The sequence below is a fragment of the Thunnus maccoyii genome, chromosome 1, assembly GCF_910596095.1.
Source record: "Thunnus maccoyii chromosome 1, fThuMac1.1, whole genome shotgun sequence".
Classification (NCBI taxonomy): domain Eukaryota; kingdom Metazoa; phylum Chordata; class Actinopteri; order Scombriformes; family Scombridae; genus Thunnus; species Thunnus maccoyii.
The window spans coordinates 8704824-8848619 of record NC_056533.1 but is presented as its reverse complement, the minus strand read 5'-3'; the positions used below and the strand labels follow the sequence as shown (position 1 = coordinate 8848619).

General features: G+C 39.3%; 9 protein-coding genes and 1 long non-coding RNA gene across 14 annotated transcripts in view; 7 read left to right on the top strand and 3 right to left on the bottom strand.

Moving 5' to 3' along the window:
- The window catches only part of tdp1 (tyrosyl-DNA phosphodiesterase 1), a 7927-nt gene extending 5520 nt beyond the window's left edge, over positions 1–2407 (bottom strand). Inside the window, exons 1-4 of the mRNA XM_042409381.1 lie at positions 2250–2407; positions 976–1593; positions 596–639; positions 209–264 (exon numbers count right to left, since the gene is read on the bottom strand). Coding sequence (XP_042265315.1) covers positions 209–264; positions 596–639; positions 976–1591 — 716 coding nt within the window. The 5' untranslated portion in view covers positions 1592–1593; positions 2250–2407. The remainder of the gene's footprint in view (positions 1–208; positions 265–595; positions 640–975; positions 1594–2249) is intronic.
- Positions 2408–7657: 5250 nt separating this feature from the next.
- LOC121890922 (glutamic acid-rich protein-like) lies at positions 7658–11648 on the top strand. The gene is made up of 3 exons (XM_042403602.1): positions 7658–7857; positions 8048–8593; positions 8789–11648. The coding sequence occupies exons 1-3, from the start codon at positions 7710–7712 to the stop codon at positions 9010–9012; spliced, it is 918 nt and encodes a 305-aa protein (XP_042259536.1). The 5' UTR covers positions 7658–7709; the 3' UTR covers positions 9013–11648.
- An 89-nt stretch (positions 11649–11737) lies between these two features.
- Positions 11738–35950, top strand: eprs1 (glutamyl-prolyl-tRNA synthetase 1). Of its 2 annotated transcripts, XM_042403414.1 has the most exons (35): positions 11738–12867; positions 14827–14911; positions 15089–15188; positions 15298–15454; positions 16718–16854; positions 17285–17385; positions 17596–17722; positions 17998–18190; positions 18278–18449; positions 18607–18840; positions 18950–19034; positions 19359–19418; positions 23295–23405; positions 23983–24119; positions 24213–24420; positions 24519–24631; positions 25360–25477; positions 26746–26937; positions 27034–27201; positions 27476–27748; positions 28961–29185; positions 29312–29542; positions 29634–29893; positions 31477–31528; positions 31709–31918; positions 32083–32155; positions 32341–32420; positions 32575–32676; positions 32860–33015; positions 33250–33447; positions 33680–33853; positions 34003–34163; positions 34320–34398; positions 34491–34555; positions 34875–35950. In XM_042403414.1, the coding sequence occupies exons 1-35, from the start codon at positions 12825–12827 to the stop codon at positions 35023–35025; spliced, it is 5031 nt and encodes a 1676-aa protein (XP_042259348.1). In that variant the 5' UTR covers positions 11738–12824; the 3' UTR covers positions 35026–35950. The 2 variants fall into 2 exon arrangements, with proteins under 2 accessions (XP_042259348.1, XP_042259422.1); XM_042403488.1 differs by lacking the exon at positions 27476–27748 and having other exon boundaries at positions 12513–12867.
- A 1008-nt stretch (positions 35951–36958) lies between these two features.
- On the top strand, positions 36959–46309 carry LOC121898509 (lactoylglutathione lyase-like). The gene is made up of 6 exons (XM_042414059.1): positions 36959–37123; positions 40000–40082; positions 40319–40459; positions 40590–40657; positions 41130–41219; positions 42692–46309. The coding sequence occupies exons 1-6, from the start codon at positions 37055–37057 to the stop codon at positions 42781–42783; spliced, it is 543 nt and encodes a 180-aa protein (XP_042269993.1). The 5' UTR covers positions 36959–37054; the 3' UTR covers positions 42784–46309.
- A 416-nt stretch (positions 46310–46725) lies between these two features.
- Positions 46726–50478, top strand: LOC121896405 (secretory phospholipase A2 receptor-like). The gene is made up of 3 exons (XM_042410281.1): positions 46726–47035; positions 48215–48465; positions 49376–50478. Exons 1-3 carry the CDS (start codon positions 46726–46728, stop codon positions 49574–49576), a joined length of 762 nt encoding a protein of 253 aa, XP_042266215.1. The 3' UTR covers positions 49577–50478.
- Positions 50479–61999: 11521 nt separating this feature from the next.
- LOC121899491 (gonadotropin-releasing hormone II receptor-like) lies at positions 62000–67169 on the top strand. 2 transcript variants are annotated; one of them, XM_042415357.1, is made up of 4 exons: positions 62000–62250; positions 62992–63588; positions 65576–65729; positions 65877–67169. In XM_042415357.1, exons 2-4 carry the CDS (start codon positions 63040–63042, stop codon positions 66422–66424), a joined length of 1251 nt encoding a protein of 416 aa, XP_042271291.1. In that variant the 5' UTR covers positions 62000–62250; positions 62992–63039; the 3' UTR covers positions 66425–67169. The 2 variants fall into 2 exon arrangements, with proteins under 2 accessions (XP_042271291.1, XP_042271281.1); XM_042415347.1 differs by having other exon boundaries at positions 65525–65729.
- Positions 66069–77242, bottom strand: LOC121899502. Of its 2 annotated transcripts, XR_006096734.1 has the most exons (5): positions 75955–77242; positions 70450–72005; positions 69773–70347; positions 66246–66329; positions 66069–66156 (listed from the first exon to the last, which is right to left on the bottom strand). It is a non-coding gene; the product is annotated as an uncharacterized LOC121899502 (long non-coding RNA). The 2 variants fall into 2 exon arrangements; XR_006096731.1 differs by having other exon boundaries at positions 69773–72005.
- Positions 77243–81171: 3929 nt separating this feature from the next.
- LOC121897728 (high choriolytic enzyme 1-like) lies at positions 81172–82410 on the bottom strand. Its single transcript, XM_042412431.1, has one exon. The coding sequence runs from the start codon at positions 82057–82059 to the stop codon at positions 81274–81276; it is 786 nt and encodes a 261-aa protein (XP_042268365.1). The 5' UTR covers positions 82060–82410; the 3' UTR covers positions 81172–81273.
- A 4716-nt stretch (positions 82411–87126) lies between these two features.
- On the top strand, positions 87127–117302 carry LOC121902742 (solute carrier organic anion transporter family member 3A1-like). Its single transcript, XM_042420001.1, has 10 exons — positions 87127–87927; positions 91030–91489; positions 105792–105890; positions 106177–106446; positions 106606–106770; positions 108281–108479; positions 109131–109266; positions 109903–110075; positions 111337–111401; positions 111716–117302. The coding sequence occupies exons 1-10, from the start codon at positions 87769–87771 to the stop codon at positions 112090–112092; spliced, it is 2103 nt and encodes a 700-aa protein (XP_042275935.1). The 5' UTR covers positions 87127–87768; the 3' UTR covers positions 112093–117302.
- A 12327-nt stretch (positions 117303–129629) lies between these two features.
- On the top strand, positions 129630–136741 carry LOC121894016 (COUP transcription factor 2-like). 2 transcript variants are annotated; one of them, XM_042406426.1, is made up of 3 exons: positions 129630–130710; positions 131929–132453; positions 134796–136741. In XM_042406426.1, the coding sequence occupies exons 1-3, from the start codon at positions 130200–130202 to the stop codon at positions 135068–135070; spliced, it is 1311 nt and encodes a 436-aa protein (XP_042262360.1). In that variant the 5' UTR covers positions 129630–130199; the 3' UTR covers positions 135071–136741. The 2 variants fall into 2 exon arrangements, with proteins under 2 accessions (XP_042262360.1, XP_042262277.1); XM_042406343.1 differs by having other exon boundaries at positions 129630–130743.
- The last annotated feature ends 7055 nt before the right edge of the window (positions 136742–143796 follow it).

Here is a 143796-nt window from a genome sequence, read left to right as displayed (position 1 = left end):
CAAGAGAGCTTGTCAAAGATGTTTCTCCATTTTTAGTACATTTGTGGTACGCATGAAATAATACACTAGAGGGCGCTGTTTACTTAAATTACATAAAATTTCAAATTGCCTTTTGTGGAATTATGGATATCAGCAGCATCCTGGAAATCAGCATAATGAAGGTATGTTTGTGATAATGTGATGGTAGCAATGACGAGGCGAGCCTTACCTAAACTCTGATGGGTACTGCTGAACCATCCAGGCAATATCAAAGCAGTAGTTAAACTATAAAGGAATAGAGCATATTAATGGCAGACCAGAGTACACTGACAAAATATATGTAAAAAAAAAAAAAAAAAAAAGGACATAAAATTGTTTCTACAGCTTTTTATAGCACAGGTGCACTGCCTTTCCTGAAACAAACACAATCTCTGCTAACATCATGAAAAACTAATATGAAACATGAACCTTCAAGTAAAAAGAGCAGAAGCTATATTTAGGCTGTGTTCAACCAACTACGTTGCTTAGAAGACAGGATGCATCAGGATCTGGGTGTCTTGCCACCTCAGCTAAACAGTTTCCTGGGAGAAACCCTGCAGTTTGCGTGATTGCTCACCTGAACGGATTCTTTCAAGGTCCCAAATAATGGGGACAGGATATCTAGATGAAAAAAAAACAAATAAAATATTATTGGATAGAACTGTGTAAACGACTGGTGACAAGAGAGGATTCATCTTTTTGGCAGTGGTGGTAGACCAATCAGCAGGCAGGGTCAGAAACAAAGGAGCTGTGGTCACTGGGGGATTAAAACTAGGAGCTTCATTTTACTGGAGGGTCTCTAATGAAATCACTCTGATGCCCTTTGATAAAAATGAACTAAAAGCAACCAAAGTATTAATAGAAGGCAGAAATCTTTGCCAGTGCATTGTCTTTTTGTTCCTCAAATGTCAAACCAAACTTTCTGCACTTTTTGTAATTAAACTGAACTCATCTCACCTCTGATGTGCAGAGCTCCATTGTTGTACTTCCTGTCCAGGCCGGTGACCTTGTTGAGGTAAAACCTGTACGTGTCATTCAGACAAGGAACACTGGATTCAAAGAAGTCCTCTGGCTCGTCGATATAGTAGAGCCGGCCATGGGGGCTGGGAGGGCGCTCATTCTCCACCTTCGGTTTCTTAGTTTTGGGGGCCGGAGGCTGCCTCTTTGGTAAGTTACTGACACTCTTCCCCTTTGCTGCACCATCATCATCATCATCACTATCTGAGAGGGCCCAGCCTGATCCGTCTGACACCTCTTTCTTCCGCTTTCCAGCCAATGAAGGACTGGACTCATACTTTACTGGATTTAACTGGTTTATTGCAGCCAACTGTCTGGCCTCAGAGCCAATGAGAAGCGAGGATACAGGAGTTTTAGCTGGTTCCGGTTTCACCTCCACAGTGGCTGTTGCTGGTTCCAGTTTGGAGGCAGGGGGAGAATGAGACTGGTGGGAGCTGTGATTGGATTCAGCCAGTCGGTGAGACTTTGATGCTGTAGTCCCAGAGGGAGGAAGAACGTCATCATCGTCATCACTGCTGGAGATGGTCCACTTGCCGTGGTGACTGCCCTGAGACATGCCTGACCAGAGAAACAGGAGGATGGCAACCAGTCACACAAGATACCAGCCTGAAGTGACAGACATGTAAAAGGCCAAGCACACACTGATAGGACTGATTCTACCTGCTTCAGTATGTCAAACATACTGTACACATTTATATCTTTGAACTTACAAGACAAATAAGCTTTGAGCCAGTTTATTCAGCCAATCTGATGGTGATCTGTGATTGTTTACATCTATGGATCTAAATCAGATTTAATTCTGGGTGCTAGAGATGTTTGTGGCTGGAGAACTCAAACTGAAGAGAGAGATATTCTGTATTTAGGCATGTCTGACTAAAATGCACGAATCAAAATAACATCGGAGAGGATGCATCAAGTTTGTTTGTTTTTAATTGGGAGTGTTAAACAGCCCAGTGCAAATGTCGAAATATGAAACGTGTGAAAATCCATAAACAAAGCCTACATGCAGATGTGCAAAAATAGCAGGAAACCATGCTTAGTAGAAAAACATTGATTTAAAAATGGTCAAAATTAGAAACTATGTAGCAGCAAATGCACATTTTGGATGGAAAAGATATAAGTTCTGCAATGAGTAAATGACAAATGATTGAATTTGAAACTGATTTAATTTAAAGCCAAAATGATCCGGAGGTCGAGCCTGATATTTGCTTTACCAAGTCAGAGAGGAGAGCAGCAGCAGAGTGGTGTTGTGAACGTAGAGGCTTTGATCTATTGTTGTTGATCCGACGCTGAGCAAACTTTATACAACACTCGCACGAAACCATGGATGAAACCAACCAAAATGCAGGACGTGCTCATGGTTTATACGTCCGGGTCGAAACTCCCTGTTTACTTGTAGTTCCATCGCGTTGGCGCCACATCAGGCGCTGCTCGTATCGGTGATAGATGTATGAAGAGAGTAAAATACATCCTAAAAATATGATTTGCAGACAAGTATATTGTGGGAAGAAGTCTTACAGCTATCATCACTCGCTGAATCAGTTTACCAGCAGTGTGGGTTTACAAAATGTCTCACATGAATGTGTAATACAGCATACTTTATTAGAAAATAGGTTATTTTCATACCAAAATACTTAAAGATCCCCTCCTGGAATGTTTTAATATTGACTGTATATTACATAATCGACTGTGATATCATAAATCATAAATAGTGTCTAATACATTTTTCCACAAAAAGTTTGTCTTGTTAAAATTCTTGAAATTACATCTACTCCTTCCCCCTCATTAAAAATCCATAATCTACGAATATGTAATATTCATACATATGTATGTATGTTTATTTCAACTGCTGGACAAAAGATGTCTTCTACTTCACTGTTTAGTCCATTCTCAGTGTACACACGGCCGAAAATATTGGTACCCTTGCGCCTTTTTTTTTTTTTTTTTTTTTTTAAAAAACCTAAATTTTCTCTGTTTTCTGTGTTGAAACCGACAGACGTTTATGGCATCCATCATTCTTTATTTCACATTGAATATAACTGAAACTCTGCTTTCGATTTACAACATATTATTTAATACAACAATACAATGGCATGGCCAAAAATATTGGTACCCTTAATATTTTGTAGCACAGCCTTTGATGGCAATAACTGCAGTCAGTCATTTTCTGTAACTCTGAATAAGGTTTCCTCACTTCTCCACTGGTAGTTCGGCCCACTCTTCTTGAGTAAACTGCTCCAGTTCTCTCAGGTTTGATGGCTGCCGTCTGCCAACTCCAAGTTTCAGCTCTTTCCACAGATGTTCAATGGGATTCAGATCAGGACTCATAACAGACCACTTCAAAACGGTCCGATGTTTTCTTCTCATCCACTCTTGGGTGCTTTTTGATGTATGTATGGAGTCATAAACCTGCTGGAAGACCCATGACCTGCGACTAAGATACAGCTCTCTGACACTGGGTTGTACCTTTTGCTCCAAAATGTCTTGATAGACTTCTGATTTCATTTTGCCCTGCACAGATTCAAGGCACCCAGTACCTGAGGCAGAAAAGCAACCCCAAAACATTTCTGAGCCTCCTCCATGTTTCACAGTAGGCATGTTGTTCTTTTCTTTGAAGGCTTCATTTTTTCTTCTGTAAACATCTGGATTGGTGTGATTTACCAAAAAGCTCTAATTTTGTTTCATCTGTCCAAAGCACATTCTCCCAGAGGAACTGTGGCTTGTCCACATGCATCTTGACAAAGTCCAGTCTGGCTTTTATGTGTCTCCCTCTTAGAAGTGGGGTCTTCCTTGGTCTTCTACCATGGAGCCCATTTTCATTCAGACAGTGACAGATGGTGCGACTTGAAACTATTGTACCTTGAACTTGAAGATCAGCTTGGATCTGTATTGAAGTTTTCCTTGGTTCTTTCTCAACCAATCAAGTAATCCTTCTGTTCAAATCTCAAGCCAATTTTCCTCTTGTGACCACATCCAGAGATGTTGGCTACAGTTCTATGGGCCTTAAACTTCTTAATAATATTGGCAACAGTGGTCAAAGGAACATCAAGCTCGTTGGAAATGGTCTTGTAACCTTTATGTTGACAATGCTTGGCTATTACCTTTAATCTAATGTCTTCAGACCACTCTCTAGCTTTCCTTCTGTTTTCCATGTTCAATGTGATGCACAAAGTGGCAAAAAACAGCAGAATGGGTAATTTTCTCCTTTTAAACTGGCTGCATGAGTGATTATAAGATTGAAAACACTTGTGATACTAATTAAAACACAATAGTCTGCTTACAGTATCACTTCAAATCAATTATTTCTTACAACTTCTAAAGGGTACCACTAATTTTGTCCAGGCTATTTTAGACTGTCTTTGTAGAATAAGCATGAATAGACATGCGTTGATAATAAAATATCTTCTAATTTCGGCAGTGTTCAGGGAGAATGGTGCATTATTTTAATGAAATGCAAGGGTACCAATAATTTTGGCCACATCTGTATGTGCACTGGAGGCTTCAAGTTTGTGTTAGTTGCATATTGGACCGTGGCTGGCTCCAAACTAGTTGTGATGTCATAAATCATGTTCATAGGCCCGCTCCTTAAATTTAGATTTTCTGCGGGCAAAAAGAAACTTTTTCCTCCTTCAGCCATGGATGTATAAAGAGAACTCTCTCTCTACATCCATGCCTTCAGCAGATTAAAGTGAAAACATCCTTCTAGTGTTAAACTCTTCACAGTGAAGCACAAACATCCAAGTGAATAAACAAGAAGAAAAACACATTTTTAAGTATGATGTGAAGTAACAGCAGGCTGATATTACTACAACACTCAAGTTGAGCATTCCTTTTCTAATTATTCATTTTTAATTATTTTTGTAAGTATTCCTTAAAAGTTTATTGTGCTGTCATATTCTACTATAATGATTTTTTAATGGAGAAAATAGACTCAATAAGTTTTTTTTTATATTGTATATTTGATAAGCTTCACAATCCTATTCTTATGATATTAATATCTTCACATAGTATTTACATCATTTCTTTATAGATGTAACTTACTGGTAATTATTTCTGCTGAAATAATAATTTACAGTTAAGTAAAACGAAACCAAAAGCACTGGGAAAATGAATATTAATACACACACACACACACACACACACACACACACACACACACACACACACACACACACACACACACTCCCACACACACATTGTCTCATTTACATGTTTTGTTTAGCAACCAGCAGATCCTCTCAAAACGCAATTTTCTTTAACTTAAATATCACTACATACAAAACACATGACATATCTCCGGTTATAACTCGAGAGAAAAAATAGTAATGAAATGAAATGAAAAGAAATATACTAAAACATTATGTGCATAGCAACCAGAGGCTCCTCCTCCATGATTCCAGAACGGTGACATCATCAGCAGTACAGTATATAAGTACAGCCCGCGTTAACTGTCACTTGCAACGAGACGTCGGGAACGTCAGGTCATATTGTTACAACCCATAGGTAAGCAAGCTAAGGTAAGCTAAGCTAAGCTAAGCTAGGCTAATTAGCACTAGCATTACTTATTAGCTAACTATGCTGATTAGCCTAGCATTAGCGTCTTTGCTAAATACTTTTGTTGGGAAAATATATTGTGTAGAGGAAAGAAGAAACGCATTTTACTGTGTTATTCTGTAAAAAAAAAAATTAATTGCTGGTATTTAGTAGTAAGGCATTAATGTTATTGAGTAACATGTTATAGTATCACAAATGACTTATTTCTTCAGTAACGAGTAATGTAACTAATTACAATTTGAAATTCTTTCAGTATTTAACCTACAATAACGCCTGCTCCTACCAGGAGTAATTGTGAATGTTGATTTTAATGTTTTCCTTGTGTTCAGTGGAGGGCTAGCTAACGTTAGCTGCTGTTAGCTTGGCGCAGGTGCTCCAGTTGAAATTCAGTTAGATGTTTAGCGTCCAGCAAACAAGGAGGAATACCTCTTCCTATACTATTCAATTGTTTTATTTGCGATTTCTGTTTTCGTATCTGGCCCGTGAAGCTTATAAAGTATTTATTCAGGGGTCACCTGGGTTTTTTCCGGAGGTGGAAGGGTGTGAACCATGGTGTGAATCCCGCGGCTTCACTGTGAGGATGCTGCTGCGTGCAGTCCTCTTGACTAAAGCTAACGTTAGCTGGTGATGGTAAGTAAATAACTACAAACCTCAGACTGGCTGTAGTTCAACAAAATCTCATTTTTTAATTTAATTTCTACACGTTTTAAATACAGAAAATGCTACTTGTCGGTGTGGCGGGAGGCTTTGGAGTTGTTAGATATTTTTGACAGAGCTGCAATGAATAAATAACAATAATGAGTGGATTTATGTAATTACTTTGTCAATAAGTGATAAGTTATGGATACTTTTCTGAGTAATATGCCAAAAATGTGCATCTTTTGTTGTACATAGGGAATGCAAGTTCACTTTGTCGAGTATTACGTGTAAAATAGACTGCGCATCTAGATCTTCCTTTGTGATGAGTAAACTCCTCACACTTATCACTTTCTTTGCATAGTTGTGATGTGAATAAAAGAGCAACTATATCCAAAAACTTTCTTTTTAATGCTCAACTTCTATTCATTGCTGAACAGTTGAACTCATATGTGTTGGTGTTACCATAATAGATGTGGCTCACTGTTTGACCCAGTGTAAGACGGGCAGCAGGAGTTAGTTTTAATACACAGATATTGAGCAGGACTGTCACTATATACTCACTCTTTGTTTGCATGTTTAAATATGCTGAAAAGCAGCGTCCTGGCAGGAATTGAGGGTTAAATGATGATGATAGGCCAGCTGTTACGTGTAAGGTGGTAGGTGTTGTGTGTGAGGGGTCAGAGCCCCACAGCTGGCCAATCTGTTGGTACACATCTTTAAGGAGTCTCTGAATGAAAGTGATCACAAAATAAAAACTGTACATGGTAGGAATATCAAAACGTGACATTTAGTTTAAAATTCATATTGCAATTACATTAAAACATTTTATTATTTCTTTATCTTTCAGAATACTACAGAGAGTGGTGGAGCAAGAAGAACTCAAGTGGACGGACAGAGGAAGAGAGAAGGAGATGAGACAAAGGCTGAGGAAGGTTGAAAAAGGATAACTGCAAAGGATGGCGGGAGAGAGATACGAGCAGGAGAAGAAAGAAAGACAAGAGAGGATGGAGAAGAGGAGGAAGAAGGCAAAGGCAGAGAGAGAAGAAAGAGAGAGACAAGCAAGGAAGGAAACAGAAGGACAGGAGAAGATGGGCAGAGACAGACCAGAACTTGAACAGCAGGACAGGATTGAAAGGAGGAAAAGGAGGAAGGAGGAAAGAGAAAGACGGGAGAGAGAGGAGAGAGAAAGACAGGAGCAAGAAGAGGGAGAGAGACAGGAGAAGGAGGAAACTGAAAGACAGGAGTGGACTGAAAGTAGGAAAAGAAGGAAGGAGGCGAGAGAAAAACAGGAGAGAGAAAGACAGGAGCAGGAAGAGAGAGAGAGACAAGAGAGGGAGGAAACCGAAAGACAGAGGATGGAGAAGAGAAGAAGGATGGAGGAGGACAGAGAAATACAGGCACGAGAGGAGGAGAGAGAAAGTGAGAAAAGGGAGAGGGAGAAGAAGGAAAGACAGGAGAGGGAGGAGAAAGAGAAGCGGAAGATGGAAGAGAAGGCAGAAAGCAAAGACTCAGCTCCAAAAAAGGACCTCCTGGCAAAGCTGAAAATGTGGTTCCTCCAACACCAGAAGGAGCAAGTCAGCAAAGCCATCAGCAGGACCTACAAGAAGGAGGCTGCTGCTGATGTTGGAGGTAAGAAACTTTCATACTTTAACAAAACATTTCATACATGTTGTGTAGTTACATGCTTATTGTAATGTTTTTATTAAGTTGTCAGAGATGTTTCTTTATTATTATTCTGTGTTCTGTAACAACCTGTTCAAAGAGTTCAAGATTCACATGTTTTACTCAAAGATCAACTCTGATATTTTCTGTCTTTCAGGTGACAATCCTGAAATGGAGATGAGACAATGGAGGCAACAAGCTAAGAGGAGGAAGCTGCTGCAGAAAGAACAAAAGATTGATGAGAGAATCAGAAAGAAGATGGAGAAGGAGGAGAGAGAAAGACAGAGGAGGCAGAAGGAGAAACGGGGTCAGGAGTGTGATGCAGAGGAGCAGAACAGAGAGAGTGAGGAACATAAAGGAGAGGAGGTGGTGGAGGTCAGAGGAAGTGAAGAAAGTGATGAAGAGGAGGTGGTAGAGTACAGAGACAGTGAGGAAAGCGATGAGGAAGTGGTGGAGTACAGAGGAAGTGAGGAAAGTGATGAGGAGGAGGTGGAGGAAAGAGACAGTGAGGAAAGTGATGAAGAGGAGGAGGTGGACAACAAAGACGATGAAGGAGAGGAGGAGGGGGCAGAAAGCAAAGACTCAGTTCCAAAGAAGGGCGTCCTGGCAAAGCTGAAAATGTGGTTCCTCCAACACCAGAAGGAGCAAGTCAGCAAAGCCATCAGCAGGACCTACAAGAAGGAGGCGGCTGCTGATGTTGGAGGTAAGAAAGTCAACTTTCATACTTTAACAAAACATTTCATACATGTTGTGTAGTTACATGCTTATTGTAATGTTTTTATTAAGATGTCAGAGATGTTTCTTTGTTATTATTCTGTGTTCTGTAACAACCTGTTCAAAGAGTTCAAGATTCACATGTTTTACTCAAAGATCAACTCTGATATTTTCTGTCTTTCAGGTGACAATCCTGAAATGGAGATGAGACAATGGAGGCAACAAGCTAAGAGGAGGAAGCTGCTGCAGAAAGAACAAAAGATTGATGAGAGAATCAGAAAGAAGATGGAGAAGAAGAGAAAAAAGAAAAATGAAGAGGAAGGAGACAAAAGGGAACCTGGTCTGTTTTTCAAAGCTGTTACTGCGTTCGCTAGCGGGTATGGTGACTTGAACATGGTTGTTCTGTAAAGCCCAAATTATACTTGCAGTTTACATCTCTATGTGGTTTGTATAGAGATGTAAATGCAAGTATAATTTGTGCTTTCATGTAAAATTAAAAAAAATAAAAAAAGAGGAGAAAAGTAGAATAAGTAGTAATACTTCAAATGGTTACTGTAATACAAAATTAAGTAATTTGTCCTCCAATGAGAGGGGTGGACGAGAGTTTAAATTTAAAAAGAGAAATGACAAGCATGTAAAATAACTAGGTAAAACACACTTAAACTAACAACCTTGAATTTAATAAATGATTTAGAAAATAAATAGTTTAAAATTCAGATTAGAGTAGAAAGAGGAGAGTTAGAGGAGAAAAGTAGAATATTTCAAATGATCATTGTAATAGAGGATAAGTCCCTTGAAATGCACCATCTCGTTTTCAAGGGGGTCTTCAAAATTAATTAACATAATTACATCTAATATATATTATAGTATAGAAAATAATATAATATAAACTGATATAATCTAATCTTATAACATCAAATAAATTATTTAGAAAATAATTATAAATAATTTCAACATCAGATTTGAGTGGTTAGAGGTTCAAATTATCATTGTTATACAGAATCAAGTAATTTGTCCTCCAATGAGGGGGGTGGAGGTGGGTTAAATTTGAATAAAGAGAGAAATGACAAGCATGTAAAATAACTAGTTAAAAAACACTTAAACTAAAAAAAACCAAAAAAAACCCCTGTAAATCTGATAAATGATTTAGAAAATAAAATAATTTCACATTCAGACAAGAGAAGTTAGAGGAGAAAAGTAGTAATACTTCAAATAATACAGAATAAAGTCATTTGTCCTCCGATGAGGGGGGTGGAGGTGGGTTTAAATTTATTAATATAATTCAATCTAATTAAGTAATGTTACACGAGAGGGTGTGCTTTACCGTCATTGTTGGCACGACAGTGATGCGGTCAGGAACGAGGCACTTCCGTAAGCATCACTGAAGCACCACCTAACTTTTCTCCTCTCTTTGGATGAAGGTAAAAAGCTTTAGCCTCTTTAGGAATTTTAGATAAGTTCTTTTCAAATGATGAAACTGGACAAAGTTCATTTCCCGGGTCTTCAAACAGCCCCTCTTCTGCTTTGGCGATCCCTTTCATGATGGTTTTTGTGTTTTTTTTGTTTCCTCGTTGAAGGTCAGTGTCACATATTTGGTACCTTAAGGTAGAAATACAGAATCATTAGGCAAGTTTGACCATGTTTCTGCAGAACATCTATTATTATTATTTTATTATTATGCTATTATGCAAGACTTTACAAGTCTTTCAGCCTCTTTGATGTTGCGCTTTGATTAACTCACCTGTTGAATCTCGTTTTATTATGATAGATTGTGGTACAAGTTTCCTCAGACCCTCCTTTCCTCTCCTCCCAAAATGTAGCTGGATGTCGAACCACACTTTATTCACCAGGCCCCGTGGTGTGTTTGGGTTCATTGTCTCTGAGTTCCTCAGTATTGTCAGGACCTTTTCAGAGATTGCTGGATGATGTTCAGTTTTGTCCTGGCTTGCTCTCCTGAGAAACTTTATGAGTCCACTAAAGACATTATTTGACGTAGTGAACTTATTGTCTTGCATGATACACTGTGCCCGACTAAGAGGAGGGTTGTTCATAAAGCAATTAATGCCAGCTCTCAACCCGACGTAGCTACTGATGGAGTAGTACTGACCCTGGTTATTTCTAATTGAACCATAAAATTTGTGGAGAATCCTGTTGAGATCTTCTTTTGTAATAGATGCAAAATCCACAGCTTGCTTAGTGTTTTCCAGATAGTCCAGGAAACATTTGACAGCCCAAGAAGTTGACCGGGACGTACTGGCTTCATTCCTCGACTTCTCCAATTGACTGAGGTCTTCATTTGACAATACCACATATCTCTCCTTTTTTCATTTTGTTTTCTTCTCATCCTCTTCCAGCCATTCTTCAAAATTAACCACAAAACGATCCATGTTGTATCAATGTTGGAAGCACCTGTTTTTTTAGCTCCAGCTTTGGCAGTTACAATTTTACAGCAGTTACAATGTTACCAGGATGCGTCACAGTGTGGTGTGGCATCAAAAAAAGAGAGAGAAATGACAAGCATGTAAAATAACTAGTTAAAACACATGTAAACTAAAAAAATAAAAATAAATCTAATAAATGATTTAGAAAATAAATGATTTCACGTTCAGATTCGAGTAGTTAGAGGAGAAAAGTAGAATATGATAAAAAATAATTCAAAGTAAAGTAATTTGTCCTCCCATGAGGGGGTGATGATGAGTAAAATATTATTTTTAAAGGAATCAAAAGAATAGTGTGTGTTTTCCAACACAATCAAATCAAATGTACCACAACGATTCAAATCTTATTTAAGCTGATTTGATTTATTCCAAAATATTCTAATAGTCTTATTTCACACTCATGTTTTACACAGATATAAAAGATGTACGTAACACTTTCTTTGTGCTGTGAACTGGACAATTCAATTTATAAAGTTGAACTAAGATTTTAAAAAATTGCTAAAAATGAACAAATGTCATTGTTTGTTTTGACTTGTGTACTTGTTTGGCTCACTGAGACTCTCCAATGGAACAAAGTGTTTTTCTTGTTATAAAATATCAGCTGGGTCTGTCGTCTATGTGCTGTTTTTAACAGGATCTTTGAATACAAAGTCACATCATACAGTTACACAGCATCATTTAAAGCAGCACAAGTTTTACCAGAGTTAAGATGATCCATGATCCAAAGCTCTGAAATTGGGAACATGTTTGTTGTTCTAGATGATTAATATGACATTTTCTGTTTTCATTCTGTTGTTAGTAAACAAAAACATGTTCAGGACAATAAATTGGTTTGCTAAAGCAACTAAAAATTAAACAATAAAAACAAGCAAATTATGTCCAAAATGTTTTGAGTCGCTGGTGAAGAGCATGAAGGAGAAACATCAACACTTGTGAACCATATTCTAGTCACTTGTAGCTACATTACAGACACTAATCTGGATGTGTTTCAGTGTGGAATATGTCGATGTAAATAACTTTCCTCATGGTTGACCTGCTGTAGACGGCCGTCATCATTCACTATACTTACATTCTTACATTCAAACTAAACATGGCAGCCGACTCCCAGCTGCTTCACTACAAAGCTTACAAAGAACTCTGATGCATGTTGAGCTTTTATATCTTCCACTAACTTTTAGGGATTCTGGTGTTAAACTCCTGTTTATTTTCAACATAAAGAAAACACACTGATATATTTTAGATTGATTATTGATTATTCTGTTTCCAAGGAAATCGTGGCCCAATATTCAACTTCTAAATGTGTGATGTGGAAACTTGAAGCCTTCAGTGCACAAACACTGAGAATGAACTTTACATCAAAGTAGGAGACCTGCAGTGACCAGCAGTTAAACTTCTGGAATGAAATATATTTGCATATTCATAGGTCCTGGAAATTTTAACGAGGGAGAAGGAGTAGATGTAATTTTAACGATTAACGAGACACAATTATTACTCAAAGTAGAGTATTTTATATACATCTTAAAGTATGTCTGGAGGGGATTTGTTGACGTCCTCCTCTGTCAGTTCATCCTCCCGTACAGCTGGCGGCAGTAGAGCAGCAGCAGGAAGTTGTTTTTAAGTCATTGAAGCAGAAGAAGTGTTTTCTTTTCTGCACCGTGCCGCTGGTGTGTCTGCAGGTCTGCCGGAGTGTGGACAGAAGTGTCGGCTGCTGCAGGCTTCTAGCAGGGTCTCTGAAACAGTGACAAAGCTTCACCTCCTGTGTTGGAAGAAGGATTTCACAGCATGACGTTAAACCTCACCATCAACACAAGCAATCCGCCTCTAGGTGAGTTTCAGCCTGCGATACCTGAAAGAAAAAACACTGCACTGTTATTTATATGTCATCCTAACAAATGAGGCAAACTCAAACTATGTCCATTTAATGTTGTGTATAATAAAATAAAGATAGCCGTATTTTTGAACCAGTCACTGGGGATTTCCTGGTTACTGCGGCAGACACTGAGGCGACTGTAAAATTATAAAAACAATAATTAAAGCTGGATTTTTTTAGGCAGTTTTGTAATATGTAAACCAGCCGAATTGAATAGTGGGTGCTTGCAACTCTAAACATGACAATATCTAGAAAGTAGCTATGTTGTTTCATTTACAAATGAGCAGTATCTGTACCTAGACCTATATATACATGGACATCGGTCTGACTGCATGTCCATATACGTTGAAACCAGGCTCTTTACTGTGAGCTAACTGACAGCTGTAGCTAGCTAACGTTAGCTGGCTTGTCGTCGTGGCACTCAAACCCACAACATGTGGACAGCTTGTTAAAATGTCCTTTTAATTACAGCAGCTACCTTATACTTAAGGCGTTTCATCTGTCACTGTGGGTTCCCTGTAAGCATTTCTCCTTTAGCTATATGCAAAAAGCCTTTGTGAACTTGGAAATGACACATTATGGATGAGTTGACACGCTGACATGAGCTAGCTAACCCGGGTTAGCGGTGTGTGTGTGGATAGACATATGCAACGTTACATGTTGTAAGTAATATATCTGTAACCCGACTTGTTTAGGACATGTGTGTGACAGGGTTATGTGTCGTGCTCACTGGAGTCTTGTAAAGGATTTTAAAGGGTTAGTGTGGCAATGCTTTGTAGCAAGTTAAGCTAACCTAATGACTGTGCTCTAACAGAGGATAAACAGCGCCGTCGTGAGTTTGCAGTGGAAACAACCGGCTGATGCAAGCCTACTGACACTGAAACGTGGATAGCTGGATGAGGAGTGCACATATTTTTTTGCACACTGATTTCTGTTTCATTTCGCACGGCACAAACATCTTACTCGAATGTAAACAACAACCAGAAACTGACATACTAGACGAACCGGTCGGAGGTTGTAAGGATGAGGTCCTCTGTACTGTGATCAACCTGCCAAATGGGGCAAACTGCCAAAAGTCAAAGCATCTCTGCAGTTTTACATCAGACCCATACGGTTGATTGGTTAGATGTAAGTCATACATGTGTGAGACGAAGGGCACGTCAGATATGCTGAGAGTATAAGGAAAACACTTTAAACGAATTTGGGCTTGTTAAGCCTAGGATCTTCGGGTATTGCTTCACTCCACTATTGATTTCAAGTGCATTATCAGAGTATTTATACCAACATTATAGATTAATCTGCAGATTGTTTTCTCGATTTATTGATTCATTGTTTTATAAAATGTCAGAAAATGGTGAAAAATGTCTGCTATAATTTCTCCAAGGTGACATCTTGTTGTCTTGTTTTGTCTGATCAGCAAAAAATCAGTTTATTACCATGTATGACAAAGAAAAGCTTCAAATTGTCACATTTGAGAAGCTGAAACCAGCAATTTTTGGCATTTTCTTCAAAAAATTATTCCGATTATTGATTAGATTATCAAAATAGTTGCTGATTGATTTCCTGATGATGGACTAATTGATTAATCGACTAATTTTTGCCGCTCTAGATTGAACGCACAGCTGTTGAAGCAGGCTGAGATAATAACGATCGCATGTTGAGAATAATATGTACTGCAATGCACTTGTTCTGCACTGCGAGACAAGTTCAACGGGTTCTCAAACGAAAATGCCTGAAGTCAAGGTTGTTCTTAACTGAAGCACACTTTTGAATCAAAGATGAAACATCTGCAAGAATAAAGAAGAAGAAATGATGAAACTTCTAGATTCTAGATTTAGACTGCTCAGCCATGTTTTACAGTTTCACAACAACAATAACAACAATCACTGAATTAATCTCTCCTCTGTTGTGCAGGGGCGCTCCTGGCAGCAGAGCACGTGAAAGGGAGCGTGCAGCTGTCAGTGGAGGAAGGCAAAGACACCCGGCTCCATGTGTCAGAGTCAGTAACACAGCCAACATTTTTACCTTCATCAGAATCCAGCCAGTTAAATGAGCATAAATAGTATAATGTTTTTAATGCATGATGCAAAGTTACAAGGTGTGCAGTTCAGTTGTTGTTATGTTTTTTTAATATTCATCATTTATCTTAACTCTGTGTTCTCTGTCCTCCCCTCAGTTCAGTCCAGTTCAGTGATGCCAACTCTATCAGTCGCTACCTGGCCCGGGTGGCTCCCGCCCTCGGCCTCTATGGAGCCAACATGATGGAGCAGACTGAGGTGTGTGTGTGTGTGTGTGTGTGTGTGTGTGTGTGTGTGTGTGTAAGAGATTTTGTGGAACAGTTTGGGGTCTTTGGTCCTCATTCAGGATGCTGTCTGGTATCTGTAGGTCGACCACTGGTTGGAGTTCAGTGCGCGGCGTCTGTGTGGTCAGCCTGGTTTGGCTGTGGCACTGGGTGAACTGGATAAGGCCCTTTCCCTGCGGACCTTCCTGGTTGGACATGCCCTCACCCTGGCTGACCTGTCTGTCTGGGCCGCCCTCAAAGGTCAGTACCATCCAGGGCTTCTTTAAGATGCCCCCAGCTAATGGTTGATTGATTTTAAAATTCAACACAAAACTCACATGAGATCATTCTGGCCATTCTGAAAAACTGATGAAATGTATGTAAACAGTAAAAGTAAAAAACTTTGATAGGGATGCTTGCAGATGGCTCGAGAATTACTTGTGTGACAGACGTCACTGTATGAGGATGATGGGAGCCCAGTCTGGATTCTTGCCTGTTACTAAGGGCGTGCTGCAGGGATCCATTCTGGGCCCTGTCCTGTTCACTTCTTTATATTAATGAAATTGCGTCTTTCCTACATGTCTGCCAAACCCATCTGTATGCAGATGATACGATTTTATACTGTATCACTTATTCTGTTCAATTAGCCATCGAGACACTGCAACATTCCTTCATTAATCTCAGACTGATACTTAATGCAAATAAAACAAAATTTTTTTTTTTTTCAAGATCCAAAAACTCAGACTACAGCAATCTGCATATCTCTACTATCAATGGTGCATCAAAAGGGTTACAGAATACAAATACTTTGGCATCTGACTCGACCACAAATTCACATTCAGTCACCATATCGAGAACCTCGTTGACAAATTAAAACAAAAAAATAGCTTTTTATCCAGGAATAAATCCAACTTGCCCGGAATCTGTAGGAAGAGGATTGTTGAGTCAACTATTTTATCACTCTTAGATTATGGGGATGTAATGTACAGAAATGCTGCTGCCTCCACACGTAGGCCTTTAGAGTCAGTTTACCACTCATCCCTGAGATTTATAACTGGTGATGGCTACAGTACTCACTGGACCCACTGTATCCTCTACGATAAGATCGGTTGGCCTTCTCTGACTGAGAAACGCAATAATCACTGGTATCTGTAGATCTATAAAGCCCTGACTGGAAAATAACTTGGAAAGACTGCTTTTAGTGTTAGTACAGCAGACTCATGGAACCTCTTGCAATGTGACCTAAAACTGAAAACGCGTATACCTCTTGGACACTTCATGAATATAATTAATAACCGTTCAATGCCTGTCTATAACTGTTTGTTTGTTTTGTTTTTCCATGTGTAATCTTGGCATCATTTTAAATGAGGGAACGTCCTCAATGGTTTTCCGAGAATCTTAAATAAAGTGCGAAATGAAAAAATGAAAAACTGACACTTTGCACCATTTTTCTCCCATTTACTGTTTTGATGTGGAATATGTGTCATTAAACAAGTGAAATGCATTGTGTTTTTTTCTCTGCAGGTCATGGGGAATGGCCCAGCCAGGGCAAGTCCTTCTCCCACGTCAATCGCTGGTTCTCTTTCTTGAGCTCACAGGTTCCCTTCACTGCTGTGGGCAGCAAGTATGCCGTCAAGAAAATTCCAATAAAAAAAACCAGTGTAAGTGTAACATTAACCACTAGCAATTGGATTTAATAAATAATTTAACATTTTTTGTATTTGTTTTGTGCTGTCCTAGTAAAATAATTCAATCCTGCAACAGCAAATTAATGTCCAAATGTGTTTGATCATTGTCCTAACTTAAATGCTACAAGGCTGAAGAAAAACAATGTTACTGGAAAATCAGTCAATATGGTATTTTAAATTGTATGAATGTGAAACCAACAAACAATCAACCACAAGCCCTGTATAGAAACTAAACTGATCACCATCCTGATTGAACCACAGATTCATCAGTTGCTTTTTATGTTTGAGATCAGTGTAATGAATCTAATTCTGCTGTTGACTTAAGATGAGAAAGGAGAAATAACTAAGAAAACGACACAGCTCCTCTGTCTTATTTCTGACTGTTTGTGTCTCTTATCGGCAGTCTGAGGAGGAGAAGAAGAAGCAGGATGTTGGCAAGTTCGTGGATTTGCCAGGAGCTGAGATGGGCAAGGTGGTGGTTCGATTCCCTCCCGAGGCCAGCGGGTAAGGCTTGCTCTGGAGTTCAGGAGAAGCTCACACTGTCTGAAATTTACAGACGCCGGAAACAAACTGTAGATTCTGTGGATTGTAGCTATCTGAGATTCTGACAGTAGAGAGATGACAGGAAATGGACTTAGCAGTTCATGGTCCCGTTGGCCACATTGGTGCCTGATGGTGGTAATCAGGGATCTTTTTCTGTCTCTCTGTGGCCAGATACCTGCATATCGGCCATGCCAAGGCTGCTCTGCTCAACCAGCACTACCAGGTCACATTTAAAGGCAAGCTCATCATGCGCTTTGATGACACCAACCCTGAGAAGGAAAAGGAGGACTTTGAGAAGGTGAGACATCCAAAGTCTTAGAGCTCCTGGAACAACAGAATTGTTAAATTTATGAATTAGTCATATTTTTTCCGAAACACCTGGAAAAAAACGCCTAAAATGAGTGTTTGAAGTGAAAAGTACTGAGATAGAATCAGTGCTGTTTTTTGATCATTTAGAAGAAGTACTTATTTAAATGTGCCACAGGCTAGATAAAGAGTAAATTGTCCGTCTAGTAAAGGTGCAAAAAAAGGAGTTTTGTGTTTTTATGTCTTTATGCCTCTGCTTCTTCTCAGGTGATCCTGGAAGACGTTGCCATGCTCCAGATCCATCCAGACCAGTTCACCTACACCAGCGACCATTTCCCCATCATAATGAAATTTGCAGAGCAGCTTCTCTCCGAGGGCAAGGCCTACATCGATGACACACCTCCTGAGCAGATGAAGCAGGAGAGGGAGCAGCGCACTGAGTCCAAATGCAGAAACAACAGTACGCCCAGGAACACAAGCCACGTCTGCCAGTAGCATTGCATTATTGTTGAAGTTACAATATTACATCTTCTTTTTTCCTCTGCAGCCGTGGAACAGAACATGAAGATGTGGGCGGAGATGAAAGCTGGTACAGCTTTAGGGCAGACCTGCTGCATGAGGGCCAAGATTGATATGAACTCCAACAACGGCTGCATGAGAGACCCCACCCTCTACCGCTGCAAGGACACTCCCCACCCTCGCACAGGAAGCACATACAAGTACTTGAATTTAATAAGTTTAGGGAGGGACAAACTACATAATCTTAATTATTGCAGAAAAGAACAGTTTGTACTTGAACATCTGGAGTATTTCCATCCAATATGGGACATATTCAAATTTTCAAGGAATACTAATTGTCCCCCTCTTCTGTTTCAGAGTCTACCCAACATATGACTTTGCCTGTCCCATTGTGGACAGTTTGGAGAGTGTGACACACGCTCTGAGGACCACAGAGTACCACGATCGTGACGAGCAGTTCTACTGGATAATCGACGCCCTGCGCCTCAGGAAGCCCTACATCTGGGAGTACGCCCGACTCAACCTCAACAACACAGTGCTGTCCAAGAGGAAGCTCACTTGGTTTGTCGACCAAGGATACGTCGAAGGATGGTAGGTTTAGATCAGGCATATATAAGGAGTTTATCTGCCCCCACCCTTTTATTTATCCACTTCCTCTCTCTCGTGTTCTCCTTTGACTGTTTCTCACCTCGTCCTCCAGGGATGACCCTCGCTTCCCCACTGTCAGAGGAGTCCTGAGGAGAGGAATGACTGTGGAGGGTCTGAAACAGTTCATAGCTGCTCAGGTGTGTTTGTCCGCCACTCACAGTCAGAGAGGAAGAGATCATATGTTCACCTTAGTGCCACACCGTATTTCTTAAGTTTTGTTAAAGTTCTTTAGTTTATCACATTAAAATCAAGAGTTTTGTGTGTTTGTTTTCATTTTCAAATTAGCTTAAATTGACGCAATTAAACCAAAACTTGCAAATTAAGAAATTGTAGCCTTTACATACAGTATATGAAATATGAGGGATGTTAAAAAATATCGTAAGTATTGACCATGTGTGTTGTGTTGCTGCTATTTAAGTGCAGTCCACTTACCATTTTTCCATTTATTCTGCACCTTCCAGGGTGGATCAAGGTCAGTGGTTAACATGGAGTGGGACAAGATCTGGGCCTTCAACAAGAAGGTACGCTTTTCTCCTTTGTTATCGCACATCTCTAGGCCTGATTGTCTGAACCAACACTCACCTATACTCATGTATGATTTCAAAAAATTATTCTGACACTAAATTTTGCTCTGTTTTCACTGAAAACTGGTGAAATGTATCTTTTAGGACTGCAGCTCAATGTTAATTATCTACTGAGCTAGTTTTTGCAGGATAAGAACCATCTGTAAAACCTAGTTTGTACTTTAGAGGGACAGTTCATTGATAAGAGTCCTTTTCTTTATCAGGTTCACTTTTAGCAGCACAAACCCTACATGCATCAGAATAAATGTAATGAATGAATATGCTAATAGGCTCACACGCCTGTTATTGACAGAGGTTCAGAGAATTGTCCGTGGGTTCACTGCTCGCATGGCTTCTATCTGCGCTGCTGTTGTCTTTAAAAAAAAAAATTATACGCTTTCATTTTGTTTCCCTGCCTCATTACTCTACCTTCTTTCCAACCCCCAATAACCCTGTAAGCCTTAAAACCCAAACCAGCTGCTTCATTTCATGTCCCACATTTTTATTTTTTCCCATTTTCATCTGTCTGGACATCAGTGTTGCTTCATCTGTGTTGTTTTCCTTGCTGGCTGCTTCATCCTCAAGTCAGGTAGAAGGTGTGAGGCGATAAATGTACATCAACTGACAGGGGAAATGATGGTTAAACCCAGCACACATTATCTAATTTTGGGCAAAGAACTAAGCCAGACCTCAGTTTGAATTTAAAGGACATTTTTTATACTAGTGACAGGCTGGAGTTGCATGACATCTGAAGGTGTCAGGAAGACCTTAATAAGTCAACAGATACCAGAAGAAGTGATGACAGTTGACATCAAGTTGACATTTAGGATCATACAGCTGCTTCTGTTTTTTGCAAAGGCCTTCATATGCATGTTCAACTAACCCACTCCTCCCTGTCCTCTTCAGACAGTTTCATGCCCCCAGTTTACCTTCACATCAACTTAATAGGATTGAAAGTGTTGCCATAACAGTAAATTGGGAGAAGTTAATGTGGTACATTTAAGTAAAAATATTTAAGTCCAATGAACACAGACCTGGTGTACCTATGTCATTAAATCACAGTCATAGTGCAGAATAATACAGCAATAACAATAACACACTGTGTGTATCAATCAGTGGTTGCCTTATCCTGTGTCATCTGCAGTTTCCTGCACAGGCTGGACATTATTTGTAGTTTTAGTACATGTACACAAGTACATGCCTAACTCTAAAACACTACTCTATGTATAACGGGAAAATGTTACATAGTTCATGCAAAATGGAGCAGCCTTGTACTTTTGAATTTACCAAACAACCTCTGTTTATGAAGAGTCCTCAACTTTGTTTGATTTACCTGTCTGGCTTTTAAAGGACAGTTTGTTTAGTAGTGCTAGTAACAATATATAATATAATATATAATATATTAAATACAGGTATTAGCAGACAATTGTGGCTGAAATGCAAATGAAAACATTTTAATTTCATTGACTTTAATTAGAATTTTCAGTTAAAACAAGCAAACTGAGTGTAATTCATCATATTTTAGCTGTTGCCACTGTTTTTCTCAGAGTCTATGATTCTGATGTTTCTTCTGGTGTCTGTGCAGGCGGTGTTACATGCATTGATTCCTTGTAATGTTAAGCTATTGTTAATACAAATTCAAGACTTCAGAAGTCTTCCGTTTCCAATGATAGTACTAGTCCCACTCAGTTTTGTTGGGCAACAGAAAAAACAGAGTAAAGAATTAGTTTTTGTATTTTATATATTCTACTGAGATTTAATCATTTTTTGTAGTGAGAATCAGGAACCTTAGCCTGTTGGATTATGTTGCTGCTGCTCTCTAAGAGTAAAATGCTGGGACTTGGCCTGAGGTTGAATATGGGAGACAAACAAAAAACCAGGAAGGTTGCTGAGTTCTGTGGAAGATACAGCAGTGAGGGGAAACTCTGTAAACAGTCCATTCTGTGTAAATGTCTCTCTACCTCTTTCCTCTCTCTCTCTCTCTCTCTCTCTACCTCCCTCCCTTGTATCTGACATTAAACAGCATCTCACTCTTCTGTTTCCAAGCTGCCAATTAGCTGTCTGAAGGTACTCCTCTCCTCCACCTCCTCCTCATTCTCACTCCCCACTCCCTCCTTGCTTTCATCATGGGCTGTTTTTATATGAAAATCCACCAACAGCCTTTTCACTATTTTACCAGCCAAACAGGTGATGTGAAAAGAGTAGGACTTCCACGTTATGTTTGGAGCAAAATGGCAGTAAAAGGCGAGTGGCAGCAGAGTGGTGTAGTGGTCAGGGTGACGTACAGTAGCACCTTCTGAAGTGTCCTTGAGCAAGACACTGTCAATAACTACCAGCTGACCTCTGATGATATTCTTTCCCCTGCTGATTATTTTTGTTTTGTTTTGTTTTGAGTTCTTTTTTTTTTAAGCTGTGCACTGCTTTCATCACTCATCATTCTCCTCCTGACTTGTGCTCAAACATGATTAAGACTCACTGTGAAGGATATTGAGGAAAACTCAGTTGTCTTTCAGGCTGTTTGGATTTTGAGGACTTTGAGCACCCAAAAATCATAGATATCAGTAACCTAATTGTAACTGTTGGGGGAGGCATTGAGTACAGGAAGTGAAGAGGTCCAGACAGTATTTGGAGGTCCAGTTTTTTGTCTCGTCTACATGCTGCTGCATAGTTGTTACTAAAATATTTTCAATCAGAATAGCCTTCATAATCTTAATCACACAGGAAACATAACAAGATGTCATATTTGAACCAAGTCAGGTCTGATGTAGCGATCTCTGTCTTCTACATGAGCGTTCAGAAACAGAGAAGGCAGATTTCATTTTATTCTGTAGTTTGGTCTTTAACGTCCAACCAGCCTGTTCCCATAACCAGAACAAGGACTAGTGGGTAAAACAACAAACACATAGTTCAGCCAAAGAAGTCAGTAGAAAAGTTATCAAGTCAAAGCTCTTGGAATTCATGTTTTGCAGGACATTAAAGCTCAGTGTTACTTCCTCCTCCCTCTTGTCTTCTTCTTCACCTGTCCCCCTCCTCTTCATCATTCAGTCCATCGCAGCTTTTGTAGCAGGCTGTTGAGAAATGTTCGTTTCATATACTCAGTATTTTCATCTAAATTTAACATGGGCGTCATTTATGTGAGATGTCAAATATAAAACTAGATTATTTTCAAACATTTTTCTGTCAGTAAAGGCACCTACGAGATAGATCTGGTATTAACCAGAGAAATGCTGGATTATTAAGCTGTAGTATTAATCTCACTGTGGCTGCATACATGAAAACATGAGGGTTGTGTAAAAGTAACTCTTCTAATGTGAAGATCAACCTTGCTTAGATAACGTGCATCATGAAACACTTGGTTAATCTATCTTGCTAATAGCTGATCATCTTTTGGATCTTAAAGCATCAGGCTGGCTGGTTGAATAGTGAGTTGATGGTGGACTGAATAAGCAACTGGATAAGAGCTGGTTTCCCTGACCTGCACACAACCATGATTCACTCATGAAATCTGTTTTGCTTTCCTTCCTCCTCACCCGTCTTTCTTTGTGTGTTGTCACTTCCTAAGTCGGTATTTTACTTTAGTTTTTTTCATTTCTCTTGTTTCGAAGAAAACCATTTTTAATAAGGTTGCATCATTTTCTGCCTTGTCCTTTTCATTATTCTGCATTTTGTATGTTGATGTTAGTGTAAATCATTGGTTTGCTGTTTTTCACTGACCTGTAATTATTTTCTGTGTGTACGTTTTTGTCTGTGTGTGTGTGTGTGTGTGTGTGTGTGTGTGTGTGTGTGTGTGTGTGTGTGTGTGTGTGTGTGTGTGTGTGTGTGTGTGTGTGTTAGGTTATTGACCCCGTCGCTCCCAGATACACAGCTCTGTCCAGCTCCTATGTGGTTCCTGTTTCCGTCCCAGAGGCTACAGAGGAGATGAAGGAAGTGGTCAAACACCCTAAGGTTAGTGCTGTTTCTCTCTCTCTCTTATACTGTACACACATATTGTATTCCTTGTTTGTTGAGATCGATTGAGGGAAGAGATGCAGGAGGATGGAGGTCACATGCATCATGGTTTTATTGATCAGGTTGATCAAATTTGTGAAGTTTTGGTTTTTGGTATTTGTAATAGCTTACATTTATACTTAGCCTTTGATAAAACTTACTTAGAAGAATACAAAGTCTTCCTCATGGATCTGTGTGTAACACTTAATTTATGTGTATGTAACAGTGCTTAAGGGAAATAAGATTGTAAGAGCCTTGTATGAGGGTCTTGTACACCAGACAGAACGGTAGAAGTCACTAATCTGAAAAAATATATAAAAACTAACTGAAGGCTGAAGAAGCTCAGTGAGCAGTAGTGTCTTTGTCAATATGTGGTTTGAACAGGGATTCAGTTCACTGATTGTTAGTTGTAAAACAACAACGTGCTGAATAAATGGAGTTATTAAAAGTCAGGATGATGTCATTCAGTTGTCTCTTAGTACACGTAGCAGCTGCTGCCATACAAGCGCTGAAGCTATTCTCTGTGTCCATCCAGAACACTGATGTGGGCATGAAGGAGGTTTGGTATGGACCTCGGGTTCTGGTCGAGGGAGCGGATGCTGAGACGTTCTCAGAGGGAGAGGTGGTCACCTTCATCAACTGGGGCAACCTCATCATCACCAAGATAAACAAGTACGTTTTGATCATTGCTCAGATAATCCATAAGGTGGTTCAGAGCCACTTGATGTGATATTAAAATAATGATGTTTTTTCCTCACTGCTCAGAGGTGCTGGTGGTAAGGTTCTGTCCATGGATGCTCGTCTGAACCTGGACAACAAGGACTACAAGAAGACCACAAAGATCACTTGGTTGGCCGACACAAACACAGCACCCCTGCTGCCCACCATCTGCATCAACTACCAGCCCCTCATCTCTAAAGCCGTCATCACCAAAGACGACGACTTCAAAGACTACATTAATAAAAACAGCAAGGTCTGTTCTTTGCTCTGTGTGTGTTGGGATGTGCATCTGGTGATTTTTGCTGCGGTCATCTTTTAAAACATCTTCTGTTGATGGTCTCATTCTCTCAGTTGGAGGAGAAGATGCTGGGAGATCCCTGTCTGAAGACCCTGAAGAAAGGTGACATCATTCAGCTCCAGAGGCGGGGCTTCTATATCTGTGACCAGCCCTATGAGCCAGTCAGGTGAGGGAAAACACCTGTTTGTTTACTTTATCTAGGAAAAAAAAACATGTCTCTTCTCCAGTACACCATGCTTTAGTCACCAAACGCTTTCGGCTCTCTTCCCTTCATCAGGGTGGTGTTAAAACCTGCTTCCATTTCACATTTCAGTGATTCATCATGTGACTAATAAATCACTATAAATACCATATATATAAAACATCATAATCCATCACTTCTTCAAAATGATCATATACAAAATTGTCAATAATTCCAAGAGAAATGTCGATGACCAATTAACCAGAACATCTAATCTTTTCACAATGTCATCCAGAAAATGTACCTTTTCATCTCTAAGCCATCAATCCGTAAAAAGAAATTGATTCATCTTCCCATTCAGACAGTCAAATGCTGTATTCACACTACAATGTTGAGGCATTTACATCATTTCCATGAAATGTAAAGACATTTATGAATAATGCCAACCAATTACAAAATTCATCTGTACATTGAAGTCAATTTATCCATCTACAAGCAAAATTTCCAGTTGTCTCCAAAAAACATTTTTTCATTTGAAAACAAATATGACCTAGTAGACTACAAATCTAATTACTCATTTAACCCTCTCAGCCTAGAAATCCACAATGCCTTCCTTTTTAAGGAGCTATTTCTCCAAACGCCAGAACTGGTACTTTTATGTTCTGCGATTCTTCTTTCTGTTTGAGTCTCTTGATGTTTTCCTACATCTGCAGCCCCAACAGCTGTAAGGAGAGTCCCTGTGTCCTGATCTACATTCCTGACGGTCACACTAAGGAGATGCCAACTGCCGGATCCAAGGACAAGAGCAAGAGCCAGGCCCCTAGCAACACAGTGAGCGCTTTAAAAGAAAACCTCCTATCCTAGTGTTTTTAGATATATATCAGTGGCTTTTATCTCGACTGTGATCTCTAAATCAGAGCTGTTATTTTGTGCGGAGGCCGTCTCTTAAAAGACTCGACTGCAGCACTTGAGCTATAGTGTGCTCAAGTTGAAACTTGTCCAACTGTAAGCCAAAAGCTCTACTCTTCACCTCACGGCGACTCATTAATTATTTAGACACTAGTGCACTCTGATCTGTTTCTTGGTATTTACTAGTTATGGATGTGAAATTAATAATGTAGACTCAAACTGAGGAGAATTTCAGAAATGTAATAGATACAAGGTGTTACCCTCTACCATAGAGCTGCTGCAGTTACCACATTACTGCAGTAACGCAGTCGCGTCACACCCACCGCAGAGTCAAGCTGCTCACTGCTGAGTGAGCGGCTCAAATGATGGACATGAGTGATTCTGTCAGGCTTGATATAAAGAATGACGCCCTGCCGAATGCTGACCAACATTCCTGCTGTAAAGTCGGCCTTTTAATGACAACACTGGAATAAAGATAGACATTTAAACTAAAGAGACTATAAAGAATAGACTCCTACAGGAATAAATGCATTTGAAAGGTTTACTCAATTGGTCCGAATATAATACAGGTTTTTTTCCTGGAAACACATCAAAAAAATGGGGTCGTCTGATATTCTGGATCTAGACAATTACGTGTTCAAAACACTAGATCTTCTTTTTGAATGGATAAAGTAGCGGTGTAAAACCGACTCCTACACGGAGTGTTGCATTCTGAGTTGATTGTAGCATTAATGTTGCTAAGCTAGCAAGTGTCTTAAAGCCTGTTACCACGACAGATTGAATAGCTTTGCTAATTTGTGCGGTAAGGAAAAAATCAATACGGTGGCAGCTCTATTATACCAGGATGTTCATGTTTGAGGTGAGTACAGAAACAAAATGCACAGCACAACACAGTAGGGGGAATTAGCCAAAAAGTCTGTTTTGGCACACCAACAGCAATAGCAGGAACAGGAGATGGTGATCACCAAGCAGTTATGCAAATGTTGGCCAGCTGATAGAGAATAAATGTGCGTGGTGCCAGAGATTTAAAGACAGCAGAAGTGCTTGAGTCTTTGATCACGACAGGAAAGCTATTACACAGAAAGGCTAAGAGGAACCTGCAGTTATCTCTTTGATGTCTGGGATAAATGGGTACTTGTCTGTTTCTTGCTCTTCTTCTGTCTCTAAATCTGCCTTACCTCTCGTTTTAGTCTGCCCCTGCAACCAAGGCTGCCCCTGCAACCAAGGCTGCCCCAACCTCCGCCCCAGTGCCTGCCTCAACCTCAGCCGGTGATGTGTTCTCAAGCATTGTAGCTCAGGGTGAAGCTGTCCGCCAGCTGAAGGCTGCCAAAGCTCCAAAAGACGAAGTTGACAAGGCAGTTCAGCAGCTGCTTTCTCTAAAGGTATGTCAGCTGTAACTAGAGGCAGTTAAACAGTAAATAAAGAGTTAGTTAATTATTCAAATGATTACAATATCGTTGTTTTTTTCGTCTCTGCAGGCTCAGTTTAAGCAGCAGACAGGTATGGACTACAAGCCAGGTATGGCTCCTCCCACCTCCGCCCCAGCTGCACCTGCCTCATCAACAGACTCCGCCCCCTGCCCATACACCCGTGTAGCCCAGCAGGGCGAGCTGGTCAGGAAGCTGAAGACAGAGAAGGCACCTAAGGTACCTGGACATTTGTCTAATCATTAATCATGTCGATATCTGTTGATGTCCACGTCACCGCTCACCTCTCAAGTCTTTCGTCTGTTCGTAAAGTCATTTTGTTCCGTCTCGTGTCCTAATGCGTTTGAATTCTCACATCCAAAGTCACATGTCTTGTTGCACGCCGCTCGTGTCCCAAATCATTTGTCCGGTCATTGCTCGTGTCCCCTCGTCATTTGCATGCCAGTCAAGTTTAACTTCCTGCAACTATAAGCTGATTTGTTGATGATACCAGGACCAGATTGACGCAGCAGTGAAGCAGCTTCTCGCTCTCAAGGCGGAGTTTAAAAAGCTGACTGGTCAGGATTACAAACCAGGGATGGCCCCGACCGCTCCCGCCTCCCCTGCTCCTTCTCCTGCGAAATCCTCCTCCTCCTCCTCCTCCTCCTCCTCCTCCTCTTCCTCCTCTTCCTCCTCATCCTCCTCCCGCTCTTCTTCAGGCCTGTATGAGCGTGTTGCACAACAGGGAGAGGTTGTGAGGAAACTGAAGTCTGAAAAAGCCCCCAAGGTATTCAAATGCAACATCGCGAACAGTAGAAACTAGTGTCCCTTAAAGCCCAGAGCATATTTGTGAATATCAATGTGATTCTGCGAATGACTTATCAATCATCATCACTGATGGGTAATAGCTCATTAACCACACAGAGACCATTTTTAAAAAATGACATCACTGACCACCAAACTACAGAGAAATACTGTTAAATTTCAACAAGATAGAGCTGAGACAATTATTTGATTGATCAGTCAATCAACATAAAATTACTCTGCAACTATTTTGATAACTGATCAATCCTTTGAGTCAGTTTTCGAGCAAAAATGGCAAACGTTCTTGGTTACAGCTTCTTTGATGTCAGGATTTGCTTCTTTTTATATGTTTTTATTCAATAACACTGGGTTTTGGACTTTTGGTCAGACAAATCAAGACATTTTGAAAATGTCATTTTGGGCTGTGGGAATTTTTATAGTCCAAATAATGTGGTGGTGAGTTCTGGTCTACTCTACCTACCACTGTGACAGGCAACCGGCACGACTACTCTGTATTAAAACCAAACATTCTCCCTGGTGCTAAACTCAAAATAACTTAATTATTACTGAATTTAGGATTAACAAAAACAAAAAAATCAGTTTCACTTTCAGTGTTTTATGTAGGATAGTCTTTATCACTTGTAACACTCCAAGCTGCCTTGAAGCAACATGGAGAGACGTGTGCAGCTGGGAGTGTTTCTGGTCTTGTCTTAATGTGCTCAATTTAATTATTGTAACCTAGGAATATATAAAAAAAACAAACAAACAAAGTCTTAGTAGAAGGTAGGAGACTGGATAGCCCTGCTGCAAGGATGTTAGTTGTTGGAACAGGTGTCTAGAATAACATTATTGTGTATTAAAGTATATATTATACATTAAAGTACACATTGTAAATGCCAGGACCTTTGGCTGAAACAAAATCTAGTGGGAGCATCAACAATAGTGGGAAGAAACTAATAGCTACTCAAACATTCCTCTAAAAAGAGTCCAACTCAACACCAGCAGTGATGAAAAGAAAGCTGTCGTGAAAATAGAAAGACTGTGAGCTTAGATCAAATGGCACCAGTGCAGATACAAAACAATATTATATGCTGAAACCAAGCTTCTTTTTAATTAAAAAATAGTTACATAACATTTGGGATATCAGTATTTTCATCCCTGGTGAGTGACAGTATCCTTGTTCTTGTCTCTCCAGGACCAAGTTGACGCTGCAGTGAAACAGCTGCTCGCCCTGAAGGCAGAGTACAAACAAGCCACCGGCCAGGAGTACAAACCTGGAGCAGCACCAGTTCAGAAAAGCCCCCCTCAAACTCCAGCCCAGAGTAGCCCCAGCTCTGCCCCCGCTGCCACCGGCCTCTATGACAAGGTTGCTGAGCAGGGAGAAGTGGTCAGGAAGCTGAAGGCTGAAAAGGCTCCTAAGGTGAGATTGATAATAGTTCCACTGCTAATACTTCACCTACTTTTCAACTCTTACAGCGTCGAATAGTCCTTCACCTGTTAGTGATCCTATGACTGAATGGTTCTCTTCTTACTGGCTGCTTATCAGGATCAGGTAGATGCAGCAGTGAAGCAGTTGTTGGCTTTAAAGGCAGAGTACAAACAGCAGACCGGAAAGGATTACAAACCAGGTTTACAAACACCAGCTAGCCCTGCACAGACCCAGTCCAGCCCCGCCTCGACCCAGTCTAGCTCTTCCCCACAAGCCCAGCAAATGTTCTCCCAGGTTGCCCAACAGGGAGAGCTGGTGAGAAAGTTAAAGTCTGAGAAGGCCCCCAAGGTAAGGAGTCAATCAAAGAGTGGAATAAAATACAGTTTGTACTGGAGAGGAAAAAACCTACATCTGAACAACAACTGTCCCTTTATTTCAGGACCAGGTGGATGAAGCCGTGAAGACTCTACTGGAACTGAAGAACAAGTACAAGACGCTCACCGGGCAGGACTACAAACCAGTGGCTGCTACCGGAACCATTGGAGGGGAGGACAAAAACCGCAAGGAGAGGGAGAACAAGTCTGAGAAACAGGGAGGAGGAGGGAAGAAGGGCAAAGGAGAGAAAGGCGGCCAGGGCAAGGAGTCCTCCGGAGGATCAGGAGGCTCAGGAGAGGGTCAAGGACCCAAGAAACAGACACGGTGAGAGACTGGGAACAAGTGAGAGGAGAGAGGTGAAGGAGTAGGTCCAGATCATGAAAATGTTGCTTATTGAAACTTTTTTTCGTACTGGCAAGTTTTCTTTGGAGCCAAACTTGAAGATTTGGGGTAAAATAAATATCCTTATCACAATAATTACTGTGATCATCATAATAAGGATACAGAGGAACAAAGTGTTATTTCACTTTTTGCATCTAAAGTCAACTTTTCCACTTTGTTACTGTTCTACTCTTTACTGCAGTCTCTCTCTCTCCATAAGTGCAGATTTAACCTCTCACATTTCAAAAACATTGACTTGTTCTCACTCTAACTGAGGCTGGAAGTATTACTGCGACCCCGCAGGCTGAAGAACAGTGTCCTCATAAGCTGTTACACAGTATGAATGCATCCTTTGCGGTTACAATTGGTTGTACTGAAAATTATTAGGGTAATAAAAAGCCTTTATACTGAAATACCTTCTCGGAATTCTGTTTAACAAGCACATTATAGCCACTTAAATTAGATGTTCATTTGAAAAGATGCATAATTTAGTACGGGGGTGTTGAATTGTTACCACAAAACACTTAACATTCACTTAGTTGGCAGTTGGTGGAAGGTTGTATCTTGGTGTGAGCACAGTCCCATCCACCTGTTAGTTACTGTGCTTCGGAGCGTTGCCGCAACAGACCCACATACTTGGATTTGTTACTGGGACACTGAAGATGGATCATCTGTGAGCACAACCCTCTTCTACTGTAGCTTAACGACTGCATGGGGTTGTTTTGTGTTCAGATTTGGTGAGTTGAAATGGCTGCTGTGGTTCTCCGATCCGTTTAAGCAGTGCTCGTTGTCTGCTGTCAGCCTTGACGATGAAATTCGATGGCTGGTTTTATGGTAGTGCTGCACTACTAACTATATATAGTCATGTTTTGGCACATTAGCACACTTGAAATTAAAATTAAGACCTGCACAAGGTGAAAGATTTTGACATAAGATGCAAAAATACAGAAAATAACTTTTGTTCCTCAGATAAAGACTAATGATCATGATCCTAATATCATGCCAATCATGGGGTTTTTCTTTTTTTTTGCCCTGATGGTGCAGCTCTATCTCTCTGTGTGTTGTTAGTTAGTAGCAGAAAGTTGGTTTGCAGTGTTGTGGCTTGTGCTGTGAGCTTTGAGTTGCATGGTTGATTAGACTGGAAATAGCTGTGTGTCCTGTCCTGTTGTTTTTCTTGCACTCCGGAGTCACGATCATTGTATCTGCACTTGGATTTACCTGTAGAGTAGATTTACTAATTGGGCATGGCCTGACATATTAGTGTTTGTTTTGTGGTAATTTCCCTCACTGTTATGTTACTGTATTTGAGCAGTGTTTCATCACCGCTGCCTCTAATAACACAATCCAATGAGACAATGCTCTAATACAGTAAAACAGTCAGTTGTGCTTCTTAAAAAAAAGTGATGCTGACAAACAAAATGATAAATACAAATTTGTGAAAACTCTTAGCATGTATTTACACTTCATATGTGTTATATTATCTCAGAGTTTGCTTCACACTAACTCAGTCGTCTTCCTCCTATCAGGTTGGGACTGGAAGCCAAGAAAGAGGAGAACCTGGCTGACTGGTACTCACAGGTGACTTACAGACACTTTTCTTTCACTTGAACTAAAACGTCTTTGACTTCCAGACAAGCCATGATACAGTAAACAAGACACTTTAAAAACCACTTTCTTTCACTTTTCCTGAAAATTCCTGAAATTTCTTTTAAAGATTTCAGTCTCACTTGCAACGCACTGTTGCTCCTCCCCATCCAGGTCATCACTAAAGCCGAGATGATTGAGTACTATGATGTCAGCGGCTGCTATGTGCTGCGGCCCTGGTCCTTCGCCATCTGGGAGGCAATTAAAGACTTCTTTGACCGGGAGATTAAGAAACTGGGAGTGGAGAACTGCTACTTCCCTATGTTCGTCTCTCAGGCCGCTCTGGAGAAGGAAAAGTCCCACATTGAAGACTTTGCTCCAGAGGTAAACATGACCCTTTAGATGGAATCATCCTATGTTTGAAATAAAATAATGGGGACAAAACATGGAGTCCAGTGCTGAGGATAATAATAATATTAATAAAAATAATAATAAATACCAACACAACAAAATGTCAAACATTTAATGGTGCTGTTGTCGTCTTTCAGGTTGCCTGGGTGACCCGGTCAGGGAAGACTGAGCTGGCAGAGCCCATTGCAGTCAGACCCACCAGTGAGACAGGTCCGAACCACAGCTGCCTTTTAGGCTAAACTCTGTATATCTCAGCAGACACACACAGAGCATATACAGTATCTTGACAACAAGTTATAAAATATTTCTGTTGCTTTTAAAGAAGCTGTGTGTGTAGTTTTGCTGCTCTGTCATGTTTGATATGAACCAGCTTGTCTGTTTGCATTTTACTTCAGTGATGTACCCAGCCTACGCTAAATGGGTGCAGTCCCACCGAGACCTGCCAATCAAACTCAACCAGTGGTGTAATGTTGTGGTCAGTATCAACACCCTCTCTGTGTACAGTTCCTGTTCCACACCTCTTACTTTTAGATCTTTGTAATGACAAGCTTGTGGAAGGTGAACAGAAGACACCCTGAAGTCTTTTTCTCCCTTCTTACCTCTTTTTCTCCTCCCGCTCCTCCCTTCAGAGATGGGAGTTCAAACACCCCCAACCCTTCCTGAGAACAAGAGAGTTCCTGTGGCAGGAGGGACATACAGCTTTTGCTACGAAAGAGGAAGCAGCTGAGGAGGTAACATTCCCGTATCCACCATGTTTAATGAAATACACAAGAACTTCTCTTTGATGCATCAGTCTTAGTTGAAGTGACACAGATATAATGGTGCAGTACTTTCACTGCTTAAGTTAGTGTAATTGTTTTTAACTGATTGTTGTACCAAACAGTTTGTGTTCTTTACACATCATGTGCATGTAGGTAATTCAGATACTGGACCTCTATGCCAGAGTGTACGAAGAGCTGATGGCGATCCCCGTGGTGAAGGGAAGGAAGACGGAGAAGGAGAAGTTTGCAGGAGGAGATTACACCACTACTGTGGAGGCATTCATCTCTGCCAGCGGCCGAGCCATTCAGGTACTGAAAATACATTACATTTAGATTTCTTCACTTTACATTTATGTCCTTGCTGGTTCTCTCATCTGTTGACACCAGCTGAACAAAACACCGATGATAAACCGTAGAACAGACAAAGATTCATGATAATTATCTTCCTCATTCTTGTTATTTTAGAACAAAGTCAGCATTTCCCTTTTATTCACAAAAACAGGAAGTAATCATGCCCCTTGCCATTGTTTTGTGCTTCTCTAGGGTGCTACATCCCACCACCTGGGTCAGAACTTCTCTAAGATGTTTGAGATTGTGTTTGAGGACCCGAAGAAGCCGGGCGAGAAACAGCTGGCTTTCCAGAACTCCTGGGGCATCACAACCAGGACCATCGGTGTCCTCACCATGGTCCACGGAGACAACATGGGACTAGTACTGCCACCCAGAGTGGCCTGCCTGCAGGTAGACATAGAAACACAGTACATAAACTTAATGGAAGACTTGAATAAATATTCTACAAAGATCCACCATTACCTCAAATACTCCACAAGACATCTGTTTTTATTCTATTCTTACATTTCTATATGAAATAAACAAATTGTAAATGAACAACCAAAATATGATCCACATTGATACATGCAGAAAAAAATAAAGAATACTTTCTTATAGTTAAAACTTGTTGTTCCTTTCCCAGATTGTCATCATCCCATGTGGCATCACGGCGTCCCTGCCAGAGCAGGACAAGGAGGCACTGATGGCCCAATGCTCCAAATACCTGAGCATGCTGCTGGAGGCTGGCGTCAGGGTGAAGACCGACCTCAGAGACAACTACTCCCCAGGATGGAAGTTCAACCACTGGGAACTCAAGGTCAGTAGTAGTATTAACTTGATGCATGATGTTATCTAAACATGGTTTACAAAGAGCTTTATGTGAAGGAAGAAAATGAAGAATAATAAACAATAACAAAGATCCCTTAAGAAGAAATGGTTAAAAGTGGATGTCTGTGTCTGGCACAGGGCGTTCCCATCCGTCTGGAGGTAGGTCCTAAGGATATGCAGCAGCGTCAGTGTGTCGCAGTGAGGAGAGACACGGGCGAGAAGGTGACAATTCCAGAGGCCGAGGCAGAGAAGAGGCTGCTCGCCATGTTGGAGGACATCCAGAACAACCTGTTCAATAAGTAAGATACAGTGCTACTGTCAGACTTAACTATATACTTAAGCAACTATGAGCTTTTAGTACATGATGTATGTAGACTTGGCGAATATATAAACATACAAGAAAACTAACTAAAATGTGGTGTGTGTGTGTGTGTGTGTGTGTGTGTGTGTGTCAGAGCTTCAAATGACCTTAAGACTCACATGGTGGCTGCAGACTCTATGGAACAGTTCCAGAGGGAGCTGGACCAGGGCAAGGTGAGAAACACAGCCCAGACTCGGCTCAAGACCTTTCACTGTCCGTCCCAACCTGAGATAAAAACTGATAACGCATTTGTCTTGCTCGATAGATTGTCCAGATCCCATTCTGTGGAGGAATTGAGTGCGAGGATTGGATCAAGAAAACCACTGCCAAGTACGTTCCAACTTGTCTGTCGTGTTGAGCAACACAGGAAACTGTACTCACACAGAAGATTATCTACTAATATACACATAGAATAACCTTTGAGTCATATTTTGCTGTTGCATGACTTTTTGCACATTTTGCAGCTCCATGGAGTCAAAATGCCTGTATTCAGGATTTTCAGTCTGGGTTATATGTAGTAAAAGTACTATCATAATTTGTGCCATTCACAACAAAGTAGTAGTTATTTCTGTCCACTCTCTTCTAATTCTGCCTTTAGTACTTTAATTTCAACCAGTAAAGATTTTTCTGCTTGTGTCCTCCATATCAGGGACCAGGACCTGGAGCCTGGAGCGCCATCTATGGGAGCTAAGAGCCTCTGTATCCCCTTCTCACCCCTGAAGACGCTGCAGCCTGGTCAGATGTGTGTCAGCGGCAAGGAGCCTGCACAGTATTACACCCTGTTTGGACGCAGCTACTGAAGACCTGCTCTGCTGGAGCACGAGGATGAACATCGTAGTAGAAAAGGGCTTTCCTTCCTTCTCTCATGTATTTCTTCTTTTCTGATCTCTTGTGGGTGACTGGACTGTGGGATTTAGAATGGGGAATATGTTGTTTTGTGTTTGTTTTTTTTTAAACATATGTTAACATTGTTATGATGCTGACAGGAAGTGGAGTTGAGAGAAATTCCGTTAAAGTGGTTGTAGCACTGTTTCTTTCATTCATGGCTGATACCTCTCGAAAGGCCATGTCGGAGAACACTCACTGGCCAGCTGTGGTTTGTGCTAGCACTGAAATAACCAACAGAAATTAGGCAAATAATGAATCTTCCCATGTCCCAGAGTTGTTGACATGTAATAAATCAACTTTTGGAGTTCATCTAAACATGGCTCTTGAAATTGTTTAAGCAGCTGTTGGATTTTGGAAACCACTTAAGAATTTATATATTTTTGTAACTCCCTACTGTCATCTCAGACTAACAAACCTCACATTTTGTTTTTAATTTTGACCTACATTCATGAAATGAGTGGGGTTTATGACACGTGGGATTTTGAAATCTGGCAAAACTGTCAAACACAAGCACTGGAGAGAATATTTCCTGAGAAACATACCGTCTACCAGTGTCTGGGGAAAAGTACACTCTGCCTGCCAACTGTCTCAGGAACCCTGTGGGTATTCAGGCTTCTAGTTGTGTTCTCACAGCTTTATAAACCCTCCTCTATCTGTATAACTGGTTATGTTGATCGTGGCTCACAGCTTCATGCAACTCTCTCCGATCCACCAGAGCCAAATGAACAGCTGTGATGAACTGTATATGGTTGATAGCTGGTAATGTAATCTTCTGTCACCCCTCTCCCATTAAATAACTCTACAACTTGTCTATAATAAAGTTATTTCCATGGCAAACTGTGGAGTGTGTAATTGATTATTCATGAATCATGAATCATGTAATGATCTGAAGCAAATTGAAGATGGCACTTTGGCTTCTGGATCATTTTTTGGCATTTTCTTTAAAACCACAATCGATAAATAATTAATCAGTAAAATAATGGATATATAAATCAATAATGGAAATAATTTAGTTGCAGCACAGCAGTCAGTATTCGCATGTTTAGCAGTCTAAGTGAATCCAGTACAACAGCCCTGCAATAAAGCCTGTGTTTATTAGATCTATCATGTTTCAGGTACAGTTAGGTTTTGAGACTAGTTGGTGTAGATATTTTATTCAACTGCATAATATTTTTAAAGATGTTTCTCTGTTTTGTACAATTTATTACAAGGTTACTGTATTGGAGTGCATTACTATTTATTACTGTATCAAATAACTTGTAAGCAGTGTATAAATATAGTGAAAAGTGCAGGGTAACAGAACATAGTGCACTCTGCAGCAACTCTGTTACATAATGCAGAAACAGCAGATAAAGCACTTCCTGTCTTTATTTTCAAAATAAAAGTAGTATTCTTACCTGCACCTTATTCTTTGTCCTCGCAGCTGCTAATCTAATTTTTCAAGTAGATATTAAATCAATCAAAGAATTGATATGTCAGTGACAGGCCATTATGAAATATTAAACCATGCGTTTTAATTTCATATAGCATCGCCTATCAAATGTATTTTAAATGGGACAAAAGTCCTTACATGGCTTTTTTTGACGCGTCAAAACAAAAGTTCAATTGATTGTCGTCAACGTGCCTTTTACTTTGAAAGTTGCTACAGGAAGATGTTCTTGTTAAAGTTCCCTCACAGTGGACCTCTGATTGGCTCTAACCCTGACATTCTTACCCTAATCCTAACCAATCACACTCCTCATGTCTAACCCTAACCAATCTAACCAACGAAGGCAACGAGTACTAGCCAATCAGAGGCAGAGTAGGGCGGGTCTTCGTGGAATGCGGGTGAGGAAAAAAATAAAAAAAACAAGGCGAGTATCTGTCCCGCTCCCTCCCTGTCAGCGTCTGTCCGCCCCGCAGAGCTGCGGTACTACCTAAAAACGTGTTGTTTTAGCAAAAATGAGCGACAAAGGTCTGTCAGACGAGGTAGCGGCATCAGCTTGTAAAGATGGAGACCCAATAACTAAGGTAAGATGGTCGTTGCCCCTATGAAAGCTAAAATCTACTTTACCGGACCCTGTGAAACCCTCAAATCCAGCCGACCCAGCAATAGGCCAACAACGGCTGCCAGACAGGCTGGCCAGCTATTCGTATTGCGTCTATTATCGGACAGGGGCATGTTTCTCCACAAACTGTGGACTGGTCCCTTGCTGACGAGTGATTCGGTCATGTTGAACTAGATTACTAATGTTTACAGTGAGTGTGTGCAACACACACACATGCCGGGCTTCAAACACAATGGTGTATCACTAACGTTTAGTTAACTTACAGCACTAAGTTAAGCTAACTTGACGTTATAGCTAAAGTTTCGCCGGTAACCCACGTTCTCGTGTGGTGACAGGTTGACTCCAAATTCGACGGAAAAGTGGAGACGTCGTTTATCAAAAGCATGCGTTTAACAAGTCTGTACGTAACACAAGAGCTGCACAAGAAAGTATGTATTTTAGGCGCGGTCATCCCTGAACATACTCATGCATGTTGTGGCGAAAGGCAGGCGGACTGGGAATAGCTGATGTGGGCAGTGTTGCAAGCAGAAGGCGCTGGAAATAACTTGTCCAGCTGGCTAACAAAAACATCCATAAATTTAAGATAACGTGCATTTTTATTGTCTTCACTCTATCTGTCCCTGAACTCACTGCCAACATCCCTACTGCTCTGCTGCCTGTATCCTCTCTCTACACATATGGAGTATAAACACATGATATAACAAACAATACTTAGTGGAAGAGAGGTCTGCCTGAACAATTGTCTTTATTCTGTGGTCCATTGTTCAAAAAAATTTGAACTTTGGTGAACCTGTAACAGTTTCTGTGAATATTTGCTCCAGCTGCCATTCACTTCAATTGCAGTCCATGCTAAAGACTTTGAGGAATGTCTTCACAGTTCATGTGTGAGCGGAGCTCTGCCAGCTGCAGCAGACTAGCAGGTTAAAGTTCACATTTGACCTGAGAAAAAAACGAATGAAATAATACTGGATTGATGTCCATAGAAACCTCCCAAACCAACCACAAGTTGGCAAAAATATGAATATTTGAAACATATGGATGTAGTTTAGTGGAGAAATGGATTACACTGCAGCAGTGTTTTAGAAACTTGTATGGATATGTTGATACGTTTTCTACTGTGAAAACTTGTTGGAGGAAGTGCACAGGAAAGGGGAAGAGTCACAGAGATAACACCCAGCTGTGAAACATACACACACACAGTAAAAGTTATACACTTAAAAATACAAAATATCAACATCAGGTTAAATTTAAGGACATCGTCAGACCTCACCTTCAGTCCCCAGACATCATGGAAGACAGCATCGTGCCTTGGCTGAAAGGCTACAGGCCACAGGAGGAGACAATGTTGTACTGTAAGATTGTACAGCTGGAGCTCCTGTACCCTAAGGGAGAATGTGTTGCACTTTCAAGAGTGACATTTCCACTTTATCTTCAAAATACTAGCTGGGACATAACTTCATATGTGTTATTCATAACTGCAGGGGCCCTATTTTAATATATGCCATTCACAGTACTGTCTAGATTAGATACTATAAATGGACATCTTCACTGGTAATGTGCAAGACAATGTCAAAGATTAGATTCACGCAAATATTTAGACCCTAGAAATTAGAGAAAAAACATGGTATGACCTCAGTGTCAGAGTCAGAGTTGGCATGTAAAACTTAGTTTTTGCATGGAAAACAAGTAAGTAAATGTGAACTAATCTGAGCGGGACCGTATGGTAATATTGACCGAAGCGTAGCTCACACAGATGTGCTGATCGTTGTGACTTACGTGCGCTTGGTTGCACACAGGTGCAGTTTGGCTGAAATCCTTTTTTCACGAGTGAGTGCAAGGATACAAATGTAACTTCGAGTTCAGACACAAGCAACATAGTCAAAGGGAGACAAATGTTGTGGAGGATCTCTGAGCTACTTTACATCTCTAATATTCTGTGTATTTGCATTCATTGAACTCTTGACAATATGATGTTTTCTAATGTGGCAGCAGGGTCTGGATTTTTCATGCACACTTGGATTGCACAAGAAGAGCATGTAGCTCGAAACGTCACTGGCGGATGTCTCAATAAACTGCAGTGTGCAGACCTTCATCTTTGTTAGATATGCACATGTACCCACAGGAAATGTGCGTAAAATGCCAACCAGTGACTACACCACCAGCCTCTAATGGTGACTAATACATGAGCTTTTGTAATTGTTTGTGTGCAATAGTCATCAATTTTTTTCGAGTATTGATTTGTTTCAGAGTAACCCATTAGCTCTGCAGCTAACCAGCTGTGTCTCAGTTTCTCAGCTACATTCACAAATTATCTGGCAGTGTTTCCATCTCACCGACCATTTTGTGGTGCAACACATCCACATTCACACTAGAGCTGCAAGGATTAGTCGAGCAACAGAAAGTTAATCTGCAACTGTTTTGGTAATCAAATAGTTGCTGGAGTCATTTTTTTTAAGGAAGAATTTGCTTGTTGAAGCCTCTCTAATGTGAGGATTGAAGCTTTTATGTGTCATTCATGATAGTAAACTGAATATATTTGGATATTGGACCATTGATCATTCAAAACAAGACATCTTGGACTATAAGAAATCATAACAGGTATTTTCCTATATTTTCTGACATTTTACAGACAAAACGATTCATTGAGAAAATATATGTTAGTCGCAGCCTTAATTCACACTTAAAAACCTTGTTTCTGCTTTTTGGAAGACCTGTTTGTAAAATGCAGTGTGGTGGGAAACTTGAATTTCTTTTATAATTTTTATAAAATTATAATTCATTTCTTGTGTTATGCATCTAAAAACTCAGTTATTGTGTTTGTGTCTCTTGCTGCTTTAGGATTTCATGATGCAGCAGACGATGCTGCGAGTTAAAGATCCAGTTAAATCCTTGGATTTCTACACCAGAATCCTCGGCATGACGTAAGTATTAGTGTGGGCTTCAGTTAAAGGAACTGTTTGATTTTTTTTTTTTATTGAATCTTTATTAGCCCATTTGCAACGAATCATCACCAAAACATGACACAATAAATCTTTTGAACTGTTTTTCGCTACTGTGTCTGTGTGTGTCTGTGTCTCTCATTGAGATAGTTTCCTATACATAAACTGGACTTTCTAGATGAAGTGACGATTTCTCTCTGGTGTGCAAAATCTTCCAGGCTCCTGCAAAAGTTCGACTTCCCCTCCATGCGTTTCTCTCTCTTCTTCTTGGGCTACGAGGACAAGAAGGAGATTCCCACAGATGTGAAGGAAAAGACGGCATGGACCTTTTCCAGAAGAGCCACCATCGAGCTGACACAGTAAGGGTCTATGTCCTGAGTTTAGGGCTGTGTGTTATTCTCATCCGTTCTTCTGTTATTAACTTGAGAATTGTGTTCTCCGTCCTTTTTTGTATCCCTTTTCTCTCCTTCAATCTCTCCTTTCTTTCAGTAACTGGGGCTCTGAGTCTGATGAGAGCCAGTCTTATCATAATGGAAACTCTGATCCACGTGGCTTTGGTAAGATTGCATCCCTGTTTTACAAACGAACAGTTAGGACCAATAAAATTGAAAGAAATTAAAATTAAAAGTTTCTTGGAAAGTCAGAGGTTTACAACTTTGTGACCTTTTTGTCCCAAATGTTAAAGTTTTCTTGCATGTAAGCATAAAATATATAAAAAAAAAATAAATGCAAGAGCTCAAAATAAAGGAACGTACAACAATATTATTAAACATACTTTTGGATTTATAGTAACATCTTAGCTGTTATGATCAGTTTTTCCATAAGTCTCAAGTGTTTTAATCCACAGCACTAATCTGTCCACCATTTCATTCTTCTTAATACATATTTTTGATTCAACTATCATGTTTCTGTCTGTTATTATTGTAAGAAACATGCATGTAGGTATGTATAAGCTCAGTGGCAGATTCTGGATATGTGTAACTGTAGTGCGGATTTTAAGTCTCTGTTTGTCCACCTGACTTTTGACAGGACACATTGGAATTGCAGTTCCCGACGTCTATGCAGCCTGCAAACTGTTTGAAGAGCAAGGTGTCACATTTGTCAAGAAGCCCGATGATGGTAAGATGTGAATATGAGGGTCATAGACAGGTTAAACAGATAAATCATGACAGCCTGTTTCAGTATTTTTTTCACCTTTCACCTTTCTTCATTTACCTTATTTGTTGGGTTATGTGAAATAGAAATTAGGGCTGAAAGTGTTACTCAAGGAACTTGAGTAAAAAGAATCTTTGATTCAATTTCTCAGTTTCAAATTTTACTAGAGCTGATGCTTTTTATTGTTAGTGCAAATTGAGAATGGAGAAAAAGAAATAAGCGTGAAGAAACAGGCAGTAAGTGTAATACAATACAGTGACCCCAAAAGAGTCTTACACTGGGCTTTGTTTGCCCCTGCGTCAACTGGTCTCCAGCATTAATGTTTCTAAACTTATGGCACAGTGTTGACCCCCCACTGTAGTCGTCAATTGGTAAACTGTGGCTACACCGCTGCATTCACTGACTCATTAAAAGAACAATAACGGTAACTACCAGCGCCTGCATTTGGCATTTCCATGCAATAACATACATATACACCAAGTAAATTATTTCATGACTGCAGAATCATCAAAACTAGCTGGACCACAATCACTGAGACTCCTGATTGGTTGTTAGAGCAGTGTAATCTGTTTATTTTGTCTCTTTGTTTAGGTAAAAAATGTTCTTTATTTTTCGTTGCTGTAAAAATGTCACAAGGACCAAAAAAGTTGAAAAACATTTTAACAAAATTTTAAATGTAAAATAAAAGGAAAGATAGCCTATGTCTTTTTGGATTTGCACTTTTACATTTTCTTTTGTTCATTTGGCTCTTGAAATGATAAGTAAATGAGGAGGTGTCACCTGAAGGAACATGTTGAGGATATGTATGAAATGTGATTCCTCTTTAAGAATCAAACATGCAACACAGAATAAATTCACATGGGAAAAAACATGGAAAGCACTGCTCAAATGAAATAAAAGATTTATAAAAAACAAAACAAAACAAGGCATAAGCTATTACAGGCTGCGGAGGTTAAAGAAAAGACAACATGAAACGATGTAAGCACGTGATTTTCTGAAACAAACATGAACATCACAAACCTTTCCAAGAGACAACTAGAATCCCCTCTGAAGTCCTTATAAATTGGATCAGGCAGGACCAGGCCTCTATGTCATCAGGCTTTTCTCCAGAAAACAAATACTAAATGTCAATCTGACTGTTATGGAAATAGAGAGAAGAATGATGGACTGTCTTTAGAAACACATGTAACACTATGAGCCATTCAGCTCTTTTGTTCACCCTAAGCTCTGTTGCTCTCTGTAAATGATTGCACAACGAACCATACTGAACTCTGGATCACTCGCATGCATGCACAATACAAACACAAAGGAGACCCACTCGTAAAAATATTGCTCTATAGGGTTCTTAACTTTTCACATTTTTTCTACCTATATATTGTACATGTGTATTCATATTTACAGTTACTTTTCTGTCCCCTCTGTTATTTTCCCCTCAGGTAAAATGAAAGGATTGGCCTTCATTCAGGACCCTGATGGTTACTGGATTGAGATCTTGAGTCCCAACAATATGGTGTCCATTACCTCCTAAAACCTATGACGACATGCTACCGGCTGCAGTGCGTACAGGCCAGGCCTGCTGTGGCTTCATTGGGAGAGAAGAACACTGAGGTGTAGCGAAGAATTTAGCAACGCACGCTGAAGAGCTGAGGGAAAATGGAGCGGGATCACTTGCACAATGGCAATCAGTGTGTCTGGGCATGGGCTGGACTAACATTGGACAGTTGATGAGTAAATAGATTAGATATGCAAGTTATTGCTATGAAAAGCAAGTACTTTGTGTGGCTGTTGAGTTTGTCTACCATCATCAGTTTGTATGTGTCTTCAAAAAGTAATGCTAAAATGATGTGGCATTCATGTGTAATAAATGTGAAAGCAACCGTTCAAATAAAATGGATTTGTAATTTCTTTTAGTTTAGGGAGACAAAATGGAAAGTAATGGCATTTTTAGCTATAACACTTAAGTTCAAGTAGTAGAGGTGTCAACAATCTCAGTGAAAGTGGTGATTATAGCAAGACACGACGAGGTGACCTGACTCCTTTCTCACAGTGTGTTTGAGATTCAGATGGTTGCTGTACCACTACCATCTAAGACCTGACTACCACATTTGGCATCATTTTGGGTGAGACTAAACCGTTCAGAAATATAATACAAACTTTTATGATCATTTAAAAATCTTTGCTGAAAAAGAAATTAACAATCGAAACATTTCCATTTGATGTTTTCAAAAAGGAGACTTCTCATATATCGGTACAAAATTCAAGATTTCATCCCAAAATTTCAATTTAATGGAATAAATTTACCACAAACTTCCACATGTTCTCTTACATGAGAAGGAAAATGTCTACAGTAACATTTACAGTCACATGTTTGTGTATGAGCAGAAACTTCAATGAATTTTCAAACCCATCACTAAAATTATTTGATGAGATCTTAATATAATGAAAAGTAATTTGTATGTTAAATAAGTAACAATTTACTATAAGTAACATACTTACAATGTTAAATAAGTAAGTATGTTAAATTTGAACTAAACAAAAATGGGTAAAAGTTTGAATTACTTTACAATTTGATATAATAAGAACGATAGATTTCATATTTAGAATAATTTGATTTCATTTAGGTTGAAATGAATGAAAGGTTCTCTTCATTAAGGCCTACTGTCAAAACTGTACTTGATTGGTATTTAATGTATTATGAAAGTTTGTAACTTGAAGAGGAAATCAGATCACATGGAGTATATCCACCCACTTTGCCTTCAGTGGTTCAACATGTCTAACCATCGTTGGCTTGTATGCAAGCTAAAAGCCTGTATATGTCCTCAGCATTGTTACCAACGTTGAAGTCATGCTTGATCCTGTTATTTGATAAGCGCTAGGAAACTTCAGTCTATCTGATATTTGATCCCCAAAGTATTCAAGGCACTAGTTTTTAGACCGGTTCTACATGCAGGCACTGCAGCTTCATAGGTCAATGCACCTGTCTTATAAACAGAAGATTCTAGGGTTCAAATCCCAGCAATGCCCACTTGACAGTTATGCTTCCAGTATATTTAAGACTCTTTAAAGCAATGATAACAAACTCTGATCTTCACTACTCAAAGTAAGGCTGCTTTTCATTCTACCCATCTAGTCTGGGACTGCTATACATCCCCCTTACAAAGGAAGTGCAATTAATAGCACGATAACATAAAACATTTGCACTCCTGCAGGTCTAAGAGATTGTGAACCAATGCTGTAACACAGCAAGTAGTTCTGTAGATTTGTAGATGTGCTGAGTAAATTACTTGCTGTTTGTGGCTGAAGCCCACTAGAGATGAGACTTTACTGTATCATAAACCTCTGAAAACACTTTTCTTCATCTTAAAGTTCAGTTTGGCTGCAGTATTTGTGGATTACACACCATTTCTGATGACCACTTGCACCCTGGCAGAGAGGTTCAACCTTAGAGGTTGGTGGTTTGAGTCCGTTCGAGGGTGATGTGACATTATTTTGTCACAAGAGCATTGTTAACGTCCATGAAGTTACAGTTATTCCTGCAGTTGAACTTCTTCAGGGCCTCTGTGAACCTACCGATAGTTATGGTCTTTGCAGCATTGTCTGTTCTTTTTACCTAAATTCTGCAGACACATTTGCAAATTCATCAAAACAAGGCCAACCTAACAGCTCTGTGAACAACATGCTAACATGCTCACAATGCCCTATGTGGTACTGACCTCTCAACTACTTCAATTAAACACAGTACAAGAGTTGTCAGTGCGATGACAAGGAACACAAAACTCACATTACATGTCAGGTCAAGTTGTTGCAGCAAATGTGTCACTGCCAGAATTTTACTAACTATGGTAGCATGAACTGTAGTCATGGATCTTTTTTTTTTTTAAGATTATTTTTTGGGGATTTCTGCCTTTATTTGACAGGAAACAAGGTCAGAGAGATGGGTGTGACATGCAACGAAGGTCCCCTTTGCGATCAAACCAGGGACGTTGCAATTATGTGGCATGCGCACTAACCATTTGGCTACTGGGGCGCTACGTAGGCATGAATCATTACGTTGTTTGATTTCAGTGAATTAATTCTTGTAAACAAATGAAAAAAAAAAAAAAACTACACAAACTACATGCCTTTGCATTGGAGGTTTACCGTCTGGACTATGACTGCCTCAGTGATTGGAGACGCTGCTTTCAGCATGTCAGTCAGATGTATGGTTGGTGTACATCTTCTATTAACAATATGCAAATCTAGACGTAAATGTAAAAGGCAAATCAAAAATAGTGCTTGTTTTTTCTGTTGATGAGAACTGTGGACACAAGGATGCTCCCTGGTCTCGCCCTGCATGCTTTGCATCACCGAATACATTTGCTTGTGAGGATTAAGGTGATTAAAGATATTGTTTGTTTGAATGTGTGTTTGGGTACTGGAAGTTTCTCTGTATTCAAACTATGTCTAGGGGAATGATTCAGACTTTTGATATCTTAGTTGTATTTACGCACTGCTCTGATTGGTCCGTATAATATGAGGGCTCTCACTGATAATGTGGAGAGAACCTGTAACCAAAGCTCCCACATAATACATAGTCAGCACATCTGTCAGCTTTGTCTTTGAATAAGGAGCATCTCCTCTCTTTTCAAAAAAATCCACTATTCTGAGCTTCCTGCATTTGTCAGTGACATAATTTCTGGTGAGTGTCAACATAATTCAAATTGCCCCTTGAGGGATGAATGAGGTATTTTTAATTGAATTGTAGTAACAGGTTTGGTTGTTTGAAAAAAGTTGCTAAAAGTGTCAGGGTTATTGTTTAAATCCCCCATAGTCATCTATACTAAACTTAAGCATATTGCAAAGTGTGGAAATAACTGTAAATGAAGTGCATGGTTTTATTTTCAATTTGTAAATTTTCTGTACTTTAAAAAGAAAGCTCATGTTCCTCAGTCAGTCTTGTGAGTAAGTGTAAATTAAGGTTGAATGAATAAGCTCTGCACCCTGTTGTGATAGCATGATATAATTCAATGATACATATTTACTATAAGGTGTACTATAAAGCGCTTCAAAAATAATGATTTCAATCAATATTCATCTTATTAATGTTCAAAGCCTTTATTTTTAAATGTGTGAATACTGAGAAAGATCAGTTTATTAATAAATGTAGTGAGAAGGATTCCTTCTCTTACAGCAAAGTTCATGTTTAGCTATTGTTTACCAGAATAAAGACGATAAACTGATGTAATGTTTGGCCTGATAGTCAGTTATAGAACTATTATCTTATGAGTGCTCATAACATTTCAGCAAAATTTGACTCTACAGCCACCTTTAATGTGGTTTTGACTGCGATTGTTTATTGTGATGCTGCTACTGACTGACAGTGGACTTGTATGAATGAATGAATGGATTGATGGATGGATGAATACATAAAAAAGCAAAAATATGCCTGAAAATTGACCCACATCTACTTTGAAGCTTCTCTGAAGAAATCATGGAGAGAAACATCTACAGTTTTCTCCTCATCCACCTCCTCTTCTCCGTCATCCCTGCTCTCCAGTATGCGGAAGCTTCAAGCGTGATCATTTCAAAGGTTGTCCACGTCCGTTTTCTAAAGACCTGGTTGTCTGCTCGGTACTACTGCAGACGTTACTACACTGACCTGGTCACCATGAGAAACACAAGGGAGGCTGTCAAGCTTGCACCATATAATGGCTGGATCGGTTTGTATCGACAGGCTTCAGATGGTGTATGGAAATGGTCCAGAGGAGATGAGAATGCGAGCAATGTCATTTGGGATTATGGTGAGTCTGAAGGAAAAATCATATTTACTGAGTGCTGTACTCAAGTCCAGTTTCAATCTGCACTTTCTACTTTTAATGTACTCCACAATTTAAGGGATTTAAATGTCATTTAGTGGCAATAATGAAATAACACTGTTGATCTTATATACATCCATTCTTGATGCAATTGAAATTTGAATGTATGTGACTTTTTAGCCACACCAGTGGCAAATGAATTACAATGTCGGTCTGCTGATTGTCAGACTATTGCTTTAATCCAGACTGAAATATCCCAACTAATAAATGGATTACCATGAAGACTCATAGTCCCCAGAGGATGAATCCCACTCACTTTTCCTCTGGCGCAATTTGTGTTCTTTAGTGTTTTTTCTTTTCACTTGAATGAGAAAGTGTGTCCAAACTTTTGACTGGTACTGTATATCCACAGCACCAATACAATGAATCTTAATAATTTTGGTGATCCCAAAACTCTTCTATTATCACCATCATCAGGTCAAAATTTAAAGCTGTCCTATTGTTGGTTTATGACTAAAATACTCGCAAAAATAATAACATTCCCATCAACCTCAACTGAACTTTGTGTTTAGTTGTAATTAGCAAATTATGCATGCTAATATGCCTAAACAATACCTGGTAAACATTAGTACTGCCTATTGCCCTTTAGTCTGGAACCCCAATAGTTCAAAAAACGTACTATTGGATCCAAAATCCATTAGTCCGCTGGCCCATTATCCCGAAAACAAATGCCCATTGCTCCAAAGGCCCATTTTGGGGAATGGGGGGGATGAACACACTGCCATTAGGGCTAAATACACTAAAAATCAAGCATTTTGTAAACAGTATCTTCGTGTTTGCACGTCAAAATAGACTAAGATAATATGGGCAAAAAAACTTCAGGGAGAGTGTGTATTTTCGGAGCAGTGGGCGTTTGTTTTCGGGATAACGAGCCCTCGCTCTAATGGGCTTTTGGTCCGATGGGAAGTTTTCCAAACAATTGGGGTTTCAGAATAATGGGCTGTTGAACATGGTAGTGGTGGTTGAGCATCAGAGGTCATGGCAGTCAAAGGCATGTAACAAATACTGTTGGATGAGTATATTCTATAGAATAAATTAAGTAATTATTAGGTTTACTAGAGTGCTGTCTGTGTCATGTCAGTCTCTCTCTCTTTGTTCTTGTAGATGAACCAGACAGTGGTGAGGATTGTGTTTTGAAGTATATGTCATATGAAACACTGGAAAGCGATAATTGCTCTCATCTCCACTATGCCCTGTGTACCGATGACAGACTGATTCTTGTCCAGGAGATGAAGACATGGGAGGAGGCCTTTCAGCACTGTAAAAAGCTGCAGTACAACCTTGCCAGCTTTTCAGATGCAGATAACGCTGTCTTGGACAGGGAGACAATAGGACAGAGTGCAACCACTGATGAGGTTTGATTGTTTTCTGCAGACTGCGTGTGTGTGTGGTCCAGGTATTCCTCATGTTAGGATTATGTTAGGGTTAGGGTTAAGGTTAGGCATGTGGTGGTTATGGTTAAAGTTAGGATAAGTCTCCAGGAAATTAATTTTAGTCAATGTAAAGAAGTGTCCTCTGAAGTAATGGAAACAGAAGTGCGTGTGTGTGTGTGTGTGTGTGTGATCATCAGAAGTGCATTTTATGAGGCCAGTTTGTCATTGTAAACTTCTGTGATGTTAAAGGAATAGTTTGACATTTTGGAAAATATGGTTATATGGTTTCTTGCCAAGAGTTAGTTGACAATGTTAATACCACTAACATATCTGCACAGTAAATATGAAGGAACCGATAGCAGCCAGTTAGCTTAGCATTAAGACTGGAAATGGCGGGAAACAGCTTAGCTTGTTGCTGGAAATACGCCTTCCAGCAACTCTAAAGCTCATTAATTAACATCTTATCTTGTTTGTTTGTGGAATATGTGCAAAAACTGTGGTGTAAAAACAAAAATTTGTGATTTAATGGGGGGTTATGTAGCAGGCTATTTCTGCCAAGAAATAATCCGGCATATAACAGCACAGTTGTCCTCAGATCTACAGAGTAACATGTTTATTAGCTCATTGTTTTAGTTTATGGTCTGCAACTTTACTGTTTAGATTACTCTCATCGCTCTCTTCAAAAATGTTTTCTACTGCAGCAGAATATATCATGAAAACATAAATATCTCACTCTTGCCAAGAATGACCAGTTACCATACTTATAGTGTAACCAGCAAGTCTAGGAAAATGAATGACTCAAACAAGATCATCAATGGCAGGAAAGCCTACATATGCAGATAAACTGCATATGTTATACAGGAGAAATCATGACTCTTGTTGTTTCCTGTAGGTATGGGTCGGAATGCGTTTCCTGGCTGGCGAGTGGTTGTGGATGGGTGGACAAACAGTGAGCAGCTCCTACCTTCCTCACTGTCCTGCCCATCAGCAGCACTGCGCTGCCCTGGTTCACAATGACACACAATGGAAGATAATGGATTGTGCTGAGAAAAGGAACTTTCTGTGCTACCAAAACAGTAAATACTGGGGGTAGTATCATTTTTAAATCTATAGAGTCAAAGTCATGAAAACAGAAATATGATTGGTGATGTAGCCTAACAAACTGAGCTCAGGAGGAGATATGGAGGAAAATATTATGGATGGAAGGAGATAAAACATCAACTTTACTGTGTGTTCTTTTGATAAAATTATGCGTTCTCCTGAATGAATGTTTGCTTTATCTGAAGAAATATTTGATGAGGGTGAAAGTGCTTTCAGTCAAATTAGTAAATTAGTCGTGCAAGAAGATGGAGACTACAACAAATGTTTTTTTAAACATTTTTTTTATCCCTATCCATGTAGTTTTAGTTGTTTGACTTTTAGCATAGAAGCTGTCACACAATGCTCATATGGTTAATTTTAGAGAGCACTGACAAATTACCTATTTTGTTTAGGAACAAGGTCTTTTATTATAAATTCTACAAATCAATACTTTAAGTAAGACATAAATCTTTATAAATTCATGACATAGGCCTAAAATGACAAATTTAATTTCACTCCAAGCACTGATTTGATACCTTTGTACTCTGAGCTAAACTCCAGTTAAAGCTGTGAAAGTTTCTCAGAATGTGACCCTGCAGTACAATGTACGTGTGTTAAACTTTTGAAGAATATCAAAGTTGTTTTTCTTTCTTTTTGAGAGAGAGAGAGAGAGAGAGAGAGAGAGAGAGAGAATCCAAAACTTAATAAAAATCAGGAATATAAACAAATCTTTATGATTGTCAGAAATCAGTAACAAAAGCCATTGTTGTTTGTTTTGTCTGTCCTTGTTCTGAAAGATGATCTGTCAGTCAATGTGGGACTGTGTTTTGACTTTTAGAGTTCTCTTTGTTTGCATTCATATGATGTACCTTTAAGTAACTGATGTAACTTGAATACATTATGTTTTGTTGAAACTAAATCATAATTAGAATAGTGTCATAATTCTTCATTTACATCACAGAAAGCATTAATAAAGCATTACAGAGACTGTTTTGTGTCCACCAGTGTCAACTTTATTGGCTTTTTAGTACAAAATTGTATGATTTTTTTCCCAAAGTAAGTCAAAATTATGTGATTGTGATTAATCCCATCAGAGAGTATAATCACTGTAAATTTGCAACATTTAGAGAAAATGACTGAGTTACTAAACCTCGACAGTGACTAACAAGTTATTAGCCTTGTTTTCACTTTTTCAAATCCATTTAAATTGTATTACATTCTCTCCCAAATTTGGGTCTGTAGTTAACTACCTGAGAAAGTCTCTACACACTCACTGTGTGCTCTCAACAAAGCCTTGTTCTCCCTTTCATTACAGAGTATGCAACTCTAATTGCATTATTATTTTGATCTATATGTACAACAGATCAGAGACATGTATGGAGATGGACAGTATGTAATGTGACATTCTCTCTATTTTGCTGCTTTTCAAATATTCCCTGTCTGTGTAAGTTTGTTTGCCACTAGAGGGTACTCCTAACCAAATCACAGTGGCTTCATGTTAAGGTTTAACTGAGGGACCATTTAGTCATTTAGAGCATTTACTTTGATGCAGAGATCTGCAGTACTGTTGCTAATTTGTCATAATTTCTGTATGCAGTCCTTGAATATTAATTTGGCTGATTTGATTATTTACATGACTAAGCATGTAATTGTGGTGAAATATGCAACAACGGGCTTAGGGCAGAGTTCTGTTAGTGTAATCTGACAAACACACCACAGTGAATATTTCCAAGAGTCAGTCTTACAGATCTCTTTTCCATTTTTAATGATTTTGGATTGTAATTTGCCATAATCTGCCTGTAAGTATAAAAACAATCAAATACATTTTTTTCATACCCTTCTCAATTTAAGAGCTTTCTTTCAAGACTCAAGATTTCGAGTATAGACTGGAGTTGGCAAAACTGTGTATCTCTTATAGCTAGGATGTGTTGGTGAGCTGAAAGTCACAGAGTTTTTACAATCATAATGCCTTACAGTTCCACTATAAGATCAACCACCTGACCAACTGCTGATATTAGCATTTAGCTCAAAGCACTTTGGTGCCTCGCTAGTGAGGCTCTCAGTCTTGTCGACCAATTTCATCTCTTTGCCCAGTTTTGGATTGTACATCACTGTTAACGTATTATATATGATATGATATCATAATAGTGGATAAGAGAACTTTTTTTGAAAAAATAAATTAGTCACTAAACACCAATTTTCTTGAAATTCATGGATTTCCCCTTTATGGTAAAAACACTACATCATGTTACTTTTCATGTGTTGAAATAACTTGAATAAAATATAGCAGTAACTTCTGAGGATAACTCATTTACCACTGCTTTGCTGTGGCTGTGCTTAGATGAGCAGAACTAGAAGTTAAATGAGGAAACTCACTTTTTTGGAAACCATTATCTGTACCTGCTGTGTGCCTATTAACTTCTCTTGCTATGGGATCTTGCTTATGGCTTCAGACAGGTGAAAATTGAAGTTAGGTATGATTCATAGAGGCACATAACCAACCTTGCTTGGTAGTTCAAAATAATTGCACTGGAGACTAAATTTAACTGACATCACACTAATAAAAACTGACTTGTATCCACCGAGAATCCTGAAACAGCCACATCATTATTATTTCAGTCCATCATTCCCCCTCATCTGCCTGATAATTGGATCCTCCTCAGCCTAAAACGCCACAACATTTCTCATTCATGTAATTTTAGGCTGACTTGAACTTTATTTGCATGATGTCCAGTGTGACTATATGACTGACAGAGTGGACCAGTGGAGCCACAGTGACTTGATTTTCTCTGGACAGAAAACATCCAGTAGAGTTTTTTGTTTTCTGTCTCAGTGAACCTGAGATGACAAAGTCTGTCTGAGTTATCCTTATATATTCCCAGAGAGAGAAGACAGCGGCGGACAAGCTGTGGCACTCTGAAGGAAGAGAGATGGGAATAAAAATATTTTAACTGGGTTTTCTAATTCATAAACCTCAACCGCCCCCTTTACTGCTCCACCTACTGCAGAACAAACACTGGAATGGTTTCAGTGTAGGGTTCATTTATTTGTAAATGTGATAAAAACACATCTGTACATCACTTTACAAGTATAATGACATGTAATTATACTATTCATTAATTATTGTTTATTTGGATCCATATGTTACAGTTAAGTACACTACACTATTACATACAATCAGTACATTAAAACAACATATAAACTATCCTACCAGACCGGTATTGCTTTCATAAATTATTGTGATGAAATCCACAGTTTCACCATCCCTGAGACAACCATCTGTCTGCCTATTTCTTATTCGGTGGTTATTCTAAATAGAGCCTTTTCAAACATTGATGTGTTTCCATAATCTCTCGCTAATTCTGTCACAGGCGGCGGGTCTATTTAGCCTGGTTCCAGACCTCTGGGTGACCTCTCAGACTTTCAATTGAAGGGAAAACAAAATGGCAATTCAATCTGATCTGATTATAGCGACGGCCTATTATGGATTCTCATCCCATTTTCAAAGCTGCATTTCAAAAACTGTCTTTCTGTCTTGTTAAGTGCAAACTGCAATCTGCATTTGTCAGTGCGGGCTGCACTGACCCACGCTGTGAAGCTATACAGCGACTAATTTGAATAAATTAAAATGTGGCCTCTGATTTGCATATGTTTCAGTAGATGGAAATTAAGTTCATCCAACCAACCCTGCTGCTTTCATCATGTTTGTGTATTTTGGATTGAATTTTGTATTTTAATTCTCATTAGTTTCTCTTCTGTGACCTTTTCAATCAGAACTACATGGATCAGGTTCATTGATCTTCATCAGTTTAATCAGTTTGGTTGTGTAGTTTGGAGCATTTGTTTGGAATACGGCAGGTAACTTTAAAGTACTGCAGTCAAATGTTTGGTAAAAAAATCCAACAAGAACACAGAGAAATAACTTCATATGATTAATTATCTTACTTGTTAGATGCCTACTTAGGTTTAATTCTTTGACTTACTTTTTTCTTTTTTAATTATTATTATTATTTAGTCTTGTTCAGTTAAGTAAAATATTGTTTTCAGTCCACTATGTGTATATTTGAGTTCAGGGTAACCAGTTGTGTGTCCCATATTTGGGGTTATGAGAGAAGTTTTCCACAAAGATGAAGAAGTAAGTTCTTCAGGTCTGCAGGTAAATAATCCAGGAAAGGTGACCAACCTTCAGAAACAGCTCATCTTTTCCTTTTAAGACAGTCTGTAATGTTTCATAGGAGGGTGTTAAAAATCTCTCAATACCAGAGGGTAACACTTGGTGGGAAGTCTTTGATCCAACTGTGCAAGATACACTTTCAAGCAATTAAAAGGAGATTTTCAATAAGTTTGTAGTGTGATGCAGGCCGATGCAATTCCCTGGAGGGCAGCACCAAGGTCTTTTTTAATTTTTATTTTAAATATCCCCCTAATTACCTTGGAAATACATGCCCCAAATCTGGAAATTAACTTACACTCCCAGAAGCAATAGAAATACGTCCCCCTATCAGAATGGCACTTAATGCACAGAGGAGAAAAGGAACAATTTATTTTGTGTAAGGTAACAGAGGTGATATGCAGCCTATATGAATCTTGTACTGAGTCTCCTTCAGTCTGTTGCATCTGAACATGGATCTGATAAAGCTGCCAATCATCTTCAGTATATACAGTCCCCAAATCTCTAAATTCATTTTTAATCAATCATGGTCATTTATTTATTCTTTTATTTATTTATTTCCAGTGTCACTTTTTGGCCTCTATAATGTTCATGTTTTTTTGGTAGTATATGTGAAATGCCCTCACTAAATAGTTTTTAAGAAACTATCTAATAAATACTAATACAAACTAAGTATTTACTGTCAGTTACAGAAGTGTTTAAAGTGTAATTTATTAAGAATTTTTAAATGAACGAGTAACCCAAATACAATGAGTGGGTACCAACTAAACCAACTCAACACTTTTTCCCTTTTTTCTTCCTCTCTAATTCATACCAAACATCATTTCTGTAAAATATCATAGAAATTAACTGTTGAATACCTGCAAATTACATTGATTATTTCCAGGAATTTGTTATAAAATTAAAGGGCCTGTAAAATAAAGCTCAACTCCATCAAGTGCAAGAAATGACTGAGTAAAATTGCAGCGATAAAACAAAAGAGCAGAGCATTAGAGAAAAACAGCCGTGTGCTAAGAACTGTGACAGAGCCTTGTCCTGTTACAGATAATGTATTGCTTTATAGTTTTATAGTTGAATCTTCTGACTATATATTTTTTTATCATTACAATTTTTAAGGGTTAAATATTTCTAATATTTGGCCTATTGAGCAGAAAATGCAAAATCATTTCAGTAGATTACAATAATCATTATTTTCCCCCAACACAATGTGCAGGATATACTATGACACATAATACCCTCACAGTTGATGCTAACCCTCGCCAAGATCCTACCACCATCTGCACAGGTGCCCCAACCAACCAGAGAGACTCACTGTTACAGCGTCACAGACTCAATCCCTCACTGCCTTCCTGCACTGCCAACTGTGAGGGAGGAGTTGGTCCCTGCGGTTGTTGGTGAGTGTTTTCTTTTGTGACAGCTTGGTGCTGATGTCTTGGAAAATTGCCTTTCTGTGTGAAAAACACTAGATTGACATTGTTGAGGTGAGAAATGACCACTGTCTCCAGGGTTTAATTCAATATCCTGTGATTGGGTAGAACAAAAACAACTCTGGTAGTGGTAAAAAGGTTTTCTTGCAGGTATGACTTTATGCTATAGACGGAGTAAAAAATTATATTTGGTTGTAACCAAGTATACCAAATATAGTGAAATTTCTTACTCTAGTTTTCATGCAATCATTCGGTGCTTCTCCTCTTGAATATTACGTTGTTGGATGATGCCAAGAATCTTCAAGAGGGCTCTTGACATGTGTGATGATGCAGTTACCCTTAAGTGCTCTTAAACATTTCAGTGAGTGGAGTTGGTGCTTCAGGCTGTTTTCAGTCTTAGTCATTAATGCAATATGAGACGATTAGGATTATACACATGACTGTGGTGATAGAAGTGGAGCAACCAAAAATCAAGAGTTTCAACTCCAATGTCATTTCTCACCATTGACAATATTGATCCATTTGATGAAACTTGGAAAGTGATTCATCTTAGTGCTGTGCTATGGTATTTGGAAATAAATGTTTCCTGTCAGGAGAAATAAAAGCTGTTCTGCATGATGTATAATGTTAGTCAAAGTAGCAGGATGTCTCTGCAAGCTGCTCTCAATGTATCGTTAATAATAATAGCAGCCTCTGACTATCAAGAGTGAAGACAGCATTAGGAAATTAATTTGGACATAGAACATTAAATGGACATTAATTACAACATTAATGTTCATTAACTGCAGGCAGTTAATGGACATTAATGATGACAGGAGGAGAAAATTTACATTGGTGTTATATTCTCAGATACAACTTGCCACACTCATTCCTCTGTCCATACAGATTAGACTAAGAGCCATAATAGAGATGCTATCTTGTTATAGTAAAGGTCAAAATGTGAAGCCTTTGTACACAGTGACACACACCACCAGTCCGATGCTGATTAAACTCAGAGAGACAATGCATCTCATCTCTGACTGGCCCAGCGTGAGACATGACATTACATATTTACATGTTTGCTGTCTGCTGGCTGTGTTTAGGATGTCTAAAGTTGGAATAAAATCATCTGGCAATATTGTGTAACAATGTGTCTTTCAAAAATGCAATTCTTTGTCCGTGTAGATTCATCATCATTATGGTTTCATTTCGACTTGACACTGCCTCGGCCACTGTCTTTGCCTCCATCACAGGCTTCATGCTCACTTTGATTGATATCCCCAAAGCAGCCCATAAGCCCTCGTACTGCCTGTGCCTGCTGTCGCCTGCAGCTAAAAAGCCACACAATAAAATACTCCATATGCCTGAGGATTTTCGTCTTTATCATTTCTATGTGCAGATGAGCCTGTTGACTGTGACTGTGTCACAATGTGTCAATTATCTGTCTACCATTCTACATCTGGCTGGGAATTATTATGGAGGGTAAAGTGCTTTCTTCTTCATGTGAGCTATAGGAGCAGCCTAGTTCAATCCAGCCTATTATTCAAAATAGCAAGTTGTAAGAGAACCCTTGCTGTCTTTAAAAGGTTGCACATGTGATGCTCATTACAACCAGTGTATAATTTAAATTAGGTTAAATGGTTAAATGCAACATTTTGTTTCCTGACTAAATTGAGTGACTTTATATAATGAGGGATGTAGCTACAAAATAATAGGATGGCACATATTGTACAAACATTGAAAATGAATATGACAAAAGAGGACACACATGCCTCTAAAAGATATGAAATACAGTTTGTGTGTATTTACAGACTCTTTGTTTTGTCAAAATGCCTGCGTGAGTCACTCAGAGTCACTTGCATTACTGTTCTGAGCTTCTCTGGATGAGAACATGAGACTGTCACAAAATACTTTTCTGAAGCATATGACTGTACGGGTAGTAAGCCAAAGTCTTTGGTCGTAAGCCGAAGAGTAAAATGTAGAAGTACTGCGTACCTGTGATTACCGGCCCACTTTGAGCACTGAGCACTCTGCAATATGTTAAGAAAAACAATATTAGTGACCTATTTTGAAGGGAGGCCACTCTGGATATTTTTAGCATGCACTCACTATGCTCTTTACCCTCCACTGCCCATCAGAGACTACTAACAGCTTAGACTGCCGGCAGGTAGACCTATTGTTTACCTGTCCAGTCTGTTGTCTATTTACAGGACCGTGGAACAGAATATACAAGAATACACTGTTTACATATATATATATATATCACTATATGGGATCTGTATTCACTGAGAGGATTTAGAAAGGATAGACTTTCAAATGCTGTCAGCTTTGAGTATGTGGTGAACATTGGTTGGGCAGTCAGACGCATAGCTGTGACACATTACATGTGCATGTTACATATATCCTTCAACTGTAAATTGACATGTTTTTCCTATTTTCTATATTTTCCTGTTTGTTTCCCCAGATTTCCCACTGCTGTCATTTTACACATACAGTGCATACACTGAGTTTCCAGTTTATTAGCTACACCGACAGTAGCTATATCTAATGCCATCAAATGCAGCAGCTTCACTATAAATCCAAACTTGATGCATCTTATCAAACTCACTTCATTTATATCAGTGGAACAGGACAAAATATGAGACACACTTTTCAATATAAAGCAAACATTTCAACAGCAACACTAACTATAGCCTTCAAAATGTAGAGTTTTAATAAATACTTCAGCCTCAACAAAAACTGAACATGATAAACCTCATACAGTAATCACAGGGCTGTTTAAGATTGCAGATGTAGCTACTGAAGGTTTACCTGGAAAAGTAACAACTCAGTGTGTGTTCCCTAGTTCTCATACTTATATGGTGTTTTTTTTTTATTATTACTGTCCAATTATTCTTCTGATACAGTCACCTCATTAAAGGTCATTACTGCACTGAGTACTGAGATGATTAGGAGATTCTTTAATAATTACTTTCAGTTTTTACTTGTTTAGCTTTTTTTGATTATTCATAATCAGTGGATTATCTTATTTAACATTCAGTTACTGTAAATAAACACCATTACTAGCAACTAGTAGTTGTCAAAAGTCAGAGGTCACTGCATTATAACTGACGATATTGATTGATTGAATGAAGACATAAACAGAGTACCTGTCGGGCTCGTCCTGGCCGGACATCTCTTCAGTGTGATTACACTGCAGCCTAAAGCAAATCTGTTTACGCTGAGTTTGCTTTCAGTATCTCAGTACATGTCAGCACAGCTTATAGTCAAGGTTGACTCTGCTGCAGTAGTGTTGAATGTAACATTGATTCAGGTGACCGTCAATTCAGGAACTGCCTGCCCAAAGATAATGAACTGTTCAGTCACTGACGTGTTTATTTATTGGATCAGGGCAGGTTTTAGCATTTATAAAGGTGAGTGGTCACTCTGCTGTTCTCAGGTTAAAAAAAAAGACATTAATGCTGTTGCAGCATTTTAGATGGTAGCAAAAAATGAACATGGCTTAATTCAATGCTGTCAGATTTTGTGGCACCACCAGCTAATATCTATTAGAGGATCTGCAGTTTACAGCACATCAACTCTGTAGCTAAACTATTTGATCGGTGTACTGAATTTTTAAAAAAAAGTGTAACAATTGCAAGATTTAATTTCCTGTGCCATTTACTTTTCATTTTTGTCTAACAACTGCAATGCCATGGCTCATTAGCATGTAATTGTTTTATTTGATTGAATTCTGATGATATGATAGTATAGTGGTTATTTCCCCTAACACATGTATCCAGTAAATGACAAAATACTGTAGATGGATTACCGTGAATAGATGAAGATTTTTTTTTAATTGAAATTATGTCTGCAGGTGGAGAATATATATGGCAGCTCTGCATCTTCACACTGGATCATTTATAAAAGCTTTTTTGCAATCTGTAGGGAGATCTGATTCTCAAATGCTGGTCAGGTTAGCACTGGACTCACCACTTATACTTTTACAACATGTCTGCACACATCCTGCCCCTGTGGCAGAGATATAGTATCAGTACTTTGTAAATCAGCTGACTGTCCTGCCAGCACCTTTTAGCCTGTTAAATTACATCTGATCCACATGGAGGCCATTATTACAAAGACTTGTTGTGTGCCAAGTATTCCTCAGACCTTTATCTTCGATTCTACATCACAAAGTGATGTAGAAGTGCGTATATACAGAAGTAAGTTACTGTATATTAAACCATTTATAAGCTCTTGAATTTGGTGTAATGATGCAGTCATAAAATATGATACTAATGTTGCTTCTTTGAATTCCTGTGATTTCCTCTCTATAGGTTTTCAGTCAAAACAACATGTTGTGCCTATATAGGGTCAACATGTGGGTTTAATGAATCGAGGAGACAAACCAAGTTGTCTCTGGCTTGTGAACCAGCAGGTGCAGTAATATTTGTTGGTTGTGGAAGTGGAGGGATTGTGGCTGGATCACAGTGAAGCAATGAATGATAATAATACTCAGCCTCAATACAAATGCCAGAATTACTGTGGATTAACGTGAAAATGAGTCTGATGTTTGTGGAGCTGAGAAGGTTGTGACCTGTTTGGATAGTAGTCCGGACTCTGACATCTGCGTAAACCAACAGCCAGCACCAATCAGCTGCTCCATCACTTTGACCAGCTGATAATCCACCATCGTAGACTGAATACATGAGAGTGTGCGGCAATAACGAATAGTCACAGAATCTGTCTCTGTACTCTTCTGTGGGCTAATTGGAAACACCTTCAGTAGCTATTTTACTGAGAAACAGACACAGGTCAGTGTCCAAATTAGCACAATAATTAAAATGTACCCGATTTATCTCATTAATTATGAATTTTGTCTTTGTAGAAATCATATCAAATAATTGATCCACCTACATGAAAGACAGCATGATTTTATCACAGGGGGACCAAAGACGCAGCATTGACTTGTACTGATTAGCAATCTGCTTCCTTTTTATGTTTGAGAAGAAATGCATTATATATTTAGTATGTAATTCAGTCATGGGTCATTTTTAATGAAGGTTTTATGTGCTGTATGTCAGTTTTTCCTCTTTTGTGGGTAGCAAGAATGATGTGGAAAATGCAAAATGATGTGAATGAATGCAGTGGTCGAGGTCCTTGTATTAAACCAAAGCAGGTCTTACATATATCATGACCTTATCTCATGTTTTGGTGCTCAACTGCTACTTTTATTGGCCGGAGGGGGACGAACAGGTGAATTTCTCTCTTCTGCTAAAACCTACCTGATTGTGTTGTTTAAATAATCATCCTGTGACAAAAGAGGAGCACGATGATAGCTTAGCAATAAAATATTCATTCATGAATGAATTATTTTGACTGATGTCATGTTTTTCGTTATTGCAGGTTTTAACTTACTTTAAACAAGGGAAAAAGAGGGACTGTGGTTTATATTTGGATCGGCTTTTCAGCTTGTGATCAAAAGAAAAGAATTTGGCTTATATCAGCAATTTTTCAACAGGAGTTCTCCTGATGCAAAGTCTTTAACTCCTGACTCTGGGACTTTGGTGTTATTGGTAATGACTTCCTCTCAGCTTTTCTATGCTGTATTTCTGTATTTCTGCTTTCTCTGTCTATTCTGTACACACAACACCTACTGCACATCTGTCTGCCCTATGAGAGGGATCCCTCCTCTGTTCTTCCTGAGGTTTCTTCCATTGTTTTCCCGTTAAAGGGTTTTTTAGGGAGTTTTTCCTTATTCGAATCAAGGGTTTAAGGATAGAGAATGTTGTATTGCTGTACAATTGTAAGGCCCCCTGAGGCAAATTTGTGGTTTATAATATCAGGCTATACAAATAAAAACTGTCTTGACTTAACTAAGCATCTTTCCTCTTTTTTTTTTGCTCAAGAGCCTTTATGGAAGCACACATAAGAATTGTTTTGTTACCTCATATAAAGAGCTGAGATTACACCCTCCTCCACAGCTGACATAGGTATAAGAGAACAGGAGTATACAGTGTAGGTGTGTGATTATGTGCCTGCAGAATGTTTGAGGATCTTGTACTGAATGTATGGAAACAAGACTTTGTATAAACATATGAAAGATTGTATGAGAGTGAGGTCAAAGTCAGGATGTGCACTCAGGATATTGTGGTGTACTTAAAGGCCTATAGTTCACAGAACTAGTCAAAAGTCAAAGTGATTCTTCATGCTTTGAGCACCACAATGAGATTCCATTCACACCCATGCAAAAACCCAGTGTTAATATTAATATTAAAGCTCAGTAATAACAGTGGAAAGGTAGGAAAATGTGTAGGTTATTATTTATTTATTGTGAATTGGGTGACGTGCCCCGCCAATGCATTGAGTTGTAAATATGCCAGAATAGGCTTACAGGTAACAGTTGTTATTACTTTTAAAGCTATACTTTCTTGTTTCTTGAGGATCATTTTCTCCAAAGGTTCCTTGCATTATATTTGTGTGTTTAAGCTTTATGGAGTACAGATGTAAGACTGGAAGAAGTAGAAGAGTTGCTCCTGCCTCGACAAGGTAAACAAATAAATTACTAAATAATGCAGAGGTGGCAAAATAGGAAAGAAAAACAAACAAACAAACAAACAAACAAAACCATCAGGCCTGCATAAGTGTATTTTGTACAGATATTCTCCACTAGTATATCATTACATAACCTTGCCAGACATAATTAAGAAGTACAGTTAATAAGAGCAGGTTTTGTGTTAAAATGACGCTAATAGGGGCTGCAGTGTCTCCTTACATTTACTCTGGCGGGGTTAAAATTAGAAACTTTGCCGGAGCTCAGGGTTCATTGAATTGACGCTCCTGGGATGCGGTGATGCTCGTGGCCGCGCCCACGGAGCGACTGACGCGCACCGCGGAGGATGAACAAAACCCGTCTGAAAACCACTCGAAGGGACACTGAGATAAAAGTGCGAGGGAAGACTGGAGACTCTTCAGACCGACTACCAGACTACTCAGAAACTCAGCGCTGTACTCGTCTTGAGGGCTCAACCCGGGGGATGGAGCCGCAGCGGGGTCTGAGACTTCCATAAAGGAGGATTGCACTTTCTTTTTTCACTAAAAAACAGACTCGGACAAACATCGGACATAAATGTGAGTTTATTGTAGCTATTTGCGTTATTTATATGGTAATGCGCTTATATTTCCTCCCACTACATATAATGAGCAAAAGCATTCTGTACAAATACGCGCACACATAGATTAAACCACACAGCCTTATGTGAAGTGTAGTATTTGGTTACTGTTGTTTTTAAGTACTTCCTTGACTTTTAAGCATTCACACCAAATATATAGTACAAGATAATTACAGAATCATTTTTTACACCATCGAGGAATATGATAATAAAACATGCAAATTAAAAGCTACAATTAATCTTTTATTTATTGCATTTTCAGTTGGATTTGTAGTGTAATATTGCTAAATGGAAACGTTTTAAATACCAGGCTGAGGCTCTCCTCAGGAAAATAAAGAGAAATAAACAGAATTTGTCGAAATGTTTGAGCCATTTCCATCTTTATTGACCAATAGAGAGTCATTGGAATGTCATTAGTCATTAGGATGTAATTAACTTGATTGGTTGTCAGGTGGTGCTGTTGGTGGTGCTGCTTATTCAATAGTCTGGAGACCCCCTATGCATATACTGTGGTTTGTTAGAGGCGATCATAGTATGTTTCCACCTCAGTGAGCATCAGAGAGATGTGCCCTACACAGAAGTCTGCTCCCTCTGTCAGCCGCTGTATTACTCCATATTACTGCAAATCCATGCGGATGAATCTTCATGCATACGGCTCATGTTGTGTATATTTTGTTTTATCTCCCTTTGGTGCCACCAGCCTCCATGTAGCTGAACAAAATGCTGACTCCTTGTTGAGGGTCAGAAAATGAATGCCTCCTCCTGCTGTGAACCTCCAGTCACTATGTATCAACAGAGCTCGGGATACGACCTCAATTCTAGCTGCGATTGGCTGGCTCCTCACTGTAACTGGACATCAGTGGACAAAGCACTGCAGCTTCCCACCTTTTCCACAGCAGCTAAAGTCAGAGTGATCATTACTTTCATCCTGTGTGGTATATCCTCTTTCTGCAACTTGGCTGTGCTGTGGGCAGCCAGTGGCCACAAACGCAAATCCCACGTCCGAGTGCTGATCGTCAACTTGACTGCAGCCGATCTCTTGGTTACCTTTATCGTGATGCCAGTGGATGCAGTGTGGAACATCACAGTTCAGTGGCTGGCTGGCGACCTGGCCTGCAGATTCCTGATGTTCCTCAAGCTTCAGGCCATGTACTCCTGTGCCTTTATCACAGTAGTGATTAGTCTGGACAGACAGTCGGCAATCCTCAACCCTCTGGCCATCGGCATGGCCCCGCAAAGGAACAGGGTCATGCTGACGGTGGCGTGGACTATGAGCGCCTTGTTCTCGATCCCTCAGGTAAGGCCAAGTGAGACTGGTTTGACATGACAGGTGTTTACAGCCTGTTTGGTTTTGTTAAACACAGAGACTTAGGATGAAGAAAGTGATTAAGAGAGAAGTGATGGGTCACAGGATACACTGTGAACTGATCTCTTATGTGTGAAGCTTTTCCTTGAATGACTGTAAACTCTACTCCATGCACAGTGTTATAGTAAGCAGGCTATATGCCTTTATATCTGGCAACAGATCACTGGATTTGCATGTATTATCTCAGTTACAGAAGTATTAAAGTGTAGGCAAACCGCACATGCTAGGAAAATCTGGCTTAATGTTTACATTAAAAAAATGAATTCTTTTACATTGTTCATCATCCACTCCATTTACATATCTCTGTGCATTTGTATAAATATGGCATTTGGTAGAAGCTTAGATGCATGATTTAGTGGCCCAGAATGTCTCAGTGTCAGGGATTAGTGGCTCTATCATTGAGTCACACATGGACTCAATGACAAAGCCCTTCATCTCTAATCCTGGCAGTAAAGATGCTTCACTGTACCCACTGAAACATAGCAGCATAGCATGTAACACTGTTGATCACGTGAGATAAAAGCAGAAGTGTGGCGATACAGTCCAGCCTGCACTCTCCAAACAACACGTTGGTGTGACGAATCTGCAAAACCCTGCATTACCCTAAACAGCAATGATTTGAAATGTTAAATATCAGTGTTTTCAATCAATAATTCATACAATATGCACACATGGCAAATGCATTATGATTAGAGTGGAAATAATTAGTTGATGAATAGATTAGTCAATCAATAGAAAATTAATAAGCAACTATTTTGATCATCAATTAATAATTTCAGTTATTTTTCAAGCAGAAATGCCAAACAATTTCTGGTTCCAGCATGTCAAATGTGAGGATTTGATGCTTTTCTTTCTCACATATGATAGTAAACTGTAAATCTTTGGGTTTTGGGCTGCAGGTAAAACAAGCTATGACAAAATGATCAGTTATTCATGAAAATAAAAGACAGATTGATTGAAAATGAACATAATTTTTAGTTACAGCCCTAATTATGATTAAAAGACTAATCAGACATTTTGGGAAATGCGTTGATAAAAATCAACTTTCTTGCAGGTAGATGAGAATATCGATACCACTCTCAAGTCTGTATGCTAAATATGAAGTTACAGCTAGGAGAGAGTTAGCTTAGCTTAGCATAAAGACAGCTAGCCTGGCTCTGTCCAAAGGTAAAAACAAGTTGTGGTTTTGCAGGGAGTTATGTGCTGGACTACATCTAAGCTGGGCCCAGAGGTCTTTCTTGAGGTCTCCTTTGCTTGCCGGGCAACATCATGACAAAAAGACTCTAGGTCTGTCTGACACAAAACCCCTCATAAAACCACTAGAACCTCACTTTTACACTTAAGTTTTTGTATGAATTAAATAAATGAGATATAGCATGTTCATTTTTGAGTTTTAGAGGTGCTTGTACGTTGATTTTATTACCTTTGGACAGAACCAGGCTAGCTGTTTCCCCCTGATTTTAATCTTTATGCTAAGGTAAGCTAACTGTCTCCTGGCTGTAGAAACTGAAACTACTTGGTTAAGGTTGGAGAGAAAACATCTTCATGGTTAAATATTGAAGAAAGCCAACATTAATTGGTAGTCTAAGATGGGATGCAAACTCAGGTCTCAATGTGTTAAATAACCAACAACCACCCCGACCTCCACACCTTTAGTTTTTACCATGATAGAAAGAGGACACAGTATTAACTGGCATTGAACATTACCACTGGTCATAAATTTTGTGCTACATGAGTGTAATTCTTAGGGATAGTGGGAGGTTTGGTCAAAACCAAACCATCAGACAGGAAGAAAGAGAATATTGGATGATAACTGCTGCAGGAAAAATGTGATCACAACATTTTTCTTTTATTTTTAATTCTGCAGATGTTCATTTTCCGTAATGTGACCATCACCTATCCTGCAAACTTTACTCAGTGTACCACTAGGGGGAGCTTCGTCACTCACTGGCAAGAAACGGCCTACAACATGTTTACCTTCTCCTGCCTCTTCTTGCTGCCGCTGGTCATAATGATTATCTGCTACACCAGGATCTTCATCCAGATCTCCAAGCGGATGACAAAAAAGAGCTGTAAGTTTGAAGATGAGTCTGGTGTTTGCTTGTTCAGAATGTAATGAGACATGACTCAATAGAAACAGCATACAGAATCAATTTGGTGCATTTATTTAAATCACAAAGGTAGCTGTTCAATAACTCCTGACTTTTTTTTCCCTCCAGTGTCCCCCAATGAGCCACATCTACGCTGCTCAAAGAACAACATTCCCAAAGCACGAATGAGAACTCTTAAAATGAGCATAGTCATAGTGATCTGCTTCATAGTCTGCTGGACTCCGTACTACCTGCTGGGTTTGTGGTACTGGTTCTTCCCAGACGACCTAGAAGGGAAAGTCTCTCACTCCCTCACTCACATCCTGTTCATCTTTGGGCTTTTCAACACCTGCTTGGACCCCATCATCTACGGCCTGTTCACCATACGCTTCCGCAAGAGGCTGAGGACCTGCTACCGCAAAACCGCAGTGATGTCAGATAAGGAAACCAATACCACGGTGATAACGGAGTCTTTGAAATGCACTGCCAAAGCTTCACCTTCTAAAAGAGGGATGACTTCTGGGGAAAATGACAGCAACTGTGCACAGCTTGGGCCGAAATCCACTGACAGCAGGTGTCTGACTGTGTCAGTGGAAGAGGAGGAGGAGGGCAGTCATGCCATGTCAGTACATAGAGCTCAACATGATGAGAAAAACAGAGTAGAAACAGAAATCTAACACCGTTTCTTGAACTGGTTGAATAATTTCACAACCAAACCTAACATACATGTATAAAATAAGTCTGGAAGCATCACACATCCATCTCCTTGTGGACTTATACATGTTTGTCTCTGGGTGTGTTTTTGTGTGTGTCTGCTGCGTGGGTCTGTCGATCTTACTTCAGGGTTATATAACATCTGTCATCATACGACAACTGCTGTCTGATGGTTTGTGTGCTGGGGAACTGGCTCCCATTTTGAGATAAATCTGCTATATGAAATATTCATTCAGCAGTCTGTGGAGATAGTTTCAGCACTAAATGGGAAATAGAAGTTGATTGTTGGGTTACACAACAGTGCTGTGGAGACGTACGCAGTTACACAAAGCTCTATAAGGGAGCCTTAAATGACTTTTAGGGATTTGCAGCCATAACAACATGAGAGCTTTTTAGAGATGTATTCATCCAGTCCATTCCCTCTGGAAAATGAAGGACCATCATGTCAGTCAGACAGCATTCACATGGTGCGTTGATCTTAGTCTGCCATAAGCCACAGCATTGTTTGTGTAATGAGGAAAACTGTGATTGAGAGGTAAAAACAAGATAATGAAAGGAACTCTATCAGCAGCCTGGTGCAGAAAACTATCAAGGTCACAGACACAAACAGAAACAAAATCCCCAGATTAAATCTAATCCATTCCCTCAATCAAACTGTCACTGCAACTTTTTATTATGTGTGGATTCCTAAACAGATAAATACTCGGATGTAACTACAGTCGCACCTCCATATTTAACTGCACTCATGTAAAACTAATTCTGAAAGATGAGGTTGATGGTATTTTCAGAGCAGTTATATAAAACACTCTTAAAGGCATAGACTACTTTTGCACTTACTGTATGTTGGACTTGATTGGCTGGATTATGCAAATTAACTGCTGCTCTATTTGTCTCGTCAAGTGTTTTGGGTGCAGTTTAAACAAATGTAATGAAATATGTAGATTGGGTGCAAAAAAATGCGTGTTGTTACAAAAATACTCATAAACTGTACCGAATAAAATCATCTTCATCATCTTATGTGGAGAATTATATCACTGGAAGACTAGTAACTTAGTTAACGATAGCATGTTGTTTGATTAAATACAAATGTTTTGATCATAACATACAGGCAGTGATTAGCTGAGATACATCGAGGTTCCAATGGTTATCATTATAAGCTTAATGATTCTGTGTTTGGGACGAATGAGTTTAGCAAAACTGTGATACTAAATGTGATACATTCTCTCCAGTTTACATAGAATATATACATAGAACATAGAAATGATGTCTCCAGCTAGCATCAGGTGGCTCCAACAGCTCCAACTCCAATCTCATAAAATTCTGTGAATTGACCCCAGAATCCAAAAACATACTAGAGATAAATTGCTGCAGCCGTGCAAGAGACAGAGCCACGAATCAAAGCATGTTACACTCCCGCTACACCACAAAATGCTGCTGATTTGAACGACCTGAAAGTCATCAGTCAGATTTTGGCTTCTGATCAGCGTTTGGCTTCTGCCATGGCCCAACAAAAAATCCCCTGTGATTACACAAGAAAGGGCAGTTTGTCTCTCCTATTTGCTGCTGTCTAATGGCAGCAAACACAACAGTACCCAGGATGCTTTGATGTTTTGCCTCACATCTGCTCTGGGAGTCATTGAGGCGGCTCTGATCAAAGTGACTGTCAGTAACAAAGAACATGAATTGACCAAACTTCTATGACAGATATAGTCTTGTATAATGCAATGGATGGAAAAGATCACAGTATAGCCTACAACCACAGCGTACTGTGTGACAATATACAGCATTATTCTACATCTACAGTGTATCTACATCTGGTCACTATAAACCATTATATTTTATCAGTGGTAGGGTGTGTGAGCTGCAGTTATGAGCACATTGTAACGGACCATAGCACTGGAATGAAAACTGAGCAACAAGGCAAAACTCTCATTTAATTGGTCAGTCTATTTTTCCAGTGTCCACTCTTTGCCTGTAGCCATGAGAGTGGGGTAATGACTGAAAAAAATGAGATTGCAGATTCCTACAGCCAAAATTAGATGTCTCAGGAAACTTCCAGGGAGTTTGGAAATCCAAGAAAACCAGAGCCAGTTGAGATGGATCCAGCATCTCGGTAGGATGCCACTTGGATGCCTCCTTATGGAGGTGCACTAGACACGACTACCTGTGAGAATAATCTGAGGTAGACTTAAGATAACTTTACATCTCCCAGCTGTCCAGGGAGGGTTTGGATCTCCCCAGGGCAGAGCTGCAGAGGAAGACTAATGGATATGCAACAATATAACCTAGTATGTAACTATCCTACTACGGTATGTGATATTAGTGTCCACTCAATATGTAACAAAAAGCCTGAAACTATATATTGTTGTGCAACAATGTAGTACCACTACTGTGTAAAATAATAGAGATTACAAAACCCAGTATAACCTGGTTTGTCAGTTTGCTTTGTAAACAAACTACTACTGTTGTTTCACCCCTGATTATATTTGAAATGAAATGATTCAAATGATTTTTTTAGCATAAAGGAAAAGGGTTTGGTTATTACAGCCTTGATCAGATACAATTACGAAAGGAGCAACTTATTCAGCTTTTAATGCCTAAACAATGGCATCGTCCAAACTTTTTATATAATAGGCTTGTTTTTTTAACTTAAAGTAATAGTTTGATAAATTTGAGAAATACGCTTATTTGCTTTCTTGCCGTGAGTTAGATTAGAAGGCCAGTAACACCTCTTCATGTCTGTGTGCTAAATATGAAGCTGAGGGTGATTAGCTTAGCTTAACATAGCTTAGCTAAAGACTGGAAGTAGAGGGAAACAGCTAGTCCGGCTCTGTCCTAAGTTAAAAACTCTGCCTACCAACACATCTAAATCTCAGTAATTTACACATTGTATCTAATTCCATTAATCTGCAGAAATGTAAAAATGTTTGTGGTAAAAGGGGAGTTACATAGTGCAACTATTTCTTGACAGACAGCAGCTCATGCTTCTGCTCCATGTAAAATCTGCAAAACCTTTGTTTTTACATTTCTATTTGTGTACACATTAAACAAATGATATGCAACATGTTATTTAGAGGTGGTTAACAGAGCCAGGCTAACTGTTTTCCCTGCTTTTAGGCTTTACGCTAAGCAAAGGTAAGCTAAGCTAATTGCCCTACTTGCTCTAGCTCGTACTCACACGCACAAGTATTTCCCAAAATGTCATACTATTCCTTTAAAATAATTGAGTATTTCTAACAATATATCATAAGTCATAATATATATAACCCAAACCTATCATGGCATTTTGAATTTTGCTTTAGTTGCTGTACCTGCTGTAGTGATTTTCTGGGATTTTCTGTCTAGATTGGCAGCTGTGTCGAACAGGATGAAGTGGACGATCCAAGTGACTGTCAGAGTCTCTGAAGGGAATTGTAAAACCCAGGACATTTTAACACTGATGTTGTCATCTCACAACCAGTCCCACTGAATCCTCTGGAGACCCTGAAGCTGGGTCCCTGTTACCAGAGCAGTCAGCACATGCGGTCAAGGGCGATGATGTTACTCTGTCCTGACAAACTAAATGACCGAATTGCCATTGGCTTGATGCACGAATAAAACATAACACACAACCATAGCAGCCCGTGACAACAGTGTTGTTTTAATCTTTTTGGACGCCTGCCAGAATCCATATTGCTGATAGTGGAGCTGTTGTCAGTCTAATCTTATTTTCAGCCAAGATTGAAAGCTATTGCGTGCTTGTTGTCTGCTTATTGTTACGGTAGAGCAGGTTTTTGCTTACATTGTCTTGAACTTGGCCACATTACTTTCTCTTCTCGGCTGGAGAATGCCAACTTATTCACTGCTCACTGATCCTTCCCAGGACTGTCCACTCATATTACGTCTCCTACAGTGAGAGGAGAGCACATTGTATGATGAGCGCATCATCATACAGGCCTCCCTTCAACATTTATTCCAGTTGTACTGCTCACAAAACAGATGTATGTACCTGTAGCTCGCGAAGGACAGCTGCTGAAGACAAGCAAAACTGCATACTTTGTGTTTTCCCCACTGCAACCGTCATTTCAATGTGCTGATCAGCATGAAACCCACACAGATCAGTCCAGTCAGTGTTAGAAACCAGTTGTTCTGTAAGAAGAGAGCTTTCCTTACAGAGTTTGTTTAAAACTGTGCAGATTCAAAGTACTGCTCCGGTCAGATCTTTCAGCCTTTAAGCCTACTCATTCACTTTTCCCATATTATGTCAGAAGGGTCAGATAATGTGTCCGACTCTAGGTCTGAGATATTCTTAGCCTGAATACATTCTCTGGCCTACAGTAGCTTAAATGTTGTAAGGCTCAATGAATCTCTTGGCCAGTAGAGATCAGATTTAACGATTGATTGGGTTTAGGGGGTTTGTTTCTCCAAATGGATTCAAATCTTGTCCGTCATTGTTACTTGCTCTAAAACAATGGCATCACATGCACATGTAACTTCTCTTCACTGTCCTCCCAGGTTTGATTCAGGTGTTGTGAAAGCTTTTTACACTGTTCAGTGTGTCACATTGCATGATATTTCTACAGTATGTAACTCTGGAATGAGCCAAGGGGAGTTTTAGTTGAGTATATGTTTTGCAGCAGGTAAATGTCTAATTCCTCGATGTGCTTTACACTGCCTCATTACTAAGGTATCACTGGGATTTTCTGTACAGTTTTTAAATGGCTCTGTGGTTCAATTTAGGGGGAAAGCATCACCTTATATTACCTTTCAGTTGCTTTAAATTCTGAGGAAGGACTCCCAAAACGGAAAAATCTCACTTTGGAGCCAAATCTCTCCTTTTTAAAGGTCAGTTTCAGGTAATGGCAGATTTGTTAGGTTGGAGACTTGAATGTTCTCACTGCCGCTCATCCACTTTTCATAAAGGCTAATCTAATTTTCTCTGTCAAACACTGGTGTAGATAAAGTGCCGAGATAGCTGAGAGTCATTAATGGCACACTAAGCTCAGCCCTCATTTTCAAGATACAGGAAGTTACAGTCAATGGTAAATGGTTTTGTCATGTCAAAGTGGCATTTAACACATTTATAGTGACCTTTTCAAATATGTCAACACACACATCAGAAACTCAACTGCTCTGCTACAAAGTAAACCCAGAGATGTTCAGAGCACTCTACACTTAGGTGAATTAATGTTGATTTAGTCAAGTCAGGTTAGCTGTGATTAAATATTTTTTAATTACAGTTATATTTCATCAGACCTTCCTTCACTAGAGCACTTTGCATTTAATCTCTGCTCAGACATAAACATAATGCAGATTTCCTACTTAAATTCATACAGAGTTGAGACATCATCTGTCAGGTCATTACAGAGCTGCAGGTGGACGTGGTTCACATGTTAGACTTGTAACCTGCATTCTGTCTCATGAGCACCAACATGTCTCTTCCTTTGCTCTGGAGACGGTCGAGCCTGTTGCCTCCTTCAGCTCCACCTGTCCTTCCCCTGATGCTGCTGGATCAGAGGGAGTGTGAGCTGAGGTCCCATGATGCTTTGCAGGGCAGCTCACAGACTTATGAGACAGAAGATGCAGATCAGTGTGAGGTCAGGGGGACATATTCTGATGGATCCAGACCAGCCAACAACACTGTACCATGTAGATTTGACATGTACAGCAGTACTGAGTGAATGACAAACTGTAAATGATGTACACAGGTTGTCATCTGTGTAATGGTTTACATTTCATATGCTATGTAAAACGCTTTAGGACTTGTGTGAGTAGTAAAAGTACTAAAACTTTGCTGCAGCTGGACCCTCTGATGCTGTCTTCTCTGATCTTAAACACTGAACTGATGAAACAAACGAAACAGCAGCAGAGTGACTATTGAAAGTCACTCTTTTAGTTACAGAAACCACTTCTTACTAGTTTCCCACAACAGAGTATTTACAGATTATTGCTGTTGTTGCAGATATGATCAGGGACCTTTTCTTGGAAACAGAATAATCAATAATCAATCCAAAGTGTATCAGTGTGTTTTATGTTGAATGTAAATAGGAGTTTAACACCAGAATCCCAAAAAGTTAGTGGGAGATATAAAAGCTCAACATGCATCAGAGTTCTTTGTAAGCTTTGTAGTGAAGCAGCTGGGAGTCGGCTGCCATGTTTAGTTTGAATGTAAGAATGTAAGTATAGTGAATGATGACGGCCGTCTACAGCAGGTCAACCATGAGGAAAGTTATTTACATCGACATATTCCACACTGAAACACATCCAGATTAGTGTCTGTAATGTAGCTACAAGTGACTAGACTATGGTTCACAAGTGTTGATGTTTCTCCTTCATGCTCTTCACCAGCAACTCAAAACATTTTGGACATAATTTGCTTGTTTTTATTGTTTAATTTTTAGTTGCTTTAGCAAACCAATTTATTGTCCTGAAAACGTGTTTTTGTTTACTAACAACAGAATGAAAACAGAAAATATCATATCAATCATCTAGAACAACAAACATGTTCCCAGATTTCAGAGCTTTGGATCATGGATCATCTTAACTCTGGTGAAACTTGTGCTGCTTTAAATGAATCTGTGTAACTGTATGATGTGACTTTGTATTCAAAGATCCTGTTAAAAACAGCACATGGACAACAAACCCAGCTGATATTTTATAACAAGAAAAACACTTTGTTCCACTGGAGAGTCTCAGTGAGCCAAACAAGTACACAAGTCAAAACAAACAACAATGACATTTGTTCATTTTTAGCAATTTTTATTTTCTTAATCTTAGTTCAACTTTAAAGATTGAATCGTCCAGTTCACAGCACAAAGAAAGTGTTACGTACATATTTTCTATCTGTGTAAGACATGAGTGTGAAATAAGACTATTAGAATATTTTGGAATAGATCAAATCATATGAAATCAGATTTGAATCGTTGTGGTACATTTGATTTGATTGCGTTGGAAAACACACACTACTATTCTTTTGATTCTTTTCATTCCTTTAAAAATATTTTACTCACCACCATCCCCTCATGGGAGGACAAATTACTTTATTCTGTATTTTTTTTTTAATCATATTCTACTTTTCTCCTGTAACTACTCAAATCTGAATGTCAAATTATTTTCTAAATCATTTATTAGATTTAAAGGTTTTTAGTTGAAGTGTGTTTTAACTAGTTATTTTGTATGCTTAATTCATATCTTAAAGAGCTCATAGTACCCTATTACCCCACTAGAACACTGCGCTCCTAGAAATCAGACTTACTGGTGGTTCCTACAGTCTTTAAAAGTAGAATGGGAGGCAGAGCCTTCAGCTATCAGGCTCCTCTCTTGTGGAACCATCTTCCAGATTCGGTCCAGGAAACAGACACCCTCTCTACATTTAAGAGTAGGCTTAAAACTTTCCTTTGTGATAAAAGTTATAGTTGGGGCCGGCCAGACTCACCTTGGACCAGCCCCTAGTTATGCTGCTATAGGCCTAGACTGCCAGGGGACTTCCCTTGATGCACTGAGCTCCTCTCTCCTCCTCCTCCTCTCCATCTGTATGTATTCATTTACTATTAATGCATATTACTAACTTGACTTCTTCCCCGGAGTTCTTTGTGCTTTCTCATCCGCAGGAAACCCCATAAACCGTGCTGGCGTGTTGATGTCCTTCTTCTGTCCTTCTCCTGCTGTTTCTTGCTGCTAGTCATGCATCTAATGTTGTTGTTCTGCTTTTCTGTGTCCCCACTCCCCCACCCTTTTCTCTCTCTCTCAACCCAACCCAACCGGTCACGGCAGATGACCGCCCACCTAGAGTCCAGTTCTGCTTGAGGTTTCTTCCTATTAAGGGGGAGTTTTTCCTTATCGCTGTCGCAAAGTGCTTGCTCATGGGGGATTGTATGGGGATTCTATGTGAAAAGAGATGCCCTGAGATGACTTTTGTTGTGATTTGGCAGTATATAAATAAAATTGAATTGCATTGAATTGAATTGAATGTGTGTCATTTCTCTCTCTCTTTTTTTGATGCCACACCACACTGTGACGCATCCTGTCAGGACGTCTCACTAAAGTCCTGATCAGCTTCTGATCAGGACTTTATTAGTGACTAGAAAACCTTTCATGTCATCAAGTTGGTCTTTGTTGTTCTCTCCTGAGAACCCAGCTGGCATTTAGAGCCCAAGAGAGTCAGTTTGTGATGTTCACATCCAGTAATAAACAGCTGCTGAGGATGTCTCAAGTCCCATTGATGTGTGACTGATTGATTATGTCAAAGATTTCCTCTTTTGTCTTCTGACATTCTCAAGTTGCTCTGAGGGAAAGATCGTCCACCTCACTCCTACAGTCCGTTTGTTATCAGACCAATCGAATCAAAGTGTTTAAAAACTATGGTGAATGATTTGTTGTTGCCAACGCTAACAGCCTGCAGTTTGTACAGGTGAATATTAGATTTGATGATATATTAAATTAGTTTCTACATCAGATTAGATTTAATTATGTTAATAAATTTAAACTCACCTCCACCCCCCTCATTGGAGGACAAATTACTTTATTCTGTATTACAGTAACCATTTGAAGTATTACTACTTATTCTACTTTTCTCCTCTAACTACTCTAATCTGAATTTAAAATTCATAATTTCCAAAACATTTTACAAATAAGTTTTTTATTTACTTAAAATGTTTAGTTAAGTTTAGTTTTAACTGTTATTTTGCATGCCTGTCATTCTTCTCATTTTTTTTTCTTTTTAATTTTACATGAAAGCACAAATTATACTTGCATTTACATCTCTATACAAACCACATAGAGATGTAAACTGCAAGTATAATTTGCGCTTTACAGAGCAACCATGTTCAAGTCACCATACCCGCTAGTGAAGCAGGACACTGCTTTTCAGCATATTTAAACATGCAAACCAAGAGTGAGTATATAGTGACAGTCCTGCTCAATATCTGTATATTAAAACTAATTTCTGCTGCCCGTCTTCCACTGGGTCAAACAGTGAGCCACATCTATTACGGTAACACCAACACATATGAGTTGAACTGTTCACATAATGACTACTGATTTATTCTTTCTGTGATAAGCAATGAATAGAAGTTTAGTATTAAAAAAACGTTTTTGGATGTAGTTGCTCTTTTATTCACATCACAACTATGCAAAGAAAGTGATAAGTGTGAGGAGTTTACTCATCACAAAGGAAGATCTAGATGCGCAGTCTATTTTACACGTAATACTCGACAAAGTGAACTTGCATTCCCTATGTACAACAAAAGATGCACATTTTTGGCAAATTACTCAGAAAAGAAATCAAGTATCCATAACTTATCACTTATTGACAAAGTAATTACATAAATTCACTCATTTGTAAACAGTAAAAATAATTAGTTTAAACTCATTATTGTTATTTATTCATTGCAGCTCTGTCAAAAATATCTAACAACGCCAAAGCCATTTTCTGTATTAAAACGTGTAGAAATTAAATAAAAAATGAGATTTTGTTGAACTACAGTCAGCCTGAGGTTTGAAGTTATTTACTTACCATCACCAGCTAACGTTAGCTTTAATCAAGAGGACTGCACACAGCAGCATCCTCACAGTGAAGCTGCGGGATTCACACCCTCCCACCTCTGGAAAAAAACCCAGGTGACCCCTGAATAAATACTTTATAAGCTTCACGGGCCAGATACGAAAACAGAAATTGCAAATAAAACAACTGAATAGTATAGGAAGAGGTATTCCTCCTTGTTTGCTGGACGCTAAACATCTAACTTAACTTCAACTGGAGCACCTGCGCCAAGTTAACAGCTAACGTTAGCTAGCCCTCCACTGAACACAAGGAAAACATTCAAATCAACCTTCACAATTACTCCTGGTAGGAGAAGGCGTTATTGTAGGATACATACTGACAGAATTTCAAATTGTAATCAGTCACATTACTCGTTACTGAAGAAATAATCAGTCATTTGTGATACTATAAGTTACTCAGTAACGTTAATGCCTTACTACTCAATACCAGCAATTAAAAAAATATTTTTTGACAGAATAATACAATAAAATGCGTTTCTTCTTTTCTTGACAATATATTTCCTCAACAAAATTTTTTAGCAAAGATGCTAATGCTAGGCTAATTAGCATAGTTGGCTAATAAACTATGCTAATACTAATTAGCCTAGCTTAGCTTAGCTTAGCTACAGAGCATAAAAAAATAAATGTACCTCTCCGACGTCTGTGAAAGTGACGATTAACACGGGTTGTACTTATGTACTGTAACTTACTGCTGATAATGTCACCGTTGTTATACAATTGGCGTAGTTTCTTTAAGGAATAGCCCAGTGCGTAGGAAGTGTGCCTGACGTGTGTGTGTGGTCAAGGGAGAGCGAGAGAGAGAGCGTGTGTGACTGTGATAGGGAACGGGAACGTGATGTCATCAACAGAAAGTCGGCTATTTTTGCAGGATACCGTCACCTCTACACCGTCACCACCCATCTAGCTAGGTAGCCTCAACCCGTTCAGCTCGATGTAACTCTGTTAAACTTCAGTTTCAACATGGTCGTAGGTTGCATGCGTACAAGTGTGTGGTCGATCAAGAGAGTGAGAGCGTGTTTGACAGTGACACTGGCGACTGGAGCAGAGAGTACGAAGTTAGTAGTTTAGCTGTGACAGTAACTGTTAGTAGTACAGTGTATGTACAGTTTGAGCTGTTCTGTCGGTGAATAAATGCTGCAACTCCTCAAGATTGAAGCTGAGTTCCCATTTCTTGCTTGGCATCTGTTGATAAAGTGGAGGGAGTTAACCTCGAAGTTAGCTGACTTCGGCCCTGGAGTAGTGGTCCCTTGTGCTGTCTGGACGATGAAGCAGGAAAGGTTAACACCGTTCTGGAATCATTTCATTTCATTTTGTTTCATTACTATTTTCTCTCCAGTTATAAGCAGAGATATGTCATGTGTTTTGTATGTAGTGTCATGTAAGTTATTTGTTTTTTCATAAATCCTGGAATATTTAATGAGGGAGGAGGAGCAGCTGTTGTTTTAAGGATTTCAAAGTTAGTATTTTTACAATGTCTTAAAACATGTCCAGAGAAGACCTTTAAGTTGGCAACTAATTATAATCACAATATAATAAGAGGAGAGCTCCCGATCTTCTTGCAAAGTTATATGTACATGCTGGATGATTCTTTTCTACACATGTGAAAAAGTTGTTGTTTTTTTTTAAAGTAAAATGAGGGATGCTTCAAAGCTTACACCAAGTAACATGCTTTATAGTAGTGTGTAATATTCACTTAAAGAACTGGAAAAAAGAACATACAGTATTTAGAATGCTGAATAAATACACAGTGACTTGAAAATGTCTCAACATTAGAGAAATTTAAATGTCCATGTCAGTAAAGTGAGTCAACATATGGCAATTCGCTGGTTGGATTACTTCCTTATTCCATATGTTAAGTCCATATTGTTTGTGAACAATAGAGTGCTGTTAGAGTGGATGGTTTGTTGGAGATGATAAGTGGCAAGACGGGACTATACTGTTCAGGGCCTCTATGTGTGTGTGTGTGTGTGTGTGTGTGTGTGTGTGTGTGTTGTTCCTGACATACTGTATGTATATGTAAATGGATGAGCTGGAAGCTGCTGTGAGCACCTTGAATTTTTCTTGTCAGTGTTTCATTTCTGTTTATAGATGAAGGGACTGTATAGGATCAAAGGAAGCCTTGAAAAAAGCTCCAGAAAGAAGGAAACCTGTGAGGGGGGAAATTGCTTTTCCAGGTTCTGGTTTTTGTCCCCTGTCAGATGTTGAGATGTGGACATTCTGGTGAAGATTGGTTGATGTTGCTCACAGGCAACATCTTTTCTGTTAAATAACTTCATGTGTTTAACATTCAGTGTTTGCAAAGTGACATCTACTAGCTGCTCAGCACATCCATAGTCTACATTATATACAGTACACTGTATAGTATAATGTTGTTATCTAATCTTGCACAGTATATGTTGAGGGATAAGAGGGATGAGTTTCTAATTTCCTTCCCTGGTCTCGCAGGGGGATTGTGACCTGTGACCTCCTGTCATCTCCAGACCAAGATATGACAAGACAAAATGAAACATTCATGATCTCAGTAATTGTGCCAAAGCAGATACAAAGAATAATAGAACAACGCAGACAGTGAGAGTGAAATACAACTACAGTACAAACATCAGTTGAAGGTAGGTGACACAGTGCAGTGTATTAGGACATATTAGAGCAACATAATTATAGATGCTTTGATGCCATCTAGTGGTATGATGTCCACATGGAGTACAACACTTCTTAAAGATCCCCCCAGATATGTTTTAAGACATAAAAATACTCTGCTTCAATTAGTAATTTGTGTCTGATGTTGTTTTTCCACAAAAAAGTTCAGTTAGTGAGTAAATAAATCTTATCTACTCCTTCTCCCTCACTGACAAATCCAGAATCTAAGAATATGCAAATATTCTTCATTTTAACAGTTTAACTGCTGGATACAAGATGTCTCCTACTTCACTGTTGAGTCCTTCCTCAGTGTCTGTGCACTGGAGGCTTCACATCACACTTGTGTGAGCTGCATACTGAACCAAGATTGGCTCCCAAAGTTGTGATGTCATAGATCATGCTCGTAGGTACACACCTTTAACTCAGATTTAAGCAGACTCTCCCTCTTCCACAGATGAATGTGAAAACAGCTTTCTGGTGTCAAACTCTGCACATGCATCATTCTGCGCAGTGAAGTTCAAACATCCATGTGAAGTAACAATAAGCAAAACACATTTTTGAGTGGAAGAGGACTTTAAAAAGACGTGAAAATCTAAAATAAAACACTTCTTAAAAGAGGCTTGAATACATTTATGTAAAAATAGACTTAATGTTTAATATTTTCAATTAAAGTCAAGTCAGTTTGGTTCAGTTAATGTTTATGGCTGAGTAGGTTAGTATAGTGCTCAATATAAAGGTTTTACATTCATGATGCATCATTACTGACTCTGATGAACTTATCTGGAGTCTCAGACTCATCCCACCATGTGTGTTCTTGTCAGGTTATCCTGCACTGTATGAGTTAAAGTATAACAACAACACAAAACATAATTGAAGTTTCCAACTTCACAGGTTATGGTAATACAAACATTTGACAAATGGACATCTGTAACATGGTACAACTTGTGTGATATGTGTATTGTGTGGCTTGTTGTAAGGTGCTTTTTGCATGTTTAGTTCTTTCCTTTAAATTACCCCAATTTTTACTGGACTGAATTGAACTGAGTTGAATTGGCACTAATCCTGACTACCATTACTTTCAGTGACCTCTAGAGGGCACTACAGAACATTAAAAAAATCAAACGTGGCTATATTGACATTGATATATTTACATTTAAGGCACTTAGCATATCCAGAGATTGAACTGTAAAAATGAAAATGCCATGCAAATCCTTTTCCTACATTATGTGATCATTGGTAAAGTAATATGATGACAGCAGTTTTGCTATTTTGGTGCTTTTAGTATATCAGAAAAGAGGAAATAGCATATAATTCTCACTATAGTGTGGCCCATTTTATGACAATTGGTCAGATATTTATTTAATCTCATTGTGCATTTTGCTGTTGCACATCGGTCTGGTTGCTAAATTACTGCTGGTTTACAGATCTTTAATATGAGGGGCTTTGATTTGCAGTAGAGTACAGAGTTAGAAGCAGCATTCTGCCTGTCTGCTATGTGTTGGAGGAGGGTCGTCCATATGCATGGCAGAGCCTGTAGAAAATGTCTTTGCTTCATGGCAGAGAATGTTGGCAGGCATGCAGCCGAGGTGAGAGATACCACAGGAAGATGAAAACAGATGGGACGAACATGCAAAGGCTGCCTCTCACTGGGGTAAAGGGCGAAAAAAATCTGATACAACACCACAGTTCATCAAAGGTGCATGAACTAAATATAACGTAAAGTAAGCAATAATTCCCCCACTTCTGCACAACTATGAGCCACATTATGTTAATAAAAAGATCTTTATAGCTCTATCGTCACTTTTGTTACAACAGCAGATGAAGCCCCCCACCTTCACCCACCCACTCACATCACACCCCCACCAGGCTATATGGTGTGAACACCTGTTTCATTGTGGAGCTAAAAAGGACCGGCTCTTCAGATGTCACTTTGAGAGACTGTTAGTGTCTCTGTTTCTTTAGAATAGTTTCCATCATTAGATAAGGTGCCAGCAGGAAGGTTTGTGTGGTTGTTGTGGTCTTCAGGTCCTTGCCTGGCTCTTAGTGTTTGTGCTAATGTTTTTGCATGTGGACACACAAATATATAAAAATGATTAATGGACTGTACTTGTATAGCGCCTTTCTAGTCTTCCGACCACTCAAAGTGCTTTTACACTACGAATCACATTCACCCATTCACACACATTCTTACGCTGAATGGGTACAGGGGCTACCATGCAAGGTCCCAACCTGCCCATCAGAGGAAATCTAATCATTCACAGACTGATGGCACAGCCATCAGGAGCAATTTGGGGTTAAGTATCTTGCCCGAGGACACATCGACATGTAGACTGGAGGAGCCGGGAATCGAACCACCAATCTTCCGATTAGTGGACGACCCATTTTACCTCCTGAGCAATTAACAGAAGAATAATCAGTGATTTTGTACTGACTTTATTACAGACATCTTAAACAACTTTTGGACTTTATCTTATGTTCTATTGTCTGAACATATTGAACGAATATGGAACAAGAACTGAAAGGTTATGATAGCTTTTGAACTCAAAGGGAAAAAATGTGAATTTGTTGCATTTGGCACTGAGCTCATTTGGTTTACTAAATAATATCTTTGGCTGTCAAGGGTTCAGCAGTGTTGTTAGCAGCTGTAGAGCCTGTTGATCCTCTTGATGTCCCACTGGGACATGCCCTTCCTCTGGCCGATCTGGACGTTGGCGTTGGGGATGGGAGTGATGGAGTCCCTGCCGTACTGGATGGAGAAGGCTGTTCTTCCATAGTGCATGATGGAGGAGTAGTCATAAGGAGTGTTCAGGTTGTTGGTGTTCTGCTTGTAGAAGTTGTAGGCCATCCGCGGGTCGATGTTCTCCCAATTGATCCTGACGTAGCTGTCACGGTCGCTCCTGGTCTGCTCGTGCTGGAAGCCCAGAGCGTGGTTGATCTCGTGCTGGATGATGCCGTGGTAGAGGCAGCCCTGCCTGTTGAGAGAGAGCTCCTGTCTGCCTCCTGTTCTTCCCAGAGCTGAGAAACATCCTGCTTTGTTCTCAATGCTGATGTAGTCATACTGGTTCTGACGAGGGACGAAGCGGAGGCAGGTTCTGCTGTGGAAGGCCTTCATGGCGTTCTGGATCTTCTGCCTCTCCCAGCTGGTGAACTGACTGCTTACAGTGAAGGGGATCATCACTTTGCCGTTGGAGCTTTTCCTCCACAAGCAGCTCTGGGACCAGCACGTCATGGCGTTTCTGGTTCTGGGAGCCAGCAGGTCTCCTTCCAGCAGGATCTCATCGGTGGCGTTGTTGGACATCAGAATTCTGGTGCTGATGTCGACAGTGTCGTCATCCTCTTCTTCACTTCCTTCCTCTTGGAGAGGATGTGCCTGAGAGAGGCCGAGCAGCAGCAGCAGCAGCAGGCTGACAGAGGGAGTCATCTTCAGCGTGGGTCTGGTGTCAGTGGAACTTCTGTGGCGAGCTACTCTGGAGAGACTCCTTGAAGCTTGATGTCTGACTCAGTTCAGTCCAGGGTCTTTATACTCTCCTCTACAGGTGTGTCTGCAGGAGGATTATGGGTTGGGGTCCACACTGTTAGGCCTAAATAAACCTCTGAAGTCTGACTCCACAGACAAACCTACTTTTTAAACATCGTTTGTTATCTCTGGCCATTGTGGATGAACATGGCTGAGACATGTTTTGCTAAACATTTTATATCTTCATCAATTTAAGCTAAATAATGTATATTTTTTACTAATCTGAGCTATTCATTTGTATGTATAATTAAATACCCAATTTATTACCTTTATTCAGTTATACCATCAAACATAATAAATAAAAGGCCTGTTAAAGGTTCTATATGTAGAATTTTGAAGCAATTTACATGTATTAATTGTTTTTTATTGCCAATGAGTGAATGAGTAGTAATGTAAAATAAAAAATGACACCTTCCCTGACTTTCTTGGTTGTTTGTAATACCCTGTGGACTGATTTCTATGTGAAGGATCAGGGCTGGATTTTCCTCAAAAAATCCAACAGAAGTGACGTTTTTGCATGCTCCCAAGTGCCTTACTTCTCTCCCACTAATGTCAACAAATGACCGGAATAACCACACAACAAAACAACAAAAACGGTGCTATCCGACTAGACACACCCTGAAGATATTAGCTCTTCAGCTAATGAAACAGCTAGCTGCCTCCATCAACTAATACACATTTCACAACAAAACACCCCTGCAATGACAAGTCGCCCCTCCCAAGCACACACAGCTAAAACAACATTATTTCTTCAACAAAGGAGCAGAAAACAAGCTCCAGAGAGATAGCAGAACATAGCTTGCTGTCTGGATACAGCGTGTTTTTCCCCGTCCACAGCTCACTGAGCCCACCGGTGTTTAGTAAACATGGTTGGTAAAAAAAAAGTTGGCAGTTTGCAGGTCGGGTCCTTGATTGTGCCTTTAATTCATATCTACCACTAATCAGTTTAGAGCTGAAATGATTAATCTATTACTCAATTGACAGAAAAGTAATTGGAAACTTTTAAAATAGGTGATTAATCATTTCATTTTTCAAGCAAAAATGGCAAACATTGTCTCATTTCTGCTTCTTGGTTATGAAGGATAATTGCTGCTTTTCTTGTCCTTATTTGATAGTAAACTCAGTATCTTTTGGTTTTGTAATGTTGGTCAGACAAAACAAGCAATTTGATGACGGGCATTTTTAACTACTTTCTGACAATGTATAGACCAAATGATTAATTGAGAGAATGATTGACAGATGAAGCGATTATAAAAATACTAATTAGTTGCAGCCTTAAATCAGTTTTTTGATATGTTTTATTTCCCTGTTCCTGCATTGATCTGAGGTTTGGACAAATTACTAGGTTCAGTTTAAAACTCCTGGGAGTTGTTTTGCAGCCACTGCTTTGACATTCATCAGCTGTTTGTAATTCTCAGAGAGCTGGTTATTTACATTCTATCATAAATAGACAGTAAAATTCTTTTAGGTCTACCTGATGGAAAATGAGGTCGTAAAAGTCATTGTAATGGTGCTCTTAATTATGGAAATGTCCAGTGAGGTCAAGAGAAGAATGACCCCAAGTCACTATATTACCCACATGACTTATGTGTCTTTTATGTGTTTTATTTTTTTATTTAACGGTGGAGTTTCTTTTAAAAATTATTAACATTATTTATTAAAATTATTTACATTTTATTCTGTATATCTTTATTGACTGGATTTTTAAATTGTGGTGCTGATTCGTTTTTTAGTTGTTTTTTCCCTATGTAAATCATTTTGTAACACTGATTTACCTACTATTATGGTTGGGATAATTTTTTATACAAACTGTAAAATATGTTTGAAGTACCTCTCTCAGTGTATCTTTTTATTTGGTGTTTTTCTTATTTCTTTGAACAATTTGCCACTGACAAAAAAAAAGTTCAGATATTTTCATCATATCTACAAAAAGTTTTTTGTGTGAAATATTCAGTATATATCACATATTGAGAAATCAGAAAAGACATACAGTAAATACAGTATTATATACTGTATATTTTATTGCATAAACAAAAATGAAACCAAAATCTACAAAGTGTATCAAAGGTTTTGTCATTCAAAATAAGCTCTGACATAATCATCTATTTGTTTGGTGTTGGATAAATACATAAATGCATGCATTCTTCTCTCTGTGGACCTTGTGATTAAGAGGCATCCTAAAATAATGTCTTCAGTTGGCTTGCCCTGCATCAGCAGGCACTGTGGTTGATCTTAAATCACCCCGGGTACTCTGAGTGACTCCATGAGAAATGGACGATCTTCCTGCTGAGTCCACAGTTTGGCTGATAGATTGTGCTTCTTCAGATGCTATTGAATTGGTCCTGATGGAGCATCTGAATGGTCCGAAGAATATTGTGAGCCAAAAGCTGTGTGGTAAGTGACCTTGGCACTCAGTGCTCTCTTATTTCACGGTTATGATGGAAGATTTTCACCATGTTTTACTGCTGTCTCTGTGGCGCTCTGTCCCACCACTCTGCTGTCATTTTCATTTCTTCTGCATGACAAACTTCAGCACAGATGAACTTCATAATTCTGATCCCGGATCCTCACCCAAAAAACACTTTTTAAAATTGAAAGTAGGCGTTAGAACTCAAAGTGATAATTTGCATCTTTTACTACATTTTTGAAGGTAAAACATTTGTAAATTCATTTGAAAACAATGTAGTATTAATAGCTGATGGAGCCCTCTGGAGGTGCTGCTGGTCTAATTCAACAATGACATCCATACTACATTTCCTGAAGGCATTAACTTTAAATAGCACAATGGAGAGTTATATTACATCCGCCTGGCTGGCAGTTGCATAGCTTGCACTGTACAAGTAATACCAGCCCTGTGATGGACTTTAAACACTGCAAGAGTTAAGATGTTTTACATACATTGATGGGACAAAAGCATCATAACAGATGTTACCTGTTAACGGTCTTCAGTTCAGTTCAGAGTTTCAATTCTCATTACAGCTATATTATATAAACATTCCCTTTAACGAGACACACACCATCTTCTCATCATTAAATCACTCTAAAGAATAAAATTGTAACACCTAAAGTGTCAAAATATAACAGCTTAACGTTTGAAGTACACATTAAAAATCATAAAATAAATATGGTTGTAGTGGTCCCTGGATATTTGTCCACACTGATACGATTGCACTTCATAGTGAATGTTTTCATGTAGAACATCTACAGCGGTACAATACAGTGGGTTGCTGATGTGTGTAATAGAGTTCTTCTGTGGCAAGTGTTGAATTTTTAACCATCCTGAAGCCAGCTGAGTACACTTCAGTCAAGCATGAAGCTAGATTACCCAAGCCAAAGCTGCTATTACAATAATATAACATAACATCAGCTGCCCATTCCCTTTTGGAAAGTGCCCTATTAGCAACCTTTTACTTAACCAAGTTTATACCCTATAAGACACTTCCATGTGTTACTGTATGTTTTCCCTAGAGATGTGACTTTAGAGGTGACCAACCAAGTGATCCTGTGGTTAGTGTTGTGTCACACTGTGGTGACCCTGGAGAAAAAAATGAACCAAAAACTGTAACTTTTTCCTTTTTTTCCTGCCCTTAGAGGGTCTGTGCATGTTACTGAAGAATAATCTTCATTTATGTGTCCTTCTTATAGATTAAATTGTGCTGCATAAAGCTAAAGCAGCAGGACCATCAGTTCTGGTAAAAATGCATGGCAGTGTACTTATTTTAATTTTGCACTTTTTTCATTGTGATCTTTTTCATCAGATTTGATATGTAATGAGAAGTCAGTGATTGGAATTCTAGACAGACATGAAACAAACTAGCATAATGTAAAAAAGATAAAAGGACAGATTTTAAAAGGTGAAAATAGAGATTTATTTAAAAATACTAAACCCTTAACAATAAAAACTGTCCAGTTTCAGGTTTTTGCAGATGTTTAGGAGAAGGATTTGTGAAAAGAATGACTGTACATCCTGACAACTAGTTAAAAATATGGCTGCATTTGGTGAAAACATGGACTGACACTGAAGCAGAAATAAAGCCATTATAAGCATTAATAGTGTTAATAAATGGGAAATATAATATGAACACATGTATTGATAGAGCAGTAGTACAGGAGGTAATAGAGGGATAACTGCAGACTAAATAATGAAGGTTTTCTCCCATTTTCTGTGTATTATTTTTATTAACATATTATTCATAGCAACATATAAACCACACAGAAATGAATACCAAAATCCAACTTAAATATATACATGCGTGCTTACACACACACACACACACACACACACACACACACACACACACACACACACACACACACACACACACACACACTCCCATCTTCATCTCCCTCTTTCTTTCCTCTTGGTCTGATCTTAAGATCTCGGTCATGTTGAAAACATTTTTCCTCACAGTTCTTAAACCTTCTATGCAACCGAAATGTTGGCAAAGCACCCCAATATGACCAAACAGCAATTCCAGTCACCTCTGACTTAATACATTTAACTATCTGACCGAGAGACTGAGCATCTTCATCCACACCTCCCAGCTCCACATGAATTTTGTTCCATATATTCACACTGGCTTAATATAACCACAATTTTCTAGTACTGCACCTCAGCACTGACAGGTCCACTTACAGAAGCTGTGGGGTCCGATGTCTAACTGCACCTCACCAGAAGGTGATGAAGACTCAGAGACGACAGTGGTGGCCTTCTCTAATTGGGAGATCTCCTGGTGAATTATATGAAAACAACAGTACACTGCAGAACAATAAGAGGTTGGATTTTTGAGGAAACAAGAAGTGTCATAACACAAAATAGTATGAATTTAGTGGCCTGAGACACAAGGATCTCAATATGAAAGCTAGATCCAAATTCATTAAGATCCTTTGGTCCATGTGTGATGGATTATAAATGTGAAATCTGCTGTGAAGCCTAATTAAAAATACACACATGTAAATATTAGAACACAACATTGTTAATGGCCAGGAATTATGTGCTTTGTCATTGTATGTGTCAGTGTGTGCTTATGGGGATCCTTCAGTGACTCCACTGATGAAATGTTGCATTTTTTGTGGCAATGATTGAGCTGAAAGTCTGTAAAGGTAAACTAATGGTGATGTTGTGGGGGGGGGGGACGCAGAGAGATATCACCTCTCTCGTCGTGCTTCGGTCTATTGATGGGAGGAGCATCATAACATTACACCGCCTGTAGGACGCAGAGCTGCGGCTCGGAACCGGGCTGAGAAACGTAAACCAGTCGGTACCGGTCCAGGGTGGAGATGTAACATCCCGGATGTGGGGAAGCGGCGTCTTGTAGTTCTACGTCGGGTATCAGAAGCCGTCATACATATACATGCGTAGCCTACGTATTTAAATGTGATGTAGCGGATACGCGCTGGCTGGACAGGCGGTGGAGAGAGGTCGCTGACGGACTGTGCGTAATGCTGAGTGGACAGCAGTATTTCTAGCTGTATATTCCTGCCTAGACGGGCTATCGACACAGATTGGCACTTCTCCTGCAGTGCAGCTCGTCATCATAACCAGATGCTCTCCGCCGGACCGGACCCGTTCAGTTTCATGCCGTCCAACCCGACCGGAGCCTGAGCCGAAGGATGCAGGTTAAAAGCCAGATCTGCACCGAGCGGAGCAGCACCGACGACCCGGAGCAGGATGACAACCAGAAGAAGACCTCGTGTTTTTCCAACATCAAGATTTTTCTGGTGTCGGAATGTGCGCTCATGTTGGCACAGGGCACCGTGGGCGCTTATCTGGTGAGTTTCAACAAAACACAATGTTGCTCTGAATGATCGTATCTCAGTGTATCTCAGGTAACATGGGGTTAACGCAGCGTCCTTCAAACCAACACCAACACCGGCACAGGCAGGCAGTGAGTAACGATGCGCCGCCGCAGCTGATGCGGTTAATAATCGTATCATTCTGATCACATTAGAAAGATCACATCCTCCAGTGACCATGGGACGCGGTGCTTTCACTGATTGATGAGTAGCTGCGTATTATCCATCAGGCCTATGCACCATCTGCATGACACAAAACGCGTCACAGCAGCCGTAGGCTCCACGTTGTTTGGAGAATGTTATATGCGTATATGGATGGTCTGTTGGAGAGCAGGAGCAGGTTACGAAACACTGGCCAGGAGGTCGATATAACCTGCCGGCTTCGCTATATTCTGCACCTATATGCCTCAATAATGAAGGAGGCCTCTGACACTGGAGGATATAGGCCTACAACATGAAATAGAAAGATGACGCGATCTCCAGCACAACAGAAATAAATTGGATTTTCACAAAAGATCCCTTTATGCCTTTTTCCCTATACAGACTTGTATACAGCCTGCATTGCCAGTGCAGTTTATATCTTGTGTCAGATTTATTTCACCCTAAAAGAGAATGAGCTCTATCCTGTTGATCAAAAGATGAAACTGATTTTATGTATGGAAAATTCAACTTTCATTTCATGCATGCAGAGGCAAGATTGATGCATCTCTCTTTAACAGTAAACCTCTCCGAAGAGTAATGGGAGTAATGACTGCTGTTTATGGTGCGGCCAGTGCCTCAACCACAGCAGCTGCTAATGTATTTCTGTGGTGATACCTACATTAGTCAGAGTTAGCATAACCAAGGCTGTATTAATATGAAGGATGCTGTTGTAATCAGGAGTATTAAATGCCCCATCAAAGCCAATTCTCCTGATAGGTGTCAGCACAGTCTTGATACTATAAATAAATGTAGATTCATAGCAGGATGGGGCTGTGTGTTATTAATGATGAAAGACAGAACACCACTGGATATACTACTATTTGTAAAGTGAAGCTAATTAGAAATGTTTTCTTTCTAGTTTAATCAGAACAACACGGATAAGGAAGGCATGTTGTGAGAGGCAAGGTCAAAGGTCAGAGGCTTGACTCTCTTTTGATCCCTGCCTCGTATAGGTTCAGCTGTTGCTTGTTCATTAAGATGAGAACAACAGCCAAAAGCCTGAATTGTATAGATATACAACTGTGCTGATCTTCAGGATACAGTCATACTGTACACCATCACAGCTCTTTGTTTAGGAAAAAGACACTTGTCATGCAAAAACTGAACATGTTCTTCCATTTTGTTTGCTGTGCTATTGTTTGATAAAGATCACTGCTTGGCAGAAACACCACAGAGTCGGTTTAAATTTTTTGCATGAACCACAGAAGTGCCATAATATTTTGCTTTAAGACTGCAGTGGAACTTCCTCCTTGAAAACAGCACCCAAAACCAAAAGTGCACCTTTAGCAAAACCCTCCACAGACAAAAGCATTGTGGAAGCACTGTCTACCCTCTCTTGTGTTGAATATTTTCTGTCATCATCCTTTTTTTCTCTGTCTCTTTCGAGGTCAGCTGCTTTCTCGGCTCTGATTTTCTCTTTCTTTGTTTCTCATCAACATGGTATGCATTTATTTTCAATGGCACAAGTTAAATTTAACTATAAACTAAACAATTGGAACAGGACAAAGCTATAATAGCTGAAGGTCATCACTATAAGAACAGCAGGACCTGACATTTCTGTTGTCTGTAAACATTGGAGTGGACCAAAATGTCTAAATCTGATATATAAAAGGAAAAAGCATCTGTTCCTCATAACCGCTCAGTGTCAACCCATATATAATTTAATGTTCAGTAAATATAAACTAAATGTCACAAATTGTCAGGCTGTATTATCAGTCAGTTCCACCATGTGTGTAGTGACAGATCTAGGTTAGTGTTCCACACTTGAAACAATAAACCTGTGAAAGCCATCTTCCAATTTTAGAAGTGGATTACAGATTGTTGATCCTTTTATAGAAAGTATTTGGCTGCCAGTTGTCTATCTGTTGGGACTGCTGTCCAGACACCTCTGGTGGTGTTTCAGCAAGGACAGGCCGAGCACAGCATGATTAGGCTGCAGCAATGGTGAATATGATGATACATTGATGATACTTGATACATATCTTTCTGACATTTTTCACATACTGCACAGTGCATACTGTATATGGCAGAGAACACTATACTAGACCACAGTCCATCATTTCAGTCCAGCTATGTTCACAGCTGTCTCCTTGAGGATAAACATAATCCATGTCTTTTTGATAAACATGGAACTTGCAGTACTGGTTTATCCAGAAGCAGTCCTCTTCTACCACAACACCTTTTGGAGGAGCAGTACTGTGTACCATTTGCTTAGGGTGAGTGGTTAATGAAACTTAAAAATAAGTCCTGACCAACACTTAATCAGTCATGTAGAAGATCCACCACACATTTGGTACAAGAAGCCCGTTCATCACTTACAGAGAGCTGAAAAACACAGCTGGTACGATGTGTTTGTGTCCACTGCGTAATTAGAACAGCTGCATGAGGTTTCTTGCCTCAAGCCACACACGTGCACATATCTCAGTCTCTCAGGTTGGCATCAGGCTAGCCTCAGGGATGTTTTGAGAGGAGGAGGAGTTTGGGGATGAAGATGTTGGAAGCAGCCCACCCTGCAGATCAGCTCAGCTACTGTGTGTCACCAACAGGTTGTTGTTGCTGGTTTGAGCTCTGAGGTAGTGGCAGTTCACGGTGTTTCATTACTGGATAACAACTGAAGCCCAATGCCTGACCTTATTATTTTATACATTTAAATGAAATGGAAAATAATAAAATGTATATTTCTGTCAGGTTGAAACAGGTGAGAATAATTACAGCAATTAATAGTATTGAAGCTACATAGAATCAAGTGTGTAAACCTGTTTTAAAAGGTTAGTAGGTTGGCCTGCTGTCACTGGCAGTTGTAAATGGCTGCTAGTTGTAAAAGCACTTTATAACACTTGCTCTCTCTCTCTCTCTCTCTCTCTCTCTCTCCACCAGGTAAGTGTTCTGACCACTCTGGAGAGACGCTTCAACCTCCAAAGTGCCGATGTGGGCGTCATTGCCAGCAGCTTTGAAATCGGCAACCTGGCCCTCATCCTGTTCGTCAGCTACTTTGGCGCCAAGGCCCACCGGCCCCGCCTGATTGGCTGCGGTGGGATCGTCATGGCGTTGGGGGCTTTGCTGTCAGCCCTGCCTGAGTTCCTGACTCATCAGTACGAGTATGAGGCCGGGGACTCGTGGCATGCTGAGGATGGCAGGGATGTCTGCTCCAACATCACCAGGTCAGAAAACCGAGACTCTGGGTTTAAATGTGGCAACCGAGCCAACACCAACATGATGTACCTTCTGCTGATCGGAGCCCAGGTTCTGCTGGGCATCGGAGCCACACCTGTCCAGCCTCTGGGAGTGTCCTACATTGACGACCATGTCCATAGGAAGGACTCCTCACTGTATATAGGTGAGTAGCACTGAGCTACTGCACAGCTGATACAGCAAAGCAGATTGTCTGTATGTTTGACAGGAAACTTAATTTTAACACTGAATCCTTAAGCTGAAACACCACCATAACTGATTTAATCAACAGCTTTTTGCATTTTAGCTCCCATCACTGCTGATGTCAGCTCAGTCATGATATAGTCTACAGTATGGCAATACATGTGTTGTAGATGGGTGGTTGCTGAGTTATTCACCTTTTCAGCAATATATAGATCTAGTTTTATACTTAGCTGAAGGAAATTTTTGAGCAAGCAACACACTAAACTTATTTGGAAACAGAGACTGAACATCAGAAACAGCACCTTACAACATCATAAAGAGTGGCACAATCGCTTACTGATGTGCTTGATGGTTAAGCACATAGTTTAATAGTTTAACATTATAAGAAAAACTCCTATTTGCTTTCTTGCTGACAGTTAGATGAGAAGATCAATACCACTCTCATGTCTGTAAATTAAATATGAAGCCAGATCCAGCAGGAAATTAGCAATTAGCTAGCTATTACCCCCTGCTTCCAGTCTTTGTGCTAAGCTAAGCTAATTGCCTGTCAGTTCTAACTTCATATCTGGCGTACAGACATGAGAGTGGTATCTATCTTCTCATCTAACTATCGCCAAGAATGTGAAAAAGCATATTTCCTGAAATGTCAAACTATTTCTTTCTTCATGTGTGTTGAACAGTGATGCAAATGCTTATCTTAAAAATGAACTGCATCAGTGACTATAAATTATTCTGATCAGTGAAGGGATTTGTAATTTCCGCCTCTATTATTGTTAAGTAGTATCAGTAGTAACAGTTTAAGTGACGAGACCGCTAACCTCGACAGTGGTAGTGGTTTACTCTACATTGGTCTATCATATTGTGATCTTTTTGGGGTCTTTGACAGGACACATGACTGCCGATGTACATATCTTGTCAGGAATGATCTCTTTAGCCCTCTAATATACTGTTATTTAAATCAAATTTTGCATCTTCTGAAAGGCTGTTGAATATGGTGCTGGGTGCAAAGCCAACAGACTCAATGACACCAGATGTCCGTCGTTCCACACCAGCAGATGGAGTGTACGGGTGGGGGTGAAAGAATTTATGCAGTAGATAATATTGACTACAACATCCCAAAAAAAACACTGGCTCTGGTTAAACTGAAATTTACAGCTAATATTCGAGGAAGAGTGTGATTTAGAACTAGTCCCAGAGACAAAACAGCAAACACTAAAGAAGATCCCTGATCCCTGTTTGCTCCCTGAACTAAACAACAACAGCACTGTTTGATTTCTTCAGGCTCTGCATTTAAGGTTCCAGTTAGCAGGAAGTAATACTAAATCTAATGGAATAAGTATCACATCTCCATACAGTATCAATCAAAATAAATGGGATGATTATGTTGCCATAATTGAATGATTGTGATGTTAATCATTCACATGTGCACTAAATGATCAACTCCCCTTAATGATCACAGAGGCTCATTTTAGAATTATAAGATCACAAAGTTATATTAAACTAAAGCTCATTGATGTTACAGTAATCTGTTAGTCCATAATTAATATATCTATATTCTCTAAGCTAAGTGCTGATGTTTTGTGGTGGTACTACATTGAATGTCCCAGAGATCAATTGTCAGTCAGTGTCTCCAGTAATATGTCTTTGTCCATGGGTTTTCAGTTATCCTCTTACCAGGCAGCCAATTTTTGTGCACAAGAACAATAAGAAGGTTACTGTTCTTCAACCCTTTTGATTACAGTCATAACCCTGGTCTCATTTAAAAGGGTAATCTTTAAATTTTACAACCAAAAAGTCAGAATGAGTTAAGTGATGCTGAAACTAATGCCACCAAGGCTAAAGAGGTGGGACAATGTCACTTAACAGGTTAATGGAGCAAGAGTTGATGGCACTATTTTCTTTAACATTTTCAATCACGTTGTGTCCTGCTGCTCACCCACCAACTACCTAACTAGCTATTCTTTTTATTTCAAACAAACCAGAGATGTAAAACACTTTACTACTGGTGTCTCAAAGAGAGCAACCAGATACTAGTATCAGAACAAGTGGAAGCTTCTGTGAACTGCAGCAACCATTTTGGTCAATAGAGTTAGTATTACTATACTGGAATCTACTGACAGTGTTTTGGTGTGTACACATTATGTCTGGTGTCATTGTGGTGCTTATAAACACCTCACATTACAAATGATGCAGTAACACTTTTGCTGTTTTAATTTTTATATTACAAATACATTCAACTGTCCGACTACAAGCACACCAAATTTTTTGTCTTGATTTTGTTCATCATTAGTAACAGCTCTGTATTTAACTTGGTTTTGTCCTGCCCAGATATTTAGCTTGTGGATGGAAATACACAACTAACATGTTTAGTAAATGTTGTGTGTGAGCGGGAAGGCATGAATCCTTCAATACTTGGGCTATTGTTTGTTCTTCTTTGCTGAATAGTGTCATGCACTACTCTGTTTCTAAGTATTTCAGTGACTAATCCATGCCATATGGATATAGATAGATTGACCCAAATTTGGTTGTAGCCCCATTTCCGCAAATTTCCTCTCGGCTCAGTGCTGAGTTTATAGATATTGGGTGCTATGACAAAATAAGGAAGTGAGGATATAGAAGCAGTCTTGTGTCTCCAAATCATATTCATGATTCAGTATTTCCCTGGTTGATTCAAAAGCTTTGGTTGCGCTAGGTGCCCTTGAGCAAAGCATTTTATTCCCAACTTATTCCCAAATGCTCAGTGACCAGCAGCAGAAGTGTGTGGTTATGCTCACAACAGAAACCAAGAGGTCAACACAACACACATTACATCCCGTCTGCCAAAGTTGCCAAGGCAACAGTGCAGAGACCGACACTGAGGCTGTGTGCCATTCCTGTTCCTCTCACCGCTCAGCGACCTGCGAGCAGCAGAGCTCCATCTGGGGAGATGGAGAGGCAGAGAGAGAGAGAGACACTCGTTATTACTAAAGAAAGAAAGTATAGTCTTTTGTGCTCATGATGTTAGTGTGAAGCACAGAAAATCTCACTTGATGATTTATGAAATTCATATTTTCATCTATAAACAGTAATTGATTAACCTTCCTATTTTTAAAGGTGCAGAATATATTGGTGGCAATATATTATTCTCTGACTAATGAGAAATTTTAGTTATTGTTGTTCTGATAATTAGATCCAATAATGTGGAGCCTTTTCCCACAATGACTGCGGTTCTTCTGTGACTGTGAATGGAGACAACAAGTATGTACGCAAGATTGCAATACATGCTGGATACTGTATATTCTACGTTTAATGTGGAACTCTCCAGCCTCATGGTGTCCTCTGGGATTAATGTAAATTGCATTGCTGCCTGTTAAAAAGATAAAATTTGATGATTTCAGCTGACAGTGGAAAAATAAATGTTCAGTCTAAAGGGTTAGCCTTTACTGTCCTCCTCACATTTTTGCAAATACAAGACTAATGCTATTGTAATGTTATCAGTAATTATTGGTTGTTGTTATGTTATATTGGTGCATCTCTGTTTATTGTTGTTCACACTCAGCTGCAAATTTTCCAACTGGATATGACAAGTACTTATTGTATAATAACGTACATGTACATGTGCTGATACATCAGTAATTTAAAGCACAACTGCAGTTTTTGTCAGTCTTTATCAAATATTATTCTGTCCTTCTATCTCTTCTGCTGGTAGAGTCATTGATTTGCCTCTATGGAAAGAACGAAGACACTTACAAATTAAAATACTGTGCTAGTTGCTGGCTACCATGTGGCCAGTTGTACCCCCTCACAGGCTTCTCTCTTAGTCCTTGGCGAGTTGCATTGTCCCTGTTAGTGTCTCAGTGCAGACCTCTTGCAGTGTGAGAAGGCCTGTGGCTGTTCTGTACATGTTTGGATCTGTACAGTCTCTGCCAGCAGCACTCAGTGTGGATGAGAGGAAAGGAGGGAGGGAGGAAGGGATGGAGGAGAGGAAGGAGGGCAAATGAGGCTAGCACAACACCTAACAACCCACCTTACCCTCTGCTTGGCTAGAAACCAACTTGTACTGGATGTCTGATGTTGTATCTATCGTAGAATAATCCAAAGGAATTCACAGCGTTAAGATGCATGATCCAGAAAGTCAAAACATTACTTTAGGAACCAAAATCGCCTCTACATATAAATGTGATTGTGTTTGTCTGTCCCTGTTAGCGCTGTAATGGACTGGATCTGACAGTCAACCAAGGACATTTTCTAACTATAGTCCTTTAAAAAGTAGCACAATTTGTTCCATTTTTCTCAATCTTGAGGGCTATTTAGTTTGGAAATTTGCATACATAGCATTTTGGACAGATACCTCCTGTGTGAGTTGGTATCATGGCCATTGTTGTGTGTCCTGTGCAGCACAGCCTTTGCCAGTCCATAAGGAGCTGTTTCTTTCATAACATCCCCTAAGCTTCTTCCTTTGACACTTACAGATAGTCTATTATTCTTCGCTCCACCACCCCCTCTCTGTTCTCTGTTTTTTTGACAATTCCAGGCTTGTTGATTGTCATGGTTACCTCCTACAATGTAATTGCTGGGCCGTCTGTTGTGGCTTGGTAATTGCATGGAGCCTGCTCTTTATACAGTATGTATCATGCGTACTGTATGTGTTATGTGTTTGTAGTGCTTCTTAGTGTTTCTGCTGCTTCCTTCTCACAGTCTCTAGGCGGTGGCGTTGTTTGACGAGCTTGGCGTGTGAAGACAGTTGCATTGTAAGAAAAACCCCCTGAATTATGCAACGTGACAGAGAAGCAGTTAGGAGTTGTTTAGCAAACATCTAACCAAAATTATTAAATATTAAAGAAGCAGCTCTCTACGGGCTCGCTAACAAACCAGATGACAGACGGAGAGGCTGCTCTGTTGTGGCCACATCTTCACCCCGAACAGATCAATACTGCCTGAATGAGAGATTGAGGACACTGGGAATACTCAAGAGCGAACCAGGAAACACTTAACAGTTGTCATGGCAGAGTTCCCCCAGCATGCATCTGTCATGTATCTGTTTTGCCTCAGTACTGCAACCTGTTCTCAAATGTTGTGCAGGCTTTCACTTAGTGTGTGTGTGTGTGTGTGTGTGTGTGTGTGTGTGTGTGTGTGTGTGTGTGTGTGTGTGTGTGTGTGTGTCCTAATCAATGTTTGCAGCAGAGCAGGCAGCAAGCTGGTAAAAAGAAACAGAGACTTTTTTCTTCCAGTCAGCTGGCCATCAGATCATTTGTGCTTGTGCCTTCTGGCAGCTGAGAGGAAAACAAAAATAGATTTAAAATTTGTAGTAATGCAGCAGTGATACACTGCAGCACAAGCAATAATGAGTCAAGCAATAAGAGTCAAGAGCTTGAGACTGACAAACTGGGAAATAGTCTTTGAAACAAGACTGAGAGTCTTGAGACTGAGAGTGTACAGCCAGCAGTGCTTTGGGCTAAATGCTAATGTCAGCATGCTCATATATTTACAGTGACAATGCTAGCATGCTGATGTTAAGCAGGTATACTGTTTACCTGGTCCACGATCTTATACATTTTTTAATTAGCACAATGCACAGCTGAGGCTGATGGGAATGTCATTAGTTTTGCAGGGTTTTTTTGACCTGATGAAAAGTCAGGGGAAAAGTCTAATTAATTCCTTTGGGAATATGAAAGTCTGTATCAAATTTAATGGCAATTTATTCATCCTACTTGTTGAGATATCTCACCAAAAATCAAAAATGTCAACATTATGTTAAGTGCCAGACAAAATAGTCAGGGGATCACCAACATCTGTAGACTTGACCATTAATGTGTGTACAATATTTCATGTGAATCCATCCAGCAGTGGTTGACTGACTGGCTGACCGACCCACATTTACATCCATAGAGCCATGGTGCTAAAAACTGCAGCACCAGTACATGTACAGCGTGTGTGTGTGTGTGTGTGTGTGTGTGTGTGTGTGTGTGTGTATGTGTGCATACTGTATCCATCACAAAATGTGTCACTGTCTATTTGATATTGAAAGTCTTGACCCATGGCTTAGATTATTTTATATACTGTAATACTTTCCTGACTGAAGGGAAAAATTGCATCATACAAAAAGACAAACCTGCTCTTGAGCCCTGTTGACTATAATGTCTGAGCCGGATTGTAATTGGATTATTGATTGCTGTCTACTGCTTGATTGATACTCCAGGCGAAGGCAACTAACCTTCTATTGTATTGCTCACAGAGCCTATAACAGTAAAGCAGCTTTTCAGTTAGAGCATTCATGTACTGTGCCTTTTTTTTACAGTAATGTTGCCCCAAATAGTTTCTTCTTTGCCCCTTAATGGGGTTCAGTATGTGGTGCTGTGTAAATGTTTGTATCTTGCTAATGGAAGAAGTAAATCTTGTTTTGCTACACAGTCTACAGGCTGGTCCTTTGTAAGCACCACAGCAACACTACAGTGTATTGACTCAGGAAACACCTCCAGCTTTACTCAGCTTCCATACATTCACATTTGTTTACTACATTACAAAGGCAGATTTCCCAGGTCCCTGGAGGATGACGCCTTAAGTCTTTGGTGATCTCTTGACTTTTCTACTAGCGCCACCAGCAATTCAAAGTTTTCACATATCCAGTGCAATATCTCAACATCTACAATGGACTGGCACAACATGTACAGACTGGTCCATGGATCCTAAACAATATATCCTAATGACTTTGGTTAAGTTTGGTTTCTAGTGCCACTGTGAGTTTGAAATTTGGGGTTTTTAGTGAAATGCCTCAACAACTTTTGAAGGAATTGCCATGAAATTTGATACAGACATTCATGTCACAAAGAATTATGATGAATATAATGAACTGATGATCATTATACGGTTGTATGTTAAATGCTCATTTAGCTCAACAGCACTGCTATGCCTATACAGCCTCACAGAGTGGCTAACATAGCTGTAGGCTGTTAGTCTTGTTGTTAGTGTGAAGGTTTACATTAGATTTAAAGTACCTCAAACAGAGCTGGACAACAATAGGAATGTTTAAGACCTGCAGCACCATGCTAAATGACATCAACAATACAGCAGAAATAACAGCACAGTAACCTGCAGTAAAGGAGAGTAAAGGAAAAGAGCAGTCCAAGGACCCTGAGGAGACCAGCTCTGCAGCCGTTGGGTCAGCATCTCTCTTCTTTCCTCATATCTTAGCCTCTATTCATCGCTGTAATGCGTGTAATGAAGCGCTGTGAGGCTGAAAGTTGAGTCCACTGCAGCAAAATGTTTTTACTCCAGTGGAGTTATTACTCTTCCTCCGTAGGACAGCAGAGGAAGGAATGGACGCTGACTCAGCACACACTGTCCGTTCAGACCGGCCCAGGTTGTTTTATATGTGCACCTTTTATGAGCACCTTTGTCAGGAAACAAAGTGCCAGTGATCGAACTGTGCCATAATGTGAGTCTGACTGAGAAATTATTCAGGCGCTGTCTGTGTGAGCAGGTAGGAGAGGCCTGTCTCATACAGTGTGACCTTGTCTCTGCTGCATTCATTCCTGCTGGATACAGAACAGACAGCATTAGCATCATGTTAGGCCAGCATCACCTCTCAGTATGTAATCATTTATTTTGGTTTTTCATTAGACAAAATATAACAGTATTAAACATAAAAATGATGAGTATCATAAACACTGACTACATTTTATATTGATTTATGTTGTTATTTGGGGGTTTAGGCTACCCTCCACTACATTCCTGGTTTTAAATATACACTAAGTGATCATAAAAATAGAACTCCCTGTGCATTGTGATCAGGTCTGTAGCTACCATTGAGGTCATGAGTTTACATTACATTAGTACATTCCAGTTCATTCTTCAGTTAAAAACGTACACATGGTTGGTCATTTATAGGCTGATTACAGCATTTTTAGACTTGACTAGTAGACTAGTATATTTTAATGGAACTACTTTAAGGCCAATAAATGAATTAGGTAAGATAAGATGGGAAATGAAACAGATAGGTGGATCATAGATAGATACATAAATAAAGAATTGACCAGAATTTATTTCAGCCGGTGAGAAGAAGGCTTTGAAACAGCATTACAGCATTTAGACCTTCACGCTGGGAAATAAAATTTACAGGAAATATAATGGATCAGTTGACTAAATTAAATAAATATCAACTAAAATATGAAAAATAAAACAAAAAATGTGGAGACCATCTTCTCGATGAGGGGTGTGCATTAGGGGAAAATATCTCGGCTAAAGCCTTGATTGTACTGAAAAACAATACAACTGTCCTGCAACAAATAGTACAATTGTGAAATTTTAGATTTTTGTTGGCAGTGTGTCCAAGATGTGTTATTTAACCATGATATATCTGAGACTGTAGTTTGTGGTAGTGTTGTATATGAGTGCAGTATACTCTAAGATTTTTATCTTTTTTTTGTTTGTTTTGTACATGAGGTGGAACACACAATATATTTATATTATATAATTTTGTCTATAGTGTCATGTGATCTGTCACAGTGGGACAATACAACTCACAACAGCCAAATCTCCAAAGAACAGAATATCTGCAATGTGACAAACATTTGTAGTAATCTTTAATACAAATGCTTTTAATTTAGGAACAAACCCGTCCTCAGTGTAGACTCAGAAATTGTCCTGAATTGGGTCTCATTATGTCAAAACCCTCAGACACTGTTGGGATCCAGCCAAGTTGCAGACCTGTGTATATACAGCATTAAAGCTACCTCTGTCTACAGTCTGACAGTACTTTAAGGAGGAGCTGTCAAATCCTCTCCTAGCTCTCGGCTTAAGTGGAGTGTCTCTACCTGCCATTTCCAAATGGCTGGGTCAGACAGACAAAGACCGAGCTGCCAGAGTTTTACATGGATATCTAAGTTATCTCTCAAGCTCTTAAGTCTTCCCAGAGCTTTTGTACTTTGAAGATGATCCTGTGAATTATACATTTCTCTTATAATTAGTTTCAGTCACCCAGCTTCATGTCACACAAAGTCACTTTGGCACAGACAGCCTTGTGTCAGATTAATGGATTAATTAATTAATGGAATAAGAGCACTGGAAGAAATAAATGGATCTTCCATTAGTTTGTTGTCCAGCGGGACTGTATAACCTTGAGCTTTATCTCATGCTGGTCTTATGTCTAAGTTCATTGCCAGCACTTAGACACAGCCCGACACTCGGAGATTAAATACCGTCAAAAGAGAACAACAAAAGCCTGTTTCTTGGAAGGTTCTTTGGAAATATTTTGGAAACATTTTATAGTGCACAGCATGTACTGTACTTCAACATGTATTTCTAAAATATTGTGGGATTGAGATCTTTATCTTGGATGTCAGATTGCATTCCGCTGAAAGTTTCTCTGCCTTTTTAAGCCTTTTGCATTTTTCTGGTGAGGTTCTTCTTCTAGTGTTACACTGGATTTGATGTTTTTAACCTAAAAAAAGAAACTTTAATTTGTACTTGCTGATCGTTTCTCTGAGTACAGCAGCACAAACATCTGTGACATTCAGTTCATCCTGTCAGCAATCACAAATTAAGAATTTGGTTTCAAAATAAACTTTTTAAAAATGACTGACAGCACAATATTTAACAAATAGATGTAAAGGATAATTTGATATATAGGAAAGTTTATTTTGTATAGACTGCTGTTATTTAATGATGAATTTCATGTAATATTGTTGTTTTATTTTTGCATATACTGTAGGTTATATTGTTTTAAAAAGGGATGTCTTCAAATATTCAGACATTATTTCCCTGCCTTGCTAATCAAGTGTGCTTGCAGGAGTGTTGTGCTCAGCTGAAGACACTGAAAACATCCATAGCTTTCATCCACACTGAGGCAGAGCTGCAATCATTGCAAAGTCAATAGGTCCGTAGAGATTTATATTCTGCCTCTAATGAGTAATAAAAAGTCCAGTGCTGAACAAATCAATTAAAACAATCTTTCTGTAATTCATGTGCTTCAAAACATACATCAAATGCACATCAGGATTCTAATGAAACAATAAATAATCACCTGGATGTCACTGTTGTCAGCTAAAGTTGTCAAATTATAAAACAGCAATTTTTGTGTCCTCATGTTTGTTTTTTTCATTTTTACTAAAATTAAAATCGCATGACATTTCTCAGGATGGATTTGTCGGATTACGATGACTCAAAACTTTTCTATGGTAATTTTAAAAGCAGCCAAGTCAAGCTTAGTTAAATGAATATTACAGCTTTTATATTTGCACAAAATATATTACATAAGGTTTCTGAAGAGGAATTATACAAATCACATGAGCTGTTTTAAAATACATTTTTTTAAATGACAGTACAATTTTTTTTTTCTTATCACTATAGAAAATGAATTCCTGTTTAGACAATTTTAAGCAATTTAACTGTGTTTTAGCACCCCTAACACATAAACTGCCCACTATATTTAATCTCATATAATTAGTAAATTTGAAAGCAAAAATCTTGTAGAGAGCACAATCCATAAATTTAATCACACTCACTCTCACTAAAATTTCAACTCCAAGTCATCTGCCAAATAACTCTTTAAAACTGTTATTATTATAATTACGCAATAATATTTAGAAACATTATTCAGCAGAAATACACTATGCACATTTACTTTCAAATACAAGAGTGAAGAAAACACAATAATCAAACAGTGTATATCATTTTACCTATAAACTAGTTTTACTATATGGTTACCTCACTGCATGCATTCATCCAGCACTGCCAAGAGCCTGCAGTCTTATGCAGTCGTGTCTCCAAGGAAATGGCTTCAAAATGTACCAACTGTTGAGTCCAAACAACAGACTGGCATCAGTCCTGAATGCTTCTCCTGATGGGTGTCTAGCAGCTGTTGCTATAGGATTATGAGCTTTCTGTCTTTTCTCACGGCACCACAAATCTCACTGCTAACTCTCCATCATCATGCGTACTGCTGCTATTGTCATCAGCTGTTTCACTTTGAAAGCCACTCCAGGCTCTCACTGTCGTCCCATGTGGGGGGACACAGTCGAGTTTAGAGAGTATCGAGTTTTGGTGTATAGTGTAGATTAGATTGGCTTGGACCCAACATTTTCTGCTGGTTCACAGCCATGTTTTGTGTGTGTGTGTGTGTGTGTTTGTGTGTATGCCAGCCTCTCTGCATCACATACATTATGGATTAGTTGTGTTGTCCCACGTTTGTCTGTGATTTGACCCCAACAGAAGGCAGAGTTGGACGTAGGAGGTTTCAGATTGGTTGGTGTTTGAGTTGTCCCGGCTGTAACCTCAGACTTCCTCTGTCACCTGACTTCAGCCCCGCCGGCATCAGTGACTCTGCTGAAATGAACATAATGCATCTAACTGACAGATAAAGTCAGAGAGAGCGAGGTTGACTATTGGTCAGAGAGCACATGAGTCTGACTGAGCTGTCACAGTCTAATGTATCTAAGTGCAAGAATAATGTGTGTGAGTATGTACTGTACTACTGTTAGAGGACTATTGTCCTACACTGTCTATCTGTGCTACAGTATGTCTTTAGTTTTTTTTTATATTGTCTGCTCATTGACATTGTCTGACTGTATTTGTCGACCTTCCACTTCCCAAGGATTCAGATATATTTATACACACACACACACACACACACACACACACACACACACACACGTTATATATGGATCCTGATTTAGCAAATCATACTGGGCTACTCTAATGTAAGGACACAAACGTTAAAGGTACCCTGTGGAGTTGTTGACCTCTAGTATCTAGTTTTTACCGGTTTTTTTCGTTATGCGCATGCATGAGTGTGATGCAATACACATTCCTGAAAAATGTGCAAAGACACGTAGTAGTGTGCCAACAATGGCAGTGAAGAAAGAAACAGCAAGTTAGAAATCATGAATGCACAATGCGTGATTTAAAATGTTTGATAAATCAGCTTTGCAAATGTTTTATGAGAAGGAAATGCATTCCATATGTTTGTTAGACCTCAAGGAGACACACAATGCATTTAGGTGATTAAAACAGAATGTAAACAGAACTTTTGTTTGTTTACAAGAAAACTCAAAATTCAGTGTAAAAAAGTGAAAATTATAAAATCTGTATTTTTGCATTCACAGCAAGTTGTATCTAGTTTTATACTAGCAATAATTACTTTCTGTATCGATGATATTATGATCTTGATGATTTAAACAGCAGTATAGTCTACCGCACGTGTACAGCCCAGACTTACATTAACTGCTGATGATAAGTGTATACCTTTTCACAAGAACTAGAAAATAAAATGTGATTTAGTTGGGTTAGAGCTTCTGAGTGATTAGAGTTACTAATTATACTTGTTTAGGTGATTGGACAAAAGGCCGATACTCCTGTCAGATCCAAAATGTGTTTAATAAATATGTCTAATATAAAAAAAAAATCTGAAACAGAACTGGTTTTCCAATGGTGACTGAACTGAAACAGTGTTTCTTTCTGACTTATGAATGTGTTATGGAGTCTTTAACAATAGAAATGCATCGATAACACTGTGAAACATGATATCTCCACTCTGCTGTTGAATGTAACTCTGGTGATCATCACAGCACCGATCACTGCATCTCTCAGAGAGTGAGGAGGGAGCAGCCCTCTCTGCTCTGGGCTCTGTTATTAACAGTGAGGCCACTGGAGCTTGCTCCTATTGTTCCACCTACCACCAGCATGGATAACTGAGTTTCACATCCACACACACACACACACACACACACACACACACACACACACACAGTCCTGTACAGTCTACTGCTGCTTACTGGAAACCTCTCAGCCTCTGGGCCAAAGCACAGCAGCTTTCCATACAAGAGAAAGTCAACCAGAGCCGCTGTATCAGTGGTTCCCCACTGCTCTTACACTAAGAGCCCATTTCCTGCTTGATTATTTATGATCCTGCTGGATAATCTAGTCTTAGATCAATTATGCTGTGCAACCTATGAGCTGCATATTACAGTGACAGTGAATAAATCTGTCAGTGGGAGACATCTGATGAGATTTAAAGTCCCTTGGCATGGGTTGAATACTTAATCTTTCCTTGAATAGAATACATTTGGTCCCCAATCATACAGTGGATTTAACAACAGAGAAGTGCACTCTTTGGTGAGAAGCTCCATCTTACCACATATTTGATAAAAGGACCTGAGAATAAACTCTTTACATTGTTGATACAATGCTGCCCTCTGCTGAGAGTTGAGGTGAAATGCACTTCGTTTGCTAATTTCTAGGTTTCTAGTTTTTTTTTAAGTGTTCTCACAAAATTTATCATCTTTGGTAATCGTTCAAATAACTCAAATAAGAAACTCAGGAAACTGCAGAAATCGAAAGAGTGACTGAAATTAGATTTCTTGGAGTGATAATAGATAATAAAATATGTTGGAAGCCACATATAAATTATATTAAAGTTAAAATATCACAGTCAATTGCAATACTATATAAAGCCAAAGATCATCTAAATCATGCTTCTCTATACACCTTATACTGTTCCTTTATACTCCCATATATAACTTACTGTGTGGAAGTGTGGGGAAATACATATAAAACAAACACTAATCCAATCTTCATCCTTCAAAAAAGAGCCAGAATCGTAAACAAAACTACTTACAGAGAACAAACAAACCCACTTTTATTTAATTAAAAGCACTAAAATTTAAAGATCTGGTTTACTTCAAAACCGCCCAAAATCATGTACAGAGTAAAAAATCAACAATTACCAAACAGTATCCAAGGGCTGTTTCAAATGAGAGAAAGTAAACATGACCTGAGAGGAACTTGTGTCACAATCAAAGGAGTTAATGTGTCGAACAACTGCAGTGAAGAAATGAAAACATGTGGAACACTTATTAAATTAGAGACTATAATATGACTGTAATAATAATAATATATTGAACAGATATGTGACGTTTTGTTTGTTTCAAACCTGATTGATTTGTTCTTGTGTTGTTTGAGTGTTTGAGTGTTTTTGTTTGATTTGATAGAGATGAGTATCATGGACATTGATGGCGGATAGTTGAGGTTTCATGCATGGAGCACCTTATTTAAATTGTTTACTGGGATTTTGATATATATGTTTACTGATGATTTTGTTTGTTTTGTTTTCTTGCTTATATATTTTTATTTTGTTGCTTATTTTTATGTTCAAAATAAAATGAAAATAAAATAAAATAAATAAATACATAACTTAACAACCAAGCTAAGTAAACTGAAATAAAATACTTTAAAAGATGCTCTCTTTTTTGACTGTTGAATTTTTGTTCTTTTGTCTCTCTGTCTTGCAGGTATTTTATTTTCAACATTAGTGTTCGGGCCAGCCTGTGGCTTCATCTTAGGTTCTGTCTGTACCAAAGTTTATGTTGATGCTGTCTTCATCGACACCAGTGAGTATGAATTTGCTTTTTCTTTGTATTTCTTGAGAGCCTTACTCGAATATTGTTATTTCAGTAGTTATATGTGTATTGACCCTATTGGGATAAATAAGAATGATACAATATTATACCACAATAAAAACTATAAAAAAGAGACAACATCCAGAAACATATTAAATTTTGCCTTTATTGTCCGTGTGCACATGACATCTTGTGATGCTGTGTATGTTTTTTTTTTAAATTATGATAGTCTTCATCTCCATTAACAACTGTGAAATTTTCCCCACCTCCTTTCCAGGTAAGCTGGACATCACCCCAGATGACCCTCGCTGGATCGGGGCCTGGTGGGGCGGCTTCCTCCTCTGCGGTGCCTTACTCTTCCTGTCGGCCCTCTTCATGTTCGGCTTCCCCCAGGCGCTGGACGAGCAGGATATGGACGGTGGAGGGGAGAGTGAGCAGGCAATGCTGCCTTCTTCCCTGACCTTGGAGTACCAGGGCTCCAAACCCAACGGGGCCATTCATGGCTTTGATATGAACAGTGGACTCTCAGTGTGTGAACATCTGAGAGGTAAGTGATGAGCGACTGAGTGATGAATAAATAAGATTTGGTTAACGAAATATCTAAAAATTTAACAAATTATCACTTTTGCTGTCCTCTCTTCCTTCCTACCACTTATCCTTATTTTCTACACCTCTTTTTCTCTCCATATTTTCTCCATTGATGCAGTAATCCCCAGGGTAACCAGGCACCTACTCTCTAATCCGGTGTTCAGCTGCATCACGCTGGCAGCCTGTATGGAGATTGCTGTGGTTGCTGGCTTTGCCGCCTTCCTGGGCAAATACTTGGAGCAGCAGTTCAACCTTACCACTTCCTCAGCCAATCAGCTGCTAGGTAGGCGGGTCATTAACTTGTCCAGGTGGAGAATCAGGTTTTTGTTTTACATACAGACGAGTGACAAATTAAAAGTGAAACCAACAGTAAGTGTCTTAATGAGGTGTTGGGCCATCATGTGCCGCCTGAACAGCTTCAACGCACCTTGGCATTGTCTCTACAAGTCTCTGAAACTCTTCTGGAGGGATGAACACTATTCTTCCAAAAGATATTCCCTCATTTGGCGTTTTGATGATGGTGGTGGAGAGCGCTGTCTAACACGTTGGTCCAAAATCTCCCATAAGTGCTCAGTTGGGTTGAGATCTGGTGACTGTGAAGGTCATAGCACATCACATCATTTTCATACTCATCAAACCATTCAGTGACCCCTCGTGCCCTGTGAATTAGGTCATTGTCATCCTGGAAGAGACCACTCTCATCAGGATAGAAATATTTCATCATAGGTTAAAGGTGATGACTCAGAACAACTTTATACTGATTTGCAGTGACCCTTCCCTCTAAGGGGACAAGTGGACCCAAACCATGCCAGCAAAATGCCCCCCACAGCATAACAGAGCCAACGGATCCCATCACTGTAGGGGTCCAGCATTCAGGCCTGTACCGTTTTCTTAGTGCCACACACACACTCACACACTTGTCATGAATATAGTGAAAGATGACTCATCTGACCATATCACTTTTTTCCACATCTCTGTAGACCAGTGCCTGTGTTTTTTTTTACCACTGGACTCTCAAATGTGGATTCATCTTTGTAATGAGGGGTTTATGCACTGCCACCCTGCTATATATATATATATATAGCAGGGTGGCAGTATATATATGTATATATATTTGTCTTTGCTGACACAGTCTGATCACGTCCTGCATTGACATTCTTAGTCACCTGAGGAAGTGTTGCTTTTCTATTTTTCCTTACATATCGCACTAATGAACAAGCATCAAATGTGCGCTGTCAACCACAGTTTCCGAGCCTGTTTACTGATGTCTTTCTCATAGATCTAAATGCAGATGTCACTTTAGTCACTGTTCCTATTAAACACGAACCAGTTGAGCAGTCTTTGTCACTGAAGCTCCTGCCATTCGTGCCCCAACAATCAACCCTCTTTCAAAGTCACTTACATCCTTTCCTTTTGCCATCTTGATACAAAATCAGAATCAACTGGGCCTGCTCAGCATTTCTACATGCGACAGAGCATGATTGGATGTTAATTGCTTAATTGTACCATGCAGTGCACCTTTGTGAAAGCATCTGCATTCGTTCTGTTTCTCCACTTATTTATTCAGGTTTTTCCTTTAATTTGTCACCTGTCTATTGTATATATTTAAAATTTTTGGTAAATTTTCATGTCTTATTTTTATTTTGCCTTCTTTATCTTCCTAATTTAAAGTAGTCAGGTTATCCAAACTAACCAGTGAAGAACTATAATGACTATATTTAAGCAGTACAGAAGCCTCCTCTGCCAGTAAAAATTCCTGAGGAAACTGGACGTCCTTGTCTTTCCCTCTCCAGGTATGACAGCCATCCCCTGTGCCTGTCTGGGAATCTTCCTTGGGGGGCTGCTGGTTAAGAAGTTAAATCTGTCAGCTCTAGGCGCTGTCCGCATGGCCATGCTGGTCAACTTGGTGTCCACTGCGTGCTACGTCTCTTTTCTCTTCTTGGGCTGTGACACCGGGCCTGTCGCTGGGGTTACAGTCGCCTACAGCAATGAGTAAGATTGAACACCCACTAATGTGAATGAGACTTTTCAAGAATTTCTACCAAAGAGCTACATCGACTTTAGTGTTTCTGTTATTTTTCAAAAGTCATTGAATGGCTTGTATGCAGTTTCACAAGAAACATATTCTAGTTGTGAATGACTTGCACTTCAAATATGCCAAATGCTAAAAATATGCTAATGTTCTTAAAATAGGAGCTGCTCCCATGTTGTCAAAACAGAATCTGTGAGAGATTTCTTGAACAATATTGCAACTTGTTTCTTGTTTAGATATAGCTTTTAATCACTTGTGTTTTCCACCATTTCTCTGTACTGTAATATCTGGTCCACAGTAAAATCTGGTTCATGTGTCATCAGCAATGCTTTATATCTGTAATATAGTGTCTCAGATGACACATAACAGATCTAACCACAAGTATTTCACCTCTGTTGTTATGCAATTGACCCCTGTCAGAAAACACTTGCTTTGACATAACAACTGATGACAGTGTCATTAGTGCATCACAGTTGGAAATTTTAGCACATAGTCTACATAGTCAAATTGTCTACAGAAATTTTTGACCTGGTTATTTCAATATGATGTGAATGCAACATAATGCACATAAACTATACCCTTCCTAAAATGACCTTTGACCTCTTCTGCAGGACATTGCATTCCTGGCAGCGACCTGAGTCTCCGTGCATCAATAACTGTAACTGCTACACAGCATCAGTGAGCCCTGTCTGTGGTTCCAATGGAGTCACCTACCTCTCAGCCTGCTTTGCGGGCTGCACCAAACCAGTGAGTGGAGACCAACTGAGTTGAATAAGAAACATACATATACAGACAGTACCAGTCAAAAGTTTGGACACACCTTACCGTTCTCTTGAGTCAGAATGTGTGTCATAAACTTTTGACTGGTACTGTACATACAGTGCACTCTCTCTGTGGTAGGACAGTGACACTTTTTTGTTGTTTTGGTTATGTACTACAACACTTTTAGATTTGAAAGGAAGCAATAACTATAATGTGAATGGTGACTCTCAGCTTTATTTTGAGACTCTTTACATCCATGTCAGATGAACCCTGTAGAAATTTTAACCATTTTTACAAATAGTCCCACAATTTTAGTGAAAATGTGTGACTGTCTTGATACTAAAAGACTGCACTGTACATTCATATATTCCAGATGTGCATTGAAACTCACAAAAGATGCCGCTAAGATGATATAGAGATTACACACTTATCTCTGTGTTTACCAGAAGCAGTAAAATAAAAGTCTACAAGATTTTTAAAGTAAAGCAGTGAAGAAGTTTGTTGCATTCTGTTCTCATTTCCCATATTTTATTCAATTTTTTGTCGTCACACAATGACTTTGTGTTTCAGTGACTCTATCCACCACTAATATAACTAATATCTCATCTGTCTTTGTGTCAGAACCTGACCAGCTGTACCTGTATATCCAGCACCAGTGAAGATGCGGTGGCTTTACCAGGGAAGTGTCCTAGTCCAGGTTGTCAGCAGGCCTTCCTCACCTTCCTATGTGTTATCTGTGTGTGCAGCATGATCGGAGCAATGGCCCAGACACCCTCCGTCATCATCCTCATCAGGTAAGAACCCTGTCTGTTATACATGAACTGCCCACAAGAGGGAGCTGTTGACATTTATAGCTGATGAAGGGCAAAATGACACAGTTGCTTCAGTGGTTTGGTAGAGCAGTGATGTGTCCTGGAGACACTGCTGCAGAGAAAAACTGACACACAGGACAGCATTATGTCAGATATCATGACAAGTATCAACTAAGGCACAGAACATATGGATATCACCCAACATTAAGACAGTAAGCTGCTCATATTTGTCTGTGTATTAAAGGTAATTATGGTTTATTACACTTTGGGTTATATTTTGGTAGTTCATTCCTGATGGTAAAATAACATACCACTAAGGGACTGTATGAAAGTAACTGGGGTGAGGAGGGGGGCTGAATCTTTATATTTTGTTTTATAAGAGCAAGACCCTCCCCAGCATTATTAATATTTTCTTTTGACCCTCCCCTTGACTTAGGAAAAAAACCACAATACCCTCTCCCTAATATCTCAAAAGAATAATAATAATAATAATAACAATAATAATAATAATAATAAATGTAACAAAATTTCATTCACCCTCTACTTTTGAATAAATAGCGGCTCAATAGACGGTTATTACAGCCACTGAATTTGTGAGTGGCTCTCCGGCTGCTGACTCTTTCACTCCACCCCAGATTCCAAGTAATAAAGATAAATATAGATTAGATTAGATGATATGTAATGTGATGTGTGAAAGAGATCTGAATGTCCGTCATAAACCAATTGCATGATGCCTGAATCGCATAACCGAATCAATTCTGAAAAGCAGCAACATTGCTTAAAAGAAGTGCAAGAAAAGAGCAAACAGACAAACGGGTCCCAGCTGATCAAAGACTTCCTGGTTCAAGTTTGAGCTGCCGTATGGCAAAATAATGGCCAAAGCTACAAAAATATGAGGCAAGTCGTTACAAACTGTAGTTATCCTTTAATCTTGGGGTCATCTTGGGGTCGTCTTAGGGTATACAGCTCTGTGGTCTCCAGCTTGCTTGAATCCCTAACTCATGCTTAGAAAGTTTATTTGTATAGCACATTTCAACAACGAGGCAATTCAAAGTGCTTTACATAGAACATAAAAGGCATCAAGACAGAATGTAAAAGCAACACAGGTAAAAAGACATTTAAATACAATTAAAAAGTGTTAAATTTGGATATTAATGTAATATTTTGCTCTGCATATTCAACCAGATGGTCAGTGGCTCAGATGCAGTAATCAGATTACACATTGTTGTTTCTTTGTTTTCAGAACTGTAAGTCCAGAGCTTAAATCTTACGCCCTTGGAGTTCTTTTCCTGCTCCTGAGACTGATCGGTAAGAAATTTTCCTCCTGCATACTTTACTATCTGTCTATCTTACTATCTTATATTTAGAGAAGAACAATCCTTTGTTCTTCATTTGTGGTGGTATACCCTCTGTAAAATGTCTCACACTGCTGTGTTTGTGCTATCCGCCGGCTGTTGCCCTGTTCTTTTGCTCTTTGATGTAAATGTCAGAGCAATTTTTCCCCTTGGTTGAAGTGAATTTCATCAGTCTGTCTGTGTGGATATAAAGGCAACCTGAACTCAAACTGTTACTCTTTTTGACCTTTCGACCTGCTGTCTGTCCACAATGCCATCCTGCCCCAGGCTTCATCCCTCCCCCTCTGATCTTCGGTATGGGCATCGACTCCACCTGCCTGTTCTGGAGCTCCGTCTGCGGCGAGAAGGGAGCCTGCATGCTGTATGACAACGTGGCTTACAGGCATCTGTATGTCAGCATCGCCATCGTCCTCAAGTCATCAGCTTTCGTCCTTTACACCACCACATGGCAGTGTTTGAGAAAGAACTACAGGAAATACATTAAGAACAGCGAGGGTTACCTCACACCCACTGAACTCTTTGCCTCTAATGTGACTCTGGACAATTTGGGCAAGGAGATCACCCAGAACCCAGTCAACAGGACAAAGTTCATATACAACCTGGAGGACCACGAGATGTGTGACAACATGGAGTCAGTTTTATAGTGGCGGTCTGCACTGGGACTGCAGACTGGAGCTGAGGCTCTTAATGTGCAACTGACCTGATGTGCGATGTTTCTTTGGTGTCCTATCGATTCAGAAGATTGTCCTCAGTAAGGGTCTTATCTTCCTCTCACCCAAAACATGATAGATATTAAAAAAAATTGAAGAGATCTTTTCCAAAATGCTCTATATCCACATTGCACTAAATGTTTTATTTTTATTTTTTACTAAAATATAGATGATCTGGTCCATTTTGTCAGACAAAATTATAACCCAACTTTTTTCTGTAGTTTTGGGTGTTTCTTCCTTTATTTGACAGCAGATTACGGATTGACAGCGAACATGAGGAAGGACAAAGGTCCCCCGCTAAACTTTTAACAAGACACGTCACAGTTATGTGTTATGTTGCAGTCCAGTAATCCATCAGTATGCCTCTGAAACAGCTCTAGGTCATCAAAAGCTTTGGTAAAATTTTGGTCGTATTAGGTTTATATTTACTGTAAGACCAAAGCTAATGTGAAAAGCAGAAATCTGAAATTTAGTTTATGCATTAGCTTTATCAGTTTATTTTCCTTCTGAAGGAAGCTTTTCTCAGGTCCAGTTGACAGATAGAGATGATGACAGTTTACATGGTTGTAAATTATTAGATTATGCATTATTATAGATTATGGTTGGAGCACTTTTACAGACGTAAAGAACGTACAGCTGTAGTGCAACTGGGGCCTTTCCTCATTAGAGGAGAGTCATTATTATCACTAATAGTTGACCCTATTGTAGACTTATCAACAGACTTATGTGTTCCCTTATTCCACCTTGTTTGTATTTCAGTTTTTGTTCAAGACTTGATTTTTAACTCTGTGCACAAAAACTACAGTTTTCTTTAACTCTAATCGTAGTGACTCAGACTAGTGGTGGAAAAATTGATAAGTGGCTAGTTTCCTAAATAAATCCTAAATAGGTTTGTTCATTTAATATCTTGTAAGGCTTACCCAGAAATTAGATTAAAAACAATAGTTTAGGTCTGAAACTAATGATTATTTTTATTATTGATTATCTGCAGATTATTTTCTTGATTCATCAGTTAATTGTTTTATCAGTAAAATGTCAGAGAATAGTGAAAATTGTCCTTCACAATTTCCCAGAGCAAAACGTGACATATTCATATAACTTGTTTTGTATGTCCAAAACCCAAAAAATACTCTTATTATTATTATATAAGACAATGAAAAGCATAAAATCTTCACATTTTAGAATCTGGAACTAGCATTTATCAGTTGTCAAATTAGATGCCAATTACACTAACTGGTTAATTGACGAAATGTTACATCAGTATAAAATTCAACAGTGACTTTTTGATTTTTGATTTTGTGCCACTAGTTATTTAGTAAGAGAAGATTAATTTTTTTCTGGAAGGGTGGATATCCCATTTTGGAACTAAACTCTTCAGTTTGAGTTGATGTGAAAGATGTTGCACATTCAGATTTCAGACTAATAAGAAACAGAGTCTTTCAGTGTAATTGGCCCCTTCTTGTCCTAGAGATGTCTGTTCAAGGTAGAGGAGTGATGAGCCAACATGTAATAATTTTCCCTTTAATGTGTCATTGTGTGGAGTTTTGTTATGAATGCCGGACGAGAGTCTGAGACCAATTTTCTGTTTCAGAGCCACAGAACAGTTTTTTTCAGACCTTTTTGTTGATATTCAATATTTTTCTCTAAGATTTATAGAAATTAGATAAATTATTAGCAACTATCAACAGCAAAATATTTTAAAAAGTCCTCTCTTTAGCTGATGATCTGACCCAAAGCAACTATAACTGAGGAAGTTCAGTGTCTTACATGAGTGTCTCTCTAACTCCTGATTTGACTGTACCACCATTATAATTCTGCCAGGAACACTCATGTCAATGGCAAATGGAGATGGAAATAGACTTTGACTTGGTGGTGTAATTCTACTCTTGGGGATGCCCCCTGCAGCAGTAATGCATGGAATACACAGCAACATGATAAATAACAAGCAGGGAGCACTGCAAATAAGACTCTACAGTGTACTTGTATGAACAGTAGTAATGCCAAAGCAGGTTGGAGGCTGTGGGGGAGGAGGCCTTCACCAATAGCATCAGTAACGGCAGCAAAGCTCACATCACACATACAGCCTGAGGGTGTGAAGGCATTTAGTCGGCGAAGGTATTTAAGTAGAACGCCAAGTCAATGCAGTGAGACGTGATGATTGTGGTGGGCTAGCTGTCAGCAGACACAGCATAGCATGACGCACAGTGTCCAGCCAGAATTAGTTCATTTAAAAGCATGCTGGTAATGCATGCAATTATAAAAGAAATATTCAGTATGTCACTAGGTTGCACAGACTCTGTGGTTTGGTGGCCATGATAGTGGTTAAATACACATTTAACTCAAATGGCCTCCAAATTCTATTTTTGACCATGGAAAAGCTTTATAATGCATACTGCATTGTGATGTTGACAATTTTTTAAAATACTCAGCCGACTCATAATCACTCACACTGCAGTGATTGTCTAAATACGGATTTAATTTATTTTATTTTTTTTGTCAAAGGAATTCGATAGGATTCTGATTTCTGGCATATCCAGTTTATATAGAGTATATTGTTTTTCCTGGCTTACTTTGTAAGTATTTAATATGTTTTGCATCAAAAATATGGACATTTGTCCAGCTACTCACCATCTCAATAGATTTCATCTCCAAATTTTTTATCCCTTTGAGGTTTGGGAGTGGGGATTAAAGGAGTAGTTTGACATTTTGGGAAATACACGTATTCACTGCCTTGCTGAGACTTAATCGAAAAGATTGATACCACTCACATGTCTGTCCGTAAATATTTAGCTGGAGCTAGGAGGCATTCAGCGATGGAATGAGTCTTGTCGTCATGGTGAGGTTAACAGTCAACCAACTGAGACTCCAGAAAGTTACTGCGATCAGCCAAGAAATAGCCTGATTTATAATGCCATCGTAAAAACACAATTTGTCGCTTTACACTTTGGTTTTTGTACAGATTAAACAAGTTAAATATAATGTGTTGATTTGTGAGCTTTACAAGTGTTGGTAGTCAGGTTTCATTACCTTCAGGCAGAGCCAGGTTAACTGTCTCCCCCTTTTTCCAGTCTTAATGCTAAACTGAGCGAACCATCTCCTGGCTCCAGGCACATATTTACAGGACTGATGCGAGAGTGGTATTGATTTTCTCATCTAACTCAGCAAGAAAGTGAATAAACATGTTTTCCAAAATATCAAACTATTTTATTTTAGTTAGCTAAAGCCACCTACTATCCTTCCAGTTCCATGATTTTGTTCATGTTTCAAATTCATGTTTTATGAGTCATTTTAAATAGTAGATGCTATTTTGGGTCCACACTACTTGATGTATTTAGTTAAGCAACTCAATGAACCAATAGTATAATTTAAATTCTACACTGATGCTTCTTCAGTATTATAAATAATAAAGAGAATATTATATCAAATGGGGAGAGAAAGTTAGAGAAAGTTTGGACCTATATTCACTACAGAGCCATGCCAAACCAGACCAGTCTAGACTGGTGTTTGCTTGGTTTGCAGTGAACTAAGAGTATAAATACTGATTTTTAGCGATTTAACCTTTTTTTGGGCACTGATGAGAGATTCAAGCTCAAAATGTGACTGCCCCTGATGAGAAGATACATTCAGAACAGCCACACCTAAATCTGAGATGTACAAACGAGTGAAAAGGAAACTTCCCGGTTTCTAAAAGGAGGAGGGTGATAACTACCTTTACCAGCTGTCCACCATCTCCTCCTGAACAACCCACAACAGGTGGCGTTGTCTTTGATATTTGTAACGTCCAGTGTGTCATAGTGCTGGCTCGGTCTCCTCTGTACATAATAGTGCCATACAAGTGCCAAAGTGACACCATAGAAGTGTTGTGTAACGTCCTGCGGAGAACTTTGTCTCAACACGCTGGAGCTCAGAGCAGATCCTCCAGCTGTATGTAGCCTCTCTGTGATATCCCTCCACTTACTGTCACCATATCATACAAAGTGTCCCAAAAACATATTGCCTATAAAATATTGTATATTGGTCTAGAAAACAGTATTATTTAGGATGTAATAACTGTTAATATGTAGGACTTTTCTACTAGTGAAGGTATTGTCTAATTTAGATTAATCTCTCTTTCCATCGGTGGCAAAGCTGATAACTGTTTGTTGCTTTGGTCCAAATAAAAACAATACTTTGCTTGAAATAAGTGGCACCAATGTTAAGCTATAGCCTGACATTGTACAGTAGATAAGGTTGACTGTAAAAAAAAAAAAAAAATCAGCCAAACTTCACCGATAGCAGTCCTGCACCTGTGCCTGGATAAGCTCTACTCTGAGACTTTCTGTTGGGAGCCTACGTTGTGCCATATCAACCTGTGCACTGTAACATTCAACACTCGCGAAGAAGAAGCCAACATATTCTAGGTCTGTCTAATGCGCTGCCAAGTGTGACAGCGCGTGCTTGACCTTGTATTCACCTGCGGCGACAGGACTGTTTCTTTTGGCACCTAAATGTGCTTGAGATGTTTTGCCTTGTGATGAGAAAATAACTTTTGAGCATAAATGTTTTTTTTTACATCCTATTTTTCTCATTATTCTCTTTTGATGACCTTGCCTTGTTGTAACAGCAGGTTGACTTTTATAGAGGATCTATAATAATGACAGAAGTATTGACATATGAAGAGTTTACTGCCAAAATATTACAATTCTGGGCAAAAAAAAACAGTCCTGATGTTTATCATTCAAGAGACATTTTACAAATAAGTACAGTTATCCTGTAAATAAGTCCATAATTTGTTTTACCTTTTTGTTGCTATTAATCGTTTCTTTTGGAAAGTCACTTTTTGTAAATGAAAGACGTTATTTTGGAAGGAAACTCTTCATATGCAGATAGATAATTCTTTGGTTTGAACCTTTAGGCAGCATGTTGCCTTGGACTAAAGTGAAACCATGTGCTAACCATGTTAGTGAAGGTTTTAGAGTGATGTGTTAGCTTATGTTGTTGATGGTATTCAGTGTGTTGGTTTCATGGCTCTTTGCAGGGGACCTTTCAGAAGGAAAAGGGCATTGAAATAAGAAAATATCACCTATATTTTCAAAGCATCACTAAAGATTTTTAGATATGCTCTATTGCTTCTTTGGATTTGTTTTCTTTCTTTTTTCTTTAAAGTACATGAATTTATATTTAAAAGCTTTATGTTCTGTATATTTCTTGGAAAAGATTACATGATTGTATGTTTATTGTAAATACATTAAATATACTATTTTTGTTTTTAATATGACCCCTTTTGCCTGATTATTATCAACCAAAGAGCCCACAAACCTAAGATGATTTCCCCTGATGGTCAATATGAGGTGGTTTGCACACCATTGAGACATCAACTGAATCACATCAACTGTTCATCCACCAAACATCTGCATCCCTAAACCAACCAGAAATATTTTTCACCAGATTATGTTTACATATCTAAATGGTGTGAGCGGAACAAGGACAAAGGTATACAGACATGCTAGCATCTGTCTGAGGCTTCACTAAGGCAATACTTGAGCTAAATGCTAACATCGTGCCCACAATTACACAGCTAACATGCTGATGTTTAGCAGATGTAATGTTTAACATGTTCACCATGCAAGTTAATATTTGGTAATTAGAACTGACCACAAAGTAAAGTCAAGGCTGATGGGAATGTGGTTAGTTTTGCAGGTATTTGGTCATAAACCAAAGTACTGGACAAATTAAAAATGTGACCTGATGATAGCATTAGATGAAAGACTGACATCACCTAAGTCATTGCAGTTCTCCCTGAGGGGATGAACTGTTATGGTAATCCATCCAATAGCCAAGTTGTCGAGACATTTCACTCGCACAAATGTGAACCACATAGTGGTGCTAGAGAAAAATTCAGGGGATCATCAAAGTCATTAGGACACATCCTCTGGGGACCATGAGTGTTGTACAAGACCTATTTCACAAGATAATTTAGAATCGCTACCTGCTGGTGGCACTAGAGGAAATGTTGGGATCACCAAAGTCATTAAGAATAAACCTCTGGGGACCATGAGTGTTGTACAATATTTGTTGGCAATTCATTCAATAGTTGTTGAGATATATCAATCTGAAGAAAAGCGGTGGACCAATAGACTGACGTTGCCATACATAGATTCATGCAACTAGCACAGCTAAAAACATGCTAGACACAGTTAGATCTACCTGGGAGTTGAGACCCCACAAGGGATCACATGATAAATACGATGGCTTGTGATTAACAAGATAGGAAAGAAGAAAAAAATACATTTCTGGCTAACGTTTTTTTTTTTTTTTTTTTTTTTGCAGGTCCCTTAATATTATACTAATTTCCTGGAAATATTCTGAGTAATTTGCAGGTATGTGACAGTTAATTTTTAGGACATTTTCCAGAAAGGGGGATGGTGCAATTTGGTACAAATTATAAGAAAAATGTAAAAAGTGTTAAGCTGGTTTAGTTGGTAAGTACCCAACCCATTATTGAGAAGATTATCTGAAAATTAGTAGGAAACGATGGGACCCATAAAATAAAGTGTTCCCATTTCTACTACACCACATTATGTACATTTTTTCAGACTTCTCTCAAATCTTTTTATCTTGTAAAATATCAGACAATTTATTTCCTCAGGACTGTAAAAAGCAATAGAATGAAACTTGAAGTGCTTACATCTTAAAATACATATGCAATGCGTCGCTGGGGGTCACTAGTAGTAACTGGTTGACTACAAAGGGTCACAAGCCAAAAAGGTTGGAAAAAAATGACCTAAATGATATGAAGAATACAAGATATCCATTTTTATCTGTTTAGACATTTTTTAATGCACAGACAGTATGATGTAGTTTGCTATATAAACATGTAAAACCATGCTTGTGATAAAAGGCTCTATTCACTTGGTCAGTGCTCGGTCAGATAGGGTGAAGGGTCACATTTTCTTTTCCTGTCTAAACACACTGATAGAAGAAGATAAATCCTGACATTACTTTAATCGAAATGCGCTTGTGCTTTGCCATGATCTAATTTCCTGTCATCCAAGCCCTCTGGTTGTCCATGGGCCTCTTGTCCCCGCAGCGCTACAACAGCCAGTGCAGATAATAGCCAGGGTTATGGATTGACCGGTAAATCACCTTGTACCTCTGCTTTGAGGGAGCAATGTACGTGTTCGGGGGCCAGGTTGTGGCATTGCTTTATGCGAGAGCCCGGGCTGAGAGCTCTCCTGTTTCTCGAGTGCAGACGGGGTCTTGCCGGGGCCACGGTGCAGTGAAATGGAAAGCATGCCATTCCCTGTTCCGCTTGATGCCGAGTGACTGTGAGAGGTTGTGTCATGTTCCTTGGCTATTGACTCAATGACTTGGGACCTCACGACAAAAGCCTGAACCCGTGCGGGTTCTCTACGTGCTGACAGAGAAATGTGTCTTCCACTTGTCTTCACATTGACCCGAGGACTCTGCTGGACTGACGTGTCCACATCCTCAAAGTCTCACCTCCTGAACCCTGAAATAACCTTTCTGCGACCTCGCCTGTCTCTCCCGCTCTGTTGGCTGTGGGTCTGGCTGCTATCGAAACAATTCACTGAACTTGTGTTTTTTTTTACTGATAGCTATGGATTACCTGTCTGTGGCAGTCAACCCGTTCAGCTTCCGCTACATGGATGACATGGCTGAGAATCCATCCTTATGTGCAGAATATTATTCCCTGTCAGAGCGGGTTGAAAAGTCAAGGCACAGAGTAAGCACAGGCCATTAGCTGGTACTGAAATGACAGCACAAAGAGCCAGACCTTCATGGCTGCCTCTACACTCAGGTTCATCCAAAAGACAAAATCACCATATGCCCTTTATTTGTTGGAAAAATTAGGATATCTGGATATCTGCGAATAAATGATGACGTATTCTGCTTTACATTGTATGCAAAAGGATCATTCTGCATATTTGACTAATGCCTTGTCTAGTGATGTGGCTCAGACAGCTGACCTGATTTATTGCAAGGTTCCCCACATTGTTAAAAAACAATCTCTGACTCAGTGACAACGGCCCAATTATCCCTTTCATGCAGAAAAGGTCCATATACAAAAGAGGCTGTGAATTGCAAATCCAGTTGCAGTCTGTCCTTGCTCTCCTCTAATCTAATAATGTGATCCATCATTTCAGCAGCGACGGCTCTACACCCCAGGCACAGAAAAGAATCCCACAGAGGATTAGTATCAAGATGTTTGCATATCCATGTATGCAGTCCTGAGAGGCTTTTTAAAAAAAAAAAATCACAAAAACATATCTATAAAAACGTGTTGCTTCATTCCTTTGCATTTCCTGTGGTCAAGCCGTTAAAAAGACTTACTTGTTTATATCTTTGCAGTGTTTTTTTTCATACATGTGCTGTGAGGTGTTTGCACAGAAACTATTATTGATCAGCACTAACCTTCCAAACATGCACTTGACATCCATAACCAGCTGAAACCTTCAAGAAAACTACAGCAGCACTGTTTTCACACAGAATAAAAAACCTGTAAAACTCTGTTTCCTGCTCAGCAGCGGCGCTGTTGGTTGAGGGATGGTCCTGTTGCAGAATCATCCATTACCCTGATGAGCCCGCAGCCCCTGAGCTATGACAGCACAGCCACACGATGAGCGAGACAGCCGACTGCCACTATTTGTTCCGCTAAAGCATTCATCACACTAATTACCCATGGTGCCAAGCAGTTCCTGTAGCCCGGTGAAGCTTTGGCAGCTCGTTTGGAGCAGAGGTGAGGTGGGGAAACCTCAGATGAGTCTAAACAGGAGGCTGTCCTCTTTTTCTGGCTTTCCCGCACATAATTAACTCAGCACTCCAGCAACTTGACAAATTGGAATGATGAATCTGGCCTCTATGAATAGATACAAATACATGATCAATCAAAATACCGGACAGTGTTCTCAGTCTGAGGAAATGTGCTGCTGTGAAGGACAAAAGAAGTGTCTTTGCTTTGAATGACATTTGGTCCTCTGGTTGAAAAGTGAGAGGGAGGGTTTGTGTCTTTGTTGTGCTTTCGCTGCAAAAATGTGGAGGCAAGTCAGAGCTAAGAGGGTGGAGCAGAGAAAAGCAGTTGCGAAATCTCACAATGTCAAATTAAAACCATTATTGCCGTCTTCAATATTTGCTTGTTTAAGGGACTACACCCAAAACCTGCCCCTCCTCCTGTTGGAAAACTTTAACTGCTTCCTAACTGTAGACAGATGCAAAGAGACAGTCCCTCTGAATCACAGTCATTTAGTCCACCTGACCTTGAAAAGCACCAAGAGAGTATGTTTTTTGAATTCCTGTGTCATTCACACAAGCCTCAGACTGTCTGTGTCCCTCCTGGCCTTCGCACAGCCGTCTGAACCGATGTAACACCCAGTACATCACAACATCCCAGCATCACCTCCCTGCAGTGGCCATAGATCAACAGACCAAGGACAAGGAAAACTTTCTTGAGACACCAAATCCTGGCTGCTACACCCGCTTCACACTCACATTTAGAGAGTTTCACTACCAAGCAGGGCAGCAAAAAACACTGGAGTAGCCTAAATGTAACACTGGAAGATAGGTCACTGGAACCTATGATCCATAATTAAAGTGAATAACACTGTAAAATAAAAGCACAAACATATACTTCAATATGTTTAATTAATGCATGAATAAATGTAGGATGTATCTTGAATTCCTGTTGTTCACCTTTAATATATGATCAAGTCACTACGACTTTATCAATTAATCATTGTGAATTCAGTTACTTCATACATTTATTGACTGACCACCCAATTAGAAAGAGTGTAAACACTGTCTGTAGGTATAAAATTAAAGAATGATAAAGCCTGATTACATTGCCAACTCTAATAACTGTGATGATAAATGGAACACGCCTTCAGCTATTTCTTTGCAATAAACTATGTGTCATTTTGAAAAATTTGGATGACATTTGACTGCATATATTCATGCATCAATCATCATGACTCATGCATTAGTTAGGCATTACTTAAGTATAGTCCTATGGTGTGTATCTTTATATAAGTGTTAAAATTATTATTTGAATTCCACATGAGCATTATTTAAAGTTTGCAATGATTATTTGTTATTTTCACCATCAAATCACCAAACTCTTAAATATTAAGAGTCTATCTCAAAGCTACCCTACTTAACTGATAAGCTAACTAAGCTATAAAGTTACTTAGTTATGGCAACAGTTCATCTCTATCTACAGTAATATTAGCTGGTTAGCTAATGTTAGCAGGCAATAAAGCAGAGCAATTTGATTATAATAGCAGATACATAAATGTACTCAAAGTGTAAATGTTATGTGAAATAGTTATTTAGTTATATCAATTTTTGAAGTACACAGATATAAATAATACTTTACATATCAAATGTAAATTGTCATGCTGTGTGAAATAATGTAGGTGAATGGTGATGTGAATGTGGTCCAGAGTAAATACTAAATATACTCAAAAAGGATGAAAGGATGTTTTACATTTCCACAGGAAATGCATGCTCATTTTAGGCCTACTCATGGAATATTTGGTTAATAATATAAAAACTTATTTTAATAAAAATGTAAAAGAGGAAAAACGAAAAATTGAATGGGGAGAAATCAAAAACATGACTTTGAGGAATACCTGGAATAAGAAATACTGAAATATTCATGTCACAAAAGCAATAACATTGCCACCGGTGCAGCTATGGGTTAAAAAAGTGAATTTCACTCATTTAATGCTGATATGTGTATATGAGTCAGTAACAGAGCAATCACCACACTTTTACCACTTTTTAATAGCAATTATTGTATTTATGCATAACACTCAATGATAACGTGCAGATATTTCTGTATTTGAAAGTGTAAGAACTGTCACAGCATGAGCAAAACATTTAAACATTTAAAAGCAGCAATAAATTCTAGTTTATTTCACTGCAAAGCTTGTGTCTCAATTTAAAGTTGAGTTGTATGTAGTTTGATCATTTACTAAGCTATGTGGGTTAATCTCTTACCAGATAATGAGTTCTAGTCTGTGTGAGGTCAAAGGTTAAGTAGGACTTTGTACAAGTCCTAATGAGGATTTCAACATTTTGCCAGGTTGGCTCCGTTCACAACTGGGAAGACAGTTGGCGGTGCGTTATCATTGTACACTGACCTGTAGCACAATGTATCTCTCAAGCATGAAATTCACCACATGAAGAATGTTGCAGTGCCCCTGAAGGAGTCAGAGATCAGCGGTCTGGGGTTAATAAAAGGTGAGAGACGGTCCAGTGGTCACAGCTGAAGCAGTGGCTGAGGTGCGCTAATCTAACTGACAAGCTATTGTTACTCTCTGCCCAGGATTTGACCCTGCTTAGCAGCCTAAGAGATCCCAGCTTTGTTTCAATAGCTGCCAAGGTTAACAGCAAGGAGACAATCTACCTGCTCTGTTTACTGTCCAGAATCTCTTGTCAGATTGTGGAACATGAGAAGATGATAGTCACTAATGACTGTCACAGCAATTACTGTGATTGTTCCTTTAAATTACATTTGGGGTCCAACTTTTTAATATTTCAAAAGTCTTTATGCTTGTTAACATTCTCAAGTATTACTGTATACAAGGTCTTCATAGCTGTTATTTGATCCCGACTTAATTATAACTCTAAATATGTGTAATACTCTGTGAAATATACAATCTATAAATATGTGAAATATAAATCTGTCATTAAATTTTAATTTTCAAAACTAGTTGTAATCTTTAAGCTGAAATAATTCATATTTTTATATCAAGAATGGATCACATGACTACTTGTTTGTGGGGTCACTTGTAGTGAAAAACCCGAAAAGAATCGTCACCCAACTCTGCAGTTCCTTTCAGCTCTACGAAGCATTTTAATGTCTTTTCACTTGCTGTTTTGTTTTTTTCCGGACGTGCAGCATTACTGTTGTGATTCACTCTTGGCGCTCAGGGTCATTTTCAGTAGCAGAAGGCAGCTTTTTTCAGCAAAATTGCTCTAAAAACCCACTGTACGCTACTTACCCAGCAGCACCAGATGGCTGACAAAAAAAAGTTAGCAACTAGCTGATGAACATAGTGGAGCATTTAGCAGCTAAGAAACCAGATATATCCCCCAAGAGTTGGTGGAGACCAAAAACTGAGCTAAAAGTAGAAGAGCGAATATTGGACTTTCATTTGCCAGATGGACACAAACATGTGTTAATTACCAACTGTTTGCTAGCAAGTTTGATCAACTTAAAAGGTGATAATATATCAGCATTGTTCTCCCAAGTGGCCAAGAAAATCAGTTACTGCAGGTTTACAGCCGGTCTACGCACCCCTCCTCCATCTTCACAGGCGTCTTCACTTATGTTGCCTGATTAGGCCTCTCAGGACTGTGTGGACGTGTGAAACAGCAGATGACTGACATCTTCCTCACTCTCCTGTTAGTTTTGTCGCACCTGTTAGACTGTGACACTTTACACTGTTATCATTCTTATTAATACATAGGGTTTGGTGACATCATGTCATTTCCAACATAACTCCACCCAACTTCAACCTGACTGGAGGTCTAATTAGCCTGTGTGATTGAAAACACCTGTGTGTCTGTGCAGGGCTTTTAAGTAGTCACATTTGTATCTTCTTAGACCATAAAGAGGACAGCATACCTTCCAACAGCAAGCCTAGAATGTGGAAGATTTAGAAGATTTAAAGATATATCTCATTTTTGTTAGATCAGTTCCCCTTTCCTCCTAATTCACTGCCAAATGTATTGGGAATCTTTTACTTATTTTGGAATCAACATTACAAAAAAAATTTTCTCACGGTCCGGCTCCTTTTCCTACAAGCCGGATCGTGGCATTTCTGGATCTGCACGCATACTGAAACCCTGCCAAAATACAGGCAGGAGACGTCCATTGGGGGATGTGAGGCAGACTGCCGTGTACTTTTAGATCACAACCATTAATCTCATTAACATAATGAGCTTACACAGCATCCATTTACTCTAAATGCCAAGAATACTACTGTATATTCCTAGAAGACTACAATGTACACAATTCTACAAACACTCAATATTAATATTGTAATAATGTATGTGTGTGTGTTTGTGTGTGTGTCTTCTCCAGGCCCTCATCATCTCATCATGAACCCTGACCAGTCCTCTCATACTTGTAGTGTATCTAATGATATTAAACACTTGGTGGATTAACAGATAACCATATGGTGTCACTGCATAGATGTAATGAAACAATATATGTTTGTGGAGCCACCTTGAAACCCAAAAAATGCTACAGATCTATGAGCAGCAAGCCACTGCTGCCTCCCACTGTGCTGTAAACAGTCACATCCTGGTGGTTTTGCACACACAGCAGGTCTCCTCTGGCCAAACTCTCTCTCACTTTGTCTCCAATTAGCTCGCTTTCAGCTCCCCACTGGTGTCGAGTCTTAAAGGGCACCAGATCATTGAAAAACAGGGGATTTATCATCTTTAAACTCCCAAATCTGTGATTAATGTTAACTGGGCTTGTCACAAGATAGAGCAGAGTTCAGTGAATTAAACTGTGGTGGAGAAATGCATCATCCCCATCCAGTGTGGTAAACACTTTAGCCTTGACCTTCCACTCTTGATTGGTCTTGGACGTCAGCCGTGTGTTTTGTTAGTGAGCAGAGCAAAGCTTGCTTTGTGTGTGAGCAGCCGCTGGATGACTGCAGAGTTGGCCGTCTGGAAGTACATGACGTCACACTCAGCCTCGGGACTCATGGTGCATGACTCAACAGTGAGATGGACATGTGGACATTTTCACATGGAGATGACTTTCTATGAAGGGGCAACATAGACATCACATAGACGTGTACTGTTGTGTGACTGTGCAGTACTGCAGTATATAGAGGCAAAGATGGCAACGGGACAGCACTGAACATATCACCTTCCTGTATATAAGTGCAAAACAGTGCTCAATTTCTCTGTGTAAACATGGTCTGACGCATGCAGAAGGTTGCAGCTGTATGTTTGTGTCGAGTAGTGTAATGCTGTGTGTGAATTAGAAAACAACATATTAGATGAAACAGTTGCACCGATCAGTTCAGAGAGAGAGCACAGCATATGCACGTGTTGAACCAGTCCATGGATGAATATTATGTCTGCCATCGGCTTATGATGTATATATGTTTTTTTAATATTTGTATATTCTTGGTAGTGGTGCTGGATAATCAGTCTAATATTTAGATTTCACACAGATTTTAAAACCAGTATCCTGTGGCCTTAAAGACTTAATAAACACACAAAAACATTCATGTTTGACATGTGAATAAAATGCTTTGGTCATTATTAACACCCTCGGTTACAGAAACGACATTTTGAACTACATTGGGGCAAAGATGAAAAATACTAACATTTGCCAGCCAGGAGCACACCACAACAATATGTGATTAAGGGGGGTGTGTTGTGGAGGAGGGGGGGGGGGGGGGGGGGGGGGGCATTGTCAGTTAGACTGGTCTGGAACAGATATAATGAAGGCTGGGCAGAGGGAGACTCAGTGTGGGGGATCTGTCTCAGACGTGGTTTCACCTGAGCCGATTACGGGCCCCAGGCAGTAATAAGGCATGGGAGAGGTATGCACAGGATTGAATCAGTAGGGATGAGAGGAGGAAAGAGAGGATGAAGGGATGTGGGTAAGGATGGGTAGAGGGAGGGATGGGGTAGGGATGAGGTAGGAAGATGAATGGATGAGGGGAAGTGACAGCAATCTGAGACGGGGCAGGATTGGTTAACCAGGTTTGACAGGAGATTAGAGGTGTGACTGAGACATTGCCCTGCTCCTGAACTCGAGTTAACTAATTGACTTCATATATATCCTCAGCGTTTTCTCTCGTTGGTAACATTGCATAATTACAGTAAGTAGAGGTAATATTAGTATTGTATTAACAATTTAGGTCAAAGTAATTATTGGCTAATTCATTAAATGTTATATAAATAGTTAATTTTGCAGGTACACATTGTAAATGGGAATTCTTTACATGCCTTTTTTCAATTGAAAAGGGTGGACTAAAGATGAAAAAAAAAAATTCATTTTTTTTTTAATGTAGGCTACTGATGAAAATTAAAATCTATCAGTTTCTGATAAAAGTATTATGGAAACCTGATAAAAAAATTAAAAAAAAGTATTTCTAATGTTTGAACAACATACTCAAGTGCAGTCACAGTTGATATCATGCAACAGAGAGGTGAGGGGAGAAGTGAATGAAACAGACTGTCCATTCATTTGTGATGAACACCTTATATAAGGTTGCTCAGGGTGTCAAAATGTTGAGGACAGTTGCATCCTAAATGTAGTAGATTTATGTAAGTGGAGTGCAGCCCATACTATTAGGCTTTTGTGTAATTTACTGATGACACTAGGTGGCATCAAATTACTGCAGTTAGGATCTGCATGTGCTGAATCTGGTCTCCTCATGTGAGACAAATACAGTGTGAGCTTAAAGATTTCCTTGCATAATCATTTCAAGTATATGAAAATCAATCAGAGACCATTGTCTGACAGAATGACAGAAAGCGTTGAATCAAGCAGCTAGTGTAACACACACACAGACACACACACGCAGAGAGGAAGAGAGAGACATTACATTATACATCACATTAACACAAGGGAGGTAAGAAATCATACCATCCTCAGCAGTGTGTATCAACAGAAATCCAACTGGACTCCCACGCTGTATGGCGAGCGGATAGTGCCATGATAGCGCCACGGCAGCGCCACGATTACGTACCGAAGGAGACTGTCCTGTGACATTTACATGAGAAAAGAGGATCTGTGCACTGTCGCATGTTACATTTGTCTAGTGTGTTTTCAAAATAGACCACTTCTGTGTTCATGGTAAATAATATAAAAGTAATACAAGACATACATTTACAAACTTTACAAAATTATTTGTACCCTTTATAAGTTGTAAGAAATAATTGATTTGAAGTGATACTGTAAGCAGACTATTTTGTTTTAATTAGTATCACAAGTGTTTTCAATCTTATAATCACTCATGCAGCCAGTTTAAAAGGAGAAAATTACCCATTCTGCTGTTTTTTGCCACTTTGTGCATCACATTGAACATGGAAAACAGAAGGAAAACTAGAGAGTGGTCTGAAGACATTAGATTAAAGGTAATAGCCAAGCATTGTCAACATAAAGGTTACAAGACCATTTCCAACGAGCTTGATGTTCCTTTGACCACTGTTGCCAATATTATTAAGAAGTTTAAGGCCCATAGAACTGTAGCCAACATCTCTGGATGTGGTCACAAGAGGAAAATTGGCTTGAGATTTGAACAGAAGGATTACTTGATTGGTTGAGAAAGAACCAAGGAAAACTTCAATACAGATCCAAGCCGATCTTCAAATTCAAGGTACAATAGTTTCAAGTCGCACCATCTGTCACTGTCTGAATGAAAATGGGCTCCATGGTAGAAGACCAAGGAAGACCCCACTTCTAAGAGGGAGACACATAAAAGCCAGACTGGACTTTGTCAAAATGCATGTGGACAAGCCACAGTTCCTCTGGGAGAATGTGCTTTGGACAGATGAAACAAAATTAGAGCTTTTTGGTAAATCACACCAACCCAGATGTTTACAGAAGAAAAAATGAAGCCTTCAAAGAAAAGAACAACATGCCTACTGTGAAACATGGAGAAGGCTCAGAAATGTCTTGGGGTTGCTTTTCTGCCTCAGGTACTGGGTGCCTTGAATCTGTGCAGGGCAAAATGAAATCAGAAGACTATCAAGACATTTTGGAGCGAAACATACAGCCCAGTGTCAGAGAGCTGTATCTTAGTCGCAGGTCATGGGTCTTCCAGCAGGTTTATGACTCCATACATACATCAAAAAGCACCCAAGAGTGGATGAGAAGAAAACATCGGACCGTTTTGAAGTGGTCTGTTATGAGTCCTGATCTGAATCCCATTGAACATCTGTGGAAAGAGCTGAAACTTGGAGTTGGCAGACGGCAGCCATCAAACCTGAGAGAACTGGAGCAGTTTACTCAAGAAGAGTGGGCCAAACTACCAGTGGAGAAGTGTAGAAACCTTATTCAGAGTTACAGAAAGTGACTGACTGCAGTTATTGCCATCAAAGACTGTGCTACAAAATATTAAGTTATGTTAAGGGTACCAATATTTTTGGCCATGCCAATTTCATTTGTATTATTATATTGAATAATAAACAATTATTGTATTATAATTGTATTAAATTATTGTATTCAATGTTAATCAAAAGCAAGGTTTCAGTTATATTCAATGTGAAAAAAGAATGATGGATACCATATACTTCTGTCAGTTTCAATACAGACTGCTCCCTCTCCTCCACCTCCTGGTAATCCTTAAATTGGCACTTTCCACTCGCCATACACGCTGCTGCTCCCAGACGAGCTTCTCTTGGCGTTAACCCCGCCCCAAACACAGACGTCACTGTGTCACATCCCGTGACGTGTGGACGCACCACTCTCCTCCTCCGTCCCGGAGCAAAGCATCATCAAAATCATCATCCATCATCCCCTCTCTCTCTCTCGCTCCTCTCCGTTTTCTTTTTAATGTAACTTCTGACTGATCGGGAGAGCAGGGAGCGTCTGGAAAGCCTGGTTCATATCTGAGGAAGGATCTGCTCGCACGGTAGCCCGTTAAAGCTGGGCACACAGGACAGAGAGGATCAGATTATATTTATACTTTTTGGATAACGTTGCTTCCCTCTATGTGGATTTTGGCTCAGTGTTGTCTGTCTTTACGTTTCCCTCTGTGGATGTTATAGTGCATTATCTCGGTCTGAATGAAGCTTTCTTTTTGGATTTCCACCGCGCCGAAGCAGTTTCTGGGTGACTGGCCATTTTTGACTTGTGAAGTCGCGCGTTATAATTATATTGCCGTTATCTTATGAGCTCTATCCACATTTGAAGCCGTAACTTGTATTCTGTTTTGTCAGGCAATGTCGCATTTTCCTTGAACGTGCAATTAGTAATTCATGCAGACAAATCGTGTGCGTTAATTATCGCGTAAAAAGAGGAAAGTTGGGCGCGCAAAGTTTTGGAGACGGTAGAAATGGCTATGGTGGCGTGGAGAAACACCGAGGGCGTCGGGGACACCCAGGGGACCCTCTCCTCCCCGGTGTCCCAGGTCGCACCCCTGTCTCTGTCCGGGGAGCTGACTGGACACATGAACCAGGCGACCTCTCTGGAAATACCCCCGGCGGCAGCAGCACCCCAGGGCGCACCGCCGCCCAACCCGTCCAGCTCAACCACCGCGTCCACCACCACCACTACCAACAACAACAGCAACAACACCTCCTCTTCCTCCTCCTCCTCCTCCTCGTCCATGGACAAACAGCAGAGCCAGCAGATCGAGTGCATCGTTTGCGGGGATAAATCCAGCGGAAAGCACTATGGACAGTTCACATGTGAAGGATGTAAGAGCTTCTTTAAACGCAGCGTCAGGAGGAACCTGAGCTACTCCTGCAGGGCCAACAGGAACTGTCCCGTAGACCAGCACCACCGCAACCAGTGCCAGTACTGTCGCCTCAAGAAATGCCTCAAAGTCGGCATGAGGAGGGAAGGTACGGGCTGGCATCCTCCTGTTGTCGCTTTCGGTATTATCACATCATATTATCCAGCACTACACGGTCCAGGACACTGGACTTCATTTTGAGACGGGCCCAATGCTCCCTATTCACCGACATTGTTTTCTTTGATGTCTGTCCTATAAACTCATTTCGCATGCTACATTTGAAGGCTAGCTAGTGTCTGTATATAATTTAACAGCCGTCTGTGTTGCATTTGTCTGCTCCTATTTTCTCCGACTATTTATATGTCTGTAATCTGTTATTCGCCTACTAACCTCTATATTATCTGTAGTGTCCAGTCTGTGATATTTCAGAGATTACTGTGTTGCGGCTAGCATCTTGTAGCATGTGTAGTTGGTATTGTTGTTGCTATTCGGCCGCTTTATGTCCGTCATACTCGGCCGCTGTGTGGCCGAAAGAGCCCGAAGCTGCTTTAAATGTCACATGTTCAAATTAGATGGAAACTCTGCAACATTTTAGATTAATTTCGATGTTTATTCGTTTAAATTTTAGCCTTTTAGTGTGTGACGTTTTTGATAGATTATGTGTGCGCGCGTGCGCGTGTATGTGTGTGTGTGTGTGTGTCCGTATTCATTATACATTTTAGTCATACAGGCCCAGCGTAGCCGACTGCAACCTATTAGCTACACAAGAAATAACTGAGTGACATTTTAGAGTTTCAAGAACAGCTATTGCAAATTTTAATAAAGTTTAAGACAGATTTCAACACCAAAAATTTAGGGAAAGAACCCACCAGGCCCAGGAGGCTTTTATCAAAATGGTTACAGAAGTTACTTGCCAGAAAGTCGCTGGTCTGTTAGAGGAAAACAGTTCAAGACGCAAACCGGACAGTTTAAGACAATTTGAAATGAAACAGCAAGACCCGAAGACATGCTGTAAACCCTCACACGCCATTATCTGCAGGTTGTGGCCTAGAAATTGATTTCCGAGCACCGAGCTGAATGTGACATTTCTAACCAGGAGCTGTCTGAAACAGTTATTCTCGTCCATTTCAGAGAGCCAGACGACCATAAAGCTATCAGCATAGCCTCGAAATGAACTCGGGTAGTTGTGGTGTTCCTCTGAGTGTTTGAGTGTGCTTTAAATGCCGTCTCTGTTATTGTAACTATTTCCTCTTCAAATGTCATTTGAGTTGTTTTAATTTGCCTTCTAGCTGGTTTTGACATGTCTGCTGTTTTTTTTTCGTTGCAGCTGTACAGAGAGGCAGGATTCCCACACAGTCCTATCACGGTCAGTTTGCTCTGACGAACGGGGACCCTCTCCAATGCCATTCCTATCTGTCGGGATACATCTCTCTGCTGCTGCGGGCCGAGCCCTACCCGACCTCCAGGTTCGGCTCTCAGTGCCTCCAGAACAACAACATCATGGGCATAGAGAACATCTGTGAGCTGGCGGCCCGGATGCTGTTCAGCGCCGTGGAGTGGGCCCGCAACATCCCTTTCTTCCCGGACCTGCAGGTACCGGACCAGGTGGCCCTGCTCCGCCTCACCTGGAGCGAACTGTTCGTCCTGAACGCCGCTCAGTGCTCCATGCCCGTCCACGTCGCCCCGCTGCTGGCCGCCGCCGGTCTCCACGCCTCCCCGATGTCCGCGGACCGAGTGGTGGCCTTCATGGACCACATCCGGGTCTTCCAGGAGCAGGTGGAGAAGCTGAAGGTGCTGCATGTGGATTCAGCGGAGTACAGCTGCATCAAGGCCATCGTGCTGTTCACCACAGGTACATCTGGGTTTTCCACATCCGAACATGGAGGCCTGGACCGCGATGGATGTCCGAAATGTATTTTTTGTTAAAGTATTCACCTTATTACAGGCGGCAGCGTGCGCAGCGGTGTGAAATAGTATTAATTAATATTATGAAGTCAATTAACTAGCAATATGAATAAAATAAATTAATATTAAAATTAAAAAAACAAACAACAAAAACACATCACTCTTTAGTAGACTGCACCTCGCATGTTATGGGAGATGAACTGTGGATGAACTATGACCTAGCTCAAAAAGTATTACTTCTAGTTGGTATGGAAACAGCCACCAATTAAGTAAAAAAAAGTGTTTTCAGAAAATAATTTGATGATAATGATGGCGGTCTGAGTATTGGTGTCGTGGGAATAAAAAGCTGGTTAAATCCATAAATACTGTCACAGAAATGTGTTGTTTTTTATGGTCCAGAGTCTCAGAGCATTTCTGAAAATGTGTATTTTTGTGATATGCGAAAATGCTACCACTTATCTTTTTTTTTTTTTAAATTAACCTCTCAGGTGAAGATTATTTTCTGTTAAATTTAAAGGTTCACTTATGGTGGGAAAAAGTAAAAAAAAAAAAAAACCTTTTAGAATTTGTAATGTGATTAAATTGAACTTTAGCCTCCAGTCAATGATCACTATAAAGCGAAAAAAGATAAAGAAAATAAAACAAAAAAAAATGTTTTGTTTGCTTTTAAAAAGCCTTGTCTTTATAACTTATGTAACTCCTTTACAATTGACTGAGTCCTTCAGTGAACTTATATGACCTCATACAGTTTGTCAGCCATTAAAGGAACAAAATAAAGTTAATCAGTATTATAAAGTTTATTATTATTATAACATTTAAGAGGCTGTGAATGAGTTTGAATGGGTTTGTAAACTGCCTCAAATCACTGCAGCCCCTAAAATGTAAAATAGTTTGCATTCATACGGTGTGTAAAAGATGCAACATAATGTTTTATTCTATTGCTGCTTCACATCAGAGACAGAAAAGTGCCCCATCAAATCCCATAATTGATCATTTATTATATTGTAATTTAAGCTCTAAATTGTCAGTGATTTGTCAAATTTATTTATAAATTTAAAGAATAAAAAAGGAGGTTTTGCATTAATTCACAATTGGCAAAAATATGACTAGACGTATTTAATTTTTAATTATGTTTTAAATTACTACACCTTTGGATTTGACTTACATATTATTCTTTTATAAAAGACCTTTATGACTGTCGTTATTGAAATGAGTGAAAATGTGGGTCGGCACTGATTTATAAAATGTACACTGCTTACTTCAGAGCCTTATATTATCAGAGTGATGTTTGATGGCTGGACAGAGAGCAGGATCAAAATGAGTTGAAAAGCAGTAAAAAACATAAATGGTCTCCTATGTAGGTCTATTTTAGTCCCCATGAGTACATCTGAACACGTGTCTTTAAAGTGGGACACAGTAACCGTTCTTTAATCCCTGCTGCCATCCGGCCTGCAGCACCACGGTACACAGAGGGGACTGCTGTGTGTAGTAATACGGTGTATAAGGGTCTTATACAATAGAACAGTCGATACCCTAACCGTGCTGTGATACACATCTATACTGCTTCCTTATTTCTATGCTGTGAACATCATTTTGTGGATTTGATGGGAGATGCGACGCCATCTTTGATGGCCTGAGATTTCAAAAGGCCAGTTTACGTACAGCACTGCAATTTATCCATTTGTCTAAGTGACAAGGCAACTACGCTCAGTCCACTTCCTTTTAGCACAGCACTGATCCAAATGTACTCATTCATTACATTTCCACAACTTTGCTCTTGTATTGTATATTACCTGATCACAACTGATTTATTTAGAGTTAAATATTGTACACAAGGGGGTTTTATCTGTACCTGGTTTACTGTTCTGTTACTATCTCACCCAGACTCATTCACATCTGTTATAAGATAATCAACTATTTGAATCCAGCCACAGGTCCACAGTAGTCTGCAGTCCAGCCCTCCTCTAATACACCGATCAATGACGTTGGAAGGGAAAAACAATAACCTTTAAGAGAAAAACCTTAATTTTTTGTCTGAAATCATAATAGATTTTTGCTTCTAGTGTTTTTTGGGGTTTTTTGCCTTGTGATGATCACACTTCACACATTTTTTCTGTAATGCATCATCAACCACTAAATTTGCTGTGTTGTAAACCCTCTAGATAACCTAGTTAGTGAACTGAAAAATCAAACTATGTTTAATTTTGCTGTTGTTCTCCTGTATGCCTGCAGGTTGAATCATTGACCTTGACTGCTTCTTGTCTTGCCTGTTGTTTATCTTGTCTCTAGATGCTTGTGGTCTGTCAGACGTGGCCCATGTGGAAGGTCTGCAGGAGAAATCCCAGTGTGCTTTAGAAGAGTACGTGAGGAGCCAGTATCCCAACCAGCCGAACAGGTTTGGGAAGCTGTTGCTCCGCTTGCCTTCCCTACGCACCGTCTCTTCTTCTGTCATAGAGCAGCTTTTCTTCATCCGTCTGGTGGGGAAAACCCCCATAGAAACTCTGATAAGGGACATGCTGCTGTCTGGGAGCAGCTTCAACTGGCCTTACATGCCTATTCAATAGAGGAGAAACTCTACAATGGTGCTACTAAGGTCAGGAAAAGGTCCCACACCTCAAATGAAGTCATTTCATCTACTGCAGCTTAAAATGTTGAACAAGGAAAAAAACTGCCAGTGGAATAAGATAATTACAGCCATTTTCAAGGTAAAAAAAAAAAAAAAAAATCATAATTTTTCTTGTATTAACCGCCATTTTCTTGACACCTGAGGAGTGATCTGCCTTATTCTGCATTGTGTCGCTACGTTTCTAAAAACATCCCTGAAACAAATGAAGCGTACTGAAGATGTAATATGATCTGAGCCCACTGGCAGAATTTTTTCACTTGTTTTAAGTTTATTTTATGAGAGAATTTGAGATGAAATGACTGGTTTCGGTGGACATTTTTTGCAGTGTGGTGACCACTCACAGTCTATGTTTTTTTGGGGGGATTACAAACAATATTTATTGGACCCTGTGTGTATATTTATCGTGCTTGTAAATTATGTTTCGGCTCCTTTTTTAATGTTTTACGTATTTTTGCCCGGGCTAGTGAGAAAACTGCAGGGATTGTCTTGTGTCGATCTTTTATTTTTTTTGTTTGTTTTATACCTTCCAGACATGGCACTTTGGACTAAAGGAACATTTCAGAAAGATTTAACACAAGTGTTTGAAACCCAAACATCTACTGATTTCCAGCAGGTTCATTTGACTTTAAGCTACTCGCTCAACAGTGTACAGACGGAGAGGAGAGATTAACGCTCTGTCTGAGTTACGTTGGTTTCTATTTGAATTGTGGACGCACGAAGAAAAAAAAAAGCAAAAGATATTTGGAAACTGCACTTCTCATGGTCAGTGTTATGCTAAATAATGCATTATTTATTAACCATTTCATGAGTAATATCTTTACTTTTTTTTACACAAATATTTCTTTGAATATTTTGGTTAATTACTGGCAGCAGTAATTATTTCCTTTTCAATTTCTACTAATTTTGCTTTCGAAAAAAGTAAAAACATTTTTTTTTCTTCCTGAATGATCAGAAACCAAACACAGCATCAACGTCTGTTTTTTCTCCTGATACTTGATGATTACATGTTATAAAATTTTAACATGGAGAAAATCATGTTAATTTCTCATCAAAACAGTGATTTTTGTTCATGTTTCTACCGTTTCTCATCTAAACTAGTAGATATCATGATGACCTTAGTCTAATATTTTTATATATGAAGGGACTGAAAACAGATTTGTATTCTTTTGACTGGTAACAGATAAAAGTAATGACATTACTTTACTGGATTAATGATTAATGCATTACCAAGCACTTCTAATTCATTTATGTTTCCAGGTCTTTTACACTGACTGTCTCAGAGAGATTTAAAAATATATTGTTACAGTTTCTTAATGAGATAAACCAACTGTACACAACTTCCCAGGTCAAGTAACAAATATATTCCATGATAATTCATGCATTTATGAGCCCAGGCCGCTTTATGGCACAATAGACCACTGCAGGGTATTGCTGAACTGAAAGTGTGTGTATGTGCGTGCATGTGTGCATGCATCTGTGCGTGCGTGTGTGTGCGTGTGTGTGTGTGTGTGTGTATGAGTGTGTATTTGTGTTTACTTCTTTTTGACAACCACTCTGATGTACTGTGAAAGCATATTGGTTAACATATTGGTACCGTATTAAATTATAACTCAAGATTTATAAATAAAGTGTATTTCGTTTATTTTGCCATTTCCATTCTATGTGCTTTATGACCCCTCCCAACAGAAAATACGTGTGTGTGTGTGTGTGTGTGTGTGTGTGTGAGTGAGCACATGAGTTTGTGGTGTTCTGGAGACTGTGTCTGACTGTAATATTGCCACTAATCAGATATTTTAATCAAACTAATTGCTTGGCTATACTACATATCAGGATTTACTTGAGTTTGTCCTGTTTGGAGAGTAAAACAACTTAACATTCCTCCAGCACTGATCTTGATCACACAGTCAACCAACTGAAACATAAAACAAAGAAAACAAAAGTAAAACAAGAAGTAAACACAACAAACAGTACACAAAATATTGACCCTGCATGCGTGACATATTGAATGTAACCGTCCGGTAGGTGCAGGTTTTGAATGCTGTGTCGGAGTGTGTGGATGTGTGTGGATCTAACTCTGTTAACAATTATTAGACCAAATCCTTTAATTATTCTTTGCTAGTTAACCACTATTTCTATAAAAGGAGTGAATATCACTCAATCAAAACACAAAAAGAGACCAATAAATTGCAGTATGGGAAACCTCAGTATCACCTCTAGTTAGACAAAATAACAGCATTAATTTCTGCTTATTTCTTCCTCAATAATTAGATATTTTCACATAAACTACATCAGTTTTTACATCTTATCACTTAACACAGCTTAACAAACATGTTTTTTTTGTTATTAAGGGTTCTATCAATTCATAAAGGTAGTTAAACTGTGCACAAGTTAAGAGAGCAGAATGAAAATGGAATTATAATCATGTCTGTGTTGCCAGACTGAGCAGGACAGAGAGGATTAAAGCAGCTTCTTTGCTTCTTAGTGGAGAGAGAGCTAATGAGGGGCCCCTGAGTGCTCTGTCACTACAGTTTACCCTGAGGAGGGTGAAGCTGGGCGCTCGACGGCCCCTGGGTGTTCTGGGCCAAAGGGCCAACATAAAACAATGGAGCATTTTCCCACACACGTACAGGTCCAAGAGAAGAAAATGCCAAGGAGCGCGGCTCCTCTGGTGGAGCAGAGTTAGTTGAGTTCAGGCTGAGATCTTAGCAGGAGGAATACCAGCAGCTCTGTTGCTCAAATGAATTTTCATCTGTCTCTTTCTAAGACTGATCCAGGACAGAAATGAGACAGCGAGGCGTCTCCGCTGTTTGTGAGGAACTGCGGCTGGATCAGTCATTACGCAGCACGGTTTGGATTTAGCCAATCAGCTTCCAGGACTGAAAATGTGTAGCCAATCAGATCACTCTTATGATGTTTTCCTTCTTTAAAATATTAATATTCATCATGTGCAGTGGAGGTTAACCAGAGTCCAAGCCCACGAGAAGCTGTGTGTGTGTGTGTGTGTGTGTGTGTGTGTGTGTGTGTGTGTGTGTGTGTGTGTGTGTGTGTGTGTGCGTGCGCGCGCGCGTGTGTTTGTGTGTGTGTATTGTTGATGATATAATTCACCTTGTTTACAATGCATGCAACATTTCACGCTGATTTATTGAATATAATAGGTGTATCTTTTAAATATATTTTTAAAATCATTTTTGAAAAAAGAAAAAAAAAAAAACCGTGACGTTATTTTACTAAAGTGGTTTTTAGAAAAATAAACTTTCAGTACTGAACAACAAATGATGTGACGTCAAGTGTAGATATTGTGAAGGGAAAAATACTGTAATGTAATGGCCGCATGCATTCGCTTTGCCATTTTCTTTTCTTTTCTTTCTTTTCTTTCTTTCTTTTATTATTTTTCCAGCTGTCCGTGTTAACTGCAGACTATCTGTAGCCAGATAACTAAGTGGAAGCTTCGTGTGTTTTTTGGGGTTTTTTTATTTGTTTTTTTTTGTTGTTTTTTATTTCATCTTTTTGAAGTTTTATCTTCTGCAGAAGGAAATAAAACCATCCAATCAATATAATAATTACAAGTGAACCTTAATAGATGAAATGCTGTTTGGTTACTGGACGTCCTGCTTCAGTTTATTCGTGATGTGAAATAAATACTGACTGCAGCCTCTGAAGTCACTTCAAAGCTTTAAAGCAATAATTATGACTGTAGAATAATGGTGCCGACCCTTCACACAATCTGACTTCAACACCACTGAGTAGCCTGTATCATTTTTTTGAATCTTTGGAAAACATTTGACCTGAATCAAACATTCAGGCTTACATCAGCCGAAAAGATTGTCCGAGAAAAGTGAAACAGCTCCACAAAAAGCGGCTCAGATTTCCTCCTGAAAACTGTTTGAATCTCGTCCTCAGTAAAACTACACAGCCGTATTTAAGTTTTTTCTTTTCTTTTCTTTTTTTTTTTTTTTTTTACACAAAGCTATCATACATTGCCTCTTATATAACGATAATAGAGTTTTACAGTCTAGAAACGTCCTGAATATCGTTTGCTGCTGTAGTTTTAGTTTTCTTTAAAAAATCAGTCGATAGTTGATGAAAATCCGCCTGCTCGGTTATTTTTTAACATTTGTGTTTCAGTAAGTTTTTAATTATGTGTCACAGGTTTGATTGAGGTGAAAGACTTATTGCGGGATTCACGTCTGTTAAAAAAAAATGAATGAGAAAGATAAAAGAAATAGAAGTGATAAATAGGTGGTAATATTATCACAGACAAACTGTTAAGAGTTGTGGATAAAATGTGTTACACTTTAAATTTATCCTTCTTGAAACGAAACTTCTATAAACGAATGTATTCAAAGTCATTTTACACTGAGTGGAAAATATTGCTGGAAATCCAGCTCTGATCTATGAAATAAACAGCTTCAACAAGACTTTGCCGACACTGCAATCATCAGTTTATCATCCAGAAAACCGGATTTTTTTAAATTTCCTTACATTCCTTTTTTCATGTACTTGTTGTTGATGTCTTTATTTTTTATAGATTAAATAGATCTATATTTTATAACGTGTTTGTGTCAAATATCTATTGTGGAAAAACAAATCTGAATAAAAAATAGATTTTTAACCACAACGAAAAACATTACAGTTGCATTTAAAAAAAAAAAAAAAGATATTCAGTCAATATATTTCTGCTAACTAAACAAAAAAAAACGCAATTCTGAGCTTTAGTTTCATAGCGGGCAAAGAAAAAGTCAATAAATAATTACATTAAATAAACCTGCAGTGACGCAGAGTGCGTTTGAGTGACTGGCCCTGAAGAAGTTCATAATAAAGTGCGGTAGCTTATTTTATCTTGAATAAATGCTTTGACGTTCATTATACAGACGTATGTGTCATATACTGCAGTATTTCTTGGTTTTTCCTATTGAATCTCTTAACATTCATTTATTATTGATTCATTATTTTGCGTTTTTCTTGTGAGAAATGTGAAGGACTGAACTTTGTGCCAGGAAATAGTTGCATATAATGATACATACTGTACAGTGGCTTAACTCAGTGCCTTTAATCCCAGCCTCCTTTAATCAGACTTACCTTAGACTGAAGCGCAAACAACCAGAATCCTCTTTTCTCAAAAAACTCATCAGTCATATTCGGGGTTTTTTTTGTGTGTTTTTTTTTTTTTTACTACAAAAAATGATAGTAAGAGTCTAAACACCGGCTAACAACTACATTAAATATTGCATAACTCGATAAAAGTACACTATACAGTTGCTCTGGTGTCCCTGAGCGACTTCATGAATTTGAACGCGTTGATATTGTGAGATACTGTCGGGAAAATTAAAAGCGCTTTCATTGCTGAAATGATGAAATGAAGCTCCATCTGTTTGGAAGCTGGCATTAAACGGACCTGCAGGCCAAAACATCTGAGAACCAATTCCACATTTTCATCACATTATTTCTCTGGGACACAATTAACATGGAAACCTCATCAGATCAAATGGGAAAAAATCCTCTTTAATCTTTTATAGATCATCAATAACTGTACTTGACAACCACTACATACATTTTTTGTCATTTAATTACATATTAGAAATACACTGAATTGTTCAGACTTCATCTATGATATGTTTGAATTAGGTGACACTCATACCATAATTCTGAGATCCGTCTATCCATCTTATATCGACTCTATATAGCTATCTATCATAGGAGAACAAGGTCTTTCCTTACTCCTTTATTTCTCTTTATTGTCCCCAAATTGCCCTTCTAATCAATGTTTCAGACTGACATCAAGCCACTCTGACTCCCTGCTCTGATGTCTTCAAGCTGACGGTGTGAATCAAGAGGTTCCCCTGGCTCCTTCCAGTGACCTTTGACCTCGGCCTGCCCCTTTCCCTGACACTGGCTAAAGAGAAGGGGGATATGAGAGTGTTGAGTTGTTCAGGGATGATGAGCTGTAGCATCAAGCCCCAAACTCACACAGTCACTTCACTTAAAGCCATTCAACAAAATTTCATGACAGAAAAGGTCAGTGTGATAAAATATTAATCACAGATCAATCATCTTACTGTAAAAGGAGCAGTGATCTCAAATGCTCACTGACAGGATTTTAGTTTCATTTGGTTTTTAATTTGGCTTTCAAACACATTTTTTTTTCTGTCATTTTTTTTTCCCTCACTTGAATGATGCAAATATACACTCAGGGAGGCAAAGCTACGATGGAGTGCCACGCCTCAGGGAGCCCATCTGACGCTCATAGAAACAAAATCTTAAAAGCAGTGAATATGGGAGGAAGCCTGTCTGCTGAGGAGCCCCCTCGCAAAACATTTCAGCTACCAAGGAGAGGAAAAGAGAAAAAAACGCACCAATCAACTCAAGGACTGTACAAAGAGCTGTCTGTCGTTGCTAAGAGACAGATGCAGAATAACCTCCATGAGAAACCTGACCATGACCCTTCCTCCTCCTCTTCCTCCTCCCAAACAGTCTCTCCCTCTCCTACACAATTACTACTGAACATTAAAGCCCACCTCTGTCACATTAAAGCTGAAAGACGGGGAGGTGGAGGGGGTGGGGGGGGGGTTGTTCAAAAGCAGCAAGAAGCTCCACAGAAGGTTTCGGATTATTCCTTAAAGCAAAAACTAACCAGTTTTCCTTTTTTTTTTTTTCTACACGAGAGATAAGATGTGGTTTGGGTGCAGCAGGCATTAAGGGTTGGTGTTGGTGTGTTTTATGCAGGCTGAGTATGGATGGGCGGAGTTTGACGTGCTGTGGGGATGGGATAAGAAAAGAGTGGGGGGTGGGCAGAGGGAATCTGTCAGACGAGTGAGAAGATGAAGATTTGTCAGAGAGATGACAGAGAGTTCAGTTTATACGAGGCCTGTCGATTAGTGCGTTTGTGGCTGACAGGTGGAATCCCAGGGGAGCGTCTGTCACTACGTCTGCTGCCAGGCCCCGGCCACAGCACCACCACAGGAGACACCCATGGGCGGGGATATGCTCGAGACTCCGAGGCACCTCATTGGCCTGGACCGACAGCATGGCCTCCCAGAGCCCAGATTAAAGCTTTTTTGTGCACAGAAAGCAGGGCGAAAGTCATGTTAATCCCCCACTAATACATTGCTATCAGTGATCTGCTTTTACAACACGATCCAAACAAGCTTTCTGGAATGGGTATTAATCTGAAAGAGGGCACAATAGATTTTTGGGTCCATGAGAAAATAATATTTTCTTGTTCGTTTTTAATATGAACTGTTGCATCAGTGTGATGACTCTGAAAAGCACAGTGCTGAGAGGGCCTCTGCTGTTGCTAAGATCCATTAAGATGCAAATCTTCCTTTTTGGAAAGTTTTTTTTTTCCACTGAAAAGGCAACTGAGGCAAAAGGAAAAATCATACTGGGAAGAAGAACATATGCCAAAACTTAAATCAGACATTATGACAAAGTCAGATGAGACAAATGTAGGCCGCTGCACTGAGGCTCTTATCAAAAGTCGACCAGGACATTCAAGCTACAGTGTGATTGTCAGAGTGTTACATATAAAACAATCAGTGTTGTTGCATGTAAGTAACTTTTATGGAACAACTTTTACATTGAAAAGAAGAATCTGGTATATCAGTATTTTTTTCCTCTGACTAAAGCTGCCGTACAGTGTATATGTAGTATATGAATGTACATGTATAGATTACTATAGGTGCGTTGGTGTGTGCACATCTGCATGCATTTATATTTGATAAGTCTGTGTGTAGATATTGGGAAGATACACATGTCCATATATAGACCCAGTGATTATGAATACTAAGTGATAAATTCTTTATAATGAACCTTACACCCTTATCTTTAATGGTCATACCAAATTAAAACAAGTTTGGGCAAATAATTTTCCTGTCTCATCTGCAACACTAAGATGCTGGTTAAATCTCAAACATTTAATTACATTTTGACAGTGTTTGACAGACACTTGGAAGTGTCACACCAATATCTTATCAATTGATTGGATTTGCTATATCCATATATATAATCAGAGAAGTGTGTTGTGAGCTGCCATTTTGACAAAATACTACCAACTTCACTGCAATGGTCCTATAACATTGTTGGACTCATGATGGATAGTTGATGGACAAAAAGAATCAAAATTGATGCAGTGGAACCAGAGGTGTCGTCTTTTTTATTTTGCACATTCCTCTTCCTTATCAAAACCTGGCGCCTACCTTACCCACATCACAACTTGACAGCTGAGAATTTGATCAGAGATTCAGGTGTATTATGCTAGTAGTGGCTAATGTAGCCTCGAGCTGCTAGCCTCAAGCAGAGATGAGGAGCAGGCTACAGAGGCCTGATAAGTTCACTTTGTTCTAATCCAAAAACATTGTCATCTTCAAACTTGGAGTCTTCAGCCTCAACTGATGTTGTCTCAAGTGATTTATCAAACTTTGCGAAGTTCCTTCTGGAGCCACAAAAAGCTTTATACAACTTTTTCCACATATACAGCAGTTGACCTGTAATTAGACTTTGATGTGTAAAATTGGTGGAATTCCCCTTTAAGAACGGCAATAACATTGACATAAACATTAAGCTAAATGCCCCTTAAGTTATACTGTGCATTGAAAAAAAGACAATGAGAGTGGAGTAAATTTTAGAAACACCTGTACAGGGGCGCCTTAACATTACTTTAGGCCC

Coding starts and splice junctions, on each gene's coding strand:
- LOC121890922 (XM_042403602.1), top strand. CDS start 7,710: ATGGAAGAGAAGGCAGAAAGCAAAGACTCAGCTCCAAAAAAGGACCTC. Junction 7,858..8,047: donor GGCTGCTGCTGATGTTGGAG/GTAAGAAACTTT, acceptor TCTGTCTTTCAG/GTGACAATCCTGAAATGGAG. Junction 8,594..8,788: donor GGCGGCTGCTGATGTTGGAG/GTAAGAAAGTCA, acceptor TCTGTCTTTCAG/GTGACAATCCTGAAATGGAG.
- eprs1 (XM_042403414.1), top strand. CDS start 12,825: ATGACGTTAAACCTCACCATCAACACAAGCAATCCGCCTCTAG. Junction 19,419..23,294: donor TCTGGGCCTTCAACAAGAAG/GTACGCTTTTCT, acceptor TGTGTGTGTTAG/GTTATTGACCCCGTCGCTCC. Junction 31,529..31,708: donor TGGCTGACTGGTACTCACAG/GTGACTTACAGA, acceptor CTCCCCATCCAG/GTCATCACTAAAGCCGAGAT.
- LOC121898509 (XM_042414059.1), top strand. CDS start 37,055: ATGAGCGACAAAGGTCTGTCAGACGAGGTAGCGGCATCAGCTTGTAAA. Junction 40,460..40,589: donor GCCACCATCGAGCTGACACA/GTAAGGGTCTAT, acceptor CCTTTCTTTCAG/TAACTGGGGCTCTGAGTCTG. Junction 41,220..42,691: donor TGTCAAGAAGCCCGATGATG/GTAAGATGTGAA, acceptor TTTTCCCCTCAG/GTAAAATGAAAGGATTGGCC.
- LOC121896405 (XM_042410281.1), top strand. CDS start 46,726: ATGGAGAGAAACATCTACAGTTTTCTCCTCATCCACCTCCTCTTCTCC. Junction 47,036..48,214: donor CAATGTCATTTGGGATTATG/GTGAGTCTGAAG, acceptor TTGTTCTTGTAG/ATGAACCAGACAGTGGTGAG. Junction 48,466..49,375: donor AGAGTGCAACCACTGATGAG/GTTTGATTGTTT, acceptor TGTTTCCTGTAG/GTATGGGTCGGAATGCGTTT.
- LOC121899491 (XM_042415347.1), top strand. CDS start 63,040: ATGAATGCCTCCTCCTGCTGTGAACCTCCAGTCACTATGTATCAACAG. Junction 63,589..65,524: donor CCTTGTTCTCGATCCCTCAG/GTAAGGCCAAGT, acceptor TTAATTCTGCAG/ATGTTCATTTTCCGTAATGT. Junction 65,730..65,876: donor GCGGATGACAAAAAAGAGCT/GTAAGTTTGAAG, acceptor TTTTCCCTCCAG/TGTCCCCCAATGAGCCACAT.
- LOC121897728 (XM_042412431.1), bottom strand. CDS start 82,059: ATGACTCCCTCTGTCAGCCTGCTGCTGCTGCTGCTGCTCGGCCTCTCT.
- LOC121902742 (XM_042420001.1), top strand. CDS start 87,769: ATGCAGGTTAAAAGCCAGATCTGCACCGAGCGGAGCAGCACCGACGAC. Junction 87,928..91,029: donor GCACCGTGGGCGCTTATCTG/GTGAGTTTCAAC, acceptor TCTCTCCACCAG/GTAAGTGTTCTGACCACTCT. Junction 105,891..106,176: donor TGCTGTCTTCATCGACACCA/GTGAGTATGAAT, acceptor CCTCCTTTCCAG/GTAAGCTGGACATCACCCCA.
- LOC121894016 (XM_042406343.1), top strand. CDS start 130,200: ATGGCTATGGTGGCGTGGAGAAACACCGAGGGCGTCGGGGACACCCAG. Junction 130,744..131,928: donor TCCTCCTGTTGTCGCTTTCG/GTATTATCACAT, acceptor TTTTCGTTGCAG/CTGTACAGAGAGGCAGGATT. Junction 132,454..134,795: donor CATCGTGCTGTTCACCACAG/GTACATCTGGGT, acceptor TCTTGTCTCTAG/ATGCTTGTGGTCTGTCAGAC.